Source organism: Ursus arctos, unplaced genomic scaffold (assembly GCF_023065955.2).
Source record: "Ursus arctos isolate Adak ecotype North America unplaced genomic scaffold, UrsArc2.0 scaffold_25, whole genome shotgun sequence".
Classification (NCBI taxonomy): Eukaryota; Metazoa; Chordata; class Mammalia; order Carnivora; family Ursidae; genus Ursus; species Ursus arctos.
Window position 1 is genome coordinate 12,052,846 of NW_026622930.1, and position 144,179 is coordinate 12,197,024.

At 39.7% G+C, this 144,179-nt stretch overlaps 1 protein-coding gene and 1 pseudogene across 1 annotated transcript; one reads left to right on the top strand and one right to left on the bottom strand.

Moving 5' to 3' along the window:
• The first annotated feature begins 13,171 nt into the window (after positions 1-13,171).
• Positions 13,172-118,784, top strand: CATSPERB (cation channel sperm associated auxiliary subunit beta). The gene is made up of 26 exons (XM_044389964.3): positions 13,172-13,887; positions 15,659-15,747; positions 17,788-17,928; positions 21,880-21,940; positions 32,433-32,528; positions 36,266-36,415; positions 41,731-41,826; positions 41,963-42,081; positions 42,925-42,957; positions 49,572-49,638; positions 49,884-49,930; positions 50,547-50,699; positions 54,211-54,363; positions 65,113-65,257; positions 75,724-75,878; positions 78,255-78,409; positions 92,576-92,766; positions 94,954-95,289; positions 101,408-101,547; positions 103,371-103,568; positions 104,587-104,697; positions 108,460-108,570; positions 109,853-109,988; positions 112,211-112,311; positions 112,994-113,068; positions 118,311-118,784. The coding sequence occupies exons 1-26, from the start codon at positions 13,809-13,811 to the stop codon at positions 118,512-118,514; spliced, it is 3,342 nt and encodes a 1,113-aa protein (XP_044245899.3). The 5' UTR covers positions 13,172-13,808; the 3' UTR covers positions 118,515-118,784.
• Positions 30,579-31,621, bottom strand: LOC113267392 (pyruvate dehydrogenase (acetyl-transferring) kinase isozyme 3, mitochondrial-like; annotated as a pseudogene).
• Positions 118,785-144,179: the final 25,395 nt, after the last annotated feature.

The window sequence follows — 144,179 nt, forward strand, 5'->3', positions numbered from 1 at the left end:
TTGGTTTTTCCTTTTTACCATAATGGTCTGATAACTATTTTTAAAGTATCTGCATATAGTAGACATTATCAAATATGTTGCATTGCCCAGACCCCCTTTTCCTATGTTTGGGATGTCCTAACATAGGAGTCCTGGTGTGAAATGGAACCCCAGATCCCACATAGTTGGTATCCCAGCCTTCGGCTTGGTCCCATGCATGTGACCTAGGCTTGATCTGTCAGGTACATCCTCATGGACTTTGAATCTGGAGCGTGTGCTGATAAGAAGCAGAGGCAGTTGGAGAATCTCAGTACCATCCAGTTTCAGAGGCAGTACGCAGTGTCCAGTTCCAGTGGAGGTTGTGTGATAAACAGGAGGTGGCCAGTGGTTTGCAGCTGTAGCCATGTGCTTCTGGATTCTTCTATGGCTTGATATTTGGCTCTGATCTTGGCTCCTGTGAGCCTTTCCAGCAATTATGCGGGACCAATGACAGCCTTTCAGTTGACTCCAATTTAGCAATCAGCCAGAGTTAGTTGCATCTAAGAATGCTACCTATTTTCTTAACTGGTTTTTCTTTATATCGTTTCCTTCTTGTACTTCTGATCATCTTTCTGGGGTCCTTTTCTTTCTTGAGATGCAAGCTTTAGAAGTTCCATTCGCGTGGAACTCTTGACAGTACAGTTGACCCTTGAACAATGCAGGGATTAGGGCACTGATCCCCTGCACTGTTGGAAGTTTGCGTATAACTTTCACCTCCCCCACAACCTAACTACTAATAGCCTACTGTTGGAGTGGATGCCTTACAGAAAACATAAACAGTTAAATAACATACATTTTGTATGTTTTATATATTACATACTATATTCTTAGTAAGCTAGAGAAAGGAAAATGTTAAGAAAATTATAAGGAAGAAAAAATACATTTACAATACTGTCGTGTATTTAAAAAAAATTCCCATATAAGTGGACCTGTGCAGTTCAAACCCATGTTGTTCAAGGGTCAACTTAAGTGCTCTCTGTTTTTATCTGTAAATGACTATTTCACTCTTATCTTTGAAAGATAGTTTTTCTGGGTAGTTATTTTTCTTAACATTTTGAAGGTATTTTTTCCGTTGCCTCCTGGCCTTAATTATCATGAAGAAAAGTCCATTGTCTTTCTAATTATTTCTTTGTAGATGATCTGCCTCTTTTTTTCACCTACCTTTAAGTTCTTCTTAAGAACTGAAGATTAACTGGGGTGCCTGGGTGACTCAGTCGTTAAGCATCTGCCTTCAGCTCAGGGCCTGATCCCAGGGTCCTGGGATCGAGCCCCACATTGGGCTCCCTGCTCTGCTGGGAGCCTGCTTCTTCCTCTCCCATTCCCCTTGCTTGTGTTCCCTCTCTCTCTGGCTGTCTCTCTCTCTGTCAAATAAATAAAATCTTAAAAAAAAAAAAAAAAAGAACTTAAGATTAACTGATTGAAAAGGTCTAGAAATTACTAGAAATTATAGAAATATATATCCTCAGTAAATTTCCTAATTTACTGTTGTAGTCTGAATATCGACTCCAGGAGCCAAGGAGTCCTACCCCATCTGTAAAATTCATTCAGTTTAGGGCACCTGGGTGGCTTAGTTGGTTAGGCATCCGACTCTAGGTTTCAGCTCAGGTCCTGATCTCAGTGGTCTCCCAGGAGTCTAATATACCACCACCATGCCACATAGCTGCCCACTCTCCATCAAGCCCTTTCCCTCTCTCAGAGTCTGGATATAAAGTCAGTAGGCAAAAATTTCCCTCTCTCAGAGTCTGGATATAAAGTCAGTAGGCAAAAATTATGGAAACAGCCTAAGTGCCCATCAACTGACGAATGAATAAAGAAGATGTGGTATATATATACAATGGAATACTATTCAGCCATAAAAAAGAATGAAATCTTGCCATTTGCAATGACATGGATGGAGCTAGAGAGTATAATGCTAAGTGAAATAAGTCAGGCAGAGAAAGACAAATACCATATGATTTCACTCATATGCGGAATTTAAGAAATAAAACAGTTGTCTGGATTGCTCAGTTGGTTAAGTGTGTGCCTTCAGCTTGGGTCATGATCCCAGGGTCCTGGGATTGAGCCCCATGTTGGGTTCCCTGCTTCTCCCTCTCCCTCTACTGCTCCCCCTTCCTTTGTTCTCTTTCGGGCTCTCTCTCTCAAATAAAAAATAAATACAATCTTTGGGGAAAAAAATAAGCAAAGAAAAAAAAAGAGAAAGGCAAAGGAAGAAACAGACTCCTAAAAAAAAAAGATTTGTTTATTTATTTTGGAGAAAACAGGGGGAGGGGCAGAGGGAGAAGGAGAGAGAATCTCCAGCAGATTGCCTGCTGAGCAAGGAGCCTGGTGTGGGGCTCAGCCCCACAACCCTGAGATCATGACCTGAGCCGAAAGAGTCGGGTGCTTAACCGACTGAGCCACCCAGTTGCCCCATGAAATGGACACTTAACTACAGAGAACAAACTAATGGTTACCAGAGGGGAGGTGAGTGGGGGGATGGGTGAAATAGGTGATGGGGATTAAGGAGCGCACTTGCTGTGATGAGCACCGGGTACCGTATGGAAGTGTTGAATCCCTGTTTGTACACCCGAAACTAATATTACACTCTATGTTAACCAACTGGAATTTAAATAAAAACTCAAAAATAATAAAATCAGTAGGTGAGAATGTAATGAACTGAGATAAACGGAGCCCGCCCAAATCGAATGATGTTAACAGATGGGCAAATGTAAAATCAAAGAACCGCGAGCCGCAGAAGGCCAACAGAGACATCATGCCTGATGCGGAAGCACTGGAACCACTCCCACTGAAACCAGGAGTGAGATAAGGATGAATCCCCCGTAGTTACCTTTGTTCTGGAGGTGTGGGCCATTGCAATTAGACTGAAGTAGAGATAAATGGTAAACATAAACATTTCCAAAAGGAGATTAATTGTAGGAAACAAACTGAAGGTCGCTGGAGGGGAGGAGGTGGGGGGATGGGGTAACTGGGTGACGGACGTTAAGGAGGGCACGTGATGCAATGAGCACTGGGTGTTAAATACAACCGATGAATCCCCGACCTCTACCTCTGAAACTAATGATACATTATATGTTATTTAATTGAATTTGAATAATAAATATAAGAAAAAACAAATGAAGGAGATTAAACCAATATTTGGACCCCAGGAATCAACTAAAAGACCAAGTGGTGGGATAATTCAGTAAGGTCAGCAAGACAAAAAGCACAGAAATCGAACTTTATATATTCAAACAATAAACAGAAGTAGTGATGGAAGAAATGATCCCATTGCAAGGTTTGAAAAAGATGAAAGGAATAGACTTAGCAGGAAACATGAAGAATCCCTATGAAGGGAATTGCAAAACACCATGGAGAGAACAAAAAAGAGACTTAAAGAAATATGAAGGCATTGCCACATTTAAGTAGGAAATTTTAACATCTGCGTAATGTCAACTGTCCTTTGGTTGATCTGACTGCAACAGGGTGTTTTTGTTTTTGTTTTTTGTTTGGACAAACTGATTCTGGAAATCATGTGGACAAACAAAGAAGTAACAATTACCGGGAAAATTCTGAAAAGAGAAGATTAATGAAAGGGTACTAACTGTGCTTAAAATAAGAACTTGTTCTGCAGTAATAATAATGAACTACTGGCACATGAGTGAATCAACAATTCAAAGGAGCAGACTAGAGAACCCAGACACCGACCCAAATATACACAGCAATTAAATGAAAGTCTTTTTTTTTTTTCAGAACAGTGGAGAAAAAAGGGATTATTCAGTAAATGGTGTTGGGACAACTGAGTAGCCATCTGAAAAAAAAAAAAAGTTGGATCTCTACTGCAAAAATTATACCAAAATGATTTCCAGATGAATCAAAGAAGTCACATTAAAAAAATGAAACCATGAATTACCAGAAGATAAACAAGAAAATCCACTTATTTAACTACAAGAAAAAAAAATCACATCACCATAAAAAGAAATCAAAAGACAAAGGGACAGATGGGGGAATTTTTTGTATTTTAACCTCACAGACAAAGGGCTAATTCCCTTAACATATAAAAATGCTTATAATTCAGTAAGAAAAAAGACCCAACAGTCCAGAAAAAAATGGGCAAAACCTATGACAGTTTAGGAAAAAGGGGAGAATGTGCAAATGCACATAGGAGAGGTGCAAATGCAATGACAATATGATCTTTTCTGCAACATGACAGCACTTGATTGGTGAGGGTGCGGAGAACCCGGCGCTTATGCTGGGTTCAAGTGTGCATTCCCACAACAGCCGTGATGGGCAGGCTGGATCATAGTAAAATTCTAAGAGTACGTTTCCTTTAACTGAGCAGCTGCAGTCTCAGAAATGGATCTTACGGCTATATTTACATATGTGAAATGATACGAAATGACATATGGACAGGAAAACTCTTCGTAATAGAAAAAGATTGGAAATGACTGTCTATCAGCGGTGGCTGGTTATATAGAGTATGGTGGACCCACGCGATGGAATAAAAAGCAGCTACTATGAGAGAATAGGACAGCTCCAAGAGCTCCAAGATGTACTGTCAGGCTCAAAAATATGAGGCATAACAGGATGTAGAGTAAGCTACTTCAAGTAAGGGAAAGGGAAAGTGTCTATACACACACTCTCATATGCTGTGTCAGATACATAGCATTACTCCCATTTTTCAGATAAGGAAACTGAGGGTTGCAGAGGCTAAGTAACTTTTTAAAGTAACACAGTTATTGAAAAAGTGAAAAAAAAATAACAGATAACAATGGCCATAAGCATAAGAATAGGGGAAATGTAACCACAGGGTTCCTACCCTTTACTAACACACATTGTCTCCAGTGGGGAGGAGAATGTGTACTTTTTGAAAGCTGCCCAAATGTTCACTTTCTTTTATTTGGAGATCCACAAGCAGTAACGAAGCAGTAGTGAAACACTGATGATGAAAAGCCACAGTTCCAGGCTCAGTCGGTTCTGGTCATAGCCCCCTCCTCCAGGGGAGTCGTCTTTTAACCGTGTCTGTGTTCTTCCAGTGATTACCCCCCTCACCCCATAACCTTACAAAATACACTAATTCCTCTATTTCTTGATTTGCCAAACTACGCATTGTCAGTAAGTTCAGTTTAAAATGGTGGAAACCAATAAATGGCATTTACATTATTATGACTGTATCAGAGTTCAACCGGAGAAACAGAACGAGTAGGAGATTTTATCTATACAGCTATCAGGCTATTAGGTGTCAATCTAGCTCTCTATCTGTATATGCACGTGTAAATAGGCATATATACCTATGTGGCGTACACACACATTAGTTTGTTTGCCATTTATTATAAAAGATAAGAATACCGTGCCTTTAATATCTGTAGTCTTTCTGCCTTCTCAGTCATACCTTATACTTCATGGGGTTTCTTTCTTATTTTTTTTTTTTTTTCCAGCAGGAGTCCTCTGTGATCCTTCTCCAGTGGACTGCTCACCCTCCAGGCTTGCTGCCCATGTGTCATCCCAAGACTCACCTTTCACTGTTCTCCTGGATTGATTCCAATTCTTTCTGGATCCCATGTCTTTTGTTTTGCTCGAGTATGTCCTCAAGCAATTTCTTTTCTTTCTTTTTTTTTTTTTTTTTGTCAAAAATTTTATTTGACAGAGATAGAGACAGCCAGCAAGAGAGGGAACACAAGCAGGGGGAGTGGGAGAGGAAGAAGCAGGCTCATAGCAGAGGAGCCTGATGTGGGGCTCGATCCCACAACACCGGGATCACGCCCTGAGCCGAAGGCAGCAGGCTTAACCGCTGTGCCACCCAGGCGCCCCCCTCAAGCAATTTCTAAGAACGATGCATGGGATATAAATTTCTGAGTTCTGGCTGATCAGTTAGATACTGAAGTAGAAATAGACTCACCATTTAATCAAAAAGGAATTTATTTGAGGGATAATGAGGTGCTGCTCACAGACTCAAGGAGACTCAGGCTTAGAAAAAGAAAAAATCAGGCAGGTTCAGGGAGGGTCACAGCAAAACGTGCTCATCCATCTTTCTTGCAACGTACCTCAAGAATGGACTCACACCATTGTCAGTGTTCCTGTTCTGCTCTGATTTCCAGTCCAAGGAGGGAGTACCTGTTTTTTTCTGGTGTGGGTCACATACTTGCCATTTGGCTATGGAAAGGCAGGGGGATTAGTGGTCCCATCAGACTACGTGGAGATGGTGAATCCCCAAAAGTAAAAAATTATTATTAGCAAAGAGTGGTGGAATAGCTGTTGAGTAAAATATGACATATGTTCATTATACTCTGCTTGAGTAAAAATGTCTTTAAATGTCTTTATTCTGTTCTCATACTTCCCTATGTGATGGATTATAGAATCTTAGGTTGGAAAATCATTTCTTTTTCCTGTAGGACCTTGAAGGCTTTGCTCTGTCTCTTCCATCATCCAGTGCTGCTGATAGGACTTGCACCAGCCCTTGTAGTGAGAATGCCTCTCAAAGTTTATTTGGTTTTTGTTTTTTAATAAACACTCCAGTGGCTGTTCAAAATCCAACTTCCTCCAGAGATACTTTCTTGGGACCATCTTGTTGAACCACCCAATTGTCAGGTGACTCCTTCTAAGGGAGCACAGACAGTTGTTGGTGTCAAAGGATGCTGTGATCTTTGGACACATTCCTGATTTGAATTTCAGCCAACCCATCATGTCTCTTTAATGGCATACAGTAATAGAACAGAAGTCCATGGGAGATCAGCGTTCACTCAGATTCCAGATTCTTTTCTGATACAGATAAATTCAAGTACTCCACAGGTTCTTCCTACACTTTCGGTCTCCATGATGTGCTCGTCATGGACTGCCCCAACTGGATGGCAGGTGGCCGAGGACCGCTGGGTCCCCAGCTAGAGGCAGCTGCCAGCGTGGCTGGAGGGGAGCCATGTGCGGGGAGGGCTGAGGCAGGGAGAAGGGAGAAGGAGCTGCTCTCCAGAAGTTTTAAAACATCTTTATCCTTCTGAAATTTCATCAAGTGTGACCAAATACGAGCCTGTTTTCATTTTTCATGTTGACATTTCAGTCTGTATACTTGCGTCTTTCTTTTGCTTCAAGAAGATGTTGAATTTTCTTTGCCCATTGTCTACATTTATTACTTTTCCTCCAATGATTTTACCATTTTTAAAAATTGGTTTTGTTCTCTTGATAGTTTTCCTTCCTCTTCTCTGTGACCCTTACTATGTTTGTGGTCAAAACTGTTTTCTCTTGGACAGCTTGAAGTTTATCTTTATTTCTGAGATTATTTTGTCTTTTTCTTCCATTTCCTGAGTTTGGTCAACTCTCATTTCACACCATCCTGTGTTTTTCTCTGTTTCTGTTCTGGCTTATTTCAAGCTTATTATTCAAGGTGATTTTTGTTTTAATGGGCAAATTCTTCTTTTAACATTTTAATTCAGGTTAGAGCGTTCTGTTACGGTTTTCTCTCCTTTGTACTTTTTGTTTGTTTGTTGCTTTTGGCAGGGAGAATATTTTCATCTGTTGAAACGTTTGAATTCTCATGTCCTGTCTTCTAACAGCTTGGTATGATGTTGCCTGCCACTTTGTGTTCATTTTCAAACATCATATTTTATCTGGACAAGCCTCAAGTAAGGGGCGTGAGTTGAGTGTCTAGCTAGGTTTTGTAATTCAAAAGCATCCTCTTCTGTTCTTTTAGTGAAGTTGTTTTGAAGTCGATGGAAACTTCTGGGGATGGGGCAGTGTGTTTTCTAATTTTGTGGTTCTCTTTTATTTCTGTAAGACCTTTAATTAGATTAGATCCACGGCATCTAACCTCTTCTTCACAATGCATCTCTCCTAACCCTGCATGAAGACTTCCAAGCCATTGCTCTAACCTGCCAGTTCTCAAACCTGTTCTTCGAATTCCCCCTCTTTTAGGGAGGACTCTTTTAGAGACATTATTTGTATTCTAACTGTGCAAACTCCTGCTGTTCTCTGTTCTTTTCCAGAGAGTATCTACCTGACCTTTATTGGTGTGGACTCTGGAGTTGGTTCTTCTGGTTTTAGAGATTGATTTATTTATTTTAGAGAGAGTGTGTGTGCAAGCAGGGGAAGGGGTAGAGGGGGAGAGAGAGAATCTCAAGCAGACTCTGTGCTGAGTGCAGAGCCTGAAGCAGGGCTCCATCTCATAACCTGAGCTGAGAGAGTTTGATGCTTAACTGACTGAGCCGCCCAGGTGCCCTGGTTCTTTAGATGTTGGTTTTAGATGTTGCTTTTCCTACTTATATGCAAATTGAAATTGTTAGTAATCTCTATTTCCTAGTTGCTCTAGGGTTGTTTTATTAATTCTCCTTATTTATGTGATTTTGGGGGAGAATATATGGGGAAATTCAGTTGTAAGAAACCCTCAAATATTTAAATCAAAGCTATGAGTTCATATTGGTACTAAAAAACAAACCTTATTGATTGCTTCTGTGAGGGTGCCAGAGAATTAAGTCATTATTCTCAAACTGATAAGTGAAAGAATGAGGCATTTACTTTGCCTTTACTTAGGAGTGGTACCTCTGAGTAACCAGATGGTGGTTGAAGGAAAATTCATCTTTATAGAAGTATTCCAGCAAATAAATGAAGGATAAATGATAAAATATCACCATCTTGCAGCAATGAGATACTTTTTTGCCTATCAGATTATTATCTCATTCTCAGTGCTGCATTTTCGGGAAAGCCACTTGCCAACCTGTACCAGGAGTTTTCCGTATATTCATATCCTAAGAAAACATTTTAAATGTAGGGACAGATTTTTGTTTAAGACCGTATATTACCACCTTATTCATAACAGGAAAACAACTGAGTGTCTTATGTTTAAATGAATTGTGTGTAGTTATTTTAGATACGTAATTGTGAAAACTTCTGAGAGAACACTTGAATTACATGAGAAAATGGTCAGAATAATGACTGAAAAGCTATATACAGAAGGATCCTACATGAAATATATAAATGTGTAGGGAACAGACTAAATATGTCAAAATGTTAACACTGATTCTGTCTGACTGTTGGTTTATAGGTCATTAATTTCCCTATACCTGTTTGTATTTTTCCAGTTTTGCATAATGAGTACTTCTATGGTCAGAAAAAAATTATGAAGGAAAAAAAAAGTCAAAGTCATCCTTCCAATTAGCCCCTTCCATGGTTCCCAAACCTCCTAACCAGATATCCAGTGCCTGACTTGTGTTTTGGGGGAAAAACATCTCTCATTGCACTGTTACAGGTAAATAATATGCCATGGGAGTTCTCTTGGTACCCATCTGCATCAAAGTTAATTCATCAGTAAGTCTGACTAAAGCAGATCCTTATCTTCTAGGGAAGGAAAGCATTACTCATGGGGGAGGAAGAATCACATGGGGACAAATGGGAAAGGGAAACAGAGGTGTTGCTTGGGGAAAAGAAGGCAAAGTCACCTGCTTCATAATTTTCTTGAGGGCCATTCGTGTGTACCTGCAACAGTGCTCAGACATTGCTATTTTGATGCAGTGTGGGAAAGCAGCTTACCACAGTGTTGTTACAGAGACTTAAAAGTACAGCTCACTTCCATATGAAAACTTCATCACCCTCTGTAATCAGAAACCAGCAACAAAAGGAGCCCAGGTTTCTGATTACGGAGCTTCTCTTACAGAAGAAACATTTTGTTGAGTAAAGCACATTATTTCAGATGGAGGAATAACTTTCTTCTTTAGGTCAATGTCACCGGAAAAGGTAAGAGAAAAGTGTTTCTTTTTTTTTTTCCTTAAAGATTTATTCACTTATTAGAGAGCTGGGGGGGGGGGGGAGGCAGAGGGAGAGAGAGAGAATCTCAAGCAGACTCTGTGCTGAGCACAGAGCCCAGAGTGGGTCTCAACCCCAGGAACCCAAGATCATGACCTGAGCCAGAACAAAGAGTCGGACACTCAACCGACTGAGCCACCCAGGTGCCCCACGAAAAGTGTTTCTTATACAGGCTCTCCCACGAAAAGATGAAACCCACATACTAGCAGGTTCTACGTGGCCATGTGAAAGGATGTCTGCAGGAGAGCATGAGTGTAAGACAGGTTTTATCATCATTGTTAAATTTCCAACCTCCGTGACCATTCATGGCTTGTCAGGTGCTCAGTAAGACAGACAGGTTCAGTCTGGGCTCAATAGCCAAAGGCAGCCTAAGTAGATAAAATCAACCAGACAAAGGACGTTCACAGAACGATGAATCTGGAGAACAGATCGGCATATCACTTGGTCTTGCTGCTTCCCATGCATCCACGGCTCATTCTCATCCTTGTGCTTTGTTTACTTACCCTGTTCACCCTGTCAACAAGGTCTTCTCTATTTTTTTAAAGGCCCAATCTTCCTTGAAGACATGGTTATGAAGCTCTCTTCGACAGATTTTCTTCTCTTAAACCCCATTGTGTGTAGTTGGCATTTCTTTTTAGCATTTATGTTTTTCCTCAGGCATATGTAGGTTTCTGAGCCTTCCTGGTGGATGTATTAAAGATGATGGTTTGGAGAAACTCCACCTCTTGGATTTTTTAAAAAAATGACCTTTGGTATTCTGAAGGAGGCAGTTAATTGGAAATTCCAACTGCCTGCCCTTTAGATTTTCTAAGCCCTCTTCTGTACTTGGTAGCAGCTGATTGGCTGTTACCGGAGTTAGTGGACTGCTAAACCAGTAAACTGAAAACTCAGACCTGGGTCTTCTTTCTCAGCCTGGATGGAAGAAAGCTTGGGAAAACACAAAAAAGAAAAGTGCAACTAGTCCGTCATTCTATTAGGAGGCAGTCTTGGTAAGAAATATTAAAATAAGGGCCCTACTTTATTACATACGGATAATGTGATCACTATTCTATCACAGAGTGAGTAAAGATGAATCAGATGGTGGAAAAGGTAGGTTCCTTCTTTGGGGCAATTCTCAATATTTTTTCTTTTTTTGATGCTAGAGAATAGAAATACCCGGATATGTGACTTAAATCTGGCCATTATATAAAATTCATAATAATTAAATGGGATTGGTAACTAGAGGTAATTGCACTGCTAACAGAGTGAGTAAGGAGTGGCATGAGGATAAAGAAGTTGCTTCAGCAGTCAGGACATGGATTTAGAGCTAGTATTTATCAGTTGCTTAGTCTATGTAAAGCAGCTGTTAAACCTTTAAAGTGTATTACTCATTCAGTTCTCACAACAATGCCTTGAAGTAGCTGTTATCTCTATTTTACCGAATGAAGAAGTTAAGTAACTTTCCAAAGATCAAACATCCCAATGGGAAGAGCCAATCCTATGCCAAAGTCAGTGCTTCTTCTCTAACCAGGAGATGGTTGGTTGTTGAAAGAAGGTAGTACGAAATGGAGCAAACTCGTAATACTGAAGAAGGGGAAAAGGAGACTAATGAATGTATGGAAGGGAATTACGGCGGACACATTTAGCAGTTTTGGTGAGAGGTCAAATCTGATCATGTCCTTCATCGCTTTGTGTTTTTACATTTTCATTTTGTGGCATCCTTGTAAGCTGACTAAATCTTTTGAACCAGGAGATCTTAGTTCTAAGCCTGACTCTCTAACCCATGATCTTGGGTTCCTAGTAATCGACTTTAGACATGGAACTTCAGGTCTCACATATTAACTACTAAAGTACTTTCCATGTCTAAATTTAAAAAAATGAATATGGGCTGACTTGCTAGAACAAGAGAATGTGTAACTACGAGCAGAGCCACAGAGAGCCCAAAGGTCTTCCTTAGCTGTCTCTCCTTTCAGTTATGCTCTCTCAGGTTTCCTGCCTTAATGGAAGCACTTAAAAGCCTTTTAAAGTAGGTTTTTAGTTCTTTGGTCAAAGATAGATACAACCAAATCCACTCAAATGAAATTAGAGATCTTTTCATATTTATTCAAGAGAAATGAATTGGAACAGCTCTGAGGATAATGTAATAATACATCATTCCTCCTGGAGCCCTGGAGCACAATACATTTCAATCTGTTTTTTAGGGAGGAGAAAAACTGTTGGGTTCTTATAATGGTGTGACGTCATTTAATGTGAATGTTTAGCGAAATAATACAAGATTTTCCTGGCAAAAGCCACTATTTTCAAAGTTTGACTGTGATGACTTCTCCATTTAATGTGAAATTCGTTCTTGCACCAAAAACATAATTGAGCATAGCACCACGCTTGTACAGTTTTGCTGTACTTTTGTTATCTTACCATGTGAAAACAAACTATTTTCTCAGATGACCAAAATAGAGCACTTAAAAAAAAAAAAAGATACCACAATTCTTCCTTGACCATGTGATAAAGATGACCAATTTAAAAATCCAATGAATGTTTGAACTTTATATTGTTGGTTAAATGTATTGAATCCAGCAAACCAATTTTGAGGGAGGAAGAACATCAGTTACATGTAATTTACGCAGCAGTTGTCAGGAACCACCCAGGATCTGGATTATGCTTTACCTACATCTGGCAAGTCTGTCTGTTACTGTTTCGTGGATGCTGGCAAGAGATGTGAGACTCCTAGGTCAGAGACAAAGGACGTAATCACTCACAGCAAAAGCAGTAGCCAGAGTGTCAGCATTCTGCTCACTCCGCTTCCCCATGCACCCCCCAGCCAGGTGCCACGGAGCAGATAGCCATCACAGAAGCTGCATTAGCTTACTAGGGATACAATAACAAAATACCGCAGGCTGGGTGGCTTAAACAGAAGTTTATGGATTCACACTCCTGGACATTTAAGGTCTGAGTTCAAGGTGCTAGCAGGGTTGGTTTCTTCTGAGGGCCAAGAAGGAAGGATCCATTCCAGGCCTCTCTCCTTTGTCGTCTTCTCCCTGTGTCTTCACATTGTCTCCCCTTTGCACATGTCTGTGCCCAAATTTCCTTTTCTTATAAGGACACCAGTCACATTGGATCAGGGCTCACCCTAATGATTTCATTCTAACTTAATCACTTTTGTAAAGACCCTATCTCCAAATATGACCACATTCTGAGTACTGGGGGTTAGGACTTCAACAGATGAGTTTTTAGGGGGATGCATTTCAGCCTGTCAAAGAGGCTTGTTTACACACATAGTGGGGTGCATTATAGGAGATTTAGCATGGAAAGAAGCCTGCTTTTGTCCAAGGGGGATGTTACCTCATCCCTCAAGCTTTCTTTCTTTTTTTTTTTTTTTTTAAGATTTTATTTATTTATTTGAGAGAGAGAGTACGAAAAGTGGGAGGGACAGAGGAGGAGGGAGAAGCAGACTCTCCCTGCTAAGCAGACAGCCGGACATGGGGCTTGACCCCAGAACTCCAAGATCACGACCTAAGCCAAAGTCAGATACTTAAGTGACTGAGCCACCCAGGTGCCCCATCATCCCTCAAGGTTTCTTCCCACAAACACAACTCTGAGAAAAGGCGTGGGTAAAAATGTGTCCAGAGCTTTGCATGCTTGGCACACAGGAAGAACATGCAGGGTTGCTCAGGACCCATGTGGATTCTCTCTCTCAAAATGAATGCAGTCCAAATATCAGATCAAGGTACAGCTCTACCATGCTCAAGAGTCTTTTTCGAGTCAGGCTCTGTTTCACACAGCTATAGAATTGACCACACCTCCCAACAGTTGTCTACATTAAAGAAAAACCAGGGCCACAGCCCTTTAGTTTGCAATAATGATATTTATAAATATCTTTAATACCAGCTAGGAAGTAAACATAGAACTTGGTCAACTGTTACATTGTCACAAAAAGGGAAATAATTTTAACTTAAAGGAATAGATGATTTCTTTAGAGTTATTTATAGAAAAAGGAACTAAAAGTATGTTCAGAGTGACTGAACAGAAATAATTCTTATTTCTTTCAATAGATGGAATTGCTACTTTTATATATTATAATTTTACTTTGGAACCTATTTGATTTTTCATCAGGAGTAATATATAATAAAGGTAAGTTTCAGACTCTCTTACTCTCTATTTTCTGGCAGGAGTTCTCCTTTATTCCCTTCCTTGCTAACAATTAAAATACTTTTTTTTGGTACTTCTTTACTTTGTCTTCCAATTTTTCCCAGGTATTATTTATTGTGCTTTTGTCCAGAGGTTTCTAATAATATCACTGTGAATCTATTGTTATTAAGTTGTGTACACAGACACCTTTGTTACAGAGTTTCATCACTTATAAGTCATAGAATATTTAAAGTTTAAAGAGCATTTTGTATTTGAAAAACTTTATTTAATTATTTAAATAGCTTTTTTTGCTTTTTCCTACATGGTTACATGTGGTATGAACTGTAAACTGAATTATAAGGCTAACAGATTGAGGCTGAAGATAATTTTCTGAAAGTAAGACATAGATTAAATTACCCAGTAGGACTTTAATGGTGGAAATTCTTTGTAAAAGGAATAAACAAGACAATTCCCCTCCACTTGTGCAGATTGCCTAGATTCTCTAGCATTTTGGACTGGCTCTGCTAGAACATAGTAGATGCTTAATAAAAAAAAATTGTTAACTGACTAATGGAGAGAGGGATTCAGGCTGTCTTCTATTCACAGGTGTGTTGCAGAAATGCTTGAGTTCTGGGATAACCCAGTACCGGCTCCCAGGTTCTGCTGGAGAATGTATAACACACACATGGGTGTAATCTAAGATTGGAGAGTCATAGGCCAGTTTATGAGATTTCAGAGAAGGGAGCATTTACTTCCAGCTGAGGGGGTTGGTCAGGGAAAGCTTTGTACAAAAGAGGGCAATCAATCTATGTCCCCAAAAGGAGTATCTGTGTCAGTGCATGCATGGGGGAGAGGATTTTGCAAAGACAACATCAGGGTAAGTGATGGTAAAGTCACGGAGGTAGGTAATCATATAATGTGAGGGGAGCAGGAAATACTTCAGTTTGGCCAGAGTGAAGGGATAGAAGAAGTAAAATATTTTGGAAAGATAGGAAACTGGTTCATGTCATAGAATTACTTGAATGCCAGGCTGGAATTTGGGCTTTTGCCTAAATTCATTGGGATGGAGATTGACAGAATGGGTAAAAACCTATGGTCCGACTCTGTGGTCTACAGGAGATTCCCTTCAGCTCAAGATAAAGAGAAGGAGTCTTCCTCCCACCCCCCCCTCCCTACTTTTGGGAGAGGAATCTGTTTCCTATCAATAGCTCTCTATTAAAATACAAATTCTCTCTTCAGTCTCCAACTCTTGCCTCTTTTCTGTGCTCACCAAGGACTTTTAAGAGTCAAGAACTATTTAATATTTACATTGCAGATTTTCCAGCATTGTTTTATTGTCGATCTTTAGTTTTGTACCATTGTGGTTGGAAAATACACTTGGTATGATTTCCGTCTTCTTAAATTTTATATTTGTTGTGTTTCTTTTTCTGTGATTTAGCCAGGGGATTCTTCTGTGTGCACTTGAGGAAAATGGGTATTCTATTTTTCTTGATTGGAATGTTTTTATATATATCTTTTAGAACCATGTAAAGTAAAAAAAAAAAAAAAAAAAAGGTTCTTATTGTCTTTGCATCTGGATAATGAAATTTATTGAAAATTTTAAAAAATTTAAAAAATGAGTCAAGAACTTGTTTTTGGCCACTTCTGAATTTAAAATATACAATTATGATTCTTACTCTTTTAAAATTATTTTGTCAGTTTAAAAAATATGATTCTTTTAATGGAAATTCTTCTATCAGTGACCTAAAATACATGTATTTTTTGTATTATTTAGGTGATATGGAGAAACACTTTGCTTGTGATAGCCAAGGCTTCCCCCAAAAGAATAAAATAATCAAGTTATATCTTTCCTCAGATGACTTGGTAAGGTCCCGTAAAAGTATGCAACAATCCCTCACAGTCTTTTTAACTCCACGTGGAAAACCGGTAGCCCTGTATTCTTTTCAAATACTTTCTACTATGTTCAGACTTGGGGAGGTAAAATCCTATGTAAATAATAATCTTTTCTATTCCATTCCACTTGGGTCAGGTGAAATAGTGATTGCATTTAGCCATTGAACAGCCTGGGTGGTTTTGCCTTTTTTTTTTTTTTTTTCTTAAGATACATCCCCCTTCCCTTTTTAAAAGGTCTGTTATAATGGTCTTTATTTTTTATGGATCTGATTTGTCCTTTTGAAGTTTGACAGATGTAGCCTGTTAGAGAAATTTACTTCACATGATCCAGGGAAAGACTCTTTCCCTTTTATAACAAGTACCACATTGCAGTTGTCATTTGGGGTAAGGAATAATTTGATTTCTTCAGTTCATATAAAGGCATTCAAACTCACACACACACACACACACACACACACACACACACACACCATTTTAAATTTTAAAAAATAATGTACTATTAAGATAGCCATCTAACATGCTAACAAAAGAGTAAGTTAAGAAAAAAATGTACAGATTGTTTGAAAATCTCCGATAAATATAATAAAAACAAGGACAAATACATTTTCCCCCAAAGTCTTCTTGACTTAGTTCCTAATTCCTTCTTGATATGCCAAACATATATTTACTTTTTTATTCACAACTGTTGTGAAGTGCATGCCTTTGAGTCAAAAATGCCTTTCCTCCTTGTGATTACATATTATGGAGAAAGAGAGGAAGAGAGACCTTCTGAGCTGGGGTCAAATCCTGGAGCTATGCACAGACATGCATGGTCTGTGTGCCCTGGGGCAGGTTACCTAACCCTTCTCATCCCTAGTTTTATCCTCTTTAAAAGAGAATTAATTATAACCTACATTTTGGATAGTTGTGATATAGTAGTTCTAGAAGTGATATTAGGAGAAATAATGCCTAACATTTATAAAATGTTTATGTGTGTCAGGCATTTTCAAAGTGTTTTATGTTCATGATGACATTTAATGTTCTGTAAGATAAGTACTTAAGATTCGTGGAGGAGGACTGAGCCTACCCTCTTCCATTCGTACCTGGGGCCTGTAAAATAAATGGACAAAAGACAGATTAACAGGAGAAAAAAAATCAGACTTGATTTACACATGCAGTGCATATAGCCACAGGGAAACTCAGTGATGAGTAACTCAAAAGGCTGAGAATTAGAATTTGGGGCTTCTATGCCAGCTTCACAAAGGGCAAAACATTGTAAATCAGTGAAAAGACAGGGGGAAAAGGTTTGAGTTTACTTTCCCTCCAATCTCCGTTAGAATGTAAGTTCCTTGAGAAACAGGGATTTTTGTCTGTTTTATACAGTTCTGCTTCCCCAGCCCCCATAACACTGCCCAATTCGTGGTAAGAGCTTGGACAATGTTTTTGAAATCAATCAGTTTCCCTGTTTTATAGATAGGGAAACTGAAACTTGGGCAACTTGCCCAAAGTGGTCTTAACTAGGAGAACCAAATGAGATGAAGCTGGTAGTATCCATCTTGCGTTGGTTTTCAGGAAAACCCACCATCTGTAATTGCTACATTCTCATGTACCCTCTCAAAACTGGGAAACAGCCAATAAAATGCACTAAGATGAGTTTTGCCTTATACATTTGCTCCTTTTAAAATTTAAACACAAAATAATGATTTTAATAAAACAGGGATTTCTACACGTGATGGCAGATGGCTTGGATTCTATGTTTATTAAATGTAATAACTTTATGTCCATTTTTCGACAGCAAAGATTATTATATCGATGAATTGAAACCTATTATGACATATCTAGCAGAACAGATGACTGAGTTCTAGAAGTCTACTTTTTCAAAAGAGATTTTTTCCCCCTAGAGACAAGCATTACTGAAGATAGCATCTACTTTTCATAGATTTCCCCTCACTTTTAAATTATTGTAAAATATGCTTCTCTCCATCAAATTGTCTAAATTACTTTTTTTTTGTCCTCCCCTCTTTCCTAAAGAAAATCGAGTGTTTTTTCCAATCTGAAAGTGAGCTTTCTTCGAAGGAATTTCTAGGTGTGTTCACATCAGGAGGACTTGCTCCGAGCTTGGGAATTATAAATAGTACATATACTGGCATCTTCCACTTTAATTTAACTTTGGTAATAATATTTTATTTTATTCTTTAATATTATTAATTAGAAGCATACTCTGTCTTATAGGATGTGTTTTTTTAAAATAGCTAGTCCATAATATCACATCTATATATGTTTTAAGTCTAACAATACAATGTTATACTTTTTGCTTTAAATAGTTTTTAAGAAATTAGTGTACGTGCTGTTAAAGCAAGCTCTAGTTTTTAAGAAATTAAAGAAAAAATTTGTATGGCTGTTTACTCTTTACGTACATATTTGTGATTTCCATCACTCTTCATTCTTTTCCGGAGATAGGAGTTGCTATCTGATGTTCTATTTCTTCAGCCCAAAGAATTTTTATCATTTCTTATAGAGCAAGTCTGTGGGCAATGAATTCTCTGGGAGTTTTATCCCCTCAAAAATGTCTTTATTTTGCCCTCATATTTTGAGGTAACAAAAAAAGAAGTATATCTTTATTAAGATATAATTTGCATACCATACAGTTCACCTATTTAAAATGCACAATTAAATGGTGTTTAGCATATTCACAGAGTACGCCAATTTCATATCTAATTTTAGAGCATTTTCATGACTGTGAAAAGACAGCGCATCCCCGTTAACAGTCACTCCCCCATCCACCCTCTGCTCTCCAGGTGTAGACAACCACTAAACTACATCTGGCTCTATGGATTTGCTTATTCTGAACGTCTCAGATCAATGAAATCCTCCAACATAGTAGCTCTTTGTGACCGGCTTCCCTTCAGTTAGCATAACCTCTCCATGTTTTTCCACATGGTGGCATGTGTCAGGACTTCTTTTTTTTTTTTTTTAATTGTCGAATCATATTCCAGCGTATCAATACCATGTTTTGTTTATCCATTCATCAGTTGCTGGACATTTAGGTTGTTTCCACTTTTGGGGCTGCAATGAATCACGCTGCTATGAACACCTGTGTACACATCTTTGTGTGGAAATACGTTTTTTTTAAATTTCTGTTGGATGTCTACCTGGGAAATGGAATTGCTAGGTCCTAGGGTAACAGTCTGGTAACTGCCAGACCGTTTGCCAGAATGGTTACACTCTTTTACTTCCCACGAACAGTGCATTAGGGTTCAAATTTCTCCACATCCTCACCCACACTTTTTACTGTTGGTCTTTGTTGATACAGCCATCTCAGTGGATGCGAAGCGCTATCTCGTTTGGTTTTGATTTGCATTTCCCTGATGATTAATGCTGTTCAGCATCTTTTCATATGTTTATTGTCCATTTGAACATAATCTATGTTGGGGGTTCTTAACTGGGTTGTCTTTTTATTCTTGTCTGTATTCTCAATACAAGGCCCCTATCAGACACGTGACTGGCCAATATTTTCTCCCATTTTCTGGGTAGTGTTTTTACTTTTTAGGTAGTCTCCTTTGATGCACCAAAGTTATTTTGATGAAGCCTAATTATCCATTTTGTTGTTGTTGACCTTGTTCTTTGGTGTCATGTTGGAAACCATTGCCTAATCCAAGGTCACAGAGATTTACCCTTCTTTTTTCCTCCGAAGAGGTTCATAGTTTTACCTTCTACATTTAGGTCTTTGATCTAATTTGGATTCATTTTTGTGTGTGGTGTGAGGTTGGGGTCCACGTTCATACTTTTGTATGTGGATGTCCATCTGTTTAAACACCATTTGTTGAAAATACTATTATTTTTTTCTCCACTGAATTGTTTTGGCACTTTGTTGAAGAATCAATTGACTGTGAAGGTGAGGGTTTATTTCTGGATTCTCAGTTCTGTTGCACTGATCTATACGTCCGTCCTTACGCCAGTACCATGCTATTTTATAGTTAGTTTTGAAATAGGAGGCATGAGTCCTCCAACTTTGTTATTCCTTTTCAAGGTGGTTTTTGCTAGTCTCTATGTGAATTCGCTAGCTTCCATATGAATTTTAGGATAAGCGTGTCAATATTTACAAAGAAGCCTGCTGGAATTCTGATAGAGATTGTGTTGAATCTATAGATCAATCTGGGTGGTATTGCCATTTTAATAATATTACCTCCCCACCCATGAATCTAGGATGTTTTTCTATTTATTTAGATTTTCTTCAGTTTCTTTGGACAATGTTTTGTAGAATTCAGAGTATAAGTTTTATACTGTTTTTGTTAATTTTATTCCTAATATTTTAGTCTTTTTGATTCTTTTTTTTTAAGATTTTATTTATTTAACAGAGAGAGAGAGAGAGGGAGCGTGCCAGCAGGGGGAGTGGCAGGCAGAGGGAGAGGGAAAAGCAGGCTCCCCACTGAGCAGGTAGCCCGATGTGAGCTCGATCCCAGGACCCTGGGTTTATGCCCTGAGATGAAGGCAGACACTTAACTGACTGAGCCACCTAGACTTTCCTCTTTTTTATTCTATTGTAGAGGGAATTGCTTTCTTAATCTCATTTTCAGATTATTCTTTGCAAGTGTGTAGAAATACAATTAATTTTTATATATTCGTCTTATATCGTACAACCTTGAGAACTCATTTATGAATTCTAATAGGTTTTTAGTGGTCACTTTGATTTTTGAATAATAGTTTTGTCAGATACAGAACTTTTGGTTGACACCCATTTCCTTTCGACATTTTGAATATGTTATTGTGTGTTTTGAGTATGTCACCTGACGCCATTGTTTCTGAATGAGAAGTCAACTAATAATTGTATTATTGTCCTCTATATGTAATGTGTCATTTTTCTCTGGATGCTTTTAAAATTTTCCCTTTGTATTTACCCTGATTGGGTTTTTCTGGGCTTCTTGGATTAGAAGTTTACCAAATTTATAAAATCTTCAGCCACTGTTTCTCTGCTCCTTTCTCTATCTCTTTTGTTACTGGAACTCTAATTATGCACATTTTAGAATATACAATATTGTCCTGCAGATATCTAAGGCTCTGGTCATTTTTCTTTACTCATTTCCCCCCTTTTTCAGATAGGATAATTTCAACTGCTGTATCTCTAAATTCATAATTCTTCTACCATCTCCAATCTGCTCATCCAGTAAATATTTTATTTCAGTTATTATACTTTTTGCCTCATTATTTTCATCTGGTTTTATTGTTATATTTTTCATGTATGTGCTGGGATTCCCTATCCATTCTCTCACTAGGACATTTTCTTTAAGCCTACATACATATTTGTAATAGCTGCTTTGAAGTCTTCATCTGCTCTCTGGACTCACTCTGGGTCAGTTGATCATCTAACTTTTTTTTTTTTTTTTTATCAGTTACATGTTTCTGTTTCTTTTCATGTCTTATCATTTTGGTTGAAACCCAACATTTAAGATAATAAGCTGTAGCAACTCTGGATTCTCTTATGTCCTTATGAGAATTTGCTGGGGGGGGAGTTGTTGGTTGTGGTGTGAAAGGCTCTTTCTTGCCTTGACACAACTGTAAACTGTCTTGTCTATGGTTTCAGCCGCTGTTATCTCTGCTCAGTTATTTAAGCTTCCATGGTTGATTTTTTTTTAACATGGCCTTCATTGGTCTCCTCTGCATTTGCGTTGCCCCAGGATTTGGGGAAATTTATATTGAACTCTTAGCTCCCCACTCTTGCAGTTCCCTTGCCCGTGGCATATTCTCCTTAAATTCCCCAATTCTCTGTCCACACGAAGCTCTGTTCTCTGACACATCAAGCCAGTAATGCCTCAGTTTTGTGCTGCCTGAGGCCAGTTGCATGGTATGCCACTTGATAGCATTCCACATAATCAATTAACATTTTAGTTATTTCCAGTCTTCTATTACAAGCGATGATGAAAAATATTCTTGAGCACGTTTTATTTCACACATGTGTGAGTATAATGTAAGATAAATTCCAAACAGTGAAATTGCTAGGTAAAGGGTATATGCATTAGATGTTTTTATTTAATTTTCATTTCTTAAAATAGGGCGGGATATAACAAAATAAGTGTTACCATTGACATTACCAAACACTGTATTCTGTTGTCTTCTTTATTCAAGTTCAGTGATCGAATTTACTGGTTGATCAATATTCCCAGAGAAAACATTACAAAAAATACAGGTAAGAATGATCTGAGTTAATTCTTTTACTCATGGGTCTGGGTTGCCAAATGTAGCAAATAAAAAACATTTATATTAAAAAATTATTTGCTATTCCATATAAATGTTTCATGTTGTATTTGGGACATACTTACTAAAAACTATTACAGTTCTTCTAAAATTCGAATTTAACTGGGGTTCCTATATTTTATCTGGCAATTCTATTATAGATAGATTGTTTTAACACACATAACATTTGTACTGTTCTTTATTTAAGTAAACTCATTTTCTAGAAAGAACTCAAAAATTGTAGTATGGAGAAATTCATATATCCATAGAACCTTAAAATAGTCTGTAATATGTAACATATTATTCACTACGGAACCTACTATTAAGTGTTATGTGGTAGCATAGTTTTATATGCTATCGTAAATACCCAGATGGAAAAAAGAGGAAAATAAAATTCCAGGAGTTATAAGTATTGAGCTAGTGGACTGAGCTAGTAGACCTTGAGGCATGAAATACATTTTCATAGTTCAAAAATGATGGAGGTCATATTATTTTAATATGATAGGTGCAAAAAGCAGAAACCAACTTGGCTTCACTGAGGAAAAAAGAAGAAATTTGTTTTTGTCACGGAGCCCAAAGATAAAAATGCAACCAGGTTATAGGAAGGAATTAGGACTAAGAAATGGACAACCATCAAACTTTCACTCTATTTCTCATTTTTATGTCTCCTGTAAATCTACATTTATTTCTCTCTCTCTGCAGAGTAGCTTTCTAAAGCTGCCTCACTGCTAGTCAATATTTTAAATTATATATTTCCTGGGGGCCGACCCAATTCCAAATTCCCAGGAGAGTATCTTTAATTGGCCTCTTGTTGATCTAGCACCAACTTGTGTATCATCAAATGGCGATGAGGGACCAGGACAATGGGAATCCTACAGACCAACCCCTCCGGTTACGGGAGTAATTAAAGGGCATATGGGATTGTGTGTCCTTCAGAGTAAATGTGGGGGCTGGTTAGAGTAAGGAAGAAATGATAGAGAAGTTTCCACATAAGGAAGTGTCAAAGACAAAAGTCTGCGAAGAAGCCCCAGTGCTGTAACATCTGATATGAATTAGATTAGCATTTTTATCCTGTATTTGTCTCATTTTTTTCCAAATTAATCTATTGGAAACTTGCTGATTTTTTTTTTCAAGGAATTCATCCTGAAAATTGTACTCTTTTTTTTTTTTTAATCTAACTTAACTCTCATCAGTATTAGGATGGATTTTTCTAGCTCCTTGGCATAATATTGACATTAGTTTGAGAATTGAAAAAGTGAAGATCACTTGTTATTTTTGCTCCTTCTACTGACAAACTTTAATTTCAGAAATGCAGTGATTCTAGGGTCACCCAGACAAGAACAAAGGTGATCTGAGAACTTAAGTATTTTATGGAAAGACATCATATGAGCTCTGCCTCTCTTGATACAACTCCCTGGACTGAGTAAAAAGAAATATATTTGAGCTCATAATGTATGAGGAGAGCCTGGCCTAATTAGTATATGCTAAGAATCAGGGAAAAATACATTCGGGGGAAGAAAACCATACTCGCTCGTTCATTTTTTTCCCTTCCTTAATCATATCTTATCTATTGCCCTGCTATGCATTGGAGTATTATGTAAGCATGACATCCTGGGAGGGGTAGTCAAGGACACATCAACCACAAAGGCAGCAAAATGGCCATCAGAGTAGTAGAAGAACTAGCAGGCTCATCACTACTCTAAATACTTTACCGATACTAACTCATCTGTCCCTCACTATGTGCTAGGTACCATTATCATGTCCATTTTCTTTTCTTTCTTTTTTTTTTTTTTTTAAGATTTATTTATTTATTTGAGAGAGGGCAGGGAGGGGCAGAGGGAGAGGGAGAGAGTCCCAAGCAGACTCTGTGTTGAGCTCAGAGCCCGATGCGGGGCTCAATCCCACGACCCTGAGATCATAACCTGAGCTGAAATCAAGTCAGTCACTTAACCAGCTTCGCCACCTGGGTGCCTCTACCACGTCCCTTTTCAAATGATTTTACTGAGACCCATGGAGCCCTAAGGAGATGCAGTGATAGCTAGAAGGTGCTGAAGGCACTTTGAAGTTTGAACAGCAATGTAAGGTTGAAAGTAATGCTTCGTAATTTGTCCTTTTTTTTCATTTGTAAATAAGGTAAAATTTGCATTCCGTAAACTGTACCCTTTTTGAAAAGCATCTAGTTCTGTAAGTTTGCACAAATGTGTACAGTTGTGTAATCACTACAATCAGGATACAGAACTGCTCCAACACCCAACACCGTTACCCCACCTATAGTCGACCTCTCCCCATTCCCCAAGCCCCTGCCACCACGGATCTGTTTTCTGTTCCTGTTGTTTTGCCTCTTCCAGAGTCATACACATGGAATCATGGAAAATGTAGCCTTTTGAATCTGGCTTCTTTCACTTAGCGTCATTCATCTGAGATTCATCTATGTTGTAATTTCTTCCATTTCCTTGCTGGATAGTATTCCTTTGTATGGGTGTACCAGTGTTAATTTTACTGAAGGGCATTTGGATTTTTCCAGTTTTCAGTTATTTTGAGTAAAGCTGCTACAAACATACAGGTTCCCTTGTGATCATAAACTTTTGTTGCGTTTGGCTAATACATAGGATCGCTATGTTATATGGTAAGTGTAAGAAATTGTCAAACTATTTTCCAAAGTAGCTGTGTCATTCTGCATTTTTACCAACAGGTTATCTGAATCCATGCCAGCAGTTAGTATGTATAAGTGTGTGTGTGTGTGTGTGTGTGTGTGTGTGTGTGTGTAATTTTAGCCATTCTAGTAAGTGTATAATGGCATTTAATAATTTTAATTTGCAATTCCCTAGTAACTAATGACATTAAACATTTTTTGTGCTTATTTGCCATTTGAATTACCTATGCAAATCTCTTGCAAGTTTGTTATATATATATATATTTTTAAAGATTTTATTTATTTATTCGACAGAGATAGAGATAGAGACAGCCAGCGAGAGAGGGAACACAAGCAAGGGGAGTGGGAGAGGAAGAAGCAGGCTCATAGCGGAGGAGCCTGATGTGGGGCTCGATCCCAGAACGCCGGGATCACGCCCTGAGCCGAAGGCAGACGCTTAACCGCTGTGCCACCCGGGCGCCCCTGTTATATATTTGGACACAAGTCCCTTATCAGATACATGATCTACAAATATTTTTTTTTCCCTAGGCTGTGGCTTGTGTTTTTCATCTCTTAAGAGTATCTCTTGAGGGGCGCCCGGGTGGCACAGCGGTTAAGCGTGTGCCTTCGGCTCAGGGCATGATCCTGGCGTTATGGGATTGAGCCCCACATCAGGCTCCTCCGCTATGAGCGTGCTTCTTCCTCTCCCACTCCCCCTGCTTGTGTTCCCTCTCTCGCTGGCTGTCTCTATCTCTGTCGAATAAATAAATAAAATCTTAAAAAAAAAAAAAAAAGAGTATCTCTTGAATATCAGAGTTTTTAATTTTGGTCAAGTCTAATTTATCAGTTTTTTATTTTATGGATTACACTTTTGGCATCATAGCTGACTCAAGTTCACAAAGATGTTCTCCTATATTTACTTTAAGAAGATTATGGTCCCAGGTTTTATATTTAGGTCTATGACTCAATTTGAGCTAATTTGTTATATGGGCTGAGGTTTATTTGGGGGGAATATAGATACCCAATTATTCCAGCACCATTGTTGTAAAAACTATTTTGTTTCCATTGTATTACTATTTCTGTGTTCTCTGTCTTTTCACCAACACCACATTGTCTTGATTACTTCAGCTTTATAAATAATAAGCTTATAATAAGTAATGTTAATCCTTCAACTTTGATATTTTTCAGAATTGTTTTGGTTAGTATACTTCTTTTGCCTTTCCCTATAAATTTTAGAATAAACTTGTTAGTTCTATAAAAAAATCCTGTGGTTTTTTAATTTGGATTGCATTAAATCTATAGTTTAGAGAGAATTGACATCTTACCACTGAGTCTTCCAATCCATGAACACTGTGTACCTCTCTATTTATTTATATCTTCTTTGAACTATTTCATCAGGGCTTTGTGGTTTTCAGCATAGAGATCTTACACATTAAAAAAAAATTTTATACCTCAGTATTTCATGTTTTTGGTGTATTGTAAGTGGTTATTTTTAATATTTGAATTTCCAAACTGTTCATTGTTAGTATGTAGAAATATGATTGATTTTTGTAGATTGTGTGTCTTGCAACCTTGTTAAATTCACTTATTGGTTCTAGTAGCTTTTTGTATATTCTTTGGGTTTTCTACATAGAAAAATCATTCATCCAGAAATAGAGGTAATTTCATTTCTTCCTTTCCAGTATGTATTCATTTATTTCTTTTTCTTGCCTTATTTGTAGTGGTAGGACCTTCAGTACCATGTTGAATAGGAATGGTAAGAGGACTTCTTGGCCTTACTTCCAAATCTTTCATCATTACATATGATGTTACTGTAGGTATTTTGTAGATGCCCTTTATCATGTTAAGGAAGTTCCCTTCTATTCCTAGTTTGCTGAGTTTTGATCATGAATTGGTGCTGAAATTTGTTAAATGCTCTTTCTGCATCTGTTAAGAAAATAAGGATTTTTCTCTTCAGTCTGTTGATATGGTGGATTTCATCAATTCATGTTTGAATTTTGAGCTAGCCTTGCAATCTTGGTTATGATGTATTATCCTTTTTATATATGGTTGCACTCATTTGGCTAGTAGGTTCTTGTGGCTGTCAGTCTGGAGTTTTATTTTCTCCTAAGGTCTTTCTCTCCTTTTGGTATCTGGTGATGCTATCGTTGTAAAATGATTTGCTCTGCTGTTCAGTTGCTGCTACCGAATGCCAGGGGGGCGCTCAGCTTTAAGCTGAAAAAGGACATGCAGGGCTTTGGGGAGGAGTCGAGGTAGCCCAGCACAAGTGATAACGTCCAGGAGCTCTTACGGAGCCTCAGATGTGTTAGAATCTTCATCACCCTGGGAAACGTCTTCGTGATGTCCTGAAGGATCAAGTTATTTGGTTCTTGAGCCCCAGGTATGGAACTAGGAACGCACCTGCCCAGATGCCGAGTCTCCATCGCTCCATTCCTGAGGACTTCAAGAATGTTTTTGACTGGGAAACCACTGATCTGCCCAGAATGCCGAAGCTCACAGGAGGGAGAGGGCGGAGAATGTTTGGCAAGATGCATAAGGTTTCCCAGCCACGCTGCTTTTCTTTTCAAAGGTATTTTCACTTTGGTCTCTGAATTGAAATGCTGTCTACTTAAGGAGTTTCTGGCAGGCTTAAATAAGGGGCTGTGATAACATTGCATTCCCCGTAGATAAAAGAACATGTTTCAATCATTTATATTGTATTGGAAGTCAGGCTTTCGCTAGAAACCTGTTTCTGGATATTTCTTGGTTTATTTTTAATAGCCAGCTTTTGGGTTCAAACTATACAGATTTTTTAAAAAGATTTTTACGTATTTATTTTAGAGGGAGGGAGAGAGAGAGAGAGCGAGTGAGCTCTGCGTGCGCTAGCATGGGGGGGGGGGGAAGAGCAGAGGGAGAAAGAGTCCCAAACAGACTGCACTGAAAACAGAGCCCATCCCCTGGCAACCCCATGACTCTGAGATCAGGACCTGAGCCAAAACCGAGAGTCCCTCACTCGACCGACTCTGCCACCCAGGTGCCCCAAATTATACAGATTTTCAAAAATCATTTTCATCCAGGAATCTGGGCAGAAATGTTGGCTTTTTAGTTTTGATTCATGCTCTTTACTGGACAGTGTTTATGAATAATGAACAAGCTCATTGTTGCTGGGTCTGACAACACTGCTGGGACCAGCAAGGGGCCGTGTGTCCAAATCTCCCCGCCCCACCATCCAGATGGGCTCTGCTTGACAGCTTGGTGCAGCTGGGGTCATCCCCAGGACTTTGAGGGTGAACATTCCCATGGAAGAGAGACGCAGAACAGCAGGGGCAGACGAGAATGCTATGAGAAATTTCGCCTTGTCTTGAGGCCTTCTGTTAAATAAAAGTAACTTTGGGAGCTATTAATTGTATAATTGCTAGAATGATGGTATTGTGACTTCTGAAAGCTGGTGTTTGTGGGTCTGCTTTTCAAGAGGGTGATTTCAAGGTTGAAAAACAATGAGCCTCATTCTAGGAAATACGGCACTTTGCACAGAAGTTGCTTTGAAACGGAGTCCTCGTGTAATTGCCAAAATGAGATACAGGTGACCACTGCTTGGAACCTGCCGCCCCCCCCACCCCCACCCCACAGAGCTGCATGCATTTGTTGTGGTTTTTTGAAATCCTGACTTGCAGGTAAACCTGGTGGGAAGGAAAAGTAAGTACACAGACTTTTAGAACTAAGTAACCCTGAACATAGCAGATTTCTCAAATGAGAAATAGACAAGTACATAAATAGATAAATATGAGGAAGAGTCCGTCCTATGTTATGGAAAAGATTTTATAGTATCACCCTTTCATTGAATGTTTGGTGGGATTCTTCAGGCCAGTGAAAACATCTAGGCCTGGAGTTTTCTTTGTGAGAAAGCTTTTAACCACAAATTCCGTTTCCTTAATAGATATGGGCATACTCAGGTTTTCTATTTTTTGTTAAGTGTGTTTTGGCAGTTTGCGTCTTTCAAGGAACTTTTCCATTTCATCTACAGTCTTGAATTTATGACACAAGAGCTGTTTGTGATATTCTTTTATTTTCCTTAGAATAGGGAGTCTGCAGTGATGTTCCCCATTTCACCTCTAAAATGACTTATTTGTACATTTTTTTCTTCTTGAGTAGTCTGACAAGTTCATTAGTTTTATAGACCCCTTCAAAGAAATATCTTTTGATTTCATTGATTGTGAATATTGTTTTCCTGTCCTTTATTTCATTGACCTTTACTTTTATTATTCTACTTACTTTTGGTTGAATTTACTGCTTTTTTCCTAGTTTCTTAAATTGGGAGCCTTTAGATTAGGGGTCAGCAAACTACACGTTTGGCCGGCAGCCTGTGTTTGTAAACGAAGTTTGGAACACATCCATGTTCATTAATTTCCGTGTTTGCTGTGGCTGCTTTTGCACTATGATGGCAGAGTTAAAGTGTCGTGACAGAGACCATACGGCCCATAAAGCCCAAAGTATTTACTACTGGACTCTGCAGAGGGCTGTTACTATCTTTATCTTGCTTCAGATAAGGGGTTCATTTCTTTTATTCACTATAAATATTTTCCTGCTATATATTTCTCTCTAGCACTGCTTTATCTGCATCTCCTAAATTTTGATTTGGTTGTGTTTTCATTTTCTTTCAGTTCAAAATATATTCTAATTCACCACGCTTTCTCTTTGACCTGTGGTTATTTAGAAGTATGTTGTAAGCATTGCATGGTGCACTGGGTGTTATACACAAGTAATGAATCATGGAACTTTACATCAAAAACTAGGGATGTACTGTATGGTGACTAACATAATAAAAAATATATTATTAAAAAAAAAGTATGTTGTAAGATGTCCAAATATTTGGGGATTTTCCAGATATCTTTGTTATCGATTTTTTTTCTAGATTAATTCTGTGTTCTGAGAACATATTTCATACGATAATTTGTTAAGGTGTTTCCTATGAGCTGTTTGGTGCATCTTCCGTGAGCACCTGAAGAAGGTATTTACTCCACTCTTCTCAGCTGGAGCGCTCTGTAAATGCTGGTTAGCTCAGTCGGCTGATAGTGTTCAGCTTTTCTTCATTCTTCGTGCTTTTTGTCAATTGTGACAGGAGTGTTCAAATATCCCACTACAGTTGTGGATTTTTAAATTTCTCTTTTCAGTTTTATCGGCCTCTGATTCATGTATTTTGAACCCCTTGTTAAGCAGGTACACGTTTACAGGTGTCACACCTTTTTAGTGAATCGATCCCTTTGTCAGATGCGTTGCCCCTCTTTATTCCTGATACTCCCTCCATCTGAAATCTTCTTTGTCGGAGATTGATACAGCCCCTACAGCTATCTGTGAATTCGTGTTTGCCTAACGTATCTTTTTTCACACTCTTGGCTTGTTTTCCCAAGACAACCTTTAGAGCACATTAGTCAACAGAGTGGAAGCATGCAAATGAATTTTGAAATAAAACCGAGGCATCAGTAAGTAAGATCTGACACAAATGTACTGATGCCTCCCACTGAGAATACAATCAGATGGAGGGAGTCAGAAATTTAAATCCAAGAGTGGAGGAGGGATGCCTGTGAGGGGGGAAGGACCCTGGGACCGAATTACCAAGGCAGACTCAGCTGATGTCTTTAACCTCCAGATGCCTCCGGCGCTTACTGGTGGTTTGAGACAAGCATGGCCAGGGGTCACAAAGAGCAACGGGAGGTATCTGCTGTGTCAGGAATGCGGGAGAAGTTCAAAATGCTGTAAAGATTGTGGACACTCAACTCTAACAACGAGGTGGGAAGTATGAGGTCACAAGATCTGTAGGGAGGCTCTGTGCTCTTCTGTGTCAGGCACCAAGCACACTGCAGCAAGATTTGGTGAAAAATTACTCAGGTTACTAGTTTCATGGAGGAGCTGGGGCTGTAGGGACTCCATGGAAAGCAACCGGCTGGTCTAAGCCAAAACAAACATTCAAGCACTGGAGTAGCTATGGTGCTATTTTTCCAAGTGGGATACCATCACCTTGGTTGCTGATCTAATGGGCAAGTCTTCTTTATCCAAAGTACCTAGGGTCTTAACAGCCAGATATCCCTGTTCCCTAGAACTCTTCATGCAGTTCTGTTGTTCTCACTGAGTTCTTGCACGGCATCTGAAGCACATGTGAGGGTACACCCACTGCCTGACGAGGTTTGTTTGGGGCTTTGCCGTTGAACTCTTCCACTTCCAGCTTTTGAACTCTTCCAATGACCAGCTAGCCCTGTTTTGCACAATTTTTGGCTGCTTCATATACATCCTTCATTCTATTAGCCACATCGCAGGTGGGATTAATATTTCTTTATGTTTAGGATGAGCAAGATTAGTATTACCACCAAACAGAAGTGTGTGCTGGTTAATACTCATGTGGAAAGAGATGCAGTAGATATAAAACCAATCCAGAAAATAATTGGATGTTACTGTTAATAAAGATTTGAATCCATGCTTTTCCTTGTATTCAGTCACTCCAAATACCATCATAGGAACCACACCATTTCTGACTTCAGTCAGAACTCACAGAGAGTTATTCAAGACCTGTGGATCCTCAGGGCTCTTCATATTTTAAAAGTCAAAGATAGTTAATGCACATACCATCTTTGAAGCCGTCCCACTGAAGGCCAATTAAGTCATATATCAGAAGATTGACTTCTCTTCTTGGGTTAGCCAGTCACACGGGAAGCTCCTTTATAGAAACCTATATGATGTTTTCTCACACCGTTATCTTTCGTAAAGTCCAGCAATTGCTTGATGGAAAATAGTGACAGCAAGAAGCACAAATATCACTTGATCTACTCAGGAACCAGCTGCTTTAGAGCCACTGGGAGGAGGCATAGTCTCCCTAGAGTGGTGCACAGACCCAACTAGATGCCTGGGTATACATGAATGCCTGTGCAGCCAAGGCGTTTGGGTCAGGCATGTTTTTCATGAGTGTGCCCTGATTTTAGCCTCAGCCTTGGCCCATGTCCTAAGAGCTCCCAAGCTGAGTTCACCACCCATGGCTTCCCCAGGCTGCACCCATTCGTTTACTTTTAACTCACCAATGCCTTTATAAATATTTAAGGTGGGTTTCTTGTAAATAGCATATAAAGTTCAGTCTTGATTTTTACATCTACTCTGAAATCTTTTAATTGGTATTTTTAGACCATGTACATTTAATGTAATTGTTGATTTGGCTGCATTGAAACCTGTCATCAGGCTATTTTCTATTTGTTTCATCTCTTCTCTACTTTTCTTTTTCTGTCATTTATATTATGTTTTATTCCATTTTATCTCCACTATTGGCTTATTAATTATACCTTTAACTTTTTTTAGTGTTGCCTTACAAGTTACACTGTATGTTTTAATTAATCATGGTCTACTTTAAAATAGTAGTATACACATGAGGTGTCATCATTTGCTTTTTAAGCCAGAACAGCTCTTGGAGAAAAATTATGATCTAAAATATTATCCAGGGGCACCTGGGTGGCTCAGTCAGTTAAGGGTGCAACTCTTGGTCTCAGCTCAGGTCTTGATCTCAGGGTCATGAGTTCAAGCCCCACATTGGGTGTGGAGTCTACTTTAAAAAAATTAATTAAGTTAAATTAAATATTATCTGGATTTATGCTGTGGTAGTAAGACCACTTCATAATTCTTTTACTTATTTTACCATCAAAATGTCTGTAGGAAAAACATGGGAAACCTTATATATTAATGCAGTCAAAATGATTGGGAAATGAACATTAATGTTGTTGGTCATGTTTATAAAGCCTTAAATATCATCAACTCAGCATACAAAAAAAATGGCTGATTATTTGCCTTTTGTTTTCAGATATTGCAGCTGTAGAAGAATGGTTAGTAAGGATCACTTTACAACATGGATTAAATATTTATACTACTGAAGGAACACTATTGGATAATGTTCGAGGTAAATGCCAACAGATAAAAGTAAAATGGAACTCATAATATTCTTTCAACAAACATTGTAACCTACTATATGCCAGACTCTGTGCTAAGTCCTAAAGAGAGAGAGAAAGAGAGAGAGATGAACATTACCCTCCAAGAATGACAAAGAATTAAATACAGATGGTTAATTGTTAATAGAGGTCTGTAAAGAGTGCTACAGAAATATGGAAATATATCTTTTTCTATAGCCATGTTGGGGTCATAATAAACAATGGCTCTATAAAGTTAGTTTTTGCATCTTCTAAAAACATGTTATAGAAGATAATGTTCATTGCATTACAGTCTTTATGGTGACTATCAGCAAAAAATTCTTGCTCATTCTTTGTTAGAACATTTACATTTTTTTCCATGAAAAACTGGTTGTTTTAAGGTTATGAACACTGAGTGATAAGATTGTCTAGACTTCTCTTTTCCAATTGTCTGATTTATAGTCCAATTTTCAGATCATCTGTAGCAATATAATATAAAATTTTTTTAAAGTCCTCATTCCTGGACCTTGTACTCATCTGTCCTCACCTTCCTTTAAAAAAAAAAAAAGTTTTTATTTACATTCATTAACATACAGTGTAATATAAGTTTCAGGTCCTTTTTACTTTTACTCTTTTGCTCCCACTTTGATTTGGTGCTATGTAGAATGCAGAGTAAAAATAAAGAAATATTACAGTTTATGGAAAGAATTTCCTGGGTAGCTTTAACCATCCAGCCATGTGCCAATTAAAATCAGACCTCTGCAAGTGGAGCTAGGCATCTGTAATTAAAAAGAAAAAATATCCCCACAGGTGATTCTGATGTGCAGAGGATTAAGAACAGCTCTAGAGAAAAGGTTGCATATGTGCCAAGAGACGCCTGAAAATCTATTTAATTCAGTATTATTTGTAATAGGAGAAATGAGAAACAACATAAATGTCCATCAGTAGGGGAAAAGACAGATACCTGTAGTGTATTCTGTGAAAACGAAGGAAATGGACCCACATATATTATCAAGAACAGGAATCAAAGCATTGAAAGAAAAATCAAGGTTCAGAATAGAATAGGAGAACATTTACTTAAAATTCAGAAAATGCATAAAGCAATGCTATATATAGTGTTCATGGGTACTTACATATTGTAGTAAAAATATAAACATGTGGATTAGAAGTAGATGCAGCAATTTCATGATAATGGTTGCATTTGGAGAGGATTTGGGGATGGGGCCATAAGGGGGCAGAGATATCTTCAATCATATCTCTATTGTTTTATTTCTTTAACCAAAATTAAAATATCTGAGACAAAAATGACAAAATTGTGCTTTCTTATTTTGTCATTGTGTCCAAATTTTTTAAAAATAGTGAGTCATTATCTGACTGCAATTGCAAGCTTTTCGAGACTGATATTTTGAAGTCCTGTGCTAGCTATGTTTAAGTACTAAGATAACAATATATAATTATTTCCATTTTTTAAAAAAAATTTGAAATATGAGTCATTTACATATTGAAATGGACCCAGAATATTATATACTGCATTAAAATTTTAGTGTACACTTATTTAGAATGAATGAAAGTACTGTGGTAGCAAAGAGCTTCGCAAGTTAGTTGCTGTTAAAGGTTCCAGATGCAGACATGAGATTCGTCTGTTTGAGCAACTGAAAGGAGGCCAGTGATGTGAACGCACAGTAAGTGACAGAGTGGCTTAGAGTAAGTTTGGAGAAGCTGCCAAGGAGCATGGTAAGAAGTGCGGATTTTATTTTAATTATAATGAAAAGCTGTTCGAGTGTTTTAAGCAGGAGAGTGACAAATTCGGATTTATGCTTTCTCAATGGATCGTTTTGGCTGTTGTGCAGAGAATGGATCGTTGGAGAAGAATGGCAAGAATGGAAAAAAAAAAAAAAAGTTTGGTTAGCAGTTGTTGCCCTGGTCCACTTGGAAGGTGGTCCAGAGGATGTGGGCTGGGGGATTAGTGGTGGAGATGGCGAGGACTAAGAGTCTTTAGCATTCGTTTTGGAAGTAGAGCTGGTAGGGCTTCCTGGCAGACTGGGGGTGAAGGAGACAGAAGCATTAGGATGAATCCTAGATTTCTTATTGAGCAATCAAGTGGGCGATGGTCTCATTTCCTGAAATGCTGAAGACACTGGGGAGAAAGCCTGAGAAGTGGCAATTAAGGGTTAAAGTTAGGGTTATAGCAGGAGCTCTTTATTCATTACTAACTTAAAAGAGATGTTTAAAAATATGGCCCTACTTCCTAATCTCCAATCCACACCCTAGACCACTCCACTACAACTGTTCCTAATCACAGGCACTCGTCCCCTTTCACATGGGTCACTTTTCTGTCTCCTTCTTGGCTTCTCGGTAATAGTCAAGACTTTTAATCACTCCCTCATTCTAGAGTATTTAAAATACAGTATCTGACTTTAAGGAGCTCGTACATAAGTAAAGAAAAGGTGTTTTCAACTCAATGCAATCATGCCCTGGATACAAGGTTCAATCTCCCTGTCCTCTACGATGGTTATTAACTGCCTGCATAGACATGCTATACCCTGGAGAGTCAGCTGCCATACCCCAAATTTCTTTGAATTTCAGAGTGAATTAGTTTGGTTATAAATTGTATCTCTTTCCATTGTAAGCTACACTGTGTCAACCCAGATGGAAACTTAGCTCCATTTCTTGCTTTGCACAAAGTGAAAAATACATCACTTAAAGTTTTAGGGTTTTGTAGCAGATTTGGGGGAGAGGGTGAAGATTTACATTGTAGAAATATAAACAGCTAAAGAATTGATTATTAGATATCTCTTTTTAAAAGTACTTTGACTGTTTTTGAAATTCAGACAGCAGTATTTTGTCAAATTGCCCTGGCTTGCGTTTTGTACTCCCTTGTCTCATTTTTTCAGAGGAAAAAAAAATCCTCCCATTTTCTTATCATTAACCTTTAACTTCATCCAGCTCCAACCCTTTGCATGCATATCCAAGAATAGATCGCTGGGTTGAAGGGTAGAACGTGTCCACCTCTGATTGATTTTTCCCTTGTAATCCCAGCCCAACTTCTGTGTCTCTTCCAGAAATCCCTCTCAGTGTCTCGGCCACTAATGATACCTTTCCCTGTCCTCTACTGGTATTCTAGATTTATTCTGATTATTCTATATCTGCTGCCGTGTCAATGGAATTGGAAGAAGAGAACAAAAAGTGAATGTGTAGTGTGAGCTGTTGAAGCAGAAGTTGTTCTCTGAATTATAAATGTCCTGTGATCCCACAATTCCATTTCTAGGGATAGGTCCTAGCCTATTGTACTATAGCCAATTGTACTTTCCAAAGATGGTCAAAGCTGTGTCTCCCATCCCACAGGCTCTTCTATGGTAGTGACTGTGCTGGGCCCGCATCAAGGGCGGTTAGACCTCATTCCTTCCACTCTGGAAAATAAGAGCCAACCTACTTCTTAACTGATGAAGGGTGAGGTAATACACCCATTTTGGGGGACAATCGCATAGGCCCTTTGTATAGTTCTTTTAAAACCCTTAAAGGAGGGCACTTGTGATGAGCACTGGGTGATGTACAGAAGTGTTAAGTCACTAAATTCTACACCTGAAACAAATATTACACTCTATGTTAACTAACTGGAATAAAAAGAACAACTTGAGAAAACAAAAGAAAAAACTCTGAAAGGAAACCAGTAACGTTCCCTTTTCAAGACTGCTGCCACAATTTAAATACCTAAATTTGATTTCTGCAGAACCTATTCTTCAGTGGGATCTTGGGACTCTAATGACAAAAAATGACATCACCAAAGTCTACCCATATGTGGTCGATCTCAAAGTGGCAAAGTGTCCCTGTGCCAATGACGTAGCATTACTTGGCTTCATTTTGAATACAACATATAATGGTAAGTTCGCAGCTTTACTCAAAGTTGGAGGTGAAGTTTTGTATTTTGTAACAGTGATGTTTCACTGGTAGAGCAAGTTGGATGTATAGACCTAGGGGAGTAAAACTGTTTTCTAGAAATACCTGTGACTCTACTTTTCGTCACTTCCCCTTGTCTACCTGCAGGTGTGACTTTTGGCCATGTTCATAGTGACTGTAGCATCTCTCCTAATTTCACATATCCCCTGCCACCTCCTAATATGTTACTTCTTCTCTGAAATTATTCATTGCATTTCCAGTCCACCTGCTATTCCTGTGTAAATAGGTATCATGTTGTAAGGCCTCATAACATTATTTTATTATGTATATGTTTTTAGATTACTACCATAGTATTTAATAGCATCTTTACGCATTTCAACTGTTAATGTGTAATTGTAGTTGTTTTTCCTAGGTCATTGGTGACCTTCGAGCCCCCAGCCCAATGAATGAAAAGGGAAATAAAAGAACTAAAAGATAAGAAACAAAATTTTTCTTTGCACAGATAATATGTGCACCCCAAAATCCCAAAGAATCAGTAGCCAAACTATCAGAACAAATACAGAGTACTACAAAATTGAGGGATGAAATAACAACACATAAAAACCACTCCACCAAAGACTAAAGATTATAATTTTTAAAAATCCCATTCAGAAAGTAACAAATCCCAAAAGGTACCTAGGAATAAACGAAGAAACAAAAGAGTTGTGAGGCCTATTGGACAGAAATTATAAAACTTTAATGAAGGTCAGGAAAAAAGACTAAAATAAATATTTTATGTGCATGAACAGGAACGTCTACTATTGTGAAGTTGTTAATTCTCTCCAGATTTATCAGTCAGTTCAATACACTTCCAAGAAAAATTACAGCAGTATCTTGTGTGTATGTGTGGTAATTGACAGGCCAATCCCAGAATTCATGTGGGAGACTGAAACAATGTGAATAACAAAATTTTAAAGAAGAACAAAAACTTGCCCTACCATGACTTCTTATAAAGTAAGAGATTCAAACACTATGCTTTGGTACAGGGATAGGCAAATGGCTTTCCCCCAAACGTCTTTGAATTCCTAATGGCTTAGTCGTTTTGTGTTCTCTAGTTTTGAGAGCCTGCTTGTGCTGAATTAGTTTGGTTAGAAATTGTGTCTCTTCCCCCTCTGTGTCAACCAGATGGAAACTCAACTCTTTTTCTAATCTTGTTCCATGGACCCTCTAATCTTGTTCCTAGGACCCTCTCCTTCTCTCTCTCCAAACCTGCCTTACTTCCCTGAGCCACAGGTGAGGAGCCATTCTCATCTCTCCTGCTCCATCCTGCCAGCGACGGAGAGTCACAGGAGAGAAGGAGCAGCCTCCACTCCTTGGGATCTCACTCAACCTCTCGAGAAAAGAAATAGCTTTAGTAACATTTCTCCCCCTAGCTGCCTTCCACTCTACTGAAGCAAAAACGAATCTCCTACAGGATCGAGCTGCCACTGCCTAAACTTGCAGTCCCTTTGCGAGGCCCTTGTCTGTCCCCACCCCACCCACCCACCTCCCCCATCCCACGCACCCAGCCCCAGCCCCCTGCCCCCGGCCTTCATACCACATGAGGTTAATAGTGGGAACAGGTCTCCAGGAGCCCCGTGGGTTCCAGTCTGGACTTGCTACCTGCCTTCCTCCTCTGTGAACTCCCAGCGCATCTGCCCTGCCTCTCATCCCAGTTTTGTCTGTCATCCCCGAAACCTAAGCTTCCTGGGTCACTTATGGTTCCTATCCCACACACTGCTCTGGACTTCCTTTAATTTGACCCAAACTTCTGTCCCTTTCCATCTACCCGGATCCATTCGTTGGCATTAGGGTTCTGTCTGCAGCAATCTCCCCCATACTGCTCATCTTTTCTCTGAATGGCCCCTTCACTTTGCTGCCCTAGAGAGTAAGCTGGCTGGTCCCAGTGACATCCCCTCTTAAACGCCTCTGCATGTCTCATGCTCAGGGGCGGGGTCATCATCCTTGCTCCTTGGGGCTACTTCTTAGTATTTACTTTGTCTTCCCTTCAAAACTCCCAGCTCCTTGGAACTCAGACTTTACCTCCCTGTAACTCCTCCTGGCTGCCTGCCTATGCTGACCTTCCTGTTACTCATACTCCCTTAGGGATGACTTCAGCCTCTGGACCCCTGCCTTCCTCTCCATGCTATTTTTGTCGCTTTCAGTGACCTCACCATCCCATGCAATACTCAACTTCGAGGACTCCTCTTCTCCAATGATCTTCCCCCATCTTCTATGGCCACATTCTGGACCTCATTGTCTCCAATAATGTTATTATCTGCAGAACCTCCGCCATGAGCATCTCACACTGCCTGCGACCTCCCCATTCTGTCAGTCTCTCCTTGCGCTCCTACTCTAGCACTGCTTTGAGTTCGCTGAGACTTTCTCTACTTCTCAACACCTTTAGTTTTCTCTTTACCCCCATAAGTTGCATAGCCCACTCTTATAGATACTACTGTAACTCCCCTGCCCTGCTCTGTCTTCCGTCCTCGTGCAGACCCAACTCTGGGTAAAACCACCTCTACTCCTGCACTGGAAGAATCGAAAGTTGCCTGAGAAAACACTGCACGTCGTTCTCACTTTCACATTCCACTGACTGGTCTCACTGTAAATTCATGATCACACATCTCAAGTGGGCACTCAGCCCTACCCAGAAATCCTGTCTGTCTTCGCTGGTATGTTTATTTTCCAACTCTGCAAAATGCCCTTATCTCACACCTCTTTCCCCCTCCTCCAACCTTCCCCTTTTCCCTCTCAGCTGTGATTTTACCTAATAGTTTATGTAGAGAACCAAGGTGGATCACAGGGAGCGCCCTCATTGTGGCACCTGCAAACCTGCCACTCCACTTGCGTTCATACTTGCACGCTTTGCCTTCTCACCTGTTGCATCGTGGGAAGTGTCTGCTGCTGTCAGAGCCACCCCAACCCTTGTTTGTCTGGATCCCATTCCCTGCAGCCATCCGAAGCACCTGGCGCCTGCGTCTATGCTGCAAGTGTCACCTTTCCCTCTGCACTGTCTGCTCTCCCTCCTTACTGGATTGGGTCCATTTGCATACAAACAAAACGTAATATCTCCTATCATAAGCATTTCTCTGTCCTCCTTCAAAGCAAAATTTATGGAAAGAGTTTTTTGTAGATGGCTTTCCATTTTCCACCTCCCCACTTTGTCTTCATGCCACTACGGATCAGTGTTTGGTTCTCGCCACTCTTCTGAGACGTTTCTTCCCAAGATCACCTGTAATCTCCCTGCGGTCAGTTTCAGCAGCCAATTTTTTTTTTTTTTTAAGGTTTATTTCTTTATTTATTTGAGAGAGAGAGAGAGGCAGAGCATATGTGTGAGCTGGGGGAAGGTCAGAGAAAGAGGGAGAAGGAGGAAGCAGACTCCTCCCTGAGCAGAACCTGCCCACGGGGTTCGATCTCACCACCCTGAGATCATGACCTGAGCCAAAATCAAGAGTCAGATGCTTAACAGACTGAGCCACCCAGGCGCCCCCAGCAGCCAATTCCTTATCCTCATTCTACTTTCTTTCCCAACAGCAGTTGATACAGTTGCCTAATCTCTCCTCAAACACTTTGTTCTCTCGGCCTTCTCGATACGGCCTTGGACTTTATTCCACCACATTAGTCACTCATTGGTTTTCTAGATGGGCTTCTAGTTGGTATGATCTTCTTAAGTATAAACCAAATTATGTCACTTCCGTGCATCAAACACCCAGTGGCTTCCTTTTGGCCATTAGAATACAATGCAAACTCTTCACAATGGTCTACGTCAGCTTCTGTAAGCCTGGGGTGCCGTGTGGTCCTTGTTATACAGCATGGCTCGTAACTTAATCTGAGTCTAGAAGTACTAACCAGAGTAAGGGATTTATTGCACTTCTTACTTCTCTATTAACTTTGTAGGGGTCTGGTCATGTGATATCACACGGGACACCATTAGTCATCCCTACTTAGAATATAGGATAGTGTTATCTGTGGAAGGAGACTTAGTGCTTAGAAAGACAACACTTGTCGTTGGCTCTGCGCTCCCTTGAAAAAGTGAATGATAACAACACTTCCTGCTACATCTTTCCCCACATGGAAAACAGCTGAGAGTGAAAATACGCATTTCACAATATGAGCGGTCCTATATTCATCTTTGGGAAACAGAATATATGCGTTAGATTATCAGCCGTTTGTAGGCTCCCCCACTGCCCTCAATAGTTACACCTGTTGACTAGACTTTAGGTTAATATTCTGTATTTAAAACAAAAGACTCTCAACATTCCTAGTCATGGCCAGAGAAAGGTGAGATCAAAGTACATGCAGTATGTTCCCTTTTCTTCTTTTACTAGGTTCTCATGAGACATTAGCAAATAATTTTTTCTGTTTTTTAAATCACAAATATTAAAGTAAATCAAACATAGTTTCTCCCTCTTGGAATTTTAATTTTCTTCTTGGAGTTTTTAAAGTATTGACTAAGATTGTATTTCTGAAATAGGAATGTATTTACATTTACAAAAATACCGTCAGAAGAGAAAAAAAACTCTTCCTCTACTCTCTTATGTTCAGAGAATAAGGTCTGTGAATTAAATTAACAAAGGCAGATTAGCAGGGAAAAAAGCACACAATTTTTATTAGTATTTACATTCATGGGAGTTAACTTAATAGAAGTGAAACCTGAGTGGTTATACTTGGGGGCATCGATACCATTTTAAGAAAAGAAAGAAGTTTGAGCTTCACGGGATGATAAATTATGGGGAAGTGACTAGGAAATATGTGGGGGGACTAATGAAAGAGAAGAGCTATTCTAGTAAAGTCTGTTTATGCAAACTTGTCTCAGCGCTGACTCCCCTCCCATCTTGCTCTTCTCTTCCTGGTACAGGGGTGGGGAGGCATGTTTCCCAAATGGAAAATTATGCTCTGCTTCTAGGCAGGTAAGAAGAGGACAGAGAACACTTCCTGAGTCTGTTCATTCTCAATTGCCTTCAGCTCAAAGTAATCCTTAAACCAGAGGGGCATATTTTGGGGTGGCATATTTGGATCGCATTCAATAGAAAACAAGAGCCTTAACATTTAAATCAGGTGGTTGGCTAAAACCCTACATTAACCTGAAGTCACTTCATCTTTCCAAAGCTTAGTAAGTGAGATCCCAAGTGAGGGGAGGGAGTTGACGTGGGTCAGAGAATGGTTTGGAAGGTGGGGCAGATGTGGGCTCTGGCCCCAGAAGACTGAGCACCATACGAGTGGGTGACTCACTTTGTCAAGTTATCTAGAATTAATCTTCCTTTTTTCTCATGTTAGGTATTTACATCGGCCTCAGTTTTTCTGGATTTTGGGATTACAATGATACCGTGTGGTATAACTTGACAGATACGATCTATTCCCAAGTTGGAGAAGGTAATTCCTTTAACTGTGCCTCCGTTGGTATCCCGTGTATATCAGCACTTGATCAGTATTGATGAAATGTCTTTGCTTTGCTGGGGAGCTCACCTTTTCCTTACTTTTTAACCCCTGGTGTGATTTCTTCCCTTAGAACACACAGAGCTTTCAGTGGTGGACATGGTTTTAACAAATCACTTTTTAGTCATCCTCACCTCTCTGGGTCTTTTTGTAAGCGGAGATCTCCGTTACCCGTCATCCTCTGTCTTAACGGTATGTGAGTTGCTTTTAAATATCTCCTGTAACCTAAAGTGGAGAGTCTTGATACTTGAGCTATGTGTGGTGTATCTTAGAATTTAAATGCTTTTTCCATCTAAAAAGTGTAAAAGAATACAGTGACTTTTTCCTTTGCCATGTAGTGTTGAATATATCCTTTGAAAATGGTGCTAGTTTTATTGCTATACAGATTTATAGTAAGTTTTAAATAGGTACATGTAGAAGATTATCTATTTTGTAGTTATATATGTTCCCAAAATACTTCATGGTAACTTATGAAGCTAATTACAAATTAACATAAATTAAAAAGTTAGTTTTGGGATTGAGAGAAGGGGAATATATGTGTTGGTGAGGGTATGTAATATACATACCATGAAATTCTTACTTTTTAAGATTTATTTATTTATTTTGAAAAGTGGGGGAGGGACAAAGGGAGAGGGAGAGAGGGAATCCCAAGCAGACTCCCTGCTGAGCACGGAGCCCCACACAGGGCTCGATCCCATGACCCTGAGATCATGACCTGAGCCAAAACCAAGAGTCGGACGCTCAACTGACAGCCACCCAGGCGCCCTCATTACATGATTTAAAAAAAAAAAAATCTCAGATCCTTTCTGAAATTAAGTTCAAGTACAAATAAATTAATAAAATGGTGAAACAAAGACCAAAGATGAAATCTTAAGAATATTATATAAACTATGTTAGAGGCCGGTTTTAGTGAGCGATGCTCCCAACTGCTGGTGTATAAAAAGCGTCATTTCCTCTAGTATAACTCAGATTGCTATGTTTTGTTATGCCTTCTGATATGCAAGCAAAAATTAAAGTGTTTTTTTTTTCTTGTAGTTTTCAAGGGCAGACTTTTGTGGTTTCGAAAGGGTAAGAAGCTTTAAATTCCCAAGGGTTAGTTGGAAGATAGGTGTTTCCTTGATAACCTAAGAGAGGAGGTGTAAGACAACAATCCACAACATAGATCATTCCTGTTACTATGATCTGATCTACAGTTTGAACTTAAAATGTTTCCAGCAATGATCTTCCCTTCTGTTTCAAAGGAAGAAGTGCCTCTCCTTGTTCAGAGGCCGCCCCTACCCCTTCTTTGTATGTTCTGTCCGGACTGTTGTGGTTGTTGCCGTGTATTGTGCACAATGTTGGAAAGAGAGTGGGGGCTGAGATTTGGCCAACACTTTTCTTTTTTTTTTTTTTTTTTAAAGATTTTATTTATTTATTTGACAGAGATAGAGACAGCCAGTGAGATAGGGAACACAAGCAGGGGAAGCGGGAGAGGAAGAAGCAGGCTCATAGTGGAGAAGCCTGATGTGGGGCTCGATCCCGTAACGCCGGGATCACGCCCTGAGCCAAAGGCAGGCGCTTAACCACTGTGCCACCCAGGCGCCCCCATGGCCAACACTTTTCTCCCCAGTCCATCTGCCCCCATATGGGTCTGTGCCTACCTGGAGAAAGGCTAGCCACAGCTCTGCTTCTGGCCTTGGGCGGTGGGGGAGTTGTTCCATCAGTTTTTTTTCTCTTCTATTATGAAGTCAAGTTTCGTGATTCAACTAGGTCATTCCCATCAACACATAAGCATTTGTCAATTTGGAAACCACAAACAAAATTATGATTGTTCCTGCCCTTTTGCCATGTCCCCTCCCCCTTCCATTCTCATACAGACCTGTGGGCACACATCCATGTGCGCGCACACACACACACACACACACACACACACACACAGAGTCACTTACACCACCTAGAAGGAAGGGGCACTTATGTCTTAGGACGCAAATGGGATTGACTTCTTGCCATACTAGTTGGAGGAAATGTGAAGCAGAGAACCAGGAAGGCCAGACAGTCAAAATTGATGTACATTAGAAAGGACAGGGGGAAGTACCTGTCAAAATGGAACCTCAAACCTAGCTCAACTCTTTCATTCAAGAATGAGGGTGAAGAAAAGAAATTTTCACAGATAAGACATTAAGAGAGCTTCCCACCCAGAGACACCCATGAAGGAGTGGGGTGTCAGAAATAGTGACAGAGCTACAATGTGAGCTCTCAGCCCTAACAGAGGCAGGCACCTGGTCTGTGATCTCCACTCTGGAATCTGTGTCTAGCATGTGCCTGGCACAAGGTAGGCACTTAGTAAATATTTGTTCAAAGAATGGAGTTGGTATAAAAAATAACAGTTACAAAATTTGTGTTTAGTACTGGGGTGGAACCAAAACTCCAGATAATACAAGGAGGAATGGAGATAATTTTCAGTGAATCACCAACCCATTTTAAGATCCTTGTTTGGTAGGAGAATCAATATGGAAAATAACTTTGGAATTTGATAGAAAAAGGTATAGTCCCATACAGATGATAAAGTTTAAAGGATAATTACCATAAAAGAAAAAGAAATATAACCTAAAGCTTCCAACCCACCAGAGAGGTAAAAAAAGGATTAAAGAATAATCCAAATTGGTTCCCACAAAAAGCAAGAAAGGAGGAAAACAGGCGCAAAGATAAAAGAATGGAAAACCAACTATAAAGTCAGATGTTAGAAATCAATCCAAATATATCAGCTAAACTAAATCACACAAAAGTGATAAAATAAGGAAACAAAGGAGACTATAACCTGAGCTTTGTTCCTTACCGCTCAGCTCCCACTAACTTCCATTTCCTTTCCACCTGCCTGGTGAGTCAAGGGTGTTGGGGATGCTGGACAGCTGGACTCACTCGAAGCCCAAGCTTTGAGGAACCCCACTGAGGAAACCTGGCACATCTTTCCTCTCACGGGTCATGTGAGAACAAGGCCTTTGGCTGTATAGACATGCAGGTGGAGGACTAGAAGGTGGGGGCTCCTGGAGAGAGCTTGGTTTGCAGAGCTCTGGGAACCCCCCAGAGAGGGTTTCTGTCAACCTTGAGAGAGTGGCTGGTCTCCTGGAGAAAAGCCCAAAGGGAAGCCTATATTCTCCCTGCATCTGAGGTGGGCAAGTTGAAGGAAACCAGAGCAAGGAAGCCTCTTTCTGGTTCTGATGAGGGGGGAATGGCAGCCCAGAGGTGGAGAGACCTCCTGGCCTTCTGTCACTCCCATATCACCACAATCTGAGGTGCTCCCCAAACCAGACCTGAGCACTCCCTTGAAAATACATCTAAGCCAGCCCAGCATCCTGAGAGCATCAGGACATACACTGGAGTTGCTGATGGAGAAGACAACAACTGAACAAGGACAACAGAACTTAATTAATCAACTCCTTTAACAGTGGTCCAATGAGCACGTCTTATGTGGTTACTGTTACTGGCACTGAGATATTAGCAGAAAAAAAAAAAAGACCACTAACATCTATTAGCTTAGCGTTTCAAGTGCCACATAAAAATACTTTCTGGGGCTAAATACCACAAATTGCAATGAAAAATGGAATAAATAGAATAGCCACTGTTCAGATCCAAATAAGTGGCATAGAAAGATGAAGAGGAAGAAACTTCTCAAACCATCTAGGGAAGATAAGTCTTTGAGAATAATCCAGGTCTAAGAGGTGAGAGAATTTTTGGAAGGAATAAAAAAGGAGCAGAAGACAGGTAATAGTACCACGAGTAATAGAAGAAGATTACACTGAAATTAAGAAGGATCCAAGGTTATCTATTGAAAAGGCCCACTAAATCCTGGAAGAATTGACAAAGATGTATGCATAGGCATATCCTAATAATATTTCTGAATTTGAAGGTGAAGGGGAAAATATTACAAGTTTCCAAACGGAAAGAACAAAAGCAAATATACGTCACTGGTATTAGATTCCACTTATGTAACAGTAGAAGCTGGAAAGTAGTAAAATCCACATCTACAGACCGTGAAGACAAAGGGACCAAAATCCTATTACCAGCCAAGAGATTATTCATCTTTCAGACTGAGAAAGAATTCAGAGACTACGTCACCCAGTTTTCCCAGCTAAAGAAAATACTCAAGAAAGAACTTTAACAAAATAAACCAATGAGCACAGATATTAGGGAGACAAAGAGATGAGCAAACAGTGGTGAGCAATGGTTTCTCTCATTTTCTGTAATATCTATGTGTTCGGTCTCTATAGATCAAAGTGGAGTGCGAGATGATCTGGAACAGAGCATGTTGCAAGGGAAATTAGAATTTTCAACGTCTGAAAATTATTGTTTTCAAATAGTAATACATTCCCCCTAGTTAAAAACCAAAAAGTTTATATAAAGATCTACATTGAGAAGTCTTACTTGCTCCTTAGTGTATACTCACCCTGCTTCTCTCCGTCTTCTCCATCTTTTCTCTTTACAGTGATTTTTAAATGTAAATTTAAATAATTATGAATATAAATTATTCTCACTTTCTTATACTATATTCTAAATATATACATACCTGTTGTTTTCACTTAGCAATATTGGGGGGGGAAATTCCATATTAGTACATGAAGAATGACCTTCCCCCCCTTCTTTCTTTATAGCTCTAAGTGTTCCATTGTGTGGAGCTCCCAGAGTTGACTTAACCTGTTCCATATTGATGGATACTTGGGTAGTTTTGTAATCTTCTGCTATTACAAACAATGTTGCCATTAATGATTTTGTACCTGCCAGGTTTGTAGTCCAAGTATATGGATACAATACATTTCTAGAACTTGGACTGGCAGATCAGTTAATAAATACACAATGAATAAATTCTTAATGCAAATTGTCCTTCAGAGAGGTTTTTACTATTTGCAAGGATATTGTAATAAATCTTCTTGAGCTAAAATATCTCAGGGAGTTTCGGTAGTGATGAGAGGGGGAAAAACAAGTATTCCAAAAGTAGCAAAGTAGTGTGGCAGGAGAGGAAAGGGAACAAGTTAACTTTTTCTTAAAAGTGTAGGGATTTATCTTCAGATAAGACCTTTTTTATAATGATTGAAGGAAAGATGGTAGGAATGGAATATATGTAGTTATTTGGGCAAGTTACTACTTGATGATTTATTCCTTCATTTATTCGTTCATTCAACAAATACTAGTGTGAGCACTTGCTGTCCGCCATGCCGGTTTCAACAAGGGGGATTCTATCTGTGGAATGGGACCAATAAAGTCCACTAGTCTCCCGGGGCCTACCATTCTGTTGAAGGAGGTAGACTTCAAACAGGTTCATAAACAAATGTATAATGTGACTGCTGATGGTAATTCGGGCTTGTCGGCATGAAAGCAGGGAAGAGAAATAGGGAGTGAGGAAAAGATAATAGTGTTTTAAACAGGGTGATTCTAGCAGGGCTCCCAAGGAGGTAAAGTTTAAACAGAAAATCAAATGACTCCTCGGAATGGTTTTGACAAAGCATGCCCAGAAGGAAGTAATAAGAAGTACAAAGGCCCTAAATTGGGAGCTTGCCGTGAGGCGAAATCCGTCAGTTAGCCACCTGAGTCTGTTCCGTGGACATAGCAGGGACTTCAGGTCAGTTCTTTAAATATAAATTCAAACTCTTGTGAGACATACAAAAACCTTCCCGGTCAGAGCCTTCCTTACCTTCTCCAGCCTTGTCCTGTCTGCTCTTGCCGCAAGCTATCCTTGCCAGTCAGAGTCGACACTCGCCCTCCGTGAGATGGGCCAACACTTCTGGCACCTCGACTCCGTTGTGTAAGATGTTTTATCTTCTCAGCAGGCCGTCCCTCCTTCTCCTTTAGATTTCACGTGGAGAATTTCTCCTCATTCTTCAGGAATCCCTCCCCAACCACCAGGGGGCCCTTCCTGAGCAGTCTCCAAAGCTTTCAACACTAATTCCTCTCACTCACCACCCTCTTCTGAGTGGCCCACTAAGCAACCTCACGGGACTTGAGGCGTCATGTCAAGGACTGTCTCACCTGCCATCCTGTGTGAGTAAGGTACCATGCTGCCTTGCAGACAGGGGGTCTCAGTAAATATTTGCGGAGTCAATGCATGAGTAAATGGAGCCAGACGGGAGCCACATCTTGTCCTGGCTTAATAGCCATGTCACAGTGAACTTTGAACCAGCTGTATCACCCTCTGGACCTCATGATAACAAACTTAGAAAAATCGTTGGATTCTCTCCCGTATACGGATAGTCAGAACCTTCTGAAGGCAAAGGACAGAAACCAAACTAAAAGTGATTTTAGCAAAGGAGAAGCTGTTGGCTCATGCACGTAGTGAATTCAAGTGGGGATGGGTCCAGGTTCCAGACACAACTGGATTTAGAGCCTACCAGATGTCTGTAGGACTCTGTCTTCTCCGCGTTGGGATCTGTTTTCCTCTAGCTTCATTCTCATTCGGATTTCTCCAGTTGTTAGTAGGAATAAGCACCAGGTTTTGATGTAGTTGGTTTACTAGTCCCAAGGAGAATGAATTATCTCTTTCCCAGGAGGTCTGGGCTGACTCATTAACCTGACTTGGGTCATGTGTTCATTCCTGACCAATCCCTGCATCTGGAGCTCATCCTTGGAATGAGGCCAACCTGGTCAGCTTAAGTTACCCCCAAGGATATTCAGTGGACTTTTACCAGTTTGCTTCCAAGTAGGAAAAAAAGCAAGGACTCTAAAGAGAAGGAAAAGGAGTAAGTCGAAGCCCAATAAAAATTCTACATCAATTGCCTAGATATTATAATGATAATTACAGTAGCCTGCAAACCTGAAGATTGATGTAAGAACACTAAAGGTTCGTTTGATATAGCAGCTTGGCTTGAAGATGTTGCACCATTTAAATAAATTGCTGTCCATTCCATTTTGAAGTGCATTTTTGTTTGCTGGGCAGTTTTATCGAGATAGAATTCACATAGCATACAATTCACCTATGTCAAGTGTGCAACTCAGTGGCCTCTGGTACAATCACAGAGTTGTGCAAGCACCACCACAATCTATTTTAGAACATCTACTTAAAAGACTTTTAATGCACAGATTACAAAGACTTTCTTGCTGGTCTATGAAAATGCAAGGTCTTCCTTTTGTCTCAACAATACTTTGAACACAGGAATCTTGCTCTAACAAAACCATCTTCGAACTCTCACACGTAATTCATATCCAACATATACAGTCTCACTTTCTTGGAAGCTTCTCTCTTATGACTGATTTTTTTCAAGACCTGTATTTTTGTGGCTTTTTTTTTTTTTTCTTCTGCTTCTTGCTGCCATCAGGCTTCTGTGAAGCCTCCTGGAGCCTAGCTGAGTCTAATGACAAAGGAAAGATAAACATGTGACCCATCGTGACTATGGTAACTGCCTGACAGCTTCTGGTAGTTCCAGAATGACAGTCTTATACTGACCGACTGCAGCATCTGTCACTAACAGAGACCAATTCACATGAAGTTTTTTTCCTTTTTATTCCTTTTATGTGTGTTGTTCAAAATGCATAGTCTTGTCCCTTGCCCTCACTCTACAACCTTTTCTTTTGTCGGCATACAATTTTCCTCCCTTTATTTGATTCCCATTCCTAAACTATCCTACTTTAGAATTTTTTATTAAGTTTTTCAATTTTATATCTTAAGTCTATCTATTCCCTAAATGATATTTTTATTTCTTCATTTATTCATGTAGGTTGACTATGTCAAAGGAAAATTGTGGTATAATGAAAAATGTTTTGCTAACAGAGAACACTTTGAAGGTAAATTGAGAAAAGATATAAACAGGCTCTTTTCAACATAGATGGCATATAAAGATTAAATGACATAAAATAAAAATAGGATAAAGTAGAAAGGTAGGCTTGCCTTGTATAAGTCAGTGGCCTAAAACTGAGGGGAAAAAATTAAATCTGAGACAAAGTGCAAAAAAATTGTATGTGAGTATACTTAATGATACATTTAGAAATATAGATACTGCTTGTAATTTCTGTACCTTTATATTTTATAGTGGATTATGTTACTATCACCTTTGAGAGAAACAGGACTCTAAGTGAGGTATTGTATTAAATATTTTATTTTCTTTTTATTTTTTTAAGATTTTATTTATTTGAGAGAGAGAAAGAGAGTGTATGCCCAATTGGGGGGAGTGGCAGAGGAAGCAGGAGAAGCAGGCTCCCCACTGAGCAGGGAGCCTGATGCGGGGCTAGATCCCGGGACCCTGAGATCATGACCTGAGCCAAAGGCAGATGCTTAATGACTGAGCTACTCAGGCACCCCTGGAATTAAATATGTTAAAAATTAAGAAATTTTATTTCTTGGGTTGTTTCATGGATTGTTATTCATCTAAAAGATGGCAATTCTACAGGCCGAAAAGCTTCATCCCTCTTTGCACCCAGTTGTGCCTGTACTTGGGTTTAATGGCAGTTACCTAGTGATGTTAAATCCAAACCTACACAGTTGTTCTGGAAAAACAACCCGTGCCAGAAAGAGATGCTTGGCAGTGTCTTCTGGACTCCCAACCCCAGAAGAGAAGCATAGACATCAAAGAGTTATCACTATTATTTGGGGTCGGTCAGGACAACACAGCGGTTTGCTAGTTTGTTTGCTTAAGATAACTGATTAGAACTTACATCTTAAAAATGGCATTAACTTTTCCTTTCTCTTTTTGTAGTCCAGCTCTTGCTTTTATACCAAAGAACCATTTCGTGAATGGTTTCCTTGCTTACCTCATATTTTAAAAGGAATGAAATCTTTTCCTTCAACTTTGGTAACATTTCTTGTTGACCAAGAGCATAGTGCCGGAATCTACCTCTTCTCCAACCAGGTAGGCCATAGGTGGTTGCTCTTGATGACACAACAATGAAAATTTATCTCAGCAAACATTTATTTCCAGGTTCTTCTTTATCTGCGGCAGTAGAAGTTGATAAAATTAGCTACAGCAAAATTTATTTAAGGTTAATAATATAGTTTAAGGCACTCTAGGGATTTCTTGCCTCTGCTGGTCATTCAGTTTGATGAAAGTAGAAAATAGGATGCTCTTTGCATAGTGATTCTTCTTCGCTTATTCTCTAGGAGACTATAAGCTGAGCTTGGTTTATATAAACTTAAGGTTCCATAAGATAGTTTAAATGAACAAAAAATGGAATTAGCCTTAAACTCATAATTTTAGGGGAGAGAAAAAAATAATTGTCCTCTATCCTCTTATGTTCAGTGATTGGGGCCCTGCAAATTAAACAGGAGAAGAGAAAATGATTTATGTGTGCAGTGTGCATACGTGTAGGTGAAAATCAGTGAGGAGAAAAACTAAAAAGTGGTTAAAATTTGGGGGCTACAGTGAATATCATTCTTAATGGGGAAAAACGGAAAGCCTTTCTAAGATCAGAAACAGGACAAAGATGTCCACTCTCGCCATTATTATTCAACATAGTACTAGAAGTCCTTGCAACAGCAATCAGACAACAAAAAGGGATAAAAGGTATCCAAATCGGCAAAGAAGAAGTCAAACTGTCTCTCTTCACAGATGACATGATACTCTATATGGAAAACCCAAAGACTCCACCCCCAAATTACTAGAACTTACAGAGCAATTCAGTAATGTAGCGGGATACAAAATCAATGCTCAGAAATCAGTTGCATTTCTATACACGAACAATGAGATTGAAGAAAGAGAAATTAGGGAATCCATTCCATAGCACCCATAATCATAGGTTACCTTGGAATTAACCAGAGAGGTAAAGGATCTATATTCTAGAAACTACAAATCACTCTTGAAAGACATTGAAAAAGTCACAAAAAGATGGAAAAATATTCCATGCTCATGGATCGGAAGAATTAACATAGTTAAAATGTCTATGCTACCCAGAGCAATCCACGCTTTCAATGCCATCCCAAACAAAATACCAATGACATTTTTCAAAGAGCTGGAACAAACATTCCTTAAATTTGTGTGGAACCAGAAAAGGCCCTGAATCGCCAAGGAACTGTTGAAAAGGAAAAACAAAGCTGGGGGCATCACAATGCCGGATTTCGAGCTGTACTACAAAGCTGAGATCATAAAGACAGCATGGTACTGGCACAAAAACAGACACATAGACCAATGGAACAGAATAGAGAACCCAGAAATGGACCCTCGGCTCTTTGGGCAACTAATCTTTGACAAAGCAGGAAAAAACATCTGGTGGAAAAAAGACAGTCTCTTCAATAAATGGTGCTGGGAAAATTGGACAGCTACATGCAAAAGAATGAAACTTGACCACTCTCTCACACCATATACAAAGATAAGCTCCAAATAGATGAAAGACCTCAATGTGAGACAGGAATCCATCAAAATCCTAGAGGAGAATATAGGCAGCAACCTCTACGACATCGACATCGGCCAAAGCAACCTTTTTCATGACACATCTCCAAAGGCAAGAGAAACAAAAGATAAAATGAACTTGTGGGACTTCATCAAGATAAAAAGCTTCTGCACAGCAAAGGAAACAGTCAACAAAACAAAGAGGCAAACCATGGAATGGGAGAAGATATTTGCAAATGACACTACAGATAAAAGGCTGGTATCCAAGATCTACAAAGAACTTCTCAAACTCAATACATGAGAAACAAATAATCAAATGAAAAAATGGGCAGAAGATATGAACAGACACTTCTCCAATGAAGACATACAAATGGCTAACAGACACATGAAAAAATGTTCAAAATCATTAGCCATCAGGGAAATTCAAACCAAAACCACATTGAGATACCACCTTACACTAGTTAGAATGGCAAAAATTGACAAGGTGAGAAACAACAAATGTTGGAGAGGATGTGGAGAAAGGGCATCCCTCTTATACTGTTGGTGGGAATGCAAGTTGGTATAGCCACTCTGGAAAACAGTGTGGAGGTCCCTTAAAAAGTTAAAAATTGAGCTTCCCTATGATCCAGCAATTGCATTACTGTGTATTTTCCCCAAAGATACAGACGTAGTGAAGAGAAGGGCCATATGCACCCCAATGTTCATAGCAGCATTGTCCACAATAGCTAAATTGTGGAAGGAGCCGAGATGCCCCTCAACAGACGAATGGAATAAGAAGATGTGGTCCATATATACAATGAAATATTACTCAGCCATCAGAAAGAATGATTACACAACATTTGCAGCAACATGGACAGGACTGGAGGAGATTATGCTAAGTGAAATAAGTCAAGCAGAGAAAGACAGTTATATGGTTTCACTCATTTATGGAACATAAGAAATAGCAGGAAGATCGGTAGGAGAAGGAAGGGAAGAATGAAGGGGGGTAAACAAAAGGGGGAATGAACCATGAGAGACTATGGACTCTGGGAAACAAACTGAGGGCTTCAGAGGGGAGGGGGGTGGGGGACTGGGATAGGCCGGTGATGGGTAGTAAGGAGGGCACGTATTGCATGGTGCACTGGGTGTTATATGCAAATAATGAATCATGGAACATTACATCAAAAACTAAAGATATACTCTATGGTGACTAACATAACATAATAAAAAATTATTATAAAAAATTAAAAAAAATTTGGGGGCTATATATCATCTTAATAGTTTAAGGGAACAGGTGAGAAAGGCACTTAAGGGTAAAGAAGTGAAAAGATAATGGGTTAACAGGGAAACAAATAGGAGATAAGAAAGTTTGTGATAATGTTTGTTTATACAAGTATGAGTGGTTTTCTCATCTCCTCAGGGCCATAAAACTCCGCAGGAGGAGGGATTTGGGGTTGGTTTTATTTGCATTCTCCCTTCTGAGAGTAGACCTGTTCTGAAGGTGAATTATTTCTGAAGGTAGCCTTATTTCTCAGAAGTTGCTGCTTTTAGTCAGAGAAGGGAAGTCTTCTTTTCTGCATCTGCTGAATCTTAAATGTCTGCAGCTTACAATAATCTCTGTACCACAGTGGCATGTCTTGGGATACATATCCTGACCCCCTACAACTTCACGATCCAATAGAATTGGAATGTAGCCCAGGCATCCACACTTAAAGAGGTAGTTTGCCATCACAGTTGTAAGCATGGACTTTGGAATCTGTCTTTGGAGTTCAGCAATGGTTCTATAATAAAACCTTCCCAAGCCATTTATTATAGAAGCTTGGACAAATTATTTAATCTCCTGAACTTCATGTTCAACATCTGAAAATGGACACCTAAGGCAGGGGGAGGCAGAACAAAGACATATTGATGGTTGCTGATTCTTCCAGTTCTATGCTGTGTTAATGGATGCGTCCCTATCTTAATCAAAATCCACGTAACAGGAAATTGTAACATAGTCTAGTAATATTAATGGTAATGTTCTGCTGATTTGTTCATGGTTTTGCTTATCTATTTCTAGAAAAGCACCATTGCCTCTGTGAGAATCCTAAAAAATAACAAACCAGGATTAAACCCCAAATTTCCACTTTTCGTATTTCCTTCATCATTCTCTTCTCCTGTTGGAATGGTATTCCATCCACGAAGCCATTTTCTATATGCTTACGGCAATCAGGTGCGTACACATGAAATTTCACGCTCTGGTGTAGGTGTAAATCATTAACTTATTCTATGCTGAGTGGTCGTACATCAGATAAAGACCAGAGTCACTCTGGTGATCAGGGAGGTCGAAGGCCCAATGAAGAGAGAATGAGAGGAGAGGAGTTAGTGACAGTGAATAGAAACAAATCTTTTGCAAAGTTTTGGTGAAAAGTGGAGCAGTGAAATGGTAGCAGGAGGAAGGGAGGTCAAGAGAAAATTGAGATACAGAAGGTATTAGGCTGTGCTGATGGGAATTATTCAGTAGAGAGAGAAAAACTGATGATGCAGGTGAGAGAGAGAGAGAGAGAGGAAGAATTGCTGAAGTGACATTTTTAAATAGGTAAGAGGAGATGCGATCTATTAACTAGAAGACAGGTTAGTCTTAGGAGCTCCTATAGTAACGGGAAGAAGGGAGAGTTTTTGGGTTCCAAAGCTGATAAGTGGGTAGATGTGGTAATGGAACGGTGTGGGAATTTATCTTTTATTTTCTCAACAAAAATCAAAATTATTATTTGAGAGTGAGGATGGAGGAGTGTCAGGGTTTGAGAAAAGAGAACAGAGAGAAATAGTTGTCCAGGGGGGTGGAGAGCAGATTGAAGGAAGTCAGTATGATCGCTTATGCTTTGTGTTTATGAATTCCAAGCATGACCAATTCAGCATTATTGAATGGTCTTCTCCGTGTTCAGTTGAGGGGATCCATACTTATTGGAAAAGACAGAGAGTTGTATTTAACCCCAGTTGGAGTTTTACGAAGGAATTATTAAGAAGTAAAAGACTGTACTGAAGGGAATGCAATAAGACAAAGAAAAAAAATTAAGAAATCAAAGGCATGAATATTAAGTCCTAAACAAACTATTTACTTGCAGAAGATATGATCGCCCAAATAGAAAACTTAAAAGATACTTACAAATTATTAAAAGAAGCAGAAGAGTTAAACAAGGTAGAAGGGCAAGTCAGTTGCATTTCTACACATGATCAACGAATTTGAAAGCATAATTTTTATGACACTATTTACAATAGCAAAAACAAAACAAAGCAAAATGACATACAAAAAAACTATAAAGTGGTGCACCTGGCTGGCTCAGTTAGTGGAATATGTGACTCTTGATTTTGGGTTTGTGAGTTCGAACCCCATGTTGGGTATAGTGATTCCTTAAAAATAGTATCTTAAAAAAACCTATACATAAGAATAAATCTAAGATTTCTAAGATCTGTATGTAGAAAATCATAAACTTTATTGAGGGGCACTTAAAACTTAATAAAGAAATGGGTATAAACATACTTGTGGATAGGAAAACTAGTCTTACAATATCTTCCTCAAATTAATCTATAGATCTGATATAACTTGAATCAAAATCTCAAGGCCGGTTGTGGAGTTTAAGTTCATTCTTAAGTATATACGATGTATGTCATTTCTACCTCTGTTTAAAAAAATTTTAATGGAATAAAAAAAGAGAATATATGGAAAAACAAAAGACCAAGAATAACCACGTCACTTCTGAAGAAGAATAGGATGAGGGATTTGCACTAGCAGATATTCGCACTTTTTAAAAAGTTGTAGTAATTATGATGATGCGGTTTTGACCCAGGAACAGACAAATTGACCAATGGAATGAGATAGAAAGCCCACGAATAGTCCCACCATATCTAGAATGTTAGTAGAGGCCAAAAATTGTTTAACTCTTCTGAGGGAACACTAAGAGATAGCTCAAAATGGGATGGGAAGTATTGGTTACATATGGAAAATGTTGAAGTAGCTACCCACACTGCAACGAGCATCAAGTCCAACTCCTGGTGGCTTGACAATTTAAATATATATGGATTCTGAGAAACAAACTGAGGGCTTCAGCGGGGAGGGGGGGGAATGGGATAGGCCGGTGATGGGTAGTAAGGAGGGCACGTATTGCATGGTGCACTGGGTGTTATACGCAACTAATGAATCATCAAACTTTACATAAAAAAATAAATAAAAATTAAAAATTAAAAAAATAATTTAAATATACAAAAACTTTTATTTAAAAAAATTTTTTAAAGATTATTTATTTGTTTATTTGAGAGAGAGAGAGCATGCATGCACAAGTGAGGAGGGGAGGGGCAAAGGGAGAGGGAGAAGCAGACGCCCCACTGAGCAGGGAGCCCAATGTGGGGATGGATCCCAGGACCCTGAGCTCATGACCTGACCTGAAGGCAGGTGCTTAACTGACTGAGCCACCCAGGCGCCCCTAAATACAAAAACTTTTAAAGGAAAATATAAGTGAATATCTTTCTGAAATCAGGGTAAGGAAAGCGTTTTAAAACAAGACTTAAAAAAACAGTAACCATAAAAAGTAGCATTACTTTCATTATAAAGAAAAAGTCTGGGTCTGCAAGATGGCAGATTAAGAAGCTTTAGGCCTTTGTTTTCCCGCAGACACACTGAGTCAGCAACAGTATACAGATCAGAATACCTTTGTAAGAACTCTAGAGACCGGTTGATTAGCTACAACACCCAGACCAACTAAAACCAAAAGGGCATTCTAACAAAAGGGGCAGGAAAATTTGCCCATCTATGCCCCACCTTCAACCACTCTAGTGTGACACAACCAGGAGGAATCCTCCTGCTCAAGAGATCCTCCCTTGGGATAGAAACAAAGTTGTGGACCTTGCATGCAACACTCTGGCTTCTCTGAGGGCTGCTCAAGGCACTGGTTTCGGTCTTGCCTACCCCAGAGCACTAATAGGACTTGTTTGGAAACTGCCGAAACAAGGAGGGTAATGTTGGCAAGATGGAGGAGCAGGAACCTTCAGACCCTCCCTTTCCCCCAGAGACACCAACATAACAAATGCAGACCAGAATACCTTTGCAAGGACTCTGGAATCCATTGGAGAAGCTACAGCATCCAGACCAACCCAAAGCCAAAGAGAGTCCAACAAAAGGGGTGGGAAAACTTGCAGCATTTTCCATATCCATCCACACCTCTCCTCTTATCTGACTTAATGCAGCACAACTTGGAGGAAACCTCTCCTGCCAGGGATCCTCCCTCAGGATAGAAACAAAATAATTAACTGTGTGTCCAACATTCTGGCTGGACGGGGGAATCTGTGTCATCTGACTCAGAGCACTGATGGAACTGGCAGACGTGTTCAGAAACTGTTGAAAACAGTTATGATCACTGTCGCACATTAGAGCTGCAGTTCTTTCTTTCTTTTTTTTTTTTTTTAAGATTTTATTTATTCATCTGACAGAGATAGAGACAGCCAGCGAGAGAGGGAACACAAGCAGGGGGAGTGGGAGAGGAAGAAGCAGGCTCCCAGCGGAGGAGCCTGATGTGGGGCTCAATCCCAGAATGCCGGGATCACGCCCTGAGCTGAAGGCAGATGCCTAACCACTGAGCTGCCCAGGCACCCCTAGAGCTACAGTTGTACACCCACATGCCAGGGGCAGCAAGAACTTATGGGTGTCTGGAAGGAGAGGGATAAACTGCTTAGGCAATTTGAGACAACTAAAAACACAGCACAAGCCAGAGAAAACACATCCTTCGAAGAGATTTCAGAAGTCCTAGAGCCTCTAGCTGGTCTGATTCGTAAGGGTCTGCATGAAGCCAGTCCATAAACACTGGGAGAAGTGGTTGTGTTATCGAATGCCCACATCTCAAAATAATAGCATGACAGGCATGGCAAAGAAACAGGGAAACAGGGCCCAATCAAAGGAACAGAATAAATTCCTGCAGAATGACCCTAAAGAAATGCAGACCTCTGAGGTGCCTGACAAAGAATCTTAAACAACTGTCATAAAGATGCCCAATGAGCTAGAAGAGAACACAGACAACTAAAAGAAATCAAGAAAATAATGAACTAACGGAGAATATAAAAGAAACTATAAAAAGCTCAAGCAGAAGTTCTGGAGCTGAAACATGCAATAACTGAACTGAAATACTAGGGCTGAGTAGCAGACTTGATCGAGCAGAAGGAGCAGCAAACTTTGGAGAGCAGCTATGAAATCATCAAATCGGAGAACAAAAAAGCAGAAAGAATGAATAAAAGTGAAGAGAGCCTCGGGGATGCGTAGGGACTATCAAATGCACATATCCACGCAATATGGGACTTACACAAGTAGAAGAGAGAAAAAGGGGCAGAGAGTGCTTATTTAGAGAAACAACGGCTGGAACTTCCCAAATCTGAGGAAAGAAATGGGTGCACAAATCAAAGAAACTTAAAGAATTCCAATCACAATAAATCCAAAAAGACCAAAACTGAGGCACATAATCAAAATGTCAAAAGTCAAAGACAGGATGGGGGCGCCTGGGTGGCACAGCGGTTAAGCGTCTGCCTTTGGCTCAGGGCGTGATCCCGGCGTTATGGGATCAAGCCCCACATCAGGCTCCTCCGCTATGAGCCTGCTTCTCCCTCTCTCTCTGCCTGCTGACCCCATCTCCCCCGCTTATGCTTTCTCTCTCTCTCTCTCTCTCTCTCTCTCTCTCTGTCAAATAGATAAATAAAATCTTTTAAAAAAAATTTCCAATCAAAAGACAAAAATAAGCTGAATGCATAAAAAAAAAACAAAACAGCACCACCACCACCAACAAAAAACCCAGGATGCAACCATGTGCTGTCTACAAAAAATTCACTTTAGATCTAAGCACACACATAAGCTGAAAGTGAAAGATTGAAAAAAAATATTCCTGCAAATGGTAACCAAAAGAGAGCTGGTCTGGCTCTACTAGTATCATACAGAATAAACTGTAAGTCAAATAGTGTTACAAGAGACAAAGAAGTTCATTATATAATAATAAAAGGTCAATTCACCAAGAAGATGTAACAATTAAAAATATCCATGCAGCAAGCATAGAGCTAATTATGAAGCAAACTTTAAAAGAATCAAAGGGAGAAACAGCAACATAACAGTGGGAGCCTTAAATACCCCACTTTCAGTAGTGGATAGAAAAACCAGAAGATAAATAAGGACATGGAAGATCTGAACCACATTGTGGACCAGTTAGACCTAACAGCCATAATCAGATGACTCCACATGACAACAGCAGAATACAAATGCTTCTCAAATACACACAGAGCATTCTTTAGGACGGAACGTAAGTGAGGCCACAAAACAAGTCTTAATACATTTAAAGTGACTAAAATGGTATGAAATGTCTTTTCTAATTGCAATGAAACAAAACTAGAAATCAACAGCAGAAAGAAAACTGGAAAATCTACGAGTATATGGAAATTAATCGATACATTTTTATTTATTTTTTAAAATTTTATTATGTTAGTCACCATACAGTACATCATTAGTTTTCGATGTAGTGTTCCATGATTCATTGTTTGCGTATAACACCCAGTATATTTTTTTAAATGATTTTTTATTATATTATCTTAGTCACCATACAGTATATCCCCGGTTTCTGATATAAAGTTCGATGATTCATTAGTTGTGTATAACACCCAGTGCACCATGCAATACGTGCCCTCCTTACTACCCATCACCAGACTATCCCATTCCCCCACCCCCCTCCCCTCTGAGGCCGTCAGTTTGTTTCCCATAGTCCATAGTCTTTCATGTTTCATTCCCCCTTCTGATTACCCCCCCTTTCTTTATCCCTTTCTTCCCCTACGGATCATCCTATTTCTTATGTTCCATAGATGAGAGAAATCATATGATATTTGTCTTTCTCTGCTTGACTTATTTCACTTAGCATTATCTCCTCCAGTGCCGTCCATGTTGCAGCAAATGTTGAGAATTCGTTCTTTCTGATAGCTGAGTAATATTCCATTGTATATATGGACCACAACTTCTTAATCTAGTCATCTCTTGATGGGCATCTCGGCTCCTTCAACAATTTAGCTATTGTGGACAATGCTGCTATGAACATTGGGGTGCATATGGCCCTTCTCTTCACTACGTCTGTATCTTTGAGGTAAACACCCAGTAGCGCAATGGCTGGGTCATAGGGTAGCTCAATTTTTAACTTTTTAAGGGACCTCCACACGGTTTTCCAGAGTGGCTGTACCAACTTGCATTCCCACCAACAATGTAGGAGAGATCCCCTTTCTCCACATCCTCTCCAACAATTGTTGTTTCTTGCCTTGTCTATTTTTGCCATTCTAACTGGCGTAAGGTGGTATCTCAGTGTGGTTTTGATTTGAATTTCCCTGATGGCTAATGATTTTGAACATTTTTTCATGTGTCTGTTAGCCATTTGTATGTCTTCATTGGAAAAGTGTCTGTTCATATCTTCTGCCCATTTTTTTATTTGTTTATTTGTTTCTCGTGTATTGAGTTTGAGAAGTTCTTTGTAGATCTTGGATACCAGCCTTTTATCTGTAGTGTCATTTGCAAATATCTTCTCCCATTCCATGGTTTGCCTCTTTGTTTTGTTGACTGTTTCCTTTGCTGTGCAGAAGCTTTTTATCTTGATGAAGTCCCACAAGTTCATTTTATCTTTTGTTTCTCTTGCCTTTGGAGATGTGTCATGAAAAAGGTTGCTTTGGCCGATGTCGATGTCGTAGAGGTTGCTGCCTATGTTCCTCTAAAATTTTGATGGATTCCTGTCTCACATTGAGGTCTTTCATCCATTTGGAGTTTATTTTTGTGTATGGTGTGAGAGATTGGTCAAGTTTCATTCTTTTGCATGTAGCTGTCCAATTTTCTCAACACCATTTATTGAAGAGACTGTCTTTTTTCCACCAGATGTTTTTTCCTGCTTTATCGAAGATTAGTTGCCCAAAGAGCCGAGGGTCCATTTCTGGGTTCTCTATTCTGTTCCATTGTTCTGTGTGTCTGTTTTTGTGCCAGTACCATGCTGTCTTTGTGATCACAGCTTTGTAGTACAGCTCGAAATCCGGCATTGTGATGCCCCCAGCTTTGTTTTTCCTTTTCAACAGTTCCTTGTCGATTCGGGGCCTTTTCTGGTTCCATACAAATTTAAGGACTATTTGTTCCAGTTCTTTGAAAAATGTCCTCGGTATTTTGATCGGGATAGCATTGAAAGTGTAGATTGCTCTGGGTAGCATGGACATTTTAACTATGTTAATTCTTCCGATCCATGAGCATGGAATATTTTTCCATCTTTTTATGTCTTCCTCAATGTCTTTCAAGAGTGATTTATAGTTTCTAGAATATAGGTCCTTTGCGTCTCTGGTTAAGTTAATTCCAAGGTAACGTATGGTTTTAACACCCGGTACATTTTTAAACAACCAATGAGTCAAAGAAGTAGTCAGAAGGGAAACTAGAAAATATCTTAAGAAAAATAAAATGAAAATGAAACACAGCAGATTTATGGGATGCAGCAGTAGCAATACTAATAGGGAAGTTTATAGCTATAAACATACACATTAATAAGGAAGAAAAATCTCAAATCAACAACCTAACCTTACAATTTAGGGAACTATAAAAAGAAGAGCAAATCAAACCCAAAGTTAGCAGATGGAAGGAAATAATAAAGACTAGAGCAGAGATAAATGCAATAGAGAATACAAAAATAATAGAAAAAAATCAATAAAACTAAGAGCTGGTTCTTTGAAAGTTCAACAAAATTGATAAACCGTTAGCTATAGTCAGTAAGAAAAAAAGAGAAGTCAACTAAAATAAAAAAATTAAAGAGGAGACATTACAAATGATACCACAGAAATAAGGATTTTGAGATTATGAAAAATTATATGGTAGCACACTGGATAACCTAGAAGAAATGGATAATTTCCTAGAAACACATAACCTACCAATAGTAACTCACGAGGAAATAGAAAATCTGAACAGACCAAAAACTAGTTACAAGATTGAAAAAGGGATTAATATCCAGAATATATAGAGAACTTCTACAACTCAGCAATTTAAAAAACAATCTCATTAATAAATTGGCAAAGGACTTCACTAGAAATTTCAGTAATCAAGTATCTCCCAACAAAGGAAATCCCAGGACCAGAAGGCTTTGAATTGATTTGATTGAATTGTTCCAAATATTCAGTAATCAAGTATCTCCCAACAAAGGAAATCCCAGGACCAGAAGGCTTTGAATTGATTTGATCGAATTGTTCCAAATATTTAAAGAATTCACACCAATCCTCCTCAAATTCTTACCAAAAAATTGAAGAAGAAGGGACATTTTCAGGGTCACTCTCTGAGGCCAGTGTTACCCTAATACCAAAGCCAGATAAGTGTACTATAAGAAAAGAGAACTAGAAATCAATATCTCTGAAGAACATTCATGCAAATATCTTCAACAAAATGCTAGCAAACTGAATTAAAGAGTGCATTAAAAGGATTATATATACCATGACCAAGTAGGATTTAATTCTGGAATGCAAGGATGGTTCAACATATGAAAATTAATAAATGTAATACACTGTATTAACAGAAGGAAGATGGAAACCCACACAGTCATCTCAACATGAGATGTTGACGAGAATATGGATCAGTCAGATCTCTTATCCTTTGCTGATTGGAGAATGAATTACTACAAACTATTTTGGAAAGCAATTTGGCATTATTATCCTGTAAATTATAATGGTTGCATGTGCTATGACTCACCAATTTCACTTTTTTGGCCAGGGAAACACATATATGAAGAAATATTTTAAAATTTTCATCATGGCACTGTTAGTAATAGCATTAAATAACTGAAAATAATCCAGATGACCAGGAATAGGAGAATAAATAAATAAATTGCAGTTGATTCACATAATGAACTATTATACAGCAATATAAAAGCAAATGAACTGAGCTATGTGCAGCAGTATGAATATAAGTGAATAATGTTGAGAGGAGGAAAAGTAAGTTTTAGAAGACAATATACGGATGGTATCTTTTTATAAAGAGCAAAAAGTAAATTTAAGCAATATGTTATTTAAACACGCATACATATATATTGCTAAAACTAAAAAAAAAAACTAAGGGAATGAAAACACAAATTTCATTTCAGAACATGATACATCTCTGAGGGAAGATGCAGGATGACAGGATTGGAGAGAAAGAAGAAAATGCAAAGTACTAGCAACATGCTAGTTCCTGGGTTAGAATGTCAGTTCACACATGTTCATTATATTATGAAATAACATAAGAAAGATAAAAGTGAGCTGTACATGGATCAATAATTTAAAATTGAAAAAAATGCAATGAGATGCCATTGTTTTCATTCAGGTAATCAGTAAATATGAAAAGTAAATTTTTGATAATATCAAGTATTTGTGAGGTTTAGGAATACACTGCTAATGGGAATATAAAGTGGTTCAGGGAAACTGGAAAGCATTTTAACATTTCAATTAAAACTATACAAATATGCATAGCCTCTGACTCAGCAACTCAGTTTTTCAGCATCTGCACTAGAGATACTCTTTCACATTAATACAGAGAGACAGGTGAATGAATGCTCCTTGCAGTATTGTCTGTAACAGCAAACATTCTGATACAACCTTTGTGCCCATTAGTAGGAAAATAGAGTATCTCCCGTATGGTGTAGCCGAAATATTGGATACTATGCAGCAATATAGAAGAATGTGAAGATCCACAGGAGCTATCATAAAATGATCTGAGCTTTCTGTTGAGTGGCAAGTGTAACTTATAGAACAATGGGTACAGTATAATGACATTTCGAATGCATTGTTCAAAGTACCTTCCCTCACCCACCCACCCACCACCACACTCACTAGTAACATTCGCAGGAGCCAAGCCAGAGTAAAATTGGAGGCCCCCCTATCCTGTGTCTAGGAGTATCGATTGTGCTATGCCAGCAATGAGCACTAATTTCTGAGCAATAGAAATCTCCATGTGTTGTTTAATACATTTTCTCTGTAATATGTATGCCCTAAACATGTAATCCAGGGCGAGGATAAAGCTAGTCTAAAGCTAGTATGGCACCCAGATATAGAAAGATATAGCTACAGAAAATATAGAATATATAGAATATATATACGTATATGTAATATATAGAATTTTAGAATATAAAACAGTGGTTACCTCTGGGAAGGGACAGAGGAGACCACAATTATATAACATAAGGTAAAAAAGGAAAATTATTTAGATGGTGGTCAGAGAGACTTCAGCTGCATTTACAATGTTTTAAATTTAAGAAAAGCCTATTTTCAGGTATAATTTGTCATTAAAATTAATTTTTTAAAAAGAACTTTAAAACCCTGAAATCCTCATCTGAGTAAGACTTAGGCCAGTAAAAGAGGTGGCAAGCCAGCAGGATTCATCCAGTACAGGATCCGAGTTATCTCCAAGCAACTGGTAAGTGAAAGATGAGGGAATAGAGAACCTTCCATGGTGGAGGATATATGAAGATTTGCTAAGGTCCCAGGACACACCTGCGTAAGTGTCCATGGGGTCCTGCACACAACACTTGATCACATACATATTTTCCAGATGCCTGGAACCTAAAGAACTTACATTAGTATGAGGTAAGCTCTCTCCTTCCCATCCAAGACCCAGCCCTTTATCCTTTTATGATCAAGGGGACCCTGCTTGGGAGATGTTAGGATGACTTCATTCTTTTATACACTCACTATGCACACTGTGTTGACCTGAGACTCTGCCCCCAACACTGTCATCCAGACCCTCGAAAGGAGCTAGCTAGAGTGTTGACCACGTGGGTAAGGCGTCTGTACGTGTGTTCGTGCGCGCATGGGATGGATGTGGGAGTATGGGAAAGACCGTGGGACTTTTCTTACGTAGGAGGATCAGGCTGATTAGGTTAGTGCTGTCAGATGGCAGCCTCTTCAGTGAGGTACTATCTTTTTATTCCCTTAGGTGTGGCTTTCAATCGACGGCGGCAACACTTTCGAATTATTAGCTGATTTTCATGATGATATCATAAAGAATACTTACCACAGTTTTTATACTTCAGATATTACGTTTGTTTCCCAAAGTGGAAATGTTTACTTGACAAAGGCAGGTAAGAAATTCACTTTCATTGGTGTAAGAACTACATGTGAGCCAGGGATTAGAACATACATGGAAAAAAGCTACCATATTAATCAACTAGTCTTTAAGTCTCAAACCTATTAGAGGCAACAGATTTTTAAAAATTATTTTCATTGTGGTAAAATACGCATAACATGACGTTGACTATCTTACTTATTTTTAAGTATTCAGTTTGGTGGTATTAAATACATTCAAAATTTCTGCAGCCATCGACACCATCCATCTCCAGAACCCTTCCTATCTTGTAAAACTGCAACTCTATATCCCTTAAAAAATAAATCCTAATGGGGCTCCTGGGTGGCACAGCCAGTTGGGTGACTGACTCTTGGTTTAGGCTCAGGTCATGATCTCAGGGTCATGAGATGGAGCCCCCTGTCAGGCGCCACTCTTAGCACAGAGTCTGCTTAAGATTCTCATCTCCCTTTACCCCTCCCCCGCCCACTCTTTCGTTCTCTCTCACTCACGCTCTCTCTCAAATAAATAAATAAATCTTTAAGAAATAAAAATAAAAAATAAATCCTCATTTCCCCCCTTTCCACAGCCTGAGCAACCACCATTCTACTTTCTGTCTCTCTGATTTTGACCACTCTCGGTACGTCATATAAGTGGAATCATACGGTATTTGTCCTTTTGTGACCGGGTTATTTCACTTAGCAGAATGTCCTCACGGTTCATCCATGTTGTAGCATGTATCAGAGTTTCCCTCATTTGTAAGGCTAAATAATATTGCGTTGTATGTATATCACATTTTGCTTATCTGTTCATCCAACAAGGGACATTTGTGTCGCTTTCATGTTTTTGCTATTTTGAGTAGCACTGCTATGAACATAGGTATACAAATATCCCTTTGAAACTCTGCTTTCAGTTTTTTTTGGGTATATACCCAGAAGTGGAATTCCTGCATCATACGGTAGCTCTGTTTTTAATTTTTTGAGACCTTACAATTCTCTTTTCCACAGTAGCTGTATCATTTTACATTCCCACTGCCAGTATAAAAGAGTTCTAATTTCTCTGCATCCTTGCCAACACTTGTTATTTTCAGTTTTTTTGTTTTTGTTTTGATAGTGGTCATGCTAATGGGTGTGAAGTGTAGTGTCTCTTAGTTTTGATTTGCATTTTCCTAATGACTGAGCATCTTTTCTTCTGCTTATTGGCCATCTGTGTATCTTCTTAGCAGAAATTTCTTCGCAAGTCCTTTGCCAATTTGTTAATCAGATTGCTTGTTGCTGTTTTTTATTGCTGAGTTGTAGTTCTCTGTATATTTGGGGTATTAATCACTTATCAAAAATTTGCTGATGTTTTTTCCCCCCTTCTGTGGGTTGCCTTAAATCTCCTTGGTTAAGGTAATTCCTACATATTTTTTTGGATGATATTATAAACGGAACTGTTTTCCTAATTTCCTTTTCTGATTATTTAGTGCTAGTGTAATACAACTGATTTTTGTGTATCGATTTTACATTGTGCTACTTTGATGAATTCATTTATTCTAATAATTTTTTTTTTTAGAATCATTAGGGTTTCTACATACAGGATCCTATCACTGTGAAGAGGGATGATTTTACTTCTTCCTTTGTGATTTGGATGCCTTTTATTTTTTTTTTTTTCTTCACTAATTGCTCTGGCTAGAACTTCCAATATTATGTTGAATAGAAGTGGTGAAAGCAGACATCCTTGCCTCATTCCTGATCTTAGAGGAAAAGCTTTCAGTCTTTCACCATTGAGCATAATGTTCACTGTGGATTACTCATATATGGCTTTTATTATGCTAAGATAATCTCGTTTATTCCTAGTCTGTTAAGTGCTTTTATCATGAAGCGATCAGAGCACAGATCCCCAATATTTGGAGGACAGGGTCCTTTTTGCCCACCCTGGCTCCTGTAAACTGCCCCAGGAAATTGTGCACAGCCCTGCCCCGTGCCTCTAGTGGCTGATGAGTAGCTACTGCTAAGGGCTGAAATTAACCACAATTTACCATCCAAGCCTTCCTCTGGAAGTGGCAAGCCTTCAACAGACTCCAGAATTCCAAAATAATTACATCAGATAGATCCTGCCAATGCAACTGTTGTCCGGGTGAGGAGACAGATTCCTGGTGCTTCCTTCTCTACCATCTTCCCCGTATCCTCCAGGGGGTGATGGAGCTTTAGGAACTCCAAAAGTAGGATCCTATGAACAGCCCTGAAGAAGGGAACCCTGGAACATCATGCTATGTGCTCATTTACAATTTCTGCGATGTTTTACTTTCCCAAAAGACAATAATAGCTCCTGTTTAGCTGCATTTGAGCTTGGCATGTTACCAATATCATCTTGTTTAACATTCACAGCACTGGCTGAAGTAGGTAATATTAGCCTACTTTTACAAATAAAATTGATGCCACTGAAATCACCCAACTTGTAAGAGGTGACGTTGTGTAAATGTTATGTGGCTCTCCGTCTACTTTAACTTTGCGATTTCATTGATTGAGCCTACATCGCTCCTCTCAGTTTATTTGTGCAGTAAAAGAAACAGCTCGTATTGATTGACTTTACTGACAGATGCCCAATCTTTTCCAACTCGGTTGAATTTTGTGAACCAGTGTTGGAGCCTACAATGATAAAGGAACATAGTTCTCCATCTATGTCTGTATCTCTATGATCTGCATTCTCATTTTATTTTGTTACTCAATTATTAGGTCTTTGAGGTCTTGTTTTGTTGAATCTATTAATTTATTAAGGCCCTTAGATGCAAAATATGGGGGAATTTTTAACCTGCTCCTGGGATAGGCTTCGTCTTCACTGGATTCTTTATATCTTTTATATGCTGTTAGTACCTTCTCTGCCTTTTCTTTCCCCACTGCCCTCTGCTATCCCCCCACCTTCCTCTTTACCCCTTTTCATTCTTCATGCCTTCTTTCTATCTCTGCTCTTCCTTTCTTTTTCTCCAGTTCATCATTACAGTGTGTGCAGCACGGGTCAGACCTTTTATTTGCTCTGATGTAATGTAGGTGAATTATTCTTGAGACCTGTTTGCTTCCCCTCATCCAGGTAGCACTTGGACTTGTTCTCATAGTACAGTGCCTTGGAAGGTGGTAGACCCGGCTACACTCGAGAGGGCCTGATTTTTTCCTTTGAGTACCGTCGTATCCATTGCCTGCTTCTCTCTTGATAGGAGCATACTACCAAGACCTTAGGATTTCGGTGATTTATCTTCCTTCTCTCTCTCTTTTTTTTTAAAAGACTTTATTTATTTATGTGACAGAGAGACAGCCAGCGAGAGAGGGAACACAGCAGGGGAGTGGGAGAGGAAGAAGCAGGCTCCTAGCAGAGGAGCCCGATGTGGGACTCGATCCCGAACGCCGGGATCACGCCCTGAGCCAAAGGCAGACACTTAACAACTGCACTACCCAGGCGCCCCTATCTTCCTTCTCTTAATATGACCTCAAAGGCCCGGGTGTAGAGTAGTGTGACCTGTTACACCAAAATTTTCTCTTTCTTTCCTTAGTGCTTTATTGTGTATGTTTTGGCATATTGTTCTTTTTCCTTTTTCGACTGTTTGCTGGTGATTTTGTTTTTGTTTTTTGCTACTTATTTTTGTGGTACAATATACTTAGTACAAAATTTAGCATCTTAACCATGTTTGACTGTACAGTGCGGTGACATCAAGTGCATTCACATTGTTGTGCAAACACCACCAGCCATCTCCCTCCAGAACGTTCCCGTCTTCCCACTACACAACAACTCCCCATTCTTTCTCCCCTGCCCCCCGGCCTCTCACAACTACTTTTGGCCCTATGAATGTGACTATTCTAGGTACCTCCTGTAAGTGGGATCATACATTTTTTGTCCTTTCGTGACTGGCTTATTTCACTTAGCACGTCTTCAAGTTTTATCCGTGTTGTAGCAGGTAATCAGTACTTCCTTTTTGTGGCTGAATAATATTCAAGTGGATATGGTGCATTTTGTTTATTAGGACATTTGGGTTGAGGGGCGATGTTTAAACAGTTTTTAGCTCTTACGAATAATGCTTTTATGAACAATTTACATTCAGATTTTTGTGTAGAAATATGCTTTCCATTCCCTTGGGTATATATGTAGGAGTCTCACTGCTGGGTCATATGGTGACTCTGTGTTTAACATTTTGAGGAACTGCCAAGCTGTGGCTGTACCGTTTTACATTCCCACCAGCAACGTAGGAGCATTATTTTTCCACATCCTCGCCGACACTTGTTACTGTCTTTATTTTAGCTACCTGAGTGGGTAAGAAATTGTATCTCATTGTGGTTTTGATTTGCATTTAACTAATGACTAATGATGTAAAGCAACTCTCCATGTGTTTAGTGACCATTTGTACACCTTCTCTGGAGAAATGTCTGTTCAAACCCTTGGCCCATTTTAAAAGTGGGTCGTCTTTTTATTGTTGAGTTGTAAGAGTGTTTTATATATTTTGGCTCTTAGTCCCTTCTCAGATATACGATTTGGATATCTTTTCTCTCATTGTGGGTTATCTTTTTGACTTACTGGATGGTCCTTTTTGATGCACAAACATTTTTAATTTTGATGAAGTCCAATTCACTTTTCCTTTTATTGTTTATATTTTTGGTGTCCTATCTAAGGAACCATTCGTTGCCTAATCCAAGGCCGTGAAGATCTACTCCTATGTTTTCCTCAGAGAGGATGATAGTTTTCATACATATTTTTTTGGTCCATTTTGTCAGGTATTCATAAGACAATGAAGCTATCAATCGTATAAAGAAATAAAGCTAAAATTCAGGAACTTAATAGGCGAGGAGATCTACCTTCAGAAATACGGGCTCTCCAAACAGTGCTTAAGTTGCACTTTTGTAGATTATTGGGTAAATTTGGAATTTGGGCTAAACTTGGAGATACCTGATTAGGTCTAACCAGAGTATGAAAAACATTGATTGTTTTCAAGACAAGAGTGAGGTTGGGTTTTGTTGTTGTTGTTGTTGTTTTTAATATGTCAGCATTCTTGCCTGTTTAGCTTCAAACTAGTTTCTTCTGGTCTCTGACATGATTTTAAACAAGCTTTTTAAAGGTTTCTGATATGACTTCAAAAAGCAAGCTTCTTTAAACTCAGTATTGTGTCCTTGACGCCCACCAGCAGAATTCAGTGTTATCATCATGAAATCTCCTCATTGGTCCTTCCTTGTTCAAGGATAAGAAGAGACCACCAAATTCATATCCCGTTTCCCCAGATCTTCACCACTGTGTTTATGCATTCTCTATTCTGTCAACAAAACCTTTACTCAATTTCTGTTAGTATCGGGTTAATCTTTCTGGTGTATTTGCTGGAATACTTCTTGAGACAGTAGTTGTGCAGTAGCACTTGAGAATCCAATGATCAGCCATCATTTGATCACAAAATAAACAAAAATGACTATGAGTGATATTAGGAGGGGTTGGAAAGTAGAGTGAGGTACGGAACATTTGCAGTATTCCAGAAAGTTCCCTCATGCTACTTTGCCATCAGTGTACTTCTAAGGGTACCCATTATTCTGACTTCTAATACCATAGATTAGTTTTAACTGGTTTTGAACTCCACGTAAATACAATTTTGCAGTATATATATATATTCTTTTATGTCTGACTTTTTTCTTTTTCAGTCAACATTATAACTGTGAGATTCCTCCACAGTGATGTATGTGTTAGCAATTTGTTCTTTTTCACTGCCGTGTAGTCTTGCATTGCCTGAATACTATATTTATCTATTCCACTCCTACTAGGTATTTACGTTGTTTCTATTTGAGGCTTATTATAGAGAAGCCGTGGACAATTTTTGTATTAGTCTTTTGCCGGATGGAGCTTTCACTTCTATTTGGAATATACCTAAGAATAGACCTGCTGCGTCATAAAGTATGTTTGTTTAGATTTTGTGGACGAAAATATTAAGTTCTGTCAACATTTTCCCTACCAGCAATGTAGGGACAATGACTGTCCCGCCAGCAATATGAAGGAATTCCAGTCGCTCCCCCTCTCAGCAGGACTTCGTATTGTTAGTCTTTTAAATAGCAAGTCGTTGTGATGAGCATGTAATTGTACCCACTGAGGATTTTGTTTGCGTGAGTAATGATGTTGAGCACATTTTCCTATGTTCACTGGTTGATTTTTATATCTTTTTTGGTAAATTATCTCAAGTCTCTTTTTAGCCAAAGTTTTTATTGGAATGACTTTTTTATTGATTTCCATGAGTTGTTAATGTACTATGGACATGAGTCCTTTTTAGAAACATAACTTGCAAACATCTTTTCCCAACCAATGGCTTGTCTTTTCTATTCTCTTTATGGTGTCCTGTGAGGGGCAAAATTACTAATTTTTAGAAGTTCATTTTGTCCATCTTCGCTTGTATGGTTAGTGCTTCTTCTTATATCCTATTTGAGAAGTCTTGGCTATCCCAAAGTTACGAAGGTATTTTCCTATTTTCTTCTAGAAGCTTCTTTTTAGATTTGTTACACAGTTCTGTGTGAAATTTCTATTTCTCTGTATGGTATGAAGTGAGGGTTCTTGTTTCCCCATATAGCTGTCAAATTTTCTACTGTGACCTTGAGTTTGAATAATCAAGATCATGAGTAAGGTTTTTTTGGTAACCTCTTTAATATAGCCATAAAAGTCATACCATCCTGCAGTCTTTGTAAAAACCATAATTGTCATTGTTGCACCCCATTTGATCATCTAAAGTGTTCCCCTCCACAGACATGCCATCCCATGCGACACCAGTAATAATTTGAATAATTGTGATGCCCGTACTTGCTGTGGATTACCAGTGTCACAGTAGCTACCAGGCATAGAGGTCATCTGTGCATTCCTTAAATATGTGAACAACTCAGTCCCAGAATCCAGCCTTGATATTCTATCTTCCAGGGATATATCTAGTAAAAATCTGTGTCACTTATAGTCCTGGCAGGAAATGTAATTCCACTCGAGTGTTTCACCTGGAAGGCCTTTATAAGGAGACTATTTGCAGAGCAGTGGACTGAGTTAAAGGAACCAATAATGATCTTAAAATACCCAGAGATTAGCAATGGGAGAAAACCATTACAGTCCCTTTGATTTAAGGAATAATGCAAATAAATAGGTGATAGATAGATAGATAGATAGATAGATAGAAAGACAGAAAGACAGAAAGACAGAAAGACAGACAGTAGATAGGTAATAGCATCACCTAAGCCCAGTCAAAGCTGAAATGGAGCAGGGGTCACCCTGCAAGAGGTATAGTCTAGGAGACAAAGCTCGTGTCAGAACTGCATCACTAAAGTAGGGAGAAAGGCAGTAAGAACTACCTAGACTTTTCTCTCCTTCCCTTATTCTTACCTCCTCCTGGTGCCTTTCATTGGCCAAATCCAATCAGAAGGCATCTGGAAACACAGCACAAATATTGCAATTCATAGGGGTCAGCCTTTCAGTGTACCAGGCAGAGAAAAGAAAGCCTGGGGATGAATCTGGAGGAACAGGCAAATAGAGAATAAATAGCACATATTGTGAAACAAAAATCAAAGCAGACTAAGCAACATTACTTTGGAAACAGTGAAAATAACACCAAAGAAAATGGAACTAAATTGTCCATGTGCGTGATAAACTGTTACATATCACAGATATCACTAAGAAACATGTCCACATGTAGAATGAATAAATAAGTGGAAAGAATCTAAAATGATAAATATAGATGCTAAAGATGGAGAAACTGCAAGTTGGAGGAATTTCCAGTGATGACCAAAGTTCATCAGAGCGCATTCAATGGCTGGATGGGTGAATGAATAAATACTGAAAATAGAAGAAAAACCAAAGGAAACCAAAATGCACAATAAGATGTTATTTTTTAAACTCAAAGCAAAAACGTGTCTGAATTATTTGCAGTAGAAAATGTAAATCAATTTTAAAGGCACAAAAAACCAAGCTAGCCTTGGATTTTGCTGCTGCAACAATGAATAGCACATGTTCTTCTCAGAACCTTCGGAGAAAAATAGTATTACCTAAGAATTTGGAGCCAACTCAACTAGTTATTCGTATGCAAAGCCAACCGAAGAACGTTGTAAAGCCTCTCCTTAACCAAATCTGAGTCACTGATTCTGAGATGACCTTGTTCTATTAACACTAAGAAAACTGTCCAATTAATCTTTTTTTTTTTTTAAGATTTTATTTATTTATTTGACAGAGATAGAGACGGCCAGCGAGAGAGGGAACACAAGCAGGGGGAGTGGGAAAGGAAGAAGCAGGCTCCCAGCGGAGGAGCCTGATGTGGGGCTCGATCCCACAACGCCGGGATCACGCCCTGAGCCGAAGGCAGACGCCTAACCGCTGTGCCACCCAGGTGCCCCTGTCCAATTAATCTTTAACACAGTGTTTTAACAGCGATCCTAAGTGATGCATAGATTACCCTGACATTATTTCCCCTGCCTATCATTGCATTGCTTGGTGTGTGATAAGGCAATCATTTTGAGTGTATTTCACTAGCAAAAGATAATGCAATTTCATCTACTTGTGAGTTTCTTCCTTTCTTAGGTCCCAGAAAACGCAGTAATTCTTCCAGTGTCATTTGCTTTATTGATAAATATATGCCCTGCTTTATCTTCCTCTCTTATTGCACCCACAGTAACTTTGTTTCAATGCCAAATTATAATGTAATATTTTTGAAGGCATTTTAAACATCAATAAAATTCAACATTTATTATGGTAGTGTTTCAGGAAACTCCAAGGGATGGACAATACAGAGCTGACACCAAGTACGTGCAAACGTAGCAAATTGACCACTGTAGCGTGGGTGCCACCTGGTGGACAATGACTGCAAGACACAGCAATTATAAAAGTGATCTCAATCAAGATGTTAAAACGTGAAAAAACTGTATTGTATGTTTACAGCTGAGCTACGGCATATGAACCACAGCAATTGTAATGGTTCCATTTTATGACTCAACTTGACCGGGCCAAGGGGTGCCAAGATGAAACGTTATTTCTGAATGTGTCTGTGAGGGTGTTTCCGGATGAGATTAGCATTTGAATCAGTGGGCTCAGTAAAGCTGACTGCCCTCCCGGTGTGGGTGTGGGTGGGCATCGTCCAATCCATTGCGGGCCTGAGAAGAACGAAAGGGAGAAGCAAAGTGGAATTCACCTTGTTTGCTTCCTGCCTGCTTGTGAGTCTTTTCCTGTCCTTGGAATGGGACTTAAACCAGTTGTCTTTCTGGTTCTTGGTTCTCTGGTCTTTGTCCTCTGTCTGGGAGTTACGGCAGCCGGTCCCCCAGTTCTCAGGCTTACAGACAGCAGATCACAGGACTCCTCAGCCTCCATGTTTGCATGCGCTAAGTCCTCATAATAAACCTCTTCCCATATCATACCGGCTTGTGCAGGGTGACAGCTGGAAGTGGTAAGAAGAGGTTGCGTTCTCTATATATCTTGAGGCAGACGTCAGTAGCATTTGCTGATGGATTAGATGTAGGGTGTGAGAGAAAGAGGGGAGTTAAGAATGACGCCAAGGTTTTGGACTGAGCAACAGGAAAAATGGCAGTTGCTGTGATGGAGATGAGGAAGACTACAAGGGAGGAGTTTGCCTGGGGATTGGGAACTCAGTCTAGGATGAGTTCACTGTGTGATGCCTGACCACCATGGATCTGAAGCTGTCAGCAGGAGGCTAGATACACAAATCTGGAGTTGAGGGAAGAGGATGAGGCGGGAGGTTTAAATTTGGGAATCATTCACATAAAAATGGGTTTGAAATCCTTAAACTGGGTGAGATCTCTAAAGATCGTGAGAGAAGAGATCTAAACATTGAGTCCTGGGGCACTCCGTTGTTCAGGGGTCAGGGACAGAGGAATGGACCAGGAAAGTCTGGCCAAATTGGGGTGGGGGTGTGGAAATCAGCCTTTCGCATCTCAAGACCTGAGCTTTCAGGCTCCAGTCAGGGGAGGCAGCTTTCTCTCTCTGGACCAGTGCCTGGTTGGGTGCATGCTTGTTGTATGAACCACCAGATTACTGCCAGTCCTGCTTAACAGGTTGCCCTAAGGCATGGGACAAATGCAGGACACCAAATCCGGTTCAACATATTCATCCTGGGATAGCTAATGACCCAGTGGTCTCTGCGAATAATTCTCCTTGCCTCTCCGAGGGTTACTTTCTTACTGCCTTCTAGCTCTGCAGGTGTCCGGTTTCCTGGATCAGGAAGAGGAACCGCCACCAGGGGGCGCTCAACTCTCCTTCTCTAGACCTCTACCTCGTCCCCCTCGGTCCTTCCTGTACTTCAGCAAACAGGTTCTGTAATGAGATGGAGCCTAGAAAGGACTTCCCAGGAACTTTAAAGACTAACATTTTATTAATTCTGGAGTCTCGAAGTCCTCCTCCCACCCCTTGTTTAAGTGAATGGTTGTTTTTGGTTTCTTTCCCCAAGGTATGGTATTGAAAGTTCTCTAGTTGTATTATGTCAATATCAAGACACTGCTGTTTCTTTCCTAATAGGATTAAGAAGATACAGTAAAATCGGATCTATTTCTGATAATATTTTCACATTATACTACGACCACATGGGCTTTATACATAAACTGACTCCAGACCATTTTGAACCTGATGTGTCACTTACAACCTTGGGGAATTCCAGAGGTATTTTTGGACAGGTTAGTGATATCGTGCTTTGAGATGGTTTGCCTTGTTTTAAGAATAGATGCCACACTCTACATGCAGAATTATAGGAAAACGGGAAGGTGTTTTGCTTGGGACAAACTCTTATCAATGCATTTTGTTCCGTTTGGCTATAGAGGAATCCGCCATATACCAGAGAAAATCTCCAAAACCTTCTTCCCAGTCCCATACAGGGTTGTATAGATTTAACTCCACCCAGAATACCTCCCTACAAATATTCACAGCAACACCACCAGATAGTCTAAGCTATGACTTAGACCTATTACTTCCAACCCAGGTTCATGGAAGGTTTGATTTCCTACCTCCCAAGGCTGACCAAGAAACACAAGTTATCTTTTTCCCGCTGGCTTACCTTTCCTCTTTTGTATTCACCCTGCCCCCCCTTTTTTCCTTTTCTAATGCTAATATAGAAAGGAGAAATATTATCTTCTTCATAGGTGATACTGCACACAGGTTTTTCTAATAATTTTACTGTATAACGTGCCACTTGTGAAGGTACATATGCCTGAGAACTCATCACTGGGCACAGTCGTGACAACGGACTTTCCTCAGCATATCAGCGAAGAATCAGACTTTTTTTCTTTTTAACTGGGGCTTAATAAAACCCTCCCTTGGTCTGAAGGGAAATAGAATAAAGGCTGACTCTGGTTTTAATAGATCATTCCAAATTACCAGCCCAAGACCTGAGTTGAAAAGATGGTGTTTTCACTCTCCTTGTCTGAGATGTGTGGGGAGTGAGGTGGGAACTTCCCTGTGACCCTACAGTGCTGCCACGTGACTTCCCCGTGGACATGCAGTACTGCCACATGACTTCCCCGTGACGGTACAGTGCTGCCACATGACTTGCCACAGATTTGCCGTCTGTTAATGTGGGCTCTGCAGAGACACAAAGGATGTCAGCGGGAGGGTAGGACTTACCAAAAAAAGGAGATACCATCATTTTTCACTAACTTCACAATTTGTAGAAAACGTCTTAGCTCCCTTATGTGAAAGTTTAAATTATTAAAATCCAGGGGCGCCTGGGTGGCACAGCGGGGGGCGCCTGGGTGGCACAGCGGTTAAGCGTCTGCCTTCGGCTCAGGGCGTGATCCCAGCGATCTGGGATCGAGCCCCACATCAGGCTCCTCCGCTATGAGCCTGCTTCTTCCTCTCCCACTCCCCCTGCTTGTGTTCCCTCTCTCACTGGCTGTCTCTATCTCTGTCGAATAAATAAATAAAATCTTTAAAATCCAGGCCGGTCAGGGGTTTTAGCCTCAAGATGAGTTTGCTTCCCAACCCCCAAGGCAAACTATGCATGTGTCCTCTCTGGATAAAAATAATCGCTGGCCTTTATTTGGCTCTACGTGCCAGGCGCTGTTGTGCATTCTTAAATCTTTATAAAAACTATTTTCATTTTATCGATGAGGAAAACGAGGCATAGCAAGGCTAAATAATTGAGCTTAAGTTGCTCACACCACTGGGTAGTTGTTGGATCAGGCATCTACCTGGACAGCGGGTCCCAGGGCCTGTGCTTTTGTCAGTGTGGGGCCTTTCACTGGGCTGGTAGACACTTTTCGTGGGATGTTCTTGTCACTCCCAGCCTAGAATAGCATTGGGAATTCTAAAGCACTTTCAGCCTTTTCAAGAGGCTCTTCAGAGAGCCTTCGGACATCAATCAGTTCAGTCTCATGCCAAGTCTCCTTGCCTCTGTTTTCCACTGTCTCCTCTTCTCAGTGGGTTCTCCACCTTAAGAGGCCAGGGGACAAAGCATGACAGAAAATGGGTCTTGTGGGCACCATTGAATGCCTGTGCCCCCAACCAGTCTGCACGATCTACCATCTACTACTCATGTCATGGCCACCAGGTCAACCCCAACATCCCCTTTGGGATGGTCTTTTCAGCACACCCTTCTCTGATCCTGATCCTGTCCAGCTTTGGGAACTTTGGGGACCAACCCAAGGCAAGGAGAATTGGCAGCTGCTTTCAAGTGAGGAGACACATGCCACAGCCCCTTCCTTAAAAAAAACTCCAGTAAGAACTGAACTCTAAAATCTACACCCCCAGACCTCTCCTGCACAATGGAAGACACGTCTCCATGCACCCTCCCACCCCAGACATCTACCAAGAGCACAGCAATCCTAAACTGAACCTTACTCCCTAGAATGTCTTTGCCTCCTTAATGGAAAAATGCATTATCCCTCGTCCACACACGGATATACAAACAGACCATATGGAGATGTTACTCCTACCGAGAAACAAAACAGTACTGTTGTGGCATGCACTGGAAACCAATCTGATATTTGCATTTTGCCCTAATCGAAGTATTAAATAGTATAAATGCAGTGTGTTTTGTTCTTCTTTTCCTTCTCCAGCCTCCTGATATGGGCTTTGAAACTGCCCTTGCGCCACAGTACATCTCCTTAAAAGAAATTATCTTTTATGCATATGTGCCTGCAAATGAACCCCAGGGAAATATATACACCAAGAAATTCAGCAACATGCACTTGGGAAAAGTGATACATTCCAGGTAATTACTGATTTGCCTCCCATTTATTTAGATCGCACATTGGTTTCTAAACTTCGAGGTGACTTCTTTGAGCAGTTTTCTTGGTGAGATAGAGTACGTCTTTTTTTGGTACCTCGGAAGGCCAAATACATTTATAGACTCCGAGGTGTCTTGAGTGATGCCCCAAGCGTAGAAATGTGGGGCCGATTACACGCTACAGAAATGTGCTTTGTCATCTGGAGTATCGAATATGTTCTGGGCTTCACTGGACACTGTTTGTCCACAGGGTTCACACACATGGCCATTCTCACATGTCCTAAAGACAGACTCATCTAACGTAAGGAAGACCATCTTGCATGAAATACTGCTACCTTTAAGGTCTGAAACTCTCTTTGAAGAACATTATGAATGTTACGACTCCTGAACTATCTAACAACCAGAAAAGGAACAATTTCGTATGACCAGAAACTCACCCTATTCCTTTTCTTTTTTTTTTTAAGGGCGGAGGGGCAGAGGGGGAATCTTAAGCAGACTTCACACCCAGCATGGAGCCCTGATGCGGGGCTCGATCTCACAACCCTGAGATGGTGACCTGAGCCAAAATCAAGAGTTGGATGCTTAACCGACTGAGCCACCCAGGCACTCCTAAACTCACCCTATTCCAAACACAGTGGGTCCTATTCCACCAGATTGAGACCTGTTTATTGTATTTGTACGGGGCTGTCAGTATGCTCCCTGTCCCATAGCCAACAACTCCACGTGTCATGGGGCAGCTCACACAGAAGTTGAGGTGAAGACTGAAATCAGATATGATAGAAAAAGTGCTGGATGTAGGCTTTTTTTTTTTTTTTTCTACGAGGATTATAGAACTTTCTGTGTTGAAGAAAAGCACCTGTGATCTCTAAAACTGTATTTTGTTTTCAGTGGTTTTTGTATGGGTGACATTCCAAGCCACTTAGTTTCTATACGTATGTCCTTGTAGAAAACATACAGAATCAGGGTGCGTGGGTGGCCCAGAAGGTTAAGCATCTGCCTTTGGCTTGGGCCATGATCCCAGGGTCCTGGGATCAAGCCCCATGTTGGGCTCCCTGCTCAGTGGGGAGCCTGCTTCTCCCTGTGCCTTCTTGCTCTGCCTGTTTGTGCTCTCACCCTGTCAAATAAATAAATAAAATCTTCAAAAAAAAGAGAGAAGAAAACATATAGAATCACTTTTTAAAAGAATATGATTAATATGATCTCAATGTTAATATTAATTTTTTACATCCTAATTATTTTAATAAGCATATGATCACTCTCTTAGGTATCCAAATAAAAGTTTCCCTCACTGTCTGAAAGTGTGGAAATTCCTACGAAGCTTATCACAAGCCGAACTAGAGTAGAGCAAAGAAGCAATTGCCCTTAATTTATATGGAAAAATTTCTGAGCATTCCCAGACCCCCCCAAAAACCCTCTATTAGGCTTTTTCTGATACCTTAGGACACGTCTTGCTAACAGATGCACAAAATAAATGGTGATAAAGCACAGGTGTTCAGCCAGGTCGAAGCTCCTGCGGCTCGATGCTGAGATGCTGCGTGTGGTTTGCAGGGAAGGAGCCAGGCGGGGAGCCCCCATACCGGCTCTGCTCACTGCAAAACAAAAGCTGGATGCTATTTTCACTTTTGGTGCTTTTTTTTTTTTCCATGAAAGTGAAAATTCTCTTCAGATTTCTTTCAGTTAGCAAAAACAAGTGCTAACATAGGTCTTTTGTCGAAGTGAAGTGGCGTAAGGCGAACTTTGAAAAAGCGAGGGTACCTGTATTTGAAAACCCGAACAGCACATTCTCTGATCAGATTCAGTAACTTGGCTCTCCTGGTGCAGAAACTAGGGAAGGAGCATCTCCAAGCCAGGAAAGGGGTGCAAAGAGCAAGGATCAGAGCACTGGAGGCAAGCCAGACTTCAACGGGGCAGGTCAGGGATGGGGGACCTAAACTCCCGAAGTCAGCAATAGGCCAATGCAGATTCTAGATAGCCGGGGGGTGGAGCAGGGTCAGCCCTTCATTTGTTTCTTCCACAAATAATTGCTTAAAACTTACTACATGCAGAGCGCTCGTGGTCCCCTGATGGAGCCGTGAAGAGCGCATTTGAACCCATGCACAGCTTGAACTCCCGTAATGACAGTTGACAGCCGAGGAGCCCTTGTCTGGAGGATGTTGGAAAGTTGCTCAGAGCCAGGGAGCTTATGATGAGATCGGAAGAATGAGGACAAGGGGGGATGAGGGGGAAAGTTCCAGATTGAGAGAATAGTGTGTGGAAGGCCCTAGGGCCAAAGGCAGCATATGTGTGTTTGAGAAACCAAAGGAAAACCAGAGTGACTTCAATGTTGTGAAAAAAGGAGAGAAGTCATTGAAGACCGTGGAGCCAAGTCAGGGAGGGCCTTCTGAGTCCCAGCCAGGGCTGGGAGCAGGGGTTAGTGGTCATTCCAAGTGAGGGAGAAGCATCGAAGGCTCCTAATTAGGTGAATAACTGAATTGATAGATGTGAAATTTGCTCCCTGAGTAAGCTAGAGAGACCACCCTGAATTTTCCTCCTACTGTCCTTCAAACTCCTCGATGGCCTTAACCTCCTTTCTACCTCTGGATAAAGTATCAGGCAAATCCCATAGCTTTTCTCTTTGAGGGCAGAGGAACATTTCCTTGGCTTAATAAAGTCTAAGTCAGTCTGATAATCACATGACTTTCTTCTTGTCCAGTGTTTCAAAAGAGGTTCAATTCTTACCTAATTTAAATTTGTTTCCCAGCCCCTATTTGGGCCTGACCCAGACTGGGGAGCCTGGGGAGGTGGGGCTATTACTCATGCTTACTATTTTCCAGCTTCTCTCTTCCTCCCTTGAGGCTTTTGGTTTCTAGCCCTTCCAGAGTTTGGGGGAGAGAAGGCAGGTGAAGTAAAGGGGGCAGAGGTCATCCTGACGAAGACCCCCGAGTCTTTTGGGAGGACAAGGGTCCACCTGATCACAGCTGCCCCTGTCACCCCAAGGCCTCTGGAGCTCTTCTACCTTGTTGGGTCCCTTCACCCTTAGGGCAGTTCCTGGGAACCTTTCCTTTTCTTTCCTGCTTCTCCCCTGCCCCCCATGATGCCAGTCTCCCAGAGATTGGCATCGTCTCAAATTTTGTATGAACGTTGAGACATTTTTTTTCTTTATGGCTTTAACAGGCAGCTATGCATCAGAAGGTACCGTTCGGTTCTGCTAGGTGTATTGTTCTTCTGCGGCTCGCCTTTTCCGTACAGCGATGAGGCTTTCTAAACTACTCACATCGAGGCCTCTCCAATTCACTGGCGTGAGCACACCTCGCTGTCTTCACCGATTCTCCCGTGTTTTCTTGTAATCGCTTTAAACTTTCGCTTTTCATGTTGAAGTGTTTAGTCTGTCTGGAGCGAATATATGTCGTGTGGAGTGAGAACTGATTTCGTCCTTTCTTTTTTTTATGTGAGTAACCAACTGTCCTTACAAGTCACTCCCTTCCCCGCTGATGAGCTCCCCCACCACGACATGTCAGGGGTCCGTGTGTGCGTGGGTCTGTTTCTCCTCTCTTCTATTTCATAGGATATTTGTCTTCTGAGTAAACCTCTGTGTAACACTCCCCCCCCCAACCCCCCCGCCTCCTGGATTTTCTTGGCCTTTGTCCTTGCATTTAAACGTTAGATTCAGCTTGTCAGGTTCCATTAAGGAGAAAAAAACCACAAAACACCAAAACACACTAATCTGTTGATAGAAATTACTTCTTGCAGCCAAATTCTGCCTGATATCTGCAGTTCAATCTTGGGTGGAAATTTCTGGCTGTTCTCCTCACAATGAGATAATTCTTTGTTCTCTCAGAATTTTAGGCCCGAGACAGCTTTCTGACCCTCTGTAATGGCTACAGAGTTACTATTTTATCCTTCTGTCATTCTTAACGTGTCTTTGCCTGTGCCCCATGGATGAGTGGCTTTGTTTCCTGTCCTCCAGTAGCTTAAAGCTTTTGCTACATAGGGGAAATGGGGGGTGCGGGGGTGGGGGAGGCAGGGAACCAGGGCTTCTGGGCTAGCACCTTCCAGGGACCCCTCCCAGCACAGACCACCTCTTTTGAGGCCTGTGTGCAGAAATGATTCAAGTCCAGCCTCCCATGGCTTAAAGCTTTTGCTTCCTATTAAAGAAGGTTCAGGAAAGTGGGTGATGCTTCATGCCTGTTGCCTCCCATCCTCCAGGGTGCCTAGACCACAGCAGGGGCTCCCTCTGGTCCACTGGCCCTGCTCTGGGCTTTCTAATAAGCCTCCAGGGAAGCCCACGGGAAAAAACTTGTGAGTGTAGACTCCCCTTTGAACGTGCCCTAGCTTTTCCAAACTCACACGCCAGCATACACTTAGGCTTCACCTTTTTTTTTTTTTTTTAAAACAATTTTAGCTAATTCTTACTTGTGTGGTGGCCAGCACTGTGTTCTCCCTCCCAGACTCCTCCGCAGGTGAGACTGTTCCTGCGTTCAGACTCCCTTTGGAATGGCTCATTCCCCTGGATCTCGTGTGAGTCAGTTATCTTTGTCGGTGACCCTCGTTCTCGGATGGGCTAATGGAAAGTGCTGACTTTGTGCTTTATCTGCTTTATTTTGTTTTGTTTTCTTTTCTTGTTGTCCTGAACTTTCTGCCTCCAAAGTCTGGTAACTGACTTCTGTATAGCAATCGGAAATTGTGCAAATTTGCTAAATTCCTTTAATTATTCCAGCACTCGTTCTATGTGTTATTCTGGATTTTCTGAGTAGTGGTAATGGTTTTTCTAAGAAGATCACCGTATCGCCTGCCAGTAGTTTGTTTTGTTTCTTCCTTAACTTTCTTAGCATAGTACACCTTTTCACTCTCACAGTGGCTAGGATCTTGTTAACTAGAAAGGGAGACAGTGGGTGTCTTAGTCCGTTTGGGCTGCTGTCACAAAAATGCCACAGACGGAGCGGCTTACCAACAACAGAAATAGAGGTCTCATGGCTCCAGATACTGAGTCCACGCTCAGGGGCCAACATGGTCGGGTTCTGGTGAAGGCCTCTTCTGGGGCAGACTGCTGACTTCTTACTGAGTCCTCACATGATGGAGGGCTTAGGATCTCTCGGGAGCCTCTTTTGTACAAGCATTATTCCCATCTGTGAGGGCTCCACACTCATGACCTAAATCACCTCCCAAAGTCCCCACTTCCTTATACCATCACTTTGGGCATTAAGTTTTGACATATGAATAGGGAGGGGACAGGCACGAACATTCAGGCTATCGCAGGGCTTTCTTGTTGTTCCTCACTTTTTTTTTTTTTTTTGGAGAGAGAGAGGGAGAGAGAGAACAAGCAGGGTCAGGAGCAGAGGGAGAAGCAGACTCCCCACTGGGCAGTAAGCGTGACTCAGGACTTGATCCCAGGACCCTGGGATCATGTCCTGAGCCGAAGGCAGACGCTCAACTGACTGAGCCACCCAGGTGCCCGTGCTGTTAATGACTTTTAAAAGAATATTTAAAGCGTTTCACCATTATGTATTATGCTTTTCATCTTTTTTTTCTTTTAACCCTTTTTGCTTGTAGAAAAAAAAATTTTTTTTTCAGTTTAAGATATGTTTTATTTTTGGTATTCAATGGCCCTGCATCTACTGAGCTTATATATAGAATTTTCCCCTTTAACCTTTTATTTAGCATTGTGATTTTTTTATGGATTTCACACATCTAATTCCGGGATTTACCAAGCAGTATGTCTTGGAATACACCTATTTTGGTCATTGTGTGTTATCTATTTTCATAATTTCTGGATACAGTTTGCTAATATTTAGGATTTTTGCATCTATGTTCATGAGTGATTTTTTGCCTATAATTTCTTTCTCATATAGTCCTCGTATGATTTCTTAAACAAGATCATACCAGGGTCATAAATGAATTTTTAAATTTTATTTTCTGGAACAGTTTGTTTAAGAGCAGAATTTCCTGTTTCTCAAAAGTGTGATTTTTTTGAATTTGGTTGAAACTTTCTTTATGGTGAAGGACTAGGCTATTTATTATGCTCAATTTTTGTAAATATCCCACATATGTTTATACAGACTATAGACTCTGTTGTTCAGTGCAATGTAAATATTTGTCAGATTAATTTTGTTAATTTTTCCAATTTTCCAGATCCTTACTGATTATCTTTTTCTGCTCAGTCTATTAATTATTGAGAGAGCTGTATTAGAATTTCCTCATGTGTTGTTGGATTTGTCAATTTCTTTCTGTGGTTTTATCAATTTTGTCTTATATGTTTCGAGGCTCTTGTTAGATCTGTGCAAGTTTAGAATTTTTTTGAGGCGGGGAGGGGCAGAGGAAGAAGGAGAGAGAGAATCTTAAGCAGGTTCCATACTCAGCGCGGAGCTGGACGTGAGACTTGATCTCACGACCCTGAGATCACGACCTGAGCTGAAATCAAGAGTTGGACACATAACCAACTGAGCCACCCAGGCACCCCATAAGTTTAGAATTTTTAAATCTTCCTGGTGAGTTAACATTTTGTTGATATTTGGTGACTATTTTTATCTCTGTAATGCTTTGTGTGTGGGGGGGATTGTTTTGTTTTGTTTTTTGTTTTGGTTTGACTTCTGTATATGCTTCAAAGTCAAAGAAAAACTGGACAGGAAATCTAAAACCAGAGCCTGGCATTCCTGTAAGAATAGCTATTTATTCAAAAATCTTCTCAAGTCATGCTGACATCAGCCACTCCAGACAGGGGATTTTGACAAGGTTTGGGAGAGTGTTGAAGAGAAAGATTATTCTGGAAACTGGGGCATTCTTAGTTGGGCAAAAAGAGGGCTTTATGAAGGTGTTTCCACAGTTAGAATGGGTGACTTTGAACGTGGAAGTACTGTTCTGGGGGCTACTGAGCTGTGAGTCATAACAGAGAAGGCTGAAGGGAAAGGAGACAAAAGGTTATCTAGAGGCAATTCAGTCATTTCCCAGTTTTACTTAGGACACATGTAGTGACAACTGCAATTGGAAATTATCCTGAATGCCCATAGCATAGACTGACCATATCTATCTTCATTACTTTGGTCTGCTGTTAGCCAGGTGGGCAGTGATGACTGGGCATTTTGCCCAGGGACTTGAAGACCCATGTTGCTGTAGAGATGATGAATGGGAAGCAACTGGTATACCTTCCCAATCTCATCTTTTTAAAAAAATATACACACATGAATATAAACAATAAATATATGGAGAAGGAGCATTATTAGAGCAACTACACATAAATACTGAAGAGTTAAGTAGGTAGCACTAAAGAGTAAGATTCAGATAAACATTTACTTGCTTTCTTAAATTTTTAAAAAATTTGTTTAAAGATTTTAAAAATTTATTTATTTGACAGAGAGAGAGCACAAGGAGGGGGAACAGCAGAGGGAGAGGGAGAAGCAGACTCCCCACTGAGCAAGGAGTCCGATGCCATGTGGGGCTCTATCCAGGACCCTGGGATCATGACCTGAGCCGAAGGCAGACACTTTACTGACTGAGCCACCCAAGGGCCCCTATTTGCTTTTTTTAAATAATGATTTTATATTGGGCCCCCTGGGCGGCTCAGTTGGTTGAGCACCGACTCTTGATTTTGGTTTAGGTCATGATCTCAGGGTTGAGGTCAAGCCCCGCGTTGGGCTTGGTGCTTAGCAGGGAGTCTGCTTGAGATTCTCTCTCCCCCTCTCCCTCTGCCCCTGCCCCTGCCCCCTGCATACTCTCTCTCTCCCTCTCTAAAATAAAAATTTTAAAAATAATGCTTTTATTTTGTATTTAGTCCTTTCGTTGTAGTAAAATATACACAACATAAAGGTACCCTTTTAACCATTTTTAAGTGCACGGTTAAGCATGTTCACATTATTGTGCCATTGTCATGACGATCCATCTCCAGAACTTTTTCATCTTCCAGACTGAAACTCAGTAACCATTAAACAGGAACTCCCCATATCACCGACCTTACAGTGCCTGAAAACCACCACTCTGCTTTCTGTTTCTATGAATTTGACTAGACTGGGGACCTCATATTAGTGGAATCATACAGTATCTGTTCTTTTGTGGCCGGCTTATTTCACTTAGCATAACGTCCTCAAGGTTCCTTCCTGTCGTACCTTGTGAAAGGATTTCCTTCCTTTTTAAGGCTGAATCATATTTCGGTGTATGTCATATATACACACATCCATACAGGAAAACGTACCCCATTTTACTTATCCATTCATCTGTCAATGGACCATCTTTTGGCTTTTGTGAATAATGCTGTTACGAACATGGATGTACAAATATCTCTTTGAGACCCTGCTTTCGATTCTGTGAGGTATATGCCCAGAATTGGAATTGCTGGATCATATGGTAATTTAACGTTTGCTATTTTGAGGAAACTTCCTACCATTTTCCACAGCAGCTGCGCCATTTTACATTGCCAATAACAACAGGGCCCAAACATTCCAGTTTCTCCACATCCTGGCTAACACTTGTTGCTCTCTGTTTAATTTTTTTGGTAATAGCCATCCTAATGGATGTGAAGGTGGTATTTCATTATGATTTTGATTCAAATTCCCTAATTACTAGTGATGGTGGGCATGTTTCCATCTGCTTATTGACCATTTATATATCTTCACAGGAGAAATATCTATCCAAGTCGTTTGCCCATTTTTAAATTGGATTGTTTGTTTTTTTGTTGTTGAGTTACAGTGGGTTTTTAGGGTTTTGGTTTTTGTTTTCTGCAGGAGTCTGCTATTTGTATAATCTTACTAGCCTTCTTACAAGCCTATACTTGCGTGGTATATTATTTCTTTTATTTTTCTTTTTTACTTCACCTGCCTGTGTATCTCTCTCATAAAAGACATGCACGGATTTTACATTTTTTAGCCAGTCTCACAATTTTTGTCTTTCAGTTGGAGAGTTTAGTCCAATTACACTTATTATTTTTTTGCTAATATATTTGAATTCATTTCTACCATCTTCTGTGCTCTCTCTTTGTCTTTTTCATGTTTCTTTTTTTGTTCTCTCTTCTTTCTTGCCTTATTTTATTTATTTTTAATTCCAGTATAGTTAACGTGCAGTGTTGAATTGGTTTCAGGTGTATGATATAGTGACTCAACAGTTCCATACATTACTCACCACTCATCAAGATAAGTGCACTTCCTAATCCCCACCACCTATTTCACCCTTCCCCCCACCCATCTCCCCTCTGGTAAGCATCAGTTTGTTCTCTGTGATTAAGAGTCTTGTTTGCCTTATTTCGAAGGTCTCTTTGTCTCTCATTCCATTTTTTTTTTTCTTTTACTGGGTTGGGACTTTTATATTCTGGTTGGATATTTATGTGTTGTTTTTGTTCTGAGAATTTTTTTTTTCATGTTATACAAGATTTTTATATGTGTGTTAAGTTAAAGTCTAAAATTAATTGATATTTTAAAAAAAGATTTATTTATTTATTTATTTTCGAGAGACAGAGAGCAGGAGCAGGGGTGGGGGGGAAGGGCAGAGGAAGAGGGAGAGAGAGAATCTCAAGTAGACTCCCTGCTGAGCACGGAGCACGACATGGGGCTCGACCTCATGACCCCGAGATCATGACCTGAGTTGAAATCAAGAGTCAGACACTTAACCAACTGAGCCACCAGGTGCCCCTAAAATAAATTATATTTTTATCCCTGCATATATAACCCCAAACCCTAGATGTCTGGTCTGTCTCCACTCTTTACATTTTCCTAGGATGAGTCAAAATCTAATCCCTATGCCCGTCAAACCTCAGAAGACATGTCAGCTTATGAAGTGGTCCCCTTGAAATTCCTCTTGGCTTATCATGGGGAGAAGCACTTTCTTCTTCTCATAGTCAAGTGGCATGGAGATGAGAGGTGAAATGCACAGCACACCATTATTACTGCCTTCTTTAGACTTATAAAGACATGCACTTTTTAAAAGAATACCACTATAGTTGTGTTGTGGAAAATCAATTGTGGATTCATTAGATCATTTAAAAGGCATTTTCAGTGGTCTAGGATAAATTTTGGTGATTTAGTCATGTAGTCTAAAGTGTTGATAGTAGAAATGGAGAGGAATCCAGGGATTCGAGAGACATTTGGGGGGTAGACTAACAGGACAACAGAGCCAAAGCAATTTCCATTACTTTGCTTCATTGCCTGGCTCTCTGTCCAAGCACAAAGGTGCTTGTCTTCTGCTTGCTGCATCATCTTATCACAGTGATGGAATCTGAGGTCCTCATGTTGTGCTTAAGAAGACCGGTACCTGAGGTAGACAGGCTATGGGTGAGGGATCAGGCAGTGTGGCAAATGGTAGGCTTGGAATTCAAAAGAGAGTTTGAGGAATAAGACTCAGGAACAGAGGTTAGATGGCAGAAAAGAAGGGATTCAGAGCATCTGCAAGGAATGTGGATCATAGGGGTCAAAAGCCTTATATAATCTCAACAACAGGCATAGGGTACCACCTACAATGAGATGTTGGGTACTGAATCATACTCCTTCCCACAGTAGGAATTGATTAAATATCCCCCCAGGTAAAAAACTGTATCTGCTTGGTGACTGGAGAATTATAGTCACTTCACAAATGATCAAGTATTGAGAAGGAACTTCTCTCATTTCAAAACAAGGTCAGTTGTTCCTAGGAATCTTCATAAACTCCTAAAAGTGGTAACAATGTCAATATTCCTACTAAATTGCTTAAAAGGAAAGCATCAACATTTACACATTTTTAGTAAGGCTATTCAATAATTCAGTTAATATTTATTGAGTGCCTAATTCGTGTCAAGTCTTATTCTAGTACTGGGAAGATAGTAGTAAACAAAATAGAAAGGGTCCTTGCCCAAATGGAGAAGACATTCTAATGACCAGAAGCAGGTAACAAATAGGTAACAAAAAACAAAATAGTTTTAGATCTCATACATGCTAAGAAGAAAGTAAACATGGTGACCAAGGGATTCAGAAGGATCAGCAAAGAGCTGAGAACAAAGAGCCGAGAACTAAGGGAAAAGCTATCTAGGCAAAAGAAATTGCAAGTGTAAATGCATGGAGTAAGAAAAAAATCCAGTGTGTTTGATAAACAGGAAGGAAGGCTGTATGGATGGTGCATAGTGAGATGGTGTGGTGGAAAGGCCATTGAGGAGGTAGGCCATTGGGGTGGGAAGGGGGTGGGGGGCAGGACGGCATCAGTCTTGGAATGGGAGCTTAGCACGTATAGGTAGTTAAATTTGATGATATTTGTCTGTCCTTTTGCAATGTTTTCCCCACTCAGATATTCCTCTGTCTGAGGAACTCACTGACTCTTCTAATTGTAAGCCCATCCTTCCAAATCTCCTTCCTTCCTCCTTTAAAATCTGATTTCTTACCTCTCCTGGAATGGTAGAGCGTGATTACCCCCAAGAGCAATCCTAGATACTTGAATACAAGAGACTCCAGTGGAGAAGTGGGGAAATTGTTTTGGTAGTTAAGGTGGCTGCCTGGCCATTGGTCATTGACTTCAGATGCAAAGAGGTTAAGTTTTTTGGTTTTTTTTTCATTAATATACTATTTTTTGGAGAAGTCTTGGGTCCACAGCAAAACTGAGCAGAAATTACAGTTCCCATGTACTCACCCTCCACACCCACACACACCCTTCCCTTCTATCAACGCCCTGCATTATGGTGGTACGCTTGTTACTAGCTAGGAAGCTACACTGACATACCATCGTCGGGATGTACCTCAGTTGTATATCCACTCACCTACTAAAGGACAGCTTGGTTGCTTCCCAGTTTTTTTGGCAATTATGAATAAAAGCTCTTATAAACATCCTTATTTAGGTTTTTGTGTGAGCTTAAGTTTTCAACTCATTTGGATCAATACCAAGAAACGTGACTGCTGGGTGACATGGTAAGAACATTTCTAGTTCAGTAAGAAACTGCCAAGCTGTCTTCCCAGGTGGCTGTACCATTTGGCATTCCCACCAGCAATGAGTGAGAGTTCCTGTTGCCCCACATTCTTGCAGACATTTGGTGTTGTCAGCATTTTGTATTTTTGCCATTCTATTTTTATTTACTTTTCACAAAGTCTGCTTGAGATTTTCTCTCACCCTCTGCCCCTCCCCCTGCTCATACTCAAGCTCTGTCTCTAAAATAAATAAACAAGGGGCGCCCTGGGTAGCGCAGTTGTTAAGCGTCTGCCTTCGGCTCAGGGCGTGATCCCAGCAATCTGGGATCGAGTCCCACATCACGCTCCTCTGCTGAGAGCCTGCTTCTTCCTCTCCCACTCCCCCTGCTTGTGTTCCCTCTCTCGCTGACTGTCTCTCTGTCACATAAATAAATAAAAAATAAAAAATCTTTAAAAAAAAATAAAATAAAAAAAATAAAATAAATAAATCTTAAAAAAAAAAAAAAAAGAAGAAGAAGAAGAAAAGAAAGAAGGAAATCTCTGCCCTCCCCCTCCCTACCAGGAAAGGCAAGAGGATCTCTAATCTCCAGAGATTCTATCAGCCCAGAGACCTGAGTGGCATCTACGTAACAAATCTCACTGAGCAAGACTTCTCTTTCATTAGTTTCCCTCGTATATTAACTTTCCCACCGTTTAGCACTCCTGAAAACCGGCATGCCTTTTCCTGTGTCTTGTCACTTCTCTACAAATTTACTGTTCTTTGTTAAAATGCTCTGCAAACCCCAGGTTCTAACCATCCCCTTGAGTTTCTCATCACTGACATTTCTCTCGTGCGTAAACATGACACACAGGTTAATAAACGCTATTTGTTTTCCTCTTGTAATCTCTCTTTTGTCAGTTTAATTTCCAGGGCCCCAGGTGCAGAATCTAGGGAGGTAGAGAACAAAAAAGGCGTTTTTCCTGCTCTGCGGTTTATTTTGGATAACGGTCCTTTATCAAATGTGTCTTTTGCAATTATCCGTGCCCCTGCCCCCCCCCCATATGTGGCTTGTCTTCTAATTCTATTGATAGTGTTTTTCACAGAGCAGAAGTTTTTAATTTCGATAAAGTTTTGGCTTATCAAGTTTTTGCTTTCATGGATCGTGCCTTCGGTGTTGTATCTAAAAAGTCATCCCCATGACCAAGGTCATGTAGGTTTTTTTCCCCATGTTAATCTTGTATGAGCTTTATAGTTTTGTATTTTATATTTAAGTCTGTGATCCATTTTGAGCTAATTTTTGTGAAGGGTGTAAGGTCTGTGTCTAGATTTATTATTATTTTTTTGCCTGTGGCTATCCCAAGTTAACGTTTTAAAAATAGATTTTTTTTTCCTCGTACTTACTCATTGTACAAATTTCTTAAAAGTCAGATAAACATGGGCCTGCCTGGGTGGCTCAGTGGGTTAAGCGACTGACTCTTGATTTGGCTCAGGTCATGATCTCACGGTCCTGGGATCCAGCCCCATATCGGGCTCAGTGCTTAGGACAGTCTGCTTGTTCCTCTCCATCTGCCTGCTGCTCTGCCTACTTGTTCTCTCCGTCAGCTAGCTAAATAAATAAATAATCTTTTAAAAAAACGTCAGATAAACATGAAGAAGCGAGTTAAAATCACAACTGCTTACATTTTGATGAATTACCAATTAATCTCTTAAATATGCATTTTTAATTTTTTAATTAACATTTTTCACCTTCTTTCATTTAGACATTATAACATGACCACTTTCCTTATGCAATTAAAAACACTTCCTAAATACGATTTTAATAGTTGCATTTGTTCTAAATTAATGATGTATTATCATTTACTTAATTTTCCTCTCATTGTCTTATTTCTAATTTTTATCATAATGCCATGAGGAACATCTCTGTGTGGAAAGCTTTTTTTTTTTTTTTTCCTCCTGTGTTTCAAGTTATTGCCTTAGGATAGAGTCCTGTCAGTAGACTTACAGATTCAGAGGGGGAAAAATATAATGCTAGAGCTCTTAATGCATAATGTCAATTTGCTTTCTGGGAAGTTGGTACCATCAGTAGTGGCTGACTGCCTGTCTCCACTCAATCCTTGCCCCTCCTGAACCCTGTCATTTGAAAATCTTTGCTAATTTGATGGGCGAGAAATTGTATCCAGTTGCTATAGCTGGCATTTCATTGATTGCTAGTGAGGTTGAACAAATGTTAACCAAATATTCATTTGTTAGCTTTTGTGGTATATTTGTAAATCATGTGTGTTCACAAACTTGTTCATTTGAACCACTGTTTTATCCAGATGGCTTAATGTTTGTCGGTTTGGCTTTTAGGAAAACTGGAACGGCTTACATAAGAAAGGTATTACAACACAACACTCCTGAAGGATTTTTGTCCTCTATTATTGCGGAAGTGATAAACCCTTTTGGAATAGAAGAAGCGAATGAGAGCTCTTGTTTGTCTAGTTCCCTTTCCATTAATCAAGCTGGAAATGCCTCCTATAAGCTTACTCTCCAATCACAAAGTAAGTGTAATAATGTAGTACATCTCCGAGGGCTAGGAAAAAATGAAGAATTATCTTTTGGGAAGATTGTTCCTGCTCATTTATAGAAGAACAGTAGATTTCAAAATTTAGTCCAATTGGCAAGCTGCTGAAGTCTACATACACTTAGGCTCCTGGAGGAATTTTTAATTTCTAATATAGTAAAACCTAGCTATAACCTCATTAATATTTCATCAATAGCAGTGCCTGGCATTTATTCTTGTAATGTTATTTTTTCTTAAACAGTATTCCAGAGAAGTGAAAGAAAATAGGAAGCCCGTGTAGATTTTGCCCTACATATTAAATAATTATGTAGGATATTTCTATTTGAAGGATTATATGCAATAGATATAAAGCCAAAGTGAGTATCATTTATTGTAAGGATTTGGCTTTTATTGTGAGTAAATGGGAAGCCATTGGAGGGGTTCAAGCAGAAAGTAACACGATTGGGCTTAGGTTTTAACGAGAGCACTTTGGTTCTTGTGTTGAGAATGGGCTGGGCAGATGATAGAAGTCAAGAAGGAAAGCAGAGGAATCAGTTTTGTGATTGCAGTGATCCAGTGAGAGATTATATTAAATTTAAGATACCTGTTACTCATCCAAGGGGAGAAATGAGGCTCCTATTTAGGAAGACAAACCTGGAATTCAGGGAAGGCATCTGGACTGCAGAGAGAAATTTGAGCAGTCAGTGTATGTGTGGTGGTTGATGCTGTGAGACCAGAGGACATCATGGGGAAGTGACTATAAATATGGAAAGGAAAAGGCCTGATTGCAGTCCTTGGCATTGCAACAATTAGTGGTTAGGGAGCCGGGGGAAGAGTCAGGACAGGAGAGCGGATGGTCTGCTCAGGGAAGAATGAAGAGAAAGTGTCTCGCAGAAGCCAGGTGAGGAAGGTCTTTCAAGAAGGAGGGAACCAGTAGGTCAGGTCATATGAGGAAGGAAAACCAGCCAGCAGATCTGTGGGCAAGGCATTGGTCACCTTGACAAAAGCTTTTGTTGGGTGGAGTAGTGTAGACGCAAAGTCTGATTGGATTAAGTTCTAAACAGTAGGAGAGGAGAGGAGTAGTGTAGACGCAAAGTCTGATTGGATTAAGTTCTAAACAGTAGGAGAGGAGAGGAATCGGAGACAGTGAATGAAAGCAGCTTTCTTGGGGGGAGAATTTTGCTATAAGGGGAGGAGAGAGAATATATGGTAGTTGGAGGGAATGGAGAAAAGGATTTTTGTTGATTTGTTTAAAGTGGGAGAAATTATGGGGCGGCTGGGTGGCTCAGTCGGTTAAGTGTCCGACTCTTGGTTTCTGCTCAGGTCATGAATTCAGGGTCTTGGGATCGAGCCCTGTGTCCAGCTCCATGATCAGTGGGGAGTCTGCTTGAGATTCTCTCTCTGCCTCCCACTCTGTCTCTTCCCTTGCTCTCTCTCTCTCTCCAATAAATAAAAAATAAGAAGAAGAAAGTGGGAGAAATTAGAGCATGCGTGCACAATAAAGGGAACTACGAGGGTCTCTTCTGACTACTTCTATTGATACTTTCAGAATGAGGAGAACATTGGTGGTGGTGGTATATTCCCTGACCTGTCAAAAACATTTGACTGTGGCGACCTCCCCTTCCTTGAAACAGCCTTCTTGTGGATCCTCTCACATCCTCTTACATGGGGTTGTTCCTTCCGGTCCTGCCCTAGAGTCTAGTTTCTTTTAAATCTTCACACTCTTCCTAAACAATCAATTATTCATCTCCTCAACAAACATTTGTTGAGCTCCTTCTATACAATCGACAGACCTTAGGGTCCTGGGGAAACACTGGCTGTGTTATCCTTCTCTTGTAGAATCACAATAAAGATTCTAAGTTATTAAGGCTCTTGGCAGTTCTAAAGTAAAGGAATCAGCTTTCTTGTAATTACTTAGCCCTATGTCGGTGGTTTTTGTTTTTTTCCTGTGGAGGATTTTATAGAACTAGTTTCATAGTAAAGGTTTAGGTATAGGTTTGTGCTTGACATATTTGTGATACACTTTCTACAAAATAATTTGAACTCTAACCTCAAAACTGGCCAATGTGTTCTCTGGTTAAGACCATAGTTTAAAAACTCAAATAATGTTTTCATCAATTATGGCCACCAGTATGCTTGAAGAATACTGGCTATTTTAATTTATAATAATTATTCCTTTTTTTAGCTCCAGGTATTAATTCCTCATTTCAAGACCTGGATGTAGAGAAGACTGTGGTGATTCCCGGGTACAGCAGCTTCCTGATCACTCGTGTTTTGGATGCTAAGAATGCTTTAGCTATTGCTACCATGCCTGAAAGAGCACTCAGCAATATGAGCTTCCAGAAAGACTCCTGGTTCTTATACAACTTGGGGCACAAGAATGGACGGATGTGGTCTATATATGCAAAACCATGTAATTATTGGTTTCAACAGGATCACTCCCTATCCCTCAATGTCCTGAAATACATTGATCTGGGGAAATCTCATACGTTAAAAGTTAAGGTCATACCTAATACAAAAGGTAAGTTTATTTTTACTGGGAAACATCAAAAGGAGATGTTTTTCTTGAATGTGAAATATACTCTTTGATATTTCCATTATCTTTGGCTTACATAGTAGCTGGCGTTCTGTTAATAACAGTGTTAGCTTCTAATTATTGAACACTTACGATGTGTGAGGCTCTGTACTAAACTATTTTTATGTACTTTTCACTGAATACTTGCAGCAACTCTAAAAGGCTAGATTTTAATCCTCATTTACAAATGAGAAAAATGAGGTTAAGGTAGCAGCCCAAGTTTACACAGGATTTTAGTTTAGATTCTTGCTGTCCTCTGAAAAGAAATCCATTTAGTTACTTTGGTATTGTTGTAGTTATTTCAAGTATTTATTTTAAGCCAAAAAAATGGCTTTTAAATAGTATTCTGTTTTCCCCATTTTTCCATGGCATTTATTTATTACAAAAGTAGTATTAAACTTACTAAAGATGATAGAGAAATGGCATACCGGAAAAACAAAAATTTTGGTAAATAACTGAGCTAGAAAGAGAGGGAGGGAACGTGGAGGGAAGGGGGGGAAAGAGAAGAAAATCCTGTCACCAGAAACGAAGCGGGAACTCAAAGCCAAAGAAATTAGCTACTTTGTGGCTCACTGAAAGATGCGAGGCTCGGGTATGGGCCATATAGGCAGAGAGATGGATTTTAATGCCCAAGCACTGGCAGAATATACTATGTGGTCGGACGCTGGAACCAAAACCATTACGTGAAACTGGGAGCTTAAATCCTGAAAAGGGAATTATGAAAACTCTACCTCCCAACCCAAGAGGGAGCTCAGGGGATTATCATCTCCATGAGACTCAAAGTACAAAAAAAGGATCTCCTGTAAAAACCCCAGACTCCAAGACTGTGTATCCCCTAGAGACAGCACATCAGTTGTAGAAATCCCAAGCTGAGAAGTAATTATAACACATGGGCCGCAGCTTAGGCAAGCATGAAACCCTGGGTAGGAATATTTCCATAATCCAGGGAACATAGACTTCCATGGAAAAACCGATCTCCATTGAACATGAATCGAGGAAAACATTTTTTTTTTTTAAAGATTTTATTTATTTATTTGACAGAGATAGAGACAGCCAGCAAGGGAGGGAACACAAGCAGGGGGAGTGGGAGAGGAAGAAGCAGGCTCATAGCGAAGGAGCCTGATGTGGGGCTCGATCCCATAACGCCGGGATCACGCCCTGAGCCGAAGGCAGACACTTAACCGCTGTGCCACCCAGGCGCCCCCGAGGAAAACATTTTTAAAACTACATAACAAAATGACTTAACATAAGAGAACTTGATCTTTATTTTCATTTTATTGATTTATTTACTTACCTACTTACTTACTCATAAAGTAGGCTCCATACTCAGCATGGAGCCCAAAGCAGGGCTTGAACTCATGACCCAGAAATCAAGACCCGAGACCAAGAGTCGGCTGCTTAAATGACTGAGTCATCCAGGCACCCCAAGAACTCAATTGTTAATCTCCAAGGACTTGAAATAATAGAAAAATCAGAAAGACACTATAAACCAAGTATATTTAAAACTCTTGAAGAGACAAAAGAAGACATATGAATCATAATGAAAGGACAACCACAATTTTTTTTATTTTTAAAGATTTTATTTATTTATTTGAGAGAGAGAGAGAGCACAAGAGGAGGGAGGGTCAGAGGGAGAAGCAGACTCCCTGCTAAGCAGGGACCCCGCTGTGGGACTCGATCCTGGGACTCCAGGATCATGACCTGAGCCGAAGGCAGCTGCTTAACCAACTGAGACACCTAGGTGCCCAAAACACAATTTTTTAAAAAGGTTCTTTTGAAAAACAGAACCAAATACAATTTATACAAATGAAAATTATAAAAAAAAAATTGGGGGACATCTTTCTGTTTCAATCAATATTGTGGACCTAAATATTGTAAACAAAACAAAGCAAAACAACCTTCCTCCTGAAACTCTTAAAATCCTTTCTCATTGATTATATGACTAATTGTCCATATTTCCTTCAAGTAATTTTGGAATTTTAATTTTATAGTTTTAACTTTCCGTCTAAATCTTTAATTTATGTAGATTTTGCTTTGGTATATTGTAGGTGGTTAGCTAGTTGTTCCAATATCACTTCTTGAATACTGTGACCTTTCTTTTTTTTTTTTTTTTTTAAGATTTTATTTTTATTTATTCAACAGAGAGAGAGAAAGCCAGCGAGAGAGAGAACACAAGCAGGGGGAGTGGGAGAGGAAGAAGCAGGCTCATAGCGGAGGAGCCTGATGTGGGGCTTGATCCCATAACGCCGGGATCACGCCCTGAGCCGAAGGCAGACGCTTAACCGCCATGCCACCCAGGCGCCCCACTGTGACCTTTCTTAACTGGCTTCAGAATACAGTAAATAATTTACCTATCATCTTGACCATTCTGGATTTTTAAAATTCTGTTCCTTTGTTATCTCTTCATACTCTGGTGCAAGTCCTACAGTGTTCTAAATATTTCAGCTTTAAAATGTATCAAATTCATTGTTGAATGGTACAGTTTTACTCATTCGGCCTGATGGAAGCAAATAGTCATCAGTGTATGAACTCAGTTGCCTCTTTGTGAAGCAAAGCCTAGTGCATGCTACTTGAAGTGTGGGTGCCTAGACCAACCACATCAGCAGCACCTGGCTGCTTGTTAGAAGTGCAGAATCTTCTGTGGTTCCACACAAATTTTAGGGATGTTTTTTTCTATTTCTTCGAAAAACCCTATTGGAATATTGGTATGGATTGCATTGAGTCTGTAGGTACAAACATTTTAACAATATTCTTGCAATTTATGAACACGGGTTATCTTTCCATTTACTTGTATCTTCTTCGTTTTCTTTCACTAGTATCTCATAGTTTTCAGTGTACAGGTTTTTTAGCTTGGTTAAGTTTATTCCTACGTATTTTATTCTTTTCGATGCTATTGTAAATGGGATTGTTAATTTCTCTTTTGGATGGTTCGTTGTTAGTCTACAGAAACACAACTGATTTTTGTATTTTGACTCCGTATCCTGCAACCTCACTTATCTCTATATAAGCTCCTGTTATCTGCAAACAGAGGCAATTTTACTTCTTCCTTTCTGATTTGGCTGCCTTTTATTTCTTTTTCTTGCCTTATTGTTCCGGGTAGGACTTCCAGTACCATGTTGAACAGAAGTAGCAAGAGTAAGCATCCTTGTCTTATTCCTGACCTTAGAGGCAAAGTTTTAAGCTTTGAGTATGATAAGTATGATGGCATATGAGTATGAAGTTAGCCGTGATCTTGTCATATATGACCTTTATTGTGTTGAGTTCCATTCCTTCCACGCCAAATTTATCGAGAGTTTTTATCACGGATGGATGTTGAATGTTGTCGAATGCTTTTTCTACATCTATTGCGATGATCAATGATTTGTACCCTTCATTATGTTAATGTCGTATATCACATTAAAAACCCTGAATAGCTAAAGCAGTCTTTAGGAAGAACAAAACTGGAGGCATCACACTCCCTGATTTCAAACTCTATTACAACGCTACGTTAATCCAAACATTACAGTACTGGCATAAAAACCATACACGTAGCCCAATGGAGTAAAATAGCCCAGAAATAACCCCGCATATATATGGTTGATTAATCTTTGACAAGGAAGCCAAGAACACACAGTGGGGAAAAGATAGTGTCTTCAGTAAACGATGTTGGGAAAACTGGATAATCACAGCCAAGAGAATGAAACTGAACGCTTATCTTACACCCCTCACAAAAATTAATGAAATGGATTAAAGGCTTAAATGTAGGTCCTAAAACCATAAAACTCCTAGTAGAAAACAAAGGGGGAATGATCCTTGACTTTGGTCTTGGCACTGACTTTTCTGGATATGACACAAAAATTAAAGGCAACAAAAACAGAAGTAAATAAGCGGGACTACATCAAACCGAAAAGCTTCTGCACAGCAAAGGAAACCAGCAAAATGAAAAGACAGCCTGTGGAGCGCGAGAAAATATTTGCAAACCATAGGTCAGATAAGGGGTTAATATCTAAAAGGTATAAGGAGCTCACGCAACTCAATAGCAAAAAGCAAACAAACCCCCACAAATAATGCAATTAAAAAATGGGCAAAGAACCTGAATAGGCATTTTTCAAAGAAGACATATGAGTGGCCAACAAATAGAGGAAAAAGTGTTCAACATCACAAATCATTAGGAAAACGCTAATCAAAACCACAGTGAGGTATCACCTCAAACCTGTTAGAATGACAGGTGTCAAAAAGACAAGAGATGACAAGCGTTGGTGAGGTTGTGGACAAAAAAAAAAAAGGGAACCCCTCATGCCCCATTGGTGGAAATGTAAACTGGTGCAGCCACTGTGGAAAACAGTATGCAAGTTCCTTAAGAAATGAAAAATAGAACTACCATATGATCCAGCAATCCCACTTCTGGGTATATACCTGGAGGAAACAAAATCAGTTTCTCAGAGATATCTGTGATCCCATGTTCATTGCAGGTTATAATAGGCAAGATACAGAAACAACCTAAGTGTCGGTTGATGCAAGAATGGATAAAGAAAACATGGTGTGTGTGTGTTTGTGTGTGCGTGTGTGTGTGTGTGTGTGTCTGTGAGAGAGAGAGAGAGAGAGAGAGAGATTACTCTTAAGCCATAAAAAGACGAAAATTCTGCCACTTGCAGCAACAGGGATGAACCCGAGGATATACTAAGTGAAATAAGCCACACAGAGATAAATAAGAACTGTATTATCTCACTCAGATGTGGAATCTAATTTTTAAAATTCTAACTCACAGAAATAGAGAGTAGAATAAATGCTGGTTGCCAGGGGTTAGGGAGTAGGAAAAAAATGGGACAGATGTCGGTCAGTGGATACAAACTTCTTGTTGTAAAACGAGTAAGTTCTGGGGATGTAACATATGCCATGGGGCATATAGTGAATAATACTGTACTGGAGGCGCCTGGGTGGCTCAGTCAGTTAAGCATCCGACTCTTGATTTTGTCTCAGGTCATGGTCTCAGGGTCGTGAGATTGACACCTGCTTCAGGCTCTGTGCTGGGTGTGGAGCCTGCTTAAGATTCTCTCTCTCCCTTCCCCGCCCCCACACTCCCTCCAAAATAGTAATAGTAGTAATAATAATAATAATAATAATAATAATAATAATAATAATAATATAATAGTACCGTATTGTGTACTTGAAATTTGCTAAGAGAGTAGATCTTATATGTTCTCACTACACACACAAAGTAACTATGAGGTGGTCGATGTGTTAATTGTGATCATTTCACAGTGTGTGTGTGTATATACATATACATATATATGAAATCATCACATTATATACTTTATATACAGTTTTCTTCATCAGTTATGCCTCAATACAGCTGAGGAGGAGGATGTATGACCTCAGCGCCCTCTGCGGACCCTGGTAAATCGGAATCTGCATTTTAACAAAAATACCTAGCGACAGTTGAGGAAGCACTAGCCAGCTCGCTTTGGGTTAAGGAAAACAGCTGCAGATGAGACTTCGGGCAAATCATTTCCTACTTCTCAACCCTGATTTACTGATTAGTAAAGATGGCAGACAGACTACATGGTCTGTCAAATCTCTTCTTCTAGTAAATTTCTCAGTATGGAGGGATGGCCAGCAGGTGGCCTGCAGACAGAAACTGGCCTGATGACAGTTCATGTTACCTGCCTCGTTTTGTCTTGGCAACAGTGGGCTGATAACTCTTGAAATCAAGCGTGCATCTTTAGTTTCTTCACTGAGCGTGACCGGTACTGTCCAAGTGACCTTTCCATGCGTTTGAGACCTTGGCTGAAGAATGAGAAATGGAGAGGAGCAATATTTCTGTGAGAAAATATTTGTGAAGTTCAATTTTTCTAAGAGCCATCAAAGATAACTCTATATAAATGCCTAACTGTATTCGTAGCCATTATGAAGCCTTCATAATAGATTCTGTAGATGTTCTCGACTCCTGATGAGCTAGCTAGTCATTATGAAATTGTTGACAATTTTCATGATTTAATTTTTTTTCTTTTCTGGTTTCCAGATTTTTCTTTAGTACAATCGAGACACAATGATTTAATTTTAACCTTTAGCCTTGTTTCCATAGGTGTTCGAACACTCGAAATACCACTACTGAAAGTCATTGTTGGAAACGCAAATCTGTTGGAAGTTAAAGCTGAAGGCTCTTTTGATGATACCGATAGTTATGTAATGAAAATTTCTGCGGCTAGCAAAGCTTTACGTCAAGTAAGATTTTCTTTAATTACAAGAAAGTCTATTAATTATGGAAAACGTAGAATATAAACTAAGAGAAAGAAGGGAAAATTACACATAATTCTACCTCTCAAGAATGACTAAACACTTTTAACATTTGGGGAATTACAAAAAGGCAGTACAGCATTACAAGGGATGTCTGGGTGGCTCAGTCAGTCAAGCATTGCCTTCAGCTCAGGTCATGATCCCGGGGTTCTGGGATCGAGTCCAGCATTGGGCTCCCTCTCCCTCTACCTGCCTTTCCCCCCGCTTGTTTTCTCTCTCTCTCTCTCTCTTTCTCTGACAAATAAATAAAATCTTAGCATTACGGAACAGAGGCTCAACGAGCGAGCTTTGGACGAGACTGCCTGGTATAGATCTCACTTCTGGTGCTGTCCGGGAACCTTACTATGGCTAAGTTTAGTCACCTACAAAATGAAGATGATAATGACAATACCCACCTCACAGGGTAGTTTTTGAGAATTCAGTGTGATCACTCAAGTAGTGCATCTGAATGTCTGGCACGTGGAAAATGCTCAATCACTATGAACTGACAGCATTTTTTTTCTTTTTTCCCTAGAACTGGGAAAGCATTGTATACACACTTTAAACATTTTGCCCCTTCCACTTAACTATGATTTAATCCTTTTGAGTCACTAAATATTTTTCTACATATTCCAAAATTGTCTTTATCATGAAGACTTTCATTTATAGACCAAAGTAGAATTTCCATATACTTAGTACTCAAACGATAGTCAAGACTTTGCTACTTTTGTTTTATCATCCTCCCCCCACCTTTTGGTTTTGTTTTATAGTCTGAGATATTTTAGAATGAAAGCAAACGTTGTGTCATTTCACTCTTTATGTGATTCAATATATATCTCTAAAAAATATGTGCATTATCTCTCATATAACCATTATCATGCCATTGTTGTTCCTAAAACTTAATTTCCTCGGTATCCTACAAAACCTAGTCCATAATCAAATTTCTCCAATTTTCTCAAAAATATTTTTATAGTTGTTTTGCTTGAATTGGGAGCCAAACAAGATTCTCATGGTATGTGATTACTTTTTCTTTAAGTGTCTTAAGTACTAGTCCATTTTCTTCATTTGCCATTGAATTGTAGAAATCAGATCAGTTGTGTTATAGAATGTCCAACATTTTGGATTCTTATGTTTGCTTCCTTCCTGCATAGATTCTGGTTCAATGTATTTTGGTAAAAATTTTTTAAAACATATCATTTTTAATGGCTATAGAGTATGGGGATAGAGGTACCAGAGTCTACAACATCATCACAGTTATTAGTATTTCTACATTTAAAAAAATTTATTGATTTGTTTTGAGAGAGACAAAGAGAGAGCATGAGTGAAGGGAGGGCCAGAGGGAGATGGAGAGGGACAAGCAGACTCCCCAGTGAGTGCAGAGTCTGATGCAGGACTTAATCCCCCTTCCTCTGCGCTGTTTCTTATATTCCTCATATGAGCGAAACTATGTGATAATTGTCTTTTTCTGATTGACTTGTTTCCCTCAGCATAATACCTTCCAGTTCCATCCATGTCAATGTAAATGGTAAGATTGCCTCCTTTCTAACGGCTGAGTAATATTCCATTGTATAGATATTCCACATCTTCTTTATCCATTCATCTGTCAGTGAACATCTGGGCTCTTCCCATAGTTTGGCTATTGTGGACATTGCTGCTATAAACACTGGGGTGCAGGTGCCCCTTCGGATCACTACACCCATAACCAGCAAGGAAGTTGCAGCAGTAATTGAACAGTTACTTTCAGTAACCTTCATGTCTTTGGATGTTCTCAGGGTTCAACCTCATTGGCATTAGTTATCTGGGGAGCATCTACGGAGTGCTTTGTCACAACAGTCGTGCCAACGTTGAAAAACAGCTGCAGTTATCTCAAATCTATGCATCACATTCCTAGTAAGCTTATCCCACTGGAAGACTGGATTAGTGGCGTTCACAAAGACAGTCAGGGTTTCAATATGATCAAAACTTTGCCGGTAAGAAACCTAAGCAGATTGTTTTAAGGGTACCCTTGATTTATTACTTTTGCGTGATTGGCTGGCCATCCAGTCTTAGCATTTCTTTCCTGAGAGGCACAGAACACTCCAGTTATTGTTCAATCTTCCTGTCCTCTTTAGGATGTGACAATTATTTATTTCTAAAATGCCAACACTTCCTGAAATAATGACTTTTCCTGGTAACTCAGTCTCGCCATTTTAAAAATTATGTTATGCTATATTATGGTGGTATAATCTTGGGGCTTTTGTGCTGTATACAGTTAATCTGCCATTATGTTGACCTGTCCTGGTTCCATCTTACTGGTTCCATTTTGATGTAGTTCCAGTTTTAATTTCTGCCTTGTCAGAATTTGTGACACTTTAAAAAACATGTATTATTATTCTTTGCTGATGAACTTATTATTTATGATTTTCTCTGTGACAAAAAAAAGGCAACTGACCAAACTTGAAGATTTATTTACTAAATACATCACTAAGACTTTTTATAAGGTATTGAAACTTTCTTGCATTTACTTTATGGTAGCTATTTTACATACTAAAAATGTTTTTCACTTATTTACAAGTTCTAAACAATTATATTGCCCTGGGCTAAGGTTGTTGAACTCCCAGAAAAAAAAGATGTAGGGAGTGCAGGGAGAATAGAAATTTACTCTCATGGGGCGCCTGGGTGGCACAGTCGTTGGGCGTCTGCCTTCGGCTCAGGGCGTGATCCCGGCGTTCTGGGATCGAGCCCCACATCGGGCTCTTCCGCTGGGAGCCTGCTTCTTCCTCTCCCGCTCCCCCCTGCTTGTGTTCCCTCTCTCGCCAGCTGTCTCTGTCAAATAAATAAATAAATAATAAAATCTTTAAAAAAAAAAAAAAAAGAAATTTACTCTCATGCCTGGAACTAAAAATGAAATGTTTGCTTTGAATGCTTTTCTGAAAAATCAAGATTTTTAAGTTAAAGACTTAGTAAATAATTATGAATTACATGCTTTCTTTGCTTAATCACTTACAGATAAACTACAGGCCTCCATCTAATATGGGAATTGCTATTCCACTCACAGACAATTTTTACCATGCAGATCCCAGCAAACCTATACCAAGAAATCTATTTCCTAAGTCAAAGGTAAATAATTTTGGAACCTACAAACCAGTTCTTATTTGAATTCAAGAAACCATTCAGTGAAATCACAGATGGACCTAGCTGCAGGGATTAAGTGAAAACACAGAAATTACCTAAACTGACTGAAAATGAAATAGAAAATCTCAATAACTCTAAGACAAGTAGAGAGATTGAGTCAGTCAGTAATCAAAAACCTCCCAACAAAAAAAAGATCAAATGGCTTCGTTGGTGAATTCCACCAAGCATTAAAGAAAATTTAACACCAATCGTTCTCAAACTTTTCCAAAAATAGAAGAGAAGGGAACACTTCTTGATTCTAAGATCCCATCATCACCCTGGTACCAAAGCCAGATAAAGACATTGCAAGAAAATTACAAACCAATATCCCTTATGAATATAGAGACATAAAACCCACAACATTACTACCAGACCAAATTCAACAGCATGGTAGAAGGATCATATACCGTGACCAAGTGAGATGTGTCCCAGGAACACAGAGGTGGCTTAACATAAGAAATCAGTCACTATAATACACCACTATTAGTAGGACAAAGGGGAAATACACGTGATCATCTCAATTGATGCAGAAAATGCTTTCGACAAAATCCAGTGACCTTTTATGATAAAAGTACTCAACAAACTAGAAATAAAGGGTCACTTCCTCAATCTGATAAAGGGTATCTGTGAAATACCCACTGCTAACATCATACTTAATGTGGAAGATTAAAAGCTTTGCCCTTAAGCTCAAGGACAAGACAAGGCTCATGCCTCCTCTATTCAGTATTGGACTGGACGTTCTAGCCAGGGCAGTTAGGCAAGAAAAAGAAGTAAAAAGCATCCAGATTAGAAAGGAAGAGATAAAATGATCTCTATTCACAGATGACATGAGATAGATAGATATATATATAAAATTATATATAATATGTATATGTATATTAATAATATATATAATTTTAAAGAACCCACAAAAACAAAGAAAAAACTTAGAGTTTAAAAAAGAATTGCAGGATACAAGATCAATACACACAAAAAAATTGTATTTCTGTATACTAAAAATGAACAAAAGTGAAATTAAGAAAATAATTCCATTTACATCACAAATAATAAAATATTTAGGGGTAAATATAGCCAAGAAAATACAGAACTTGGACACTGAAAGCTGCAAAACATAGCTGAAGAAGTTAAAGGGGAATTAAATGTGGGAAAGATCCCATGTTCGTGTTTGGAAGACTTAATATTCTTACAGTGGCAATACTCCTCAAACTGATTTACAGACTAAATGCATTCCTTATTAAAATTCCAAATGCCTTTTTTGCATGAATGTAAAAGCTGATTTTAAAATTCATAAGGGGGGCGCCTGGGTGGCACAGCGGTTAAGCGTCTGCCTTCGGCTCAGGGCGTGATCCTGGTGTTATGGGATCGAGCCCCACATCAGGCTCCTCCGCTATGAGCCTGTTTCTTCCTCTCCCACTCCCCCTGCTTGTGTTCCCTCTCTCACTGACTGTCTCTATCTCTGTGAAATAAATAAATAAATAAATAAATAAATCTAAAAAAAAAAAATTCATAAGGAATTTCAAGAGACTCTGAACAGCCAAAACAATCTTGAAAAAAGAAAACAAAGTTGAAGAACCCACACTTCCCAATTTCAAAATTTACCATAAAACCATAGTAATCAAAACAGCGTGATGATGGCATAAGGATAGACATATATCTCCATGGAATAGAATTGAGAAATCAGAAATAAACCCACACATCTGTGGTCAATTGAGTTTTGACATGTGTGCCAAGGCCACTCAAAGGAGAGAGAATAGGTTTTTTAATAAACGGTGCCATGACAACTGAATGAATATCTACATTCAATAGGTTGAATTTGGACACCTATCTTGGACCATATGCAAAAATTAACTTAAAATGGATTGAAAACCTAAATGTAAGAGCTAAAACACAAAAATCTGAGAAGGAAGTATAAGGGTATACCTTTGTCTCTTTGTATAAGGTCATGATTTGTTAAATATGACCCTAAAGCACAAGCAATGACAGAGAAATAAATAAACCGAACTTCATCAAAATTAGAAACTTCTGTGTGTGGATGAAAGGACACTGTCAAGAAAGTGAAAACACACTCACTGAATGGGAGAGAGTATTTGCAATTCATATATCTGATAAGGATCTAGTGTCCAGACTCTCTCAAGATCTCTTACAACTCCACAACGAAGAGACAAACCACCCAGGCAGAAATACATGAAGTCTCTGAATAGACAGTCCTCCAAAGAAGATATACAGACGGCCAACAATGCCATGAACAATGCTCAATGTCATTAGTCCTCATGTAAACGTAGACCAAAGTCACAATGAGATACCACCTCACACCCGTTAGGGTGCCTATAATAGTATTTTTAATGGAAAATGACAAATGTTGGTGAGGATGTGGAGAAAGTGGAACCCTCATACATTGCTGAGGGGAATATGAAATAGTGTAGCTCTTTCAAAATGTTGTGGCGAACATTTTGGCAGGTCTTCAGAAAGTTAAACATATAGAATTACTCTACAGCCCAGCAATTTTACTCCTAGATATACGTCCAAAAAAAAATTGGAAATGTATGTTCAAACAGAAAAATGTGTACCAGCATTATTCATAATAGCCAAAGAGGGGAAACAACCAAACATCCATGAACTGATAAATGGATAAACGAAATAGGCAATAGCCACGCAATGGAATATTACTCAGTCATAAAAAGGAATGGAGTATTGCCATATGCCGCAGCCTGGGTGAACCTCAAAAACAGTATTTGAACGAAAGACAACAGGCACAAAAGGCCACATATTGTATATTTCCACTTACATAAGATGTCTGGAATAGGAAAATTCATAGAGATAGATAAACAGAATGAATAGATGGGCTGGGGGAAGGGGGAAATGAAGAGTGACTATTTTTTTTAAGATTTTATTTTTAAATAATCTCTACACCCAACATGGGGCTTTAAACTCAATCCTGAGATCAAGAGTTGCATGTTCCACTGACTGAGCCAAACAAGAGACCCAGTGGGGAATAACTACTAATAGGTACAGGGTTTCCATTTAGGGTGATGAAAGTGTTCTGGAATTAGTGGTGATGATTGAACAACGTTGCAAATGTACTAAAACTCACCAAATTGTACACATGAAAATGGTTAAAATGGTGAATTTTGTCTCAATAAAAAGAAGAAAAAAAGAAGCTGGGGGGGGGCGGATGATCATCCTAAAAAAAAAGGAAAAGGAAGAATAACATTTAAAAAAATAGAGTTGATTTCCAAAATCAAAAGCCAATCTCTAGCAAGAGTGATCAAATAAGAAATGAATGACAAGTGGACAATTATAATGGAGATTTCAAATGGCATTACTGAACGCCACAAAGAAAGGCAAGTATGGAACGGTAGACTTGGAGAGGGTTGCGTAGAGTCCACAGCCCCATCATATCCCATCTGCTCCTTCTAGGTCTCTGCCTTCATGCCCGCGATGTGCTGCATTCAGAGTAACACAGGCTTTGTAGGTCCCATGCATGTTAAAAATCAACCTGGCAACCGGCTGATACTTGAGTTCAAATTACCAAGTGAGGAAACAAAATTCAGAAATACTGTACTGTTAGTCCATTATTAATGGACTTTTTCCCACTCTTAACTTCTCAGGGATTTTATTCATTTGGGAAACAAGTAGTTAGTGAGCATTTACTCAATTTGCAGGTGTTCTGCCACAAAAAAAGCAAGTCAACTTATATTCTATTTGCAGAGATCTGGGAAATTCAAACAGTGCGCTAACATGTCTACTCGGGAGGAGTGTAATTGCACAAACGATCAGAAGTTTTCACATGCTGTTGCTTTCTCCGATTGCAGAGAAAAGGTAAGGTAATTTTTAATTGCCTGAAGACAGTACTTTCATATTAATATAAGATTTTGAAGTGTGCATTTCGATTAAACATGGAAGTTAAGACGTGGAAATAATGTCTTACTGTGACATAGAAATAAACAGGAAACAGAGCTAGGAAGATCTGGATTTAAATGTCCCTAAACAAGGTAATGAACCACCTCTGCAAAACAGAATACCTGCACCACACTGTCCATTTCACGGGATTCTTATAAAGATGCACACACATGTGTCTGTATGAAAACAATTTATAACCAGTCATATACTATACTAGATTACGATGGATATTGATTCGTTCAGAAATTATTGAGTATCTAATGCGTACCAGTACTGGGAATATAGAAGTTGAAGTCCTTGTGACCAAGGAGTTCAGTTTGGTAGTAGTGACAAAATAGAAGACAGCATAGTATGTTGGTTAAGAGAATGGGTTCTGTCTCAAATATTTTATTCTGTTAGTCTCAAAGCATTCAAAGGTGTATCGGATGGATATTGGTGTTTGCCTTAACCTAAGTTAAATGTGCACTTAATATAACTTAATATAACTTTCAAGGGGATCTATTTCAAGGCCTTGTAAGACTATATAATAGCATTTTATATATATTTAGCCTTTATGTAAAGATAAAATCACTTAATACCATATCAAGCATAGTGTTAGCAGTGAATTATGAGGGAGGTTGCATATACCCCTTACAACTCTCCCTTTACTGAATTGCAATAATATTTCTTGAGCATGTACTATCTACTAAACACGGCTCTAAGCATTCTCCATGCTTTGTCTCATTTAATTTGAGGCACAGACAAGCCAGGTAATTTGCCAAAGATCGCGTCATTAATACATGAGAGAGCTAGATTTGAACTCTGACACCAGAGCCTGAGCTTCAAGAGTGTGGCTGAAAGATCATGGCTGTCCAGGAGAGGGGTGGAAGGGAGGTGGGCAAGATCCAATTCATGCAGTGCCCTGTGAGATGTGAATTAGCCAAAAAAGTTTGAATACCATCATAGCAAATTCCTGAAAAGGTCCAAAAGAAAGTGACAAATTTTGTTACCGCAATATTTGTGTATTACTTTTGGAGTTCACGTTCATTCTACTGTAAGACAGATTGTTTTTCATGTGCTGAGAAGGCGGGAGCCCTAAGAGGCACATGTCATTTAGAATGGCCAAACTCTTGGGGAAATGTATCTATTCACTCTTTACGAGGAAATGAAATTAGTTTTGAATTTTCCAAATTGACATTCATCCTTGGAATTTGAATTTTAGGTTCCTCGTTTTAAGTTTCCAGTTACACAATATCCAGTTTCTTTGGGCATTTACAGTGAGAACGGACGTATCCCAGTGGAAACCCCATATCTGGTTACCATGACTGAAGTGAATAGGAGGGAAAACTGGAAACTACGTAGGGTTTGCTTTCTTCTACAGTTATTTTGTCTTATAATTAATGTTGTTATTACCTAGGTAAGTGGCTTATAAAACCTGTTTACACAAAGAACGACCAAGAGTTGGACGCCTAACTGACTGAGCCACCCAGGCGCCCCTCTTTGGAGAAGAATCTAAATCAACCGGCACGTTGCTATTCTCTCTCCTCCTCTTGTCTCCCCCGTATTTCATTATTACTTTCAGTGCCCTGGATTCCATGGCATAAAAGCATTTTGAAGAATTTGAACCATAAAACATTTGGAAGCCATTTTGTAGATGAGTAGCCAAAATGATTGAATTTGTGTTACTTGTTGATCCGGTTGTCTCTTTTGACTGCTTTGGCAATGTTACAGGGAAGTTCTAAAAGGTATGGTCAGACAGCCCATAGAACCTGTCTTCTAGGAGCACCAGGCTGGCTCAGTCTGAAGAACATGCGACTCTTGGTCTTAGGGTCATGAGCTCAAGCTTCACACTGGGTATAGAGATTACTTAAATAAATAAAACTTTAGGGGGAAAAAAAAGAATCTATCTTCTAATTATACAAGCAAAGTCTCTTCAAAATTCTATGGTAAAATAATTTAAAAGATGCAGAAGTTTTTGTTTTTTTTTTTAAATAAGAAAAATGAGGGGCACCTGGCTGGCTCAGTCAGTAGAGCATGTGACCCTTGATCTTGGGGTTATAAGTTTGAACCCCACATTGGGTGTAGATATTACTTAAAAATAAAATCTTTGGGGCACCCGGGTAGCTCAGTTGGCTAAGCATCTGACTCTTGATCTCGGCTCGGGTCTTGATCTCGGGGTTGTGAGCTCAAGCCCCATGTTGGGCTCCACGCTGAACATGTAGCCTATTTAAAAAATTAATAATAAGAAGAAAATAAAATCTTTTTAAAAAATGAAAAATGCAATTTACCACAATTCAATTTTACCTTGAATATACAACTTTTTCCTGCATATTTTCTGTTTATAAATACTTTGAGGTAACCGCTCAATCAGTAGGTAGAAAGATAAATACATAGATACAATTAAATGAAATTTTGATCAGCCATTGATATGTTACCAAGTATCCAGACATTGGGTATTTGATGAGTTTTACTCTGCCTGGTATATGCATTCTAGAAATGGAAATCTAGCAAAGAAAACTACTAACTATTTTGTTTTAACTAACATCCCCATTTTCTGTGGCGTGCTGGAGACTAATGTGGAGCACCGATTGTTAAATATCCAAACATTTTGTGTACCAGTTGTTAAGCCATTAGTAGCTTGAAATTAGCCATGGTGAGACTATTTACACCATGGAAATTGGCGAATGCTACTCTCAGAGCTTCTTCCGCCTTAGCTCTCCTGTACCATTATACCACTGCAACTGCTAACCCCTACATTATAAATCTGATTTTAGAAAGAATTGTAAGAAAGGGAAGAATACCTGATCACATCTTTTAGAAAAGATTTAAATGATCCTATTGTGAACGTTTTCTGCCACCTTATTGAAAATTATTAGCAACCTCTAAGGGTGAATTATCTCCTTGCCAAAGATACAAACTATGTGCAGGTTAAAACTGGTCATGAGCAAGGGCTGGAAGGAAAGGTCAGCCTGAATAAGGTGGTCAGAGGTCTTGTCCTTCTTCTTCTTCTTCTTCCCCTTCTCCTTCTCCTCCTCCTCCTCCTCCTCCTCCTCCTCCTCCTCCTCCTCCTCCTCCTCTTCCTCCTCCTTCTTCTTCTCTTCTTCTTCTTCTTCTTCTTCTTCTTCTTCTTCTTCTTCTTCTTCTTCTTCTTCTTCTTCTTCTTTTTTTAGAGAGTACATGTGCACGAGTGCATGAGCAGGAGTGGAGGAAGGGCAGAGGGAGTGAGAGAATCTTCAGCAGGCTCCCTGCCTAGCTTGGAGCCCAACATGAGGCTCGATCTCACAATCCTGAGATCATGACCTGTGCTGAAATCAAGAGTCAGACTCTTCTGACTGAGCCATACAGGCGCCCCAGAGGCCTCGTCCTTCCTGACCGTGTCCTTGAGGAGATGCAATTTTAGCTACAAGGCCTAATTTTCCCTAAATATATTTTCTATGCAGTCAAGTCAAACCAAAATTCTGGGATAACTTAGCCATGTTGCAGAGTGAGATCCTTCCTTGTACCTTGATTATGTAGCAAATTTAATGCAAAATGTGAAAATAACATAAGTGTGCTTAAAATCTACTTCATGTTCTTTTAGAACACAGTGTACCAGAAAATGTAAAAAAGTTGAAAAATTACTTAGAATCACATCTTAATGCTCCAGTGTATAATCCTTTAGGCCTCAACTTAAGTATAAAGGTGAGTTAACAGCACTTTTGTTTATCCTGTTTTGAGTTGAAAGAAAATATATATGTCTCAACTAAGATTGGTTTAAGTTTTAAAGTATAAATGTCCGTCAATTGTAGAAATTACATCTTTAAAGTAGATGGAGGATGTTTACCTTTCCTCCCTTTCTCTTGATATTATTATTTCTAAAGGTATCTGAAAGTTGAATTGAATATTAACTTACTATTCTTTGAGCTGATAGGCAAAACTAATGACTGTTTTTCAAGGTGGAGGAAAAAAGGTATTTCTAAAATTTGGGAATAAAATGGGTTTGGTATCCTTCACCTAGATGTCCCCAGGTATGTCTTCTGGTTCCAACTGTCCGTAAGAACACATGAAGTTGATATAATCTAGGTCATTGCTATAAAAGCCAATAAAGATGAGTGGACGCATCGAAACCATGAATGTGAGGATTAGCCCAAACTGCTTGTCAAGGCCATGTTAGGTTTTATGTTTATGTTTCCTCACTCTAAAAAGAAGTTTCAGCTATTGTCCTCCCTCCATTTTTATTTTGATACATGAAGTAGATGCCCGAGAGCCTTAGGAAGGGGATTGGAACTTTCTGAGCAACATGTATACGGAAAGTGCCTGTGTATTTTAACTTAAAGAACGTGTGTGCCCATGCTGCTAATGACCGGGTGTGTTTTTTCCACAGGGCTCTGAGCTTTTTCACTTCAGAGTGTCCGTGGTTCCGGGGGTCACTTTTTGTAACTTAGTTGAAGAATTTCAGGTACAGTAAATGCACAAGGTACTGATGGGTGACGGCTGGGGAAGTAATATGACAAGTGTCAGTGCAAGAGACAGGAAAGAGAAAAATGGCATAATATGTGTGATGGACAAGGCCTGGAGACAGGATCCTGGAAGTGGGAGTGACATTGTCAGTAATGATGAAAGTAGAGTGTATGACACGTAGCAGGACCCATCAACAGTGGGAAAATTTTAATAAGTGCCTGTATTTGTTTTTGTTCTCTCTCCATCTTCCATTTTTAACTCCGTTTTCAGATTTCTGCCACCTTTCCTCTCACCCCACGCCCCCAAAGAAACATATGTCTATAACATTTTAGTTTCCATTACAATCTTCCTGATTATCTTCATTGTAACGGTAGAGTCTTAATATGCCAAAAGCTACCAAGATCCGAAAGATTTGGGAACCAAAATCAGTCTCCCCAAATTACACCATGGTGTGCAATAATTCAATTATGCTTCTTCATATAATGACATTTGCTACCTGTGGGGGAGGTGGGGTGAGAAGGAATGGGGATTTGATTAAATGGATTAATGACTCATTCATTATCAAATAGTTACCACATTATCAGAAACAAGATCCCTGTCTCTCCCCTCCCTTCCTTCCTTCCTTCCTTCCTGTTTCCTTCTCCCCCTCCTCCCTCTTTCCCCACCTCTCTCCTTTTTCTGTCCTGACCCTGCCTTAAGGCCAGCCCCAGTAATGGATCCACACTGCTGTAAATGTGTGTTAACTAAGCAGAATGTAAATAAAAACATAAAAAATAAAATAAAATTGGTGAAAATACAATCATTCAAAAAAACAAAAACAAAGATGCATAGCCAAGGTTTCGAAGTAAGCCTGCAGTATAAACACCACTGAAGTTCTAGACTAACCCCTGAGTGACACAGGATCCAGAAAGACACAAGAGCATAGCCAAAGTTTTCAAACTGAACTGACGCCAGAGCCACCGCAGAGTGTAAAGCATAACTTGATCTGAACTCAACCAGGGTGGCCAACTGCTGAAACAAACAAAAACCCCAACATTTTCCAGAGAATTTTTAATTTTTTAAATTATTTTTAAAATTTAATTAATTAATTAATTTTTAAAAGATTTTATTTATTTGAGAGAGAGTGAGAGAGAGGGCACGAGCAGGGAGAAGGAGCAGAGGCAGAGGGAGAAGCAGGCCCCCTGCTGAGCAGGGAGCCTGACACGGGGCTCAATCCCAGGACCCTGGGATCATGACCTGACCTGAAGGCAGACGCTTAACTGACTGAACCCCCCAGGCGCCCTTCCAGAGAATTTTTAATAGGACTCAGAGTCTCACGATAGAAACATCTTAAATGTCCAGGATAAATCCAGAATTACTCAGTATGCCAATAACTAAGAAACTAGAATCAATTCTCAAAAGAAAAGACAATTAGCAGTTCATTCACCAATGAAACGATCAGACAGATGTTTTAAACCAGCCGTGCTAACCAGGCTCTGTGAGGTAAAGGTAAGCACTTTTGAAATGACTGAAAAGGAAAAGGAAGAAATTCTCAGCAGAGAAATGAAAGCCATTAAAAAGAACCAAATGGAAATTTTAGAACTGAAAAATACAATATTTAAAATTTAAAAATCACTGGATAGACTTGCTAGCAGAACAAATATGCAGAGAAAAAAAAATCAGTGAATTTCAAAACAAATCAGTAGAAATCCACTCTGAGGAAAAGACTTTAAGAAGAATGGCCTCAGGGATCTATGTGATAGTATCAAAAGTCTGACCTTTATGTCCCCAGAGTCCATGAAGGACAGGAAAAAGGGATTGATGCAGGAAAAAGAAGTAGGAAGAGGGCGAGGAGGAGGAGAAGGAAGAGGAATGTGAGGAGAGGGAGGTGAGGGGGGAGGAGTCAGAGATGGGGGAGGGGAGGAGAAAGGGAGAGGGGAAGGAGAAGGGGGAGAAGAGGAGGAAATAATAAAGGCTGAAAATGTCCCAAATTTGGTGAAGACATAAATTTACATATTTAAGACGCTTAGTGAATCCAGAGCAAGATATAGAGATCCTGCCTAAACATAACGTAATCAAACTACTGAAAATCAAAGATAAAGAAAAAAATCTTGAAAGCAGCCAAAACAACGGCAAAAACAAAGCCATGTAAGTAAACAATAATTTGAACGACTGCTAATTTTTCCTCAGAAACCATGGAAGCCAGAAGAAAGTTGCCCAACATCTTTAATGTCCCAGGAACAGGGGGTTGGGTGGGGAGGAAGGACGACCAATCCGGAACTCTGTATCCAGTGAAAACATCCTTCAGGAACGAAGAAAAAGTAAAAGCATTCTTAGATGAAGGAACACTAAGATAATCCACTGTTGGCAGAACTTCTCTTTTAAAAAAAATGCATAAAGAAGTTCTTCAGGCTGAAAAGAAGTGTCAACAGAAGGAAACAAAGCTTCAGGAATGAAGGAGGAACCAAAAAATGAGTAAAAGAAAGATAGGAAGGGGTTATACAGTTAACAAAGGAAGAGAATCATTAAGAAACAGGAGAAAAGGGTGTAAGTTTCTTGGGACTGTTGACACCTGCTTTTGAAAGTATCCTGAAACGAGGGGGATTTTTGCGCAACTTAAAGGACATTATTGGGATAATTGACAAAATTTGAATAACATCTGTAGATTAGAGAACAACATTGTCTCAGTGTTACTGCCTTGCTTTTGGTAATTATACCATGGCTATTTGAGATCTTTGTGTTTAAGAAATACAAACTGAAGTATTTTGGCAGTAAAGAGACATTGTGTCTAGAACATACTCTTCTATGATTCTGGGGTCTAACCTTTTTTTAGACTTGGTGTGGAATATTTGGATAGTCAAAGAAGACTGGAGGGGAAACATTTGAAGAGAAACTGTTTTCAAAAACTTTGGAGGTGGCGGTTTAGCTGGCGAATACAGAATTCAGAGGTGATATGAGTTTCAACTCTTAAAAAATAATGGATGGCTTAACTGAACAAGTGAAATGTTTCTAGTGTCTGGTAAGGTGACTGAATTTTTATTTTATGTCAAAAATGGGTAAGGAAGGCATTCTGGGTGGAGGGAACAGCTGCAGCAGAGACACCGGTAAGAGAAGGCATAAAGCTTAGCTCTGGAATGGCTTATAACCACTTGGCTGGAATGCAAGGTTCTGTATAAGACAGTGGGTAGATTAGGGTCAAACTGTGGGAGACCCTAAAGGTCATAATGAGAACCTTAGAATGTTCCTGTCAGCAAGAAGAAGCTATTAAACATTTTTGACAAAAGGTGTTCAGGAATGGACACGTGGACTATAGCAGCCCAGTCAGAGTGAATCGCAGGATTTTTGCTCCAAATGCTGGGACATGAATTTTCTCTTTCTTGATAGCGAAGGAAACAGCTTGTAGCCCCAGGAGCTGCTGTCAGCCATGAGGGCTGTGGGGACAAAGAGGGGCGATACTCAACACTGAGGAAGCAGAACAGAAAGATGCAAATAAAACCCAAATAGACTATGATTACAATGAATTGTTTCCTCTGGCCCTTTCTAACTTCAGCATAGAAAAGAAAATTCATTTCTGCGATTACGATTACACGTAGCATACAATTGTCTCTCTCATTGGCCACAAACAGATTAGATCTTTCTTAACAAAGCTAATTATCCAAATTCTTCTGATGGTCTAACTTAAAAGGAAGATTTTTGTTTTCTGGTAGTACCACCCTGAAGACCACAAGTGAAATATCTACATCCCATGTCTAATATCTTCTATCAAATTCCCAATAATTCCAGTACCATTGGGTACACAGCATTGGCTCTAAAGTACAACAGGAGACGGCTAAGCCAGCTGATTCATTGCCACGAGGATACTTACTTGTCCAGAAGGGAAAGGATGGTTTCTCACTGCTTTCCACACCACTTGGCCAGGACCACCTTTTCAATTCTGCTGCTTATAACATCCCACTTCCCGTTACCAGTTCAGTATGGTCAAAATTTTTCACTGCAAATAAAGCAACCTCACTTAAAAAAAAAAAGTGTTTTATAGACAGACGGGTGTCTTACAAAGACAAATCTGGCAATGTTATTATGTCAACATGGATTGACGGCACGGAGAGGAGGCTCAGTGGTTGGTTTATACAAAGTGTGGTAATAAAGCTCACAGTAGCAGTATTGAACATGGAATGGAAAGAATGAATCTGAGAGAAATTCTGAAAGAATCGATGGCATACAACAGCTGTTTCTAAGAAAAGGCATACCTCCTTTGGTCACTGGGAGGATGGTGGTACATTTAACTTGAGCTGTAACCTAAAGCAGCTTACTGACCCTTAGCACTTTCCCGTATTCACCACTGTCCTATTTCCAGTCATCTCTACTTTCTTCTACCTCAAAATATGAGCTAGCTTCCTACTTCACAGAGAAAACCTAAGTCACCGGGCTCGAACTACCTTTCTGTATGCCCCCACTTCTGTGCCTCTTTGTCAACAGTCCTGTCTCTCTTCTTGGAACCTGTTTTTACTAGTTATCCGTTCAGGTGTAGGAAGCATTTTGAATATACAGAAGTTTCCCTACATTAGCACATAGAGGATTTTCTAAAAAGATGACAGCATGAAAGAGCACATGCTTGTTCCCTCTCCCTGGAATGCCCATTCTTCTCCTTGCCTTCTTCTTCTTTTTTTTTTTTTTTAAGATTTTATTTATTTATTTGACAGAGAGACAGCCAGCGAGAGAGGGAACACAAGCAGGGGGAGTGGGAGAGGAAGAAGCAGGCTCATAGCGGAGGAGCCCGATGTGGGGCTCGATCCCAGAACGCCGGGATCACGCCCTGAGCCGAAGGCAGACGCTTAAGGACTGAGCCACCCAGGCGCCCCACTTCTCCTTGCCTTTTGTGAACCCACTCACTCTTCAAGATCCTGAGCTCAGGAAGCGCATTCCCGGTCACGCGGGCAGTCAGGCATCTCCTACCTGTGCTGCCGGCACTCTGTCCTTCCTCTCTAATTGAATACAGACCACTTTCCTGCCGCGCAGGGATCCTGCCGACCTCTGCGGTTAAAGACCTACGACAATAGAATTTGTATTCTGTATTGTGTGCCAACTGGTACTTGCCAGATTGTCCGGAGACTGTTTCTAGGCTTTGTGGATGCTGAATGTCTGTATGTGTCTGAGCCGGTTTGCTAAATTAATAGTGTCTCCACTGTTACGGAAGTCATATGAAGTTCAGCGTCTTAAATGACTAGATTCAGGAAGCTAAGACTGTGCTTTTTCTGTTGCAGATTTATGTGGATGAAGTGCCATTGCCATTTCCGGGACACACACTGATAGCTGTTGCCGCGGCTGTAGTGCTGGGGGGATTGATTTTTACAGCATTTATGTTTCAAATACGTAACATCCACCCAAGTGATATATGCCAAAAATTTATGACAAGAAACAAAGTGAACTTGTCAAATTTCAGTATCAATCAGATGCCTCATAGATGACAATCTGAATACTGAACCAATGATAATCACAATTTCCTCTTCATGTGCTGGTTTTACAAGACAATTCCTAGACAAATATATTTAAATGTTAAAAAAAAACCAAGATAAAAATACTCCAGGATTACCATTTATAATTCAAACTGCGATTTGTCACATACGTTTACCGTTCTATTTTCTTATTTTGAATACGTGGATAATTCCTTCGGTTAACGCTTACATAGGAGATTTTCCTTGAGATTTTTACACAACTATAAAATGATAAGCATTTCTGTATGGAGTGGGTTTTCTGTATTTTTTAGCTTTTATTGACTGGAGCCCATTCTGTGGGATCAGGACACCCGAGCCTTGCTCTGTTCGAGAAAGAGCGTGAGTAGAACGCGATCCTGCCGGGGAAAGGCGGGTGTGGGGGTGTGCTGGAAGAGCATCATGGGAATTAAAGAGAAAGCCATTTGGGTTTCTTGAAGCAACTTCAAAACCAGATAGTAGTACCTAACAAGAGGGAACTGTGACCTCCATTATGGGGGTGTTGGAAGAGCACTGGGCAAGGTATTCGTTTACAAACCTACATACAAGCAGGTGGAATTCCAAAAGAGGTACCTCTGTGTGCTCTCTGGGAGCGCCCATTCCCAAACAGTCAGGAGAGGGCAATACATTCCGAGCTCAGAGCTGCACTCTCTTGGAAAAGCTCCGGAGGGACAGCACACTGCTTTGACCACATAAGGGGAAACTAAGCATCTAGTCCGGGAGAGCCTGTTTTCCTCATACATCAGGAACCAAAAAAAGCTACACGGCAGCCCCGGTTTCCGACTCAGTGGAATCATTATCATGTTCACTGGTAGAAGCACTACTACGCTGGCTAGAGAGACCACTTGATAGGCAGAGCCCAGAGTTTCGGACACAGCAAGCAGAAATCTCAGTAGGGTTTTAAGTGAAATCTTTAAAAGAAGCATTCATTCTCCATCCCCGTGTTTCCCAAGTGACGGTGCTGTAGCCGTGGGATCCAACCGTGTGTACTGGGGATTAGGGCACAGGACATATATTCCAGCCAACCAGGGAAATTGCCAGTGTCCAAGGGGCCGTTGTGCATGAATTCTCAACAGACCTTCTCTTTATCATAAGACCACCTGTTTCTGGGTGACAGAGTAACAATAATGCAGTGAACCCCAGAACGTCAACCCATTGCCTCACTTATTTTTGTGAAGTTGAGGATAGAGTCAGAGGCAAATTTGCCTCTGAGGGATTCAAACACTTAAGAGTCCCTAGGTGCTGAAAAGATTATTGTGTCTCTCCATGCGTAATTAAAATAAAATGTTGACGTAACACAAAACTTCAATGTATCTGGAAATGAGAATAACTTCTTTCTAGATTTTCTGATTGGAAAATCCTGAATAAATTCATCAAGGCTTTACTTTCCTCATTTGGGGGGGGCAAAGATTGCCCCTTTCTTTGCGTTGGTGCATAAAGCGGCAGAGATGGAAGAATGCCATGGAAGCATGTGAGGCATTGGGAGCAAACGGGCAGGCTGGGCGTCTTCACCCAGCACCCAGAACTACCTTGTAAGTTTGCAAGTAGGATAAAATCTCAGACTCTTCACAGAGATTGATACAAACAAGACTTAAATTTGTTCATGGGTCTGCTGGTTCATGAGAAGAGAGTAACTGGATTTGTACTACAGCCTCTATTGGACTAGATGCCCCTCAAAGCCGTCCACTTGTAGAAATGCATTAGAGCAGAATATTCTAAATGGTATGGAGTATGTGCTGCCTCAACATTTCCCAAAGGACCGACCAGGTACTGTTTGTGCTTTTATGTGGTAGGGAATGCAAGGTGCTCTTGCCTGTCCTTTACTCTGGATTAGGAGGCCCCCACAGGCTCCAGAATCCCGAATTAGCCCAAACTTTGCTAAAGCGTATTCTTGTTGCGTTTGCTTTTCTACTCTATGACACATGTATCGTATCAATATATCTTAAGAAGTTGCTTCTACGTGCTTCTCAGGTTCATGAAACATACTATTCTAATAGCGTAGTGAGGTGATCAACTCGCTTCCCACCAGACTGGGGCACAGAGCCGGAGATGGCAGAACAATAAAGGTATATTGCTGCCCTGCCAGGGGAAGGACTGACTTTGAACTAGAGCAATATGCCAAGTTCCAGGGCTTTCACTGATTGCCCCTGTACCATGATTACTGTGCCTGCTCTGCTAGCATTGTAATGACGACGCTGGACATGGTTGTCCTTGGCACCTCCCATCGCCATCAAGACTAGGGGTCCAGCTCTAACTGCAGCACTACCCACCGTCATCCCATCCTACTATACAGTGTGGCAGGTAAGAGCTTGGCCTCCAAGGTAGGAACACCTGGGTTGGAATGCTGTCTTTGCCACATTCTGTGTCATCTTGGGAGAACGATTTCTCTGTGTCCCAGTTTCTTTGTCAATATAATAATGTGACTTACTTCTTTGGATTTCTTGGGAATTAAAGGACGTAATACGCAAAGTGCTTAAAACAGAGCCTGGCACCTAGAAAGGGCTGCAGAAGAGTTAGCTACATACAGGGAAGGTCAGGGAGCATGCCTTGAAAGATTCAAATACTTCCCTTATCAATCCACTCTTAATGACAAACCAAAAAAAAAAAAAGAGAGAGAGAGAGAGAGAGAGACTTCCAGGTGTCATCAGTCTGAATTCCTCTCCACTGGTCAGGTGCTATATGGCCTCTCATGTCACCTGGCATGGTGCACACACGGGGCCAGATTTGCATTAGTTAATCCAATCCCTTAGAACCCCAGCTAGCAGCGTCAGCGAGCATACTGAATACAGTATCACTATGACAACACATTAAGAATACTCAGCACTCTGTTCCTCAGTCTTTGGCCAAACATCTCAAAACTCCTGGCCCATAAAAATGTCTCCAGAGTTTTGACAATAAAATGTGCACTGCCATTCTGTGATGTAACTCCTTTCTGTTGGACACCTTCCTGTTTATTTTGAGTCCGAATCTACCAAAGAGGGGGACACAGGAGGGATTTTCAGATATAGCCTGCAAGGGAGGCCCACCAGGAAGCTGTATACATTTCACCGAAGGAAGAATGTAGATGGTATTTGGTTGGCCGAGCGTAGCAGTCAGACTGCAGAGCAGCAGCAGCCCTCACATCTCAGCTCTCTGGCTCATGACACCAAACATGTATTTCTGGCTCACTGCTCTGTGGGTTGGCTGTGTGGTTCGCGTCTGAGCAGGTCTGCCCTACATGTCTGTGGTTCTGGAACACCGGCTAAAGAGCAGGGGTCACCCAGCCAGCTCTTCTCACAGCACAGGACCAGACACAAGAGACCCAGCCGAATCATCTGAACTACCTAAAGCAAGTCTGCTCACCTTCCATTAACCAGATCAAATTACATGGCCAAGCCCAACAAGACTTTCATTCTAAATAACAGGTTTTAAGATCCCTTTCTTACCTGATTGATTCTGTTTTCTGTTGCTGTGTAACCACCTCCATAGTTTAGTGACTTAAAATAATAACTACTTTATTTGCTCAGGATGGTGTTGTCTGGGCTGGACCCAGCTGAGTCGTTCTGCTGGTCTTGGCAGTGGTCATTCATGCAAAGCCTTCCTCAGCGGGGCACCTGATGTCTGAGCTTCTTTCTCTCTCCATGTAGTCTTGGGGCCTCTCCTTTTCAAGAGACCTGTCCATATAGCCTCTCTATGTGGCTTCTCTACCGGGGTCGCTGGATCTCTTATGTGACAGCCCAGGGCCCCTAAAAATGCAAAAGTGGATGCTGCCACACTTGGGCCAAGTACTGGCATGACATCATCCACATTCTGTTGGCTAAAGCAAGTTGCTAGCCTAGCCCAGCTTCAAGCGAAGAAGGCAATGCCCTGTCATGAATATTGAGAGATGAGGTTCCTTGAAGGCCACCAATGGAACAGACCACCAGAAACCATCCTCCTTAGCAAGTCCAGGCTCGCTCATATGCTGGGGCTGAAATGTCCAAGATGACTTCCTGACTCACATGTCTGGCTCCTCAGCTGGTCTGGCCGGAACAGCTAGGGGCTGGCTAGGCACCCACCTCCCCACATGGCCTCTCCATGGAGCTAGCTTAGGCTTACTCGCACACTTGTGGAATCATGGTACTTGGATTGAACTTCTTGCATGGCAGCTGGCTTCCCCCAAACACAGAAGTGGGAGCTGCCAGATTTTCTTCTATACTTGGACTTCGAAGTCTCAGAGGGTCATTTCTGTCATTCCAATCGTCAAGGTGGTCCCAGGGCCAGCCCAGATTCAACAGGAGGAGGAAGAGACTCCACCTCTTCTGTGTGGCAAGGTGACATGGCCAGGAGCCTTTGCATCTGGAGGGATGGTCATAGTCCTCTTTGGAAATCTAATCTGCCATTTTGATGCTCATCAAAGAAATACACCTGGGCTGCAAACATAACTGGAGATCCCTAAAATCATTTCTGAACCAGGCTTTCATCATCTCGGCTTTTGCCCACGAGCAACGAGAGCTTCATTCAGAAGGATCACAGAGTTGTCTTCCCGCCAAGACGATTTTGACCAGACCACTACTTTTTGGATAGTCTCTCTGACCTATCAGAAGCGACCATCCAAGCCTGAAGTAGTCACAGCCTCTTTCAGTAAGTCAACTAATACCCACCCCCATCTTATGTCATGCTCAGTGGGCCCAGGACTCTGCACTGACTCAGGCAGCTCTAGGCTATAGCAGCAGGGGTTCCTGGCCAGACCTTTTCACACGCTGCCGTTGTGTGACCAAGCTCCCACACATAAAACACAACTACAACTTCCATCTCAGGTTTCCGATTCAAGGAAAAAAGTCCTCATCAGGAATCGGGCTAAAGGAGTCTCCATGAGATGGTTATCCCAAGATCAACCAGCTATGGTCAAGTGACAGGGTCATGAAACTAAGCCTAGCCCGTCTGTTCATTGGGATCATCCTGAGAAGATAAAAATCATTTTTTAACTTGCCAGTGCCTCCATTTGGTGAGGGACGTGAGTCCTCGGGTACGTGGAGAGCAGAGAGGATGACTGAGCATGGTGGGCACAGGGACTGCAGTGTTGTGCTCCTGGAAGGGAGGGAGAAGGAGCTGGGATTGGTGAATGACTGGACAAGGCTGGAAGGGTGGCCAAGCTGTCCTTCTATCTCCAAACAGTGGTGTGCTCCACCTAGACATCAGGCCCTTTCATCTAAAGCTCCCAGGTAGGCCTGCCATGGGCCCTGAGGGTGTCCTTAGCTCAGTGCCTCAGTTTGCCCATCTCCCCTACCCCCGCTGGTGTGAAGAGTAAATATCGAGTGACACATGATGTTGTGAGCGCTGAGCTAGACTGGCTGGCAGTGCCAGCCTGTGTCACTAGAACTGCCTGCCCTGCCTTGGAATTGGGATCCTGCCCTGCTGCCCACAGCTCATCCAGTAGCATTTCCCTATCAGTTCCTCCCCCCTGCCAACCTCCTCCTGTCAGCCTCGTACTTCCTATCAGCCTCTTCCTCCCCTGCTAGCCTCCTCCTGCCCCATCAGCCTCCTCCTCCCTGCTAGCCTCCTCCTGCCCCATCAGCCTCCTCCTTCCTGACAGCCTCCTCCTCCCTGCCAGCCTCCTCCTCCCTGCCAGCCTCCTCTTTTTCTGGCGTCTTCCTTCTTCTCTGTCAGCCTTGTCCTTTTCTGTCAGCCTCCTCCCTGCCATCCTCCTCTTCCCCTCCCAGCCTCCTCCTTCCTCATCCAATATGATTTGGCCCATTATTCAAGGCCCAGTTGAACTGTCTTCTCTATTGCAAGTTTCCTCTTACCTTTCTTTGACGATGAGTTCTTCTTTACTTTGAGTAGTGTCACATGTGCACATTTGTATATTATCATGCTTATCAGCCCGGTCCTGCTATTTACACACTTGTCTGCCCCTGCACTGGGTGCGGTGCTAATTTGCTGTCACATTTCCTTGAAATGCCAGTCTAGAGTAGTGACTAATGCATGCCTGGTATTCAATAAATAATTGAGGAATAAAAACACTTCATTATCAAATTCAGGGGAGCAAAGGAGATAATAAATACAACACAAGAGCATCTCATTATAAGAGAAGTTCATATAAAGTAGCAAAATACCTAGCATCCCACAGGTGCAAAGTAGATAATAAATATTTGTTGAAAAATTAATAAATGAATACAAAGAAAGGACTCAAAAGAAGAAGCTTTGGGGATTCTTAAGATTTTATGTGTTCTGATTTATGATGGGATAGGAGTTTAACAAAAGTAAAAGGAGTGGGGTTTTTTGTCTCTGATTTTAAAAGTAATAACTGGAAAATATAGAAAAAAGTATAGGAAAGAAAAATTAAAATCATACCACTTAAAATAGCATATTTTCTTAATCTTTTAGGTTTGGTATCTGTGTGCACGTATGTGTATATTATACATAATTAACATGAAATCGTTGGAAGGTAACATGAGGAAGAGTTTACTGCCAAATGACATTTGTTTACTATATGTAGGTTTTCCCTAGTAAAAAACAAAACAAACAAAAAAATGAAAACAAAACCCTCCATGTCTAGATTCATTCAGTGTGACTTTTATTAAAGATGCTTAAAATTATGAAATGTGTGCATTGGCACGAATGGCTATTATGTTGATGTTTTTGCTTGGTTAGAATAATCCTTGCACAGGGTCCCTACATCTTAATTGTTCCTGCACTGTCAGTAAACACGGTGCCCGTTTTTGGTTGTTGGTTGGTTTAGCTTGCTTTTGGGGTGGCCAGTGGTGAGCCCAGGAAAAAGGGTTGCCATTTGAGGCATCTCATGTGAAGCAGGAATGGCCAAATTGAATCTCGAAGCATGATAAGGTTTTGAGAAGCCAAAAAGAGAGCAGAATCCAGGCAGAAGAAACATCAGTAACAAAGAAGTAGAGGAAAAAATTTCAGAGAAATAAAGGAACATTGAGTGGCCTTGTGTAGTATAGGAGAGCATGGTAGGAGGTGTGCAAAACATTTCAGGTCGTATGCAGATTTGAATCTGTTAAAGACATTATTTACTTTCAGTTCGCATGTCCGAAAGAAGAAAATGATAGAAGGATCTAAGGCTTTTTCCAACAATGAAAATAATGTGATTTTTTTTTTTAAGACCCAGCCTTTTTTTTTCTGCCTACTATTCCCTGCTTCTATCATAATTGTTAACAATCTTGTGAAGATCCTTCTCTACTTTTCTTTCTGTTCATTGATAGTTTCCCCTCCTCAATATAAATTAGCCAAGTGGCTATGGAAAGAATAATAGTCAGGGGCGCCTGAGTGGCTCAGTGGGTTAAGCGATGGACTCTCGATTTGGGCTCAGGTCATGATCTCAGGGTCATGAGATCGAGCCTGGTATGGGCTCCACGCTGAGCTTCAGATTCTCTCTCCCTCTCCCTCTGCCCCCACCCCCACTCAGCGCTCGCTTTCTCTCTCTAAAAAATAGTAATTGTTGAAACAAGGAAGTGAATGATTACAGGCTCTGTTCTCAGTGATCTGGTATTTCCCGTGAGAATGACAAATCACACTAGAACATCTGTTAGACTGACCCCGGATCTTCAAATGTTCCCTTGGGGTCAAGAACATTGACTTCGACATTTTTAGGAGGACATATACATTTAAACCTCCTAATAAGGCAGCTGCTGTCCTACTCATTGAAACCTATTCAATTTTTACCCTCAAACTCAAATCAATTGTAACAAGTACTTATCAGATCCTCGGGCATCTAGCCCTGTTTTGTTATCTGCAGGGGAAACCAACAAAGTCAGACACAGCCATCGCCCGTGAGGGTTTTCTTAGCTATATTTTATAAATAAATTCTAGTTCACTTCCTATTCAAAGTATTCTCATGTATGATTTGTTGATTATTGACACTCTAGATAAAAGACATTCGCATCATAGGAACACCCTTAAAACCATGGGGAAAGTAGACAAATATCTAGTATTTAGATACATTTAAGTTTTTGCTGTAATGGTAGGACTTTAGGTTAATAATAGTAATGATATAAAGGCCCTTCATTTTAATGATGTCTAACCTTAACCCGTTTGTGGCAACTAGCACTCTCCTTTCTGGAATGGCAACACGTTCTTCCCTTCTCAATTCAAGACCTGGTGAATACGCTAGTGTTTGCAGGAGAACCGGAGTAGCAGCAGCTAGGGATCCTCAAGGTGATTCCCTGTGCTGCATTGCGCTCCAGGATCTATAATGAGGGAGGCCTCTTCTTTGACCTTGGAGAGGTTATTATGTTGACTGTAGGCTCTTGGGCATGTGGCAGAGGGAAAGTTATAACCACAAGTCATTCTGCCGTCTAGACTTGTAATTTGACCTTACCTGGACCATTCTTGCATTCCTAGAATAAGCCCTACTTGATCGTGATGTTTTCTTTTTCTAATACCCTGTTGAGTCTGGCTGTCTAATATTTTATTCTAGTCCCATTATAAAATGAGTTTGGCAGCTTTCCTTCCTTTACGGAAGTGTTCCTTTTAAGTATGGATATCTGTTCCATAAAGATTTTATAAACTCACTAGTAATGCTGTATCAATGGTAGGCTTCACTAGGCTTTGCTCTTCCTCCTACTTTATACAATGTCCTGGATTTATTTATTTTTAATTTTACTAAGTACTATTTTTTTCATGCCTAGTTTCTACCCTAATGCCTTCTAGAAGAGTTTCTTTTCTTGATCTTCCAAATTATTACTTTCTTCCTTAGCTATCAGTTTGACCAGTTATTCCCATATATTGAGTTTCTTGATTTGATATGATTCACTTATCTGACAAATATTTATTTGGTGTCAGCACTGTTCTGGGCACCCATTAATCTGTATAGACATTTATAAGGATAAGAAGCAGATCTTTTCCCTTCCACCAATGGACCCTTTTCCTTTAGTGATGAAAGTAACATTTTGTTCCTTAGTCAAGCACCCGTTAATATCAGAACAGATGTGTTTGTCAGTGGCACTTCTGTCTTTAATTTCATTTGTATTTGATACTAAAGATACCTCTTTTTTTCCCTATACAGTAATGTGTATTTCAACTTTGAGGTGTTCATTTTCTTTCATTTTAGAGTTTGTATATAGCATGCTTTTGGATTCTTAGTTTATTTTAACTTGGTAGAAATAATTTCCTTCTTGTTTTCTTTCCTAATTCGAAAGCATTAATATCTACTAATTCACACATATTCATTCATTCATTCATTCATTCATTCATTCAGTTATTCATTCATTCATTCATTCATTTATTCATTGACTAATTCATTTACATGTCCTGTGTACCAGGTCCTGTACTAGGTGTTGGGGCTATAAAGATGCAGAGAGGATATTCTCTTCCCTTATAAAAACTGTAATATACTGAAAGAAAAAAATATATGAGTTTAACCAAAAATATTCAGGTATGGTGCCATCACAAAGAAGTGGTTATCAACATGAATAAATTTAAAAGAAAGGGGGATTTAAAATAAAATCAGTGAAGGGTTTGGGTAGGGGAGATGGTGTACATACGGGATAGGTCTTGACTATGAAGAAGGAAGGGTATTGACACATGGGAAGAGTAAGTTATTATTGCCATTGTTTTTGTTTCTTCCCTATGGTCGCTTTTCCAGATTATTGTTACATTTTGAGTGATGAGTAACTTTCCCAGAAATAAAGGGACTCAGGTGTATAAGTCCTTCTAGTTATAGAAATGCTGACCATCATCATGGCCCTCTTGGCCATTCTTCATCAAAAGATGTCCCTTCTCCACCCACTCTACATGGAACACAAGAGTAGTGCTTGAAATCTGATTTACTTACTTTTTAAGATTTTCTTTAAACACGTACCATTAAGATTATAAATGCTGGGGCGCCTGGGTGGCTCGGTCGTTAAGCGTCTGCCTTCAGCTCAGGGTGTGATCCTGGCGTTCTGGGATCGAGCCCCACATCAGGCTCCTCCACTGGAAGCCTGCTTCTTCCTCTCCCACTCCCCCTGCTTGTGTTCCCTCTCTCGCTGGCTGTCTCTCTCTCTGTCAAATAAATAAATAAATAACCTTTAAAAAAAAAAGATTATAAATGCTTTTATGATGTGTTGTTTGTTAAAGAAAACTGATGAGGGGGACCTGGCTGGCTCAGTCGGAAGAGCATGTGATTCTTGATCTTAGGGTCATGAGTTCAAGACCCATGTTGAGTATAAAGATTATTAAAAAAAAAAAAAAAGGGGGTGCCTGGGTGGCGCAGTTGTTAAGCGTCTGCCTTCGGCTCAGGGCGTGATCCCAGCATTCTGAGATCGAGCCCCACATCAAGTTCCTCCTCTAGGAGCCTGCTTCTTCCTCTCCCACTCCCCCTGCTGTGTTCCCTCTCTCACTGGCTGTCTCTGTCAAATAAATAAATAAAATCTTAAAAAAAAATAATAAAGACTATTTAAAAAAAAGAAGAAGAAGAAAAGAAAACTGATGAGGGGCACCTGGTTGATTGATATTCCAAGAGAAAAACATCAAGGATATTACAGGTTTAAAATGATTTGTGTTATTTCTCTTACAAGTAGGTTGTAGTTTAAATGTTAATAATACCAGTATGGAGACTTATTTTTGAATTGATCTATTGTGAATCAAATTTTGAAGTTCATAAAAACATTAATAATTGGTTTTAATCACTTTGTAATATTAAACTTAAAAAAATTCAGACCAAAAAAAAAAATTCAGAGTAATACTTTTACAACAGTGTATCTACTAAGAAAGTGTCACATAACCTAAATTCCTAATATTATTTTAATTTGTTCTGCTCAAAAGTTTTAATGCCGCATCTCTGTGTGGACCAATAAAGAGATTAATTTCAAATAAAATTTGAAAGGAAGACATCGTCTCCATTTCCAGAGAATAATAGCATTTGATTTGTATGTCTTGTATCTCTTTTATTTAGAAAACCATGTTTTTCAGGGACACCTGGCTGGGTCAGTGGGTGGAACATGGGACTCTTGATCTTAGGGCTGTGTATTGGAGCCCCACAGTGGGTGTAGAGATTACTTACAAATTTTAAAAAAGAATCTTAGGGGGAAAAAAAGAAAGAAAACCATGTTTTTCAGATCGTCCCAATTCCTATTTTTGTTTACTTTCCCTACTTTGTGTGGAGAATGGTAAGTTAATCACCTGATAATAGTCTTATTATTTTCCTTTGTATTTCCCACAGTTTTGCTTCATATATATATATTTAAAATATTTTATTTATTTGACAGAGAGTGAGATAGCGAGAGAGGGAACACAAGAAGGGGGAGTGGGAGAGGGAGAAGCAGGCTTCCCACAGAGCAAGGAGCCCGACTCAGGGTTCGATCCCAGGACCCTGGGATCATGACCTGAGCCGAGGGCAGATGCTTAACGACTGAGCCACCCAGATGCCCCTTTGCTTCATATATTTGGCTTGGTTTGTAAATGTTTCATAATAGTTAGTGCCATATTTTGTATTATAACTCTGTTATTATTACATCACTTTGTCTCATTTGATATATTTTGTCTGGAACTCAAACTTGTCTGATTTTGTTATTTGGATTTCTTTCTTTTTTAAGTTTAGAGAGACATCATTTATATGTAAGTAAAATTCTCCCTTTCTAGTGTGCAGTTCTAAGATTTTTGACAAACATATGTAAATATTCACATAACCACAATCACAATGAAGATCGCATCACTCTAAAAGTTTTCTTCTGACCCTTTGTAGTCAGCACCTCCCCACTCTTATTCCCTGGGAACCATATATCTGTTTCAGCTCTGCAGCTCTTTTCCTTTTCAGAATGTCATATAAGTGGAATCGTATGGTATATAACCTTATAAGTTGGGCTGCTTTCTCTGTGCAGAATGCACTTAGGATTCATCTATATTGCATGTCTCAGTAGTTTGTTCTTTTTTATTGCTGAGTAGTGTTCTATTCTATGGACGAACCACAGTGTGTTAAACCATTTATCAATGGGAGGGTATTTTGGTTGTCCCTAGTTTTTGGCAAGTAGGGATAAACGTTCAGTGAGTATTTGTGTACATTTTTGGGGTGATTTCAACAAAAATCTGAGATTTGGGTTGGGATGGTGTTGAATTAATAGGTAGATTAGAGGAGAATTGAAGGCTTCACCATACTGAGTCTTTCAACTCCTGAGCATGCCACCTCTCTCCATTTATTTAGATCTTCCTTAATTTCTCTAATCAGTCTTTTTTAGTTTTCAGCATATAGGACTTGCACACAACTTAAAAGATTTATTGCTAAGTGTATCATGGTTTTGGTGCCATTGTAAAAGGTACTGTTGTTTTAATTTCAATTTCTACTGTCAACGAAAAAAAGGAATATACATGAACAAATGTAATACACGCAGGATCTGTCTGCTGACAGCTACAAACACTGATGCAGTAATCAGAGAAGATCTAGGTCAACAGAAGAGATATATTGTGTGGATGAGTTAAAAACAATATTGATAAGATGTCAACTCCAATTTGATCAACAGATTAAATGCAGTTCCAATCATAATCCCACAATTTTTTTATCGATCTACACAAGCTGATTCTAAAATGTATATGGAAAGCCAAAGGATCTAGATTAGCCAAAACAATTCGAAAAGAAGAACAAATTTGGTTGCTCGTGCTGTCCAATTCCGAGACTTAGTGTAATTCGGCGGTCATCAAAGGAGTGTGGTATTAGGGAAAAGAAAGATACGTCAATTCATGGAACAGAATGGAAAGCCTTCCAGTAAATGGTACTCAAACAACTAGATGTCCATATGCAAAAAAATCAACCCCAACACATACTCCCAATCTTATACAAAAATTAACTCAAATGTATCATAGAAAAAACTTCTGGAAAAAAAACAAACATGGGAGACAATTTGCATGACCTCAAGTTTGCTGGTGAGGTTTTTAAAAAGATATTTATTTATTTATTTATTTATTTATTTATTTATTTATTGAGTACAAGCATGTGACCAGGGACAGGGGCAGAGGGAGAGAGAGAATCTCAAGCAGACTCATGCTGAGCACAGAGTTCAATGTGGGGCTCCAACTCACAACCCTGAGATCAAGACCTGAGCTGAAATCAAGAGTCGGACGCTTAACTGACTGAGCCACCGAGGTGCCCCACTGATGAGTTTTTAGATACGACATGAAAGCACAATCTATAAAAGAATAAATAATGAATTATAATTTATTGAAATTAATTACTTTTTTTTTTAAGATTTTATTTATTTATTTGACAGAGATAGAGACAGCCAGCGAGAGAGGGAACACAAGCAGGGAGAGTGGGAGAGGAAGAAGCAGGCTCATAGCAGAGGAGCCTGATGTGGGGCTCGATCCCATAACGCCAGGATCACGCCCTGAGCCAAAGCCAGACGCTTAACTGCTGTGCCAACCACCCCTGAAATTAATTACTTTTACACTGCAAAAGACATTATTAAGAAAAGGAAAAGACAAGCCAGACTGGGAGAAAATATTAGCAAGTCACATATCCAGTAAAAACCTTGAAAGCAGAATATATAAAGAACTCTTCGAACAAGAAGAAAATGAACAATCTCTAAAATAGGCAAAAGATCTGAACAGACACTTGACGGAAGAAGATATACTTATGGCAAATAAGCATTAATAGAATGTGGGGGTTGGGAGGCAGGGGAGGAAGCAACGTGGTGATGTCAAATACCACTGTGGTCCCAAAGCCACAGTAACTCTTTCTCAGTGCTGGTGGGAATGCAGAACAGTACAGCCATTTTGGAAAACAATTTGTTAGTTTTACGAAAGATAAACATACACATGCTCTTTGACTTAGTAATCCCACTCCTAGATATTAATCCAAGTAAATTGGAAGTTTATATTCACACAAAACCTGAATGTAAATGTTTGTAGCTGCGTTATTCATAATCCCCCAAACTGGACACAACCAAGCTGTTCTTCAACTGGTGTGCAAATAAACAACCTGTTTATTCCAGAGAATACTGTTCAGTGATAAAAAGTAATGGACCATTAATTGATGCATCAACATAGAACAATCTTACATGTATTTGGCTAAGTAAAAGAATCCAAACCCAAAAGCCTGTATTGATATTTCCGTATGATCCCACTTACACAACATCCTGGAAAAGGCAAAACTAGCGGGAAAGAAAACAGACTGGTGGTTGGAGAGGCTGATCACAAAGGGGTCATACTTGGATGTGTTTAAGGTAATGGAACTGCCTCTGGTCCTGTTGTGATGGATACATGACTCTATCAAAATCCTTAGAAACGTATGCCACAAAGAGTGAGTTAAATGTATACCATTTTTAAAACATCATCCAGGATGTTGAGGGATCTCAGGATGGAATGCACATTGTAACAAATGTATTACAAATGTCTGATATGATCTTAATGAAATGGATGGAGGAAAAGGAGGTGACCTGAGTAACTTTGGGAAAAGAAGTGTCTTGACTGGATACTGTAAGGCTGAAGACAAAATGAACTGGACATAAATACTGTACTCTAGGTGTTAAGTTTGTTTCTTAAAGGGGTACAGATTAGAAATTCTGAAACTACTTAATGTGTATTCTAGGGTTGAGCACTTAAGTAAGTAAAGTGTAGATTATAGGAGCCAGGTTTCTCACTGTGAGAGAAAAAATTACAAATAACCAGAGGAAGAGAAGTAGAATGATCCCTGTGATGCTAGATTAAAGTGGGAAGTATTAGTATAAACTCCGGGGTTTTTTAAATTTTAATTTGATTTTAATTCCAGTATCGTTAACATAAAGTGTTATGTCAGTTTCAGGTATGTAGCGCCTGGGTGGCTCAGTAGGTCAAGTGTCAGACTTTTTTTTTTTTTTAAGATATTCTTTATTTAATCGAGAGAGAGCACAAGCAGGCAAAGGGGCAGAGGGAGAGGGAGAAGCAGACACCCCACTGAGCAGGGAGCCTGATGAGGGACTCAATCCCAGGACCCTGAGATCATGACTTGAGCAGACCCTTAACCCACTGAGCCGCCCAGGTGCCCCAAGTGCTAAACCCTTGATTTTGGCTCAGGTCATGATTTCAGCTCAGATCATGATTTCATGGTCATGAGCCCTGAGTCAGGCTCTATGCTCAGCATGTAGCCTGCTTAAGATACTCTCTCTCCCTCTGCCCCCTTCACCCCAACCCCCCCCCCCCCGCTTGTACTCTCTTTCAAAAATAAAAAATGAAAATAATAATAAATATTAGTTTCAGGTGTACAACATAGTGATTCAACAATTCTATGCATTACTCAGTGCTCATCACGATAAGTGTGCTCTTATCCCCATCACCTATTTCACCCCCCCCCCCCAATATCTCCCCTCTGGTAACCATCTGTTCTCCATAGTTAGGAGTCTGATTCTTGGTTTGTCTGTCTATCTGTTTCTCTCTTTTTGCTCATTTGTTTCTTAAATTCCATGTATGAGTGAAATCATATGGTATTTGTCTTCCTCTAACTGACTTATTCACTTAGCATTATATTCTCAGGCTCCATCCATGTCATTGCAAATGGTAAGATTTCATTCTTTATATGGCTGAATAATACTCCATCGTATATATGCCATATCTTCTTTATCCATTCATCTATTGATGGACACTTGGGCTGTTCCCATAATTTGGCTATTGTAAATAGTGCTGCAATAAACATGGGGCTGCAAGTATCCTTTGACTTAGTGTTTTTGCATTTTGGAGGTAAATATCCAGTAGTACGATTACTGGATCATAGGGTAGTTCTATTTCTTAAAGGAACTTCCATACTGTTTTCTATAGCAGCTGCATGAGTTTGCATTCCCACCAACAGTACACAAGGGTTCCTTTTTCTTCACATTCTCGCCAACACCTCTTGTTTCTTGTGCTTTTGATTTTAACCATTCTGACAGGTGTAAGGTGATATCTCATTATAGTTTTAATTTGCATTTCCCTGATGATGACTGATGTTGAGCAACTTTTCATGTGTCTGTTGGCCATCTGGACGTCTGCTTTGGAGACATGTACAGACTTTGTTTTAAAGTCTGTTTTGTCCGATATAAGTATTGCTACCTCGCTTTCTCATTGACATCCATTTGCATGACAAATGTTTCTCCATTCCCTCACTTTCAATATGGCGGTGTCTTATGTCTGAAATGTAAACTCAGGTATATTTAATAGATAGACATAGATATGGATGGGTTAGTGTGTGTCCCCTCCCCCATCCCTGCCCTCTGAGAGGTCATACAAGCAGTGATAATCCAGTAAGGACAAGCACATCTACTGCCCAGATCTAGGTTTTTAGATCAGAATTAAGACAATAATTATAAAATACTACATTCTATGTAATCTAAATATACAATACAGCTTTTATTTAAAACATAAAAACTGAGAGACCACAAAATTAACAGCGATTATATGCTGGGTGTGAGGATAATAGCTTTTTCTAATTTTGTTATGTCTTGTGAATTTTACAATGAGCTTGTATTAATTTTATAAAAGACAAGTGTATTTAACAATATTATGTAAGATATTTTTCATAGTTTTTTTTCCTCTAGGTAATCAGACTTTATTTGGAGACATTGATGATGGGAAAATTATGGCGACTCCTGGTTACAGTGTTTCCTTATTACTGAAAATAGGGTTAAGCAGAATGCTCTGGCACCCATCACAATGCCTAAAAAGCATAGAGAATTAGGCAACCATTACCATGGTCTGATTTTAGAATTTATCATCACCTCAGAAAGAAACCTCATACCCATTAGCAGTCACCCCTCATTCTGTACTTCCAGACCTAGGCAACCACTAATCTACTTTCTGTTTCTACAGAGTTGCTTTTTCTGGGCATTTTATGTAAACTGAACCATACAACATGTGATCTTCTGAGACTTGCTTCTTTCAGTTAGCAAATGCTTTTAAGTTCATGCATGTTATAGCATGGATCAGTACGTGATTCCTTTTTACCACCAGATAGCGTCCTATTATACAGATACACCACATTCTGCTTAGCCACTCATCAGTTGATGGACATTTGGATTGTTTCGACCCTTTGGCTTTCTTGAATCATACTGCTCTGAACATTCACATATGAGTGTTTGTGTGGGCGTATGTTTTCATTTCTCTTGGGCAGATACCTAGGAGTGGAAGTGCTAAGTCACGTAGGACCTCTAGGTTTAACATTCTGAGGATCTGCCAAATTCTCAAAGTGGTTGCATTGTTTTGCATTCTCACGATCAGTGCGGAGGGTTCCAATTTCTCCAGTTCTTGCCAACACTTTATATTGTCTGTCTTTTTTACTGACATCCAAATGTGTGTGAAGCAGTATCTCAGTGTGGTTTTGATTTGCATTTGCCTGATGACTATAATATGGGGAATCTTTTTGTGTGCTTATTGGCCATTATATATCTTCTTTGGAAAAATGTCTATTTGTATGAAAAGACTATTCTTTCACATAGGTGACTTTTTAATAATAAAATTTATTATTTATATTCTCATTATGGAAAATAATATATATAAGGGGCGCCTGGGTGGCTCAGTTGGTTAAGCGTCTGCCTTCAGCTCAGGTCATAATCCTGGAGTCCTGGGGTTGGGCCCCACATCTGACTCCCCGCTCAGTGGGAAGTTTGCTTCTCTCTCTCCCTCTGCCCCTCCCCCTGCCTGTGTTCTCTCTCTCTCATTCTCTCTCTCAAATAAATAATAAAATCTTAAAAAAAGAAAAAAGAAAAGCAATATATATAAACTTGTGGAAAACTTTAAAAATACCAAAAAGAATAAAGAAAAGAAAAAAATCCGTATTGCTACTACCTAAAGACAACTAGTTTTAACTGTTAAAATATGCAGTATGTGCATGTATGTGTTTGACTTGAATGGTATCACGCTGTAAATCTCATTCTGTGTTTTCCTTTATCACTCAAGATTTTGTTTGGTGTATACCGAGTCTGTTGCTTCTAACTAGTGCGTAGTAATTCATATTATAAATGTGCATTGGCCACATTCTAGATACCCATTCCCCTAATGATGAAACCTAGATTTGCCTGCAGCTTTGCAAACCATAAACACCACCGCGGCAAGCATCCCATTATATGCCACCTTAAGGGCAGAAGTGGTGTATACGCCACTCCCAGATATACACACACGGATGTGGATTTCTCTTTGCTGAGTCAAAGAGAATTTACGTTCTTACTTCCACTAAGTACCTCTAAGTGATTATTTCTAGAATGTCCTAACCAGTTTATACTTTCACCAAAACTGCAAGAGTTCCCACGTACCCTCGCACTTAGTAGCATATGTCTTTTTTATTTTTGTCATTGTGATGTAACATAGTTTTAAAATGTACCTGCCAGATTACTTTTAAGTTTGAGCACCTCTTCGTATACTTAGCCATTAGGCTTCTCTCTGTGTTCATTGCCTGTTGGGATACTTTCTCAATTTTCTGTTGAGTATCATTATTTTCTCTCTGATTTGCTCAAGCAAATATCAAATGGTTTTCACTGTTTTGATCATAATCGACAGTAAAATATATTTAACATTATAATCAACATATACACATTATCTATAATATATATCATATTAGTACATATGAAGATTATATGTAAATACAGTATATGTTGATTATATTAATATATAATTGTATATTAAGTCTATGTAATTAGATGTGATTAATTATGTTACTATGTATTGATATATTATGTATATGTAAATATTCTATTCCCCACAATACACATTGTGTATAATGTATATTTTAATTTGCATTTTATTTACATAACTTAAAAAGTCAATGACTGTATTTCTCTAATACTATGATCTCTGATACTTTTTTTTTTAAGATTTTATTTATTTATTTGACAGAGAGAGAGACAGCCAGCAAGAGAGGGAACACAAACAGGGGGAGTGGGAGAGGAAGAAGCAGGCTCCCAGCGGAGGAGCCTGATGCGGGAATCGATCCCAGAACGCCGGGATCACACCCTGAGCCGAAGGCAGACGCTTAACGACTGAGCCACCCAGGTGCCCCTGATCTCTGATACTCTCCATTCTATTCTACTTTATATTTTAGTGCGCATTGCAATCACTACACTGAATTTATCACCCAATAATGGTCTATAAATGAGAGTCTAAAATCAATTCTCCAATACAATCCCTAGTCAGTCTGTCATGTCTCTTAATTTTGCCAATGGGTACATGTTTATCAGAAATTTTTCATTTTGATGGACTCAAATTCATGCATTATTTGAGTCTGGGTGAGGACGTTTCCTTCCACTTCCTTCCATTTTCCTTTCATTTCCGCTTTCCTTCCACTTCGAGTTCATAGATATTTTCCTACATTTTCTTCAATTTGATTTGTAAGTTTAACTTTTGAATTTAGGACTTCAGTCTGAGACACCCCCCCCCCTTTTATTTTAATATAAGAAGGTGGTTTAACTTCATTTTATTTTTCTCCATAAAGTGAACTAATTTGCCCAGTACCGTCAATTAAACAGTTGGTTTTTGGTTTTGTTTTTGTTTTGCCATTCCTGTGTGGTGCCTTCCTTATCATATATCAGATTTCCACATAGCATGAATTTATTTTTACTTCTTGGTCCATTTGTTGGTTTTTACACTAGCGCTCTATGGTTTGATCACTTTTTCATGAGATTTATGTCAAAAACAAAAATGAGACAGGTAAGGAGATTGGTGTTTTTCAGTCAATGAGTGGAACATCCAAAATCCAAAGATCAGAGCGTCTCAGCAGGATGTTTTGCCTTAGACTTTTCTAGGGAGGAGTAAACAAGTTGCAGATGGGGTGATTTATGGTTGGGGTTGTTTTTCAAGCAGGAGAAGTCTCATTCAGTTATGTGAACAGGAAATGTTTTTCTCTGTGGTTAGCGAGTTTCAGGGGACAGTTTTAATCTTAGCAAATCAATCATGAGACAAAGAACGGGGAGTTGGAGGACCAGTGTCTGGCCTTGTCAGTGGATTCAGGCAAAAGGGGAAAGGTCTGTGTTTGGCCTTGTCAGTGCCCCGTCTTGTGCAAGACAGACATCATTTGTCTTAGAACACTCTTAGGGGTTAGAGTAATCACTGTGGGGTCTTGGTCAAGGCTCAGTGAAACTGTCCACAGAGTCAGCAATTCCTTGTTGGCACTCTCCTTGGAGCACTGGCTCAACCATCTGTGGAGCTCTGATGGTGGTCCGGAGCTGAGAAAGAGTTCTGGAGGCAAGGCATTTAGTTGGGAAGATAATTACAAGACAGAGGAAAAAAGAGATAGAGGCTGTATTAAGAAGCAAAACCAAGACTTGAGGCCAGTGGGAACCCATCTAGTGAATTTGAGAAATTGGGATGGAGCAGTCCTTTGATGGTCAGGACCATGGTTGCCATGCAATGACTTTCTTGGTTAGATGTGGAGGTCAGGGAGGTTTAGTCCAACAACCGGAGACCTTGAATGTTTGTAGGTAGATGAGGAATAGAAAAGGAAATGATAAGGAGGGCAGAAATGAAAAAGAAAGGGAAGGCATGACTCAAGGAAGTGCTGGAACTAATGGGTGATAGACAATGAAAGAACGACAAGAAGGATATGAAGGACTATGAAGGAGACCAGGTGGGAGAATCTGAGAGACTTGTGTTCCAGCTTTGGGCGGAAGCTGACCCCACTGTGATGTCATCTATTTGTTCCAAAGTCAGTGAGAAAGCAGTCTGTCTCATGTCATTATCAAAAGAGCCTCAGCTTAAGGTCTCCTGTTGGGGTGAATCTCCCCCAGCTTCAAAGTAAGACTCATGGGTTTGTTTTGTTTTAAGATTTTTAATTTATTTATTTGAGAGAGAGAGAGCACAAGTAGGGAGTAGGGCAGAGGGAGAGGGAGAAGCAGACTGCCAACACGGGGCTGGATCTCAGGACCCCGGGATTGTGACCTGAGCTGAAGGCAGATGCTTAACTGACTGAGCCACCCAGGCACTGCAAAACTCGTGTTTTTTAAGTTGTGAAAAATGAACCCAAAGTTGTACACCTTACAGTTTACAGCAGTGAGTGGTTAGGAAGACGGCACAGTGGTTAGGAAGAACAACATGGGTTTGAAATGCACAGGTTCTCTCGTTCACGGGTTTTTTTTCAATAGTTTTTTTCGATAAATGCAGCACAGTATTGCAAATGCATTTTCTCTTATGATTTTCTTAATTGTCCGATAGCCCCCCCCTTTTTTTTTTTTTTACAAGATTTACAAGTATCCCTCTCTATGGTGGTTGTGGAAGGAGTAAATTGTCCTGGTTGGTTTCTAATTGTTTGAGTTGCGAAGCAACAAAAACAAACTGAAAGAAAATTTGAACCAGGAACCAGAACCAAACCTTAATCAAAATCAAGCCCATATCAAAAGTAAACTACAAGAATACACTACTGCATAACGTGTTTTTAGTTTTTTAAATTAAGTTTTAAATTTTGATTCCAGTATAGTTAGCATACAGTGTTATATTAGTTTCAGGTGTACAATATAGTGATTCAACAAAAATTCTGTACATTGCTCAGTGCTCATCACAAGTACAGTCTTTAATCCTTATCACCTGTTTCACCCATCCCCCCACTCCCTTCCCCTCTGGTAACCATCCGCCTTTTTTCTATAGTTAGGAGTCTATTTCTTGGGGTGTCTGGGTAGCTTAGTTGGTTGTATCTACCTACAGCTCAGGTCATGATCCCAGGGTCCTGGGATCAAGTCCCATGTCACGCTCCCTGCTCAGCGGGGAGTCTGCTTCTCCCTCTCCCTCTTCCTCTTCCCCCTCCTCACCCCGTGCTCATTCTCTCTCTGTCTCAAATAAATAAAATCTTTTTTAAAAAGAAAGAGTCTATTTCTTGGTTTGTCTCCCTCTTTTTCCTTTGTTTAGTTTCGTAAATTCCACATATGAGTGAAATCATATGGCATTTGTCGCTCTCTGACTTATTTGACTTAGCATAATACCCTCTAGTTCCATCCATGTTGTTGCAAATGGCAGGATTTCAGTTTTTTACTGCTGAATAATATTCCATTGTATATAGATACCATTTTCTCTTTATTCATTCATCTACTGATGGACACGTGAGCTGTTTCCATAATTTGGCTATTGTAAATAATGCTTCAGTAAACATAGGGGTACATATATCCTTTCAAATTAGTGTTCTTGTATTTTTTGGGGTAAATACCCAGTAGTGAGATTACCGGATTGTAGGGTAATTCTATTTTTAAGTATTTGAGGACCCTCCATACTGTCTTCCCCAGTAGCTGCATCAGCTTGCACTCCCACCCACCCACAACAACCCTTGTTGTTTCACGATCCAACTATTAGAATGGCTCTAAAGATTGATCATTCCAAAGGTTGGTTGTAAAATGGTACGACCATTTTGGAAAACAGTTTTATCATCTCTTAAAAAATTAAACATCTGCGCACCATATGCCTTAGTATTTTCCCAAGAGAAAGGAAAGCACATGTCCATACAAAGACGTGTACACAACTGCTCGTAGCAACTTTACTTGTAATACCCCCGAACTGGAAACAACGCAAATATCCGTCAACAAGTCAATAAATAAACAAATCGGGCTGTAACCCCACCATGGAATACTACTCCGCCATAAGAAGGGATGAACTATGGGTATGACCAACAACCGGGATGAACCCCAAATCATGATGCTGAGCAAAAGAAACCAAAGAGAGTCCACACCAGATGCAAACCGATCTATAGCGACGGGAAAGTAGATCAGTGGTTGCCTGGGGGTGGGGTGGAGAAGTGGAAGGAGCGTTGCGGACACTTTAGGGGGTGATGAATAGTTTCATTATCTCCATTGTGGTCATGTTTTTTACTGGCATATGCATTTGTCAAAAATTACCAAATTATACACTTCGTATATGTGTCTTCTATTATATCCCATCTCAATTACATCTCGATAAAGCTAACAAAAGTAAAGAACAGAAACGTGAAAGACAAAATAGCCACAAATATTGGCAAGATGAAAAGATGTACGAGACTTCCAAGGGCAACTGGGTGGAAAAAAACGAATTTAAAAAAGCTGGAGGAATGCATCCTTCCCTACCAAATTCTAAATGACCAAAATGGACCTAAGAAGAGATGGAAAGTTTGCAGAAACCAAGTGTCATAAAAGAGATTTGGAAAGGGTATCAAGCAACTGTCCCTGAAATAAAAGCCGAATCAGAGAGATTAAGAGCTGAGATTTACGTCATCTAAAAGGGACAGATAATTCCAATGTTATTTGAACATTTACTCACCATAGAAAAGAGTGGAAACTCCCCCAATTCTTTTTATAAAGTTTATGTACTGTTAATAATAAAAAGGAGCAAAAATTCCAGATAAAATATTAGTGAATTGAATCCAGCCATGCAACAAACGAGCAATACAGCGTGGCCGAGTCCTGTAGTCCAGGATTGCAAGGAGAATTCAGTATCAGGAAGCTGATCAACATATTTCAACACAAGTTCTTCAGTAAGTTAAAAGAGAAAAATCAAATAATCATCTAATTTAATTCTTAAATGGCATTTGATAAAATTTGGCAGCTCTTCCTTTTAAAACATAGGAATAGTTGTGAAAGAATCTTTAAGGGGCAAAACACTACAGCTCCATCAGTGAAAATCAGGAACATGAACAAACATTTGTGGAGCAAAGGTACTCAAAGTCCCCTTCCCTGGCACCCCTTCTAGAATGCAAGCATCATGTGTCCAGGGACTTTGCTTTAGTCCCCCAGGTATCCTCAGCGCTCCCTGCCTGACTCTCAGCAAACATTCAGTGGACATTGGTCAGATGATCTAAACCATTAGGAACAAAGCAGGACTACCCGCTACTATTCTAATACTCTGCATTGTCTTGGAAATTATAACAGAAACTCTAGGACAAGGAAGTCAGGGACCTGGTATAACACTGGAAAAGCAAAGATAAAAACCATCTGTTTGTTGCTGATACTACTTTATAACCAGGAAGGCCAAGAGATTCTGATAAGAAAAATGCATTAGAATCCATAAAATTCATGAAGTTCATAAGGTGGTTTATAAGTTAAATGTACAAAATAACTGTTCTCTATTTTAGTAATAATTTCCTAGAAAAAGATACGGGGAGATTTTTTTCCATGCATAATAGCAACAAAATCTATTAAGTACTTGGAAGTAAATGTAACAAGATTAGAACCTATATGAGGGAAACTTATAAAAACCCTTTTTGAGAGCCATAAAATAAGATTTGAGCAAAAGGAAATACACATCATGTTCTTGACTGGGAAAAAAAATATAAAAATGTCTTCCTTTAACCCTCCTTTAACCCATAATAAGAGTAGACAAATAGATCACTAAAACGTATTGTCCCTAATATAAATATAATAGCATTCATATCGACAAAGGTATTATTTCAAATAGGTGGAAAATAGTAGATTGTTTATTAAATGGGGCTGGCACAACTGGCCAGCCCCCTGGATGAAAATAAAATTGAATGCCTATCTTAGCACCATCTCCAAAAAAAAATTCTATATGGATTAAAGCATAAACGTCCTTTAAGAAAATATAAAATACCACGTGTATAATCTAGGGGCAGGAAGACAATAAAACTGGAGATCCAAGAGCTATAGAGGAAAGGCGAGCATTTTGACTATATAGAAATTAAAATCATGTTTTGGAAAAAATACCGTAATCAAAGTTTATATATAATAACAAATTTAGAATCATTAAGGAGAGGAGCTTTGGTGGCTCAGTTGGTGACGTGTCTGCCTTCCGCTCAGGTCATGATCCCTGAGTCCTGGGATTGAGCCCCACATTGGGGCTCCCTGCTCAGTGGGGAGTCTGCTTCTCCCACTGCCCCTCACCCTGCTCTTGTGCTCTCTCTCTCTCTTTCAAATAAATAAATAAGTCTTTAGAATCATCAGGGAAATATAAATCAAAACCACAATGAGATACCACCTTAACACCTCTCAGAATGGCTAAAATCAACAACATGAGATGGGGGCTCAGTTGGTTAAGCACCAGACTCTTGATCTCAGGGTCATGAGTTCAAGCCCTGCATTGGGGTCCACTTTGGGTGTGGAGCCTACTCAAAAAAAAAAAAATTTTTTTTTAACCTACAACACAACAAACAACAGCTGTTGGCAAGGATGTGGAGAAAAAGCAACTCTGGAGCACTGTTGGCAGGAAAACTGGTGTAGCTACTCTGGAAAACAGTATTGAATTTCCTCAGAAAGGTTAAAAATAGAACTACCCTACAATCCAGCCATTGCACTACTAGGTATTTACCCCCAAAATACAAAAATACTAACTCAAAGGGATATATGCACCCCAATGTTTATTGCAACATTACAATAGCCAAATTATGAAAACAGCCCGTGTCCATCAACTGATGAATGGATAAAGAAGAAGCGGTTTATGTAGACAATGAAATATTGCTCAGCCATAAAAAAGGATGAAACCTTGCCATTCATTCTTTGGCTGGGGCTAGAAAGTATTGTGCTAAGTTAAATAAGACAGAGAAAGACAAATACCATATGTGGAATTTAAGAAACAAAACAAACGAGCAAAGGGGGAAAAAAGAGAGAGAGAAAGAGAGGCAAATCAAGAAACATGATGGTTACCAGAGGTGAGAGGATGGGGGTGGGTTAAAGAGGCGATGGGGATTAGGGAGTGCACTTGCTGTGATGAGAAACAGGTATTGTATTGAATCACTGTATTGTACACCTGCAACGAATATTACACTGTATGTTAACAGGAATTTAAATAAAAACTAAAAAAATAACAAATTAGAAAATACTGTAAAAATAATGAATTTTTCGTGATCTTGAATAT

Coding starts and splice junctions, on each gene's coding strand:
- CATSPERB (XM_044389964.3), top strand. CDS start 13,809: ATGGAATTGCTACTTTTATATATTATAATTTTACTTTGGAACCTATTT. Junction 101,548..103,370: donor CTAGCAAAGCTTTACGTCAA/GTAAGATTTTCT, acceptor GGATGTTCTCAG/GGTTCAACCTCATTGGCATT. Junction 103,569..104,586: donor ATATGATCAAAACTTTGCCG/GTAAGAAACCTA, acceptor AATCACTTACAG/ATAAACTACAGGCCTCCATC.